At 38.7% G+C, this 133,745-nt stretch overlaps 10 protein-coding genes, 1 non-coding gene and 2 pseudogenes across 14 annotated transcripts; 6 read left to right on the top strand and 7 right to left on the bottom strand.

The window, feature by feature from the left end:
* The first annotated feature begins 22,798 nt into the window (after positions 1-22,798).
* On the top strand, positions 22,799-34,840 carry LOC121779456 (annotated as a pseudogene).
* Positions 23,879-28,032, top strand: LOC121792570 (AT-hook motif nuclear-localized protein 24-like). 2 transcript variants are annotated; one of them, XR_006048900.1, is made up of 4 exons: positions 23,879-25,067; positions 26,050-26,180; positions 27,277-27,386; positions 27,465-28,032. XR_006048900.1 is itself a non-coding variant. In XM_042190565.1 (1 exon), the coding sequence occupies exon 1, from the start codon at positions 24,230-24,232 to the stop codon at positions 25,082-25,084; it is 855 nt and encodes a 284-aa protein (XP_042046499.1). In that variant the 5' UTR covers positions 23,880-24,229; the 3' UTR covers positions 25,085-25,270. The 2 variants fall into 2 exon arrangements, 1 of the variants encoding a protein (XP_042046499.1); XM_042190565.1 differs by lacking the exons at positions 26,050-26,180; positions 27,277-27,386; positions 27,465-28,032 and having other exon boundaries at positions 23,880-25,270.
* A 9-nt stretch (positions 34,841-34,849) lies between the features above and the next one.
* On the bottom strand, positions 34,850-37,229 carry LOC121792571 (coiled-coil domain-containing protein 137-like). The gene is made up of 5 exons (XM_042190566.1): positions 37,035-37,229; positions 36,767-36,825; positions 35,742-35,968; positions 35,327-35,456; positions 34,850-35,232 (listed from the first exon to the last, which is right to left on the bottom strand). Exons 1-5 carry the CDS (start codon positions 37,177-37,179, stop codon positions 35,089-35,091), a joined length of 705 nt encoding a protein of 234 aa, XP_042046500.1. The 5' UTR covers positions 37,180-37,229; the 3' UTR covers positions 34,850-35,088.
* A 106-nt stretch (positions 37,230-37,335) lies between these two features.
* LOC121792572 (mavicyanin-like) lies at positions 37,336-38,851 on the top strand. The gene is made up of 2 exons (XM_042190567.1): positions 37,336-37,647; positions 38,157-38,851. Exons 1-2 carry the CDS (start codon positions 37,458-37,460, stop codon positions 38,576-38,578), a joined length of 612 nt encoding a protein of 203 aa, XP_042046501.1. The 5' UTR covers positions 37,336-37,457; the 3' UTR covers positions 38,579-38,851.
* A 13,180-nt stretch (positions 38,852-52,031) lies between these two features.
* LOC121779450 lies at positions 52,032-52,963 on the bottom strand. The gene is made up of 4 exons (XM_042176779.1): positions 52,874-52,963; positions 52,750-52,816; positions 52,534-52,652; positions 52,032-52,445 (listed from the first exon to the last, which is right to left on the bottom strand). Exons 1-4 carry the CDS (start codon positions 52,961-52,963, stop codon positions 52,032-52,034), a joined length of 690 nt encoding a protein of 229 aa, XP_042032713.1.
* Positions 52,964-55,432: 2,469 nt separating this feature from the next.
* LOC121765660 (gibberellin 20 oxidase 1-B-like) lies at positions 55,433-56,951 on the bottom strand. Its single transcript, XM_042161866.1, has 2 exons — positions 56,443-56,951; positions 55,433-56,314 (listed from the first exon to the last, which is right to left on the bottom strand). The coding sequence occupies exons 1-2, from the start codon at positions 56,913-56,915 to the stop codon at positions 55,723-55,725; spliced, it is 1,065 nt and encodes a 354-aa protein (XP_042017800.1). The 5' UTR covers positions 56,916-56,951; the 3' UTR covers positions 55,433-55,722.
* Positions 56,952-67,104: 10,153 nt separating this feature from the next.
* On the top strand, positions 67,105-74,055 carry LOC121765665 (annotated as a pseudogene).
* A 202-nt stretch (positions 74,056-74,257) lies between these two features.
* LOC121769285 (ATPase GET3A-like) lies at positions 74,258-77,378 on the bottom strand. The gene is made up of 7 exons (XM_042166039.1): positions 76,926-77,378; positions 76,438-76,562; positions 75,950-76,100; positions 75,377-75,487; positions 75,019-75,157; positions 74,818-74,933; positions 74,258-74,656 (listed from the first exon to the last, which is right to left on the bottom strand). The coding sequence occupies exons 1-7, from the start codon at positions 77,184-77,186 to the stop codon at positions 74,480-74,482; spliced, it is 1,080 nt and encodes a 359-aa protein (XP_042021973.1). The 5' UTR covers positions 77,187-77,378; the 3' UTR covers positions 74,258-74,479.
* Positions 77,379-78,044: 666 nt separating this feature from the next.
* Positions 78,045-90,968, bottom strand: LOC121769974 (RING-H2 finger protein ATL67-like). The gene is made up of 4 exons (XM_042166762.1): positions 90,399-90,968; positions 79,332-79,438; positions 78,675-78,772; positions 78,045-78,562 (listed from the first exon to the last, which is right to left on the bottom strand). Exons 2-4 carry the CDS (start codon positions 79,365-79,367, stop codon positions 78,286-78,288), a joined length of 411 nt encoding a protein of 136 aa, XP_042022696.1. The 5' UTR covers positions 79,368-79,438; positions 90,399-90,968; the 3' UTR covers positions 78,045-78,285.
* Positions 90,969-98,191: 7,223 nt separating this feature from the next.
* On the top strand, positions 98,192-100,866 carry LOC121792569 (peroxisomal membrane protein 11C-like). 3 transcript variants are annotated; one of them, XM_042190564.1, is made up of 8 exons: positions 98,192-98,379; positions 99,294-99,502; positions 99,612-99,686; positions 99,774-99,848; positions 99,930-100,010; positions 100,108-100,182; positions 100,291-100,464; positions 100,666-100,866. In XM_042190564.1, exons 2-8 carry the CDS (start codon positions 99,311-99,313, stop codon positions 100,699-100,701), a joined length of 708 nt encoding a protein of 235 aa, XP_042046498.1. In that variant the 5' UTR covers positions 98,192-98,379; positions 99,294-99,310; the 3' UTR covers positions 100,702-100,866. The 3 variants fall into 3 exon arrangements, with proteins under 3 accessions (XP_042046498.1, XP_042046496.1, XP_042046497.1); XM_042190562.1 differs by having other exon boundaries at positions 98,192-98,397; XM_042190563.1 differs by having other exon boundaries at positions 98,193-98,358.
* Positions 100,867-101,628: 762 nt separating this feature from the next.
* TRNAC-GCA lies at positions 101,629-101,700 on the top strand. The gene has a single exon. It is a non-coding gene; the product is annotated as a tRNA-Cys (tRNA).
* A 202-nt stretch (positions 101,701-101,902) lies between these two features.
* LOC121770128 (glutamate receptor 2.9-like) lies at positions 101,903-105,168 on the bottom strand. The gene is made up of 5 exons (XM_042166923.1): positions 104,840-105,168; positions 103,448-104,745; positions 103,055-103,355; positions 102,565-102,971; positions 101,903-102,436 (listed from the first exon to the last, which is right to left on the bottom strand). The coding sequence occupies exons 1-5, from the start codon at positions 105,096-105,098 to the stop codon at positions 102,008-102,010; spliced, it is 2,694 nt and encodes an 897-aa protein (XP_042022857.1). The 5' UTR covers positions 105,099-105,168; the 3' UTR covers positions 101,903-102,007.
* Positions 105,169-115,753: 10,585 nt separating this feature from the next.
* LOC121792568 (CAAX prenyl protease 1 homolog) lies at positions 115,754-120,819 on the bottom strand. Its single transcript, XM_042190560.1, has 14 exons — positions 120,667-120,819; positions 119,968-120,115; positions 119,776-119,860; positions 119,570-119,665; positions 119,307-119,372; positions 119,070-119,168; positions 118,749-118,862; positions 118,534-118,644; positions 117,373-117,435; positions 117,118-117,210; positions 116,820-116,933; positions 116,426-116,497; positions 116,277-116,342; positions 115,754-116,033 (listed from the first exon to the last, which is right to left on the bottom strand). Exons 1-14 carry the CDS (start codon positions 120,695-120,697, stop codon positions 115,917-115,919), a joined length of 1,275 nt encoding a protein of 424 aa, XP_042046494.1. The 5' UTR covers positions 120,698-120,819; the 3' UTR covers positions 115,754-115,916.
* Between the last annotated feature and the right edge of the window lie 12,926 nt (positions 120,820-133,745).

The following is a 133,745-nucleotide window of genomic DNA, read 5'->3' as shown; positions in this document are numbered from 1 at the left end:
CTCCCTTCACAATAGCCCACCGTGCTTGGAGGACTCCGAATGCATGCTCCACATCTTTCCGAGCCGTCTCTTGCCTTTGGGCAAACAATGCTCTCCGTTCCGTTGTCGGACATGTGATAGTCTTCACGAACACGGGCCATCGAGGGTAGATCCCGTCTGCCAGATAGTACCCCATACTATACCGACAGTGGTTGGCCGTGAACTCTACGTTCGGCGCTCGCCCGACACACAAGTCATTGCACAATGGAGACTCGTTCAACATATTGAGGTCATTGTTGAACCCCGCAACACCAAAGTAGGCATGCCAGATCCACAATCGTTGGTCTGCTACGGCCTCCAACACAATCGTGGGATGTATGCCCTTGTACCCGCTAGTGCATTGTCCTCTCCAAGCCGTTGGACAATTCTTCCACCGCCAGTGCATACAATCGATGCTGCCAAGCATCCCCGGGAAGTCGTGGGTCCGCTCGTGCAAGTTCACCAACTTCCTAACGTCGTCGGTCGTTGGCTTTCTCAAGTATGTATCCTTGAATGCTTCAACGACTGCCCGACAGAATTTAGCTAGGCACTCCCGTCCAGTATGCTCGCTTACATGGAGATACTCATCGAACATATCTGATGTAGTACCGTAAGCGAGTTGACGTATGGCAGAGGTGTATTTCTGCAAAGTCGATATACGTTGTCGACCCACAGCATCGGTGGTTTGGCAGAAATACGAGTCGCGAGCTACAACTGCGTTGACAATGCGTAGGAACAAAGGCCTTCGCATCCAAAACCGGCGACGGAACATCTGATCACTCCATCGCGGATCGGTAGAGAAATAATCTGTGAAAAGCCGCAAAGCAGCTTGTTCACGGTCTCGGTGAATATACATCCGAGAACGTGGTACCCGGATTTGTTGTTCGTTCCAAGCTTGAATAGCAGCTTGGTATCGTTCCACTTCGTTGTTGATTTCTTCTTGGATTGCCGACACCGCCTCTTCTAAAAATCAGGACATTTCAGCTTCGAAAAATCTTTGACGAATAGGCATTTTGTCGAATTTTAGGAAGAGAAATGGAGTAGAATGTATATGAAAATGGATGGAGTGGTATTTATAAAAAAAATTCAATTTTTTTTAAAAAAATAAAAATTTCGTTGCGGCCCGGCCCGAACACGAATTAACCCTGGGCCGGGCCGCGTTGCGTCCGGTCTCGAACCATCTAACGCGTGCCCGGGCCGGACCCCGCCGTCCCCAGGCCGTAACTGCGGCCCTAGGACCGGCCCAGGCCGCAAATCCTCCCCCTCCAACGCGACGCTCGGGCCGGGACTCGCTTTTTGCGGCCCGGCCGCGAGCGTTAACGATGCTCTTAATTAACTCAAGCAACTTGAACACCATTAATTGCCTAGATTTGAAGCTATTTCTTGGTATATCCAAGAACCTGAAAGGTTATAAATTTTTTGTTTGACCATAGGTGTACCAACTCGCCTTTGGCGGAATGCGATTAACCTTGTTCGACCGAGTTTGCGGATTAAAGCCGAAAGTGTCCCAGCGAGTGACGGGGTTTGAACCCTTGACCTCATTGTTATATTCATTTAACAAAGAGATACATTTATCATAAATTTGCATGATGTACAGTGGATATACATATTCTAACTTTATTATCATGCAAAAAAAATAGACATATTTGTACACACCATGGATTTTAACCATAGAAAATAAAATGTGAACGAGTTTATGGGCCTCGAAGATGTATTTGGACTTAAATGAGTGATTTATTTGGTGGGAGGACTTGTAAGTTATTATTGGGCTATTGCTCAGATTATCTTATCCCGGATGAAATCAATTGGTGTATTTGGTGCAGTTATTATAAATAACGTGACATATCGATTGGAGGCCCACGTCAAAATTCACTTAGGAGTGTTCAATTTGCAAGATTGTATTTCGGGATTAAATATATAGTGTATTTGGTTCATGAGATTCAATACCACAATTCAATCCTAGATGGATAATAATAATTAGTCATAGCTAACCCCCTATGACTAAAATAATTTAACAACTTAATCCTAGATTATATCTTATTACTATTTTATCTAGGAAACCGAGCACCATCTTAAATTACTACTCTGACTGTCCACGGGGTCTATGAGGTTTAGCTTATTGGGGCACTTGCATGCACGGTTTAGCCCAGATCTTAAGTTACAAATGTCACGTTTTTCTTTTAGTTGGTTCCATAAAAGATGTCACATTTCTTTTCTTTTTTTTTGAAAAAAGTTTTCTCTCACATTAATACAAATACATTATTTTTTTCTCTCCATTTAACACGTAAAAAATATCTCCTAACATCTTGTGTCATTGTCCAAGTATGTCATCATTATGGGAAGAAGGAAGTAAGTATATAAGACAAAAGCATTGATTGAATTTGATTTATTTAGATCCCAATCATCAGGGAATTAGTCGATAAATCGGGGCAATAGACGACCAAGGTGTTGGATTTTGGATCGTAGCAACCTCATTCCTAGGGTAGGTAATTCAGTCAGTTCGGTTAGAACCGAACCGAAAACATGGTTAACCGAGCTCAAGCCTAACCGAGACTGAAGCACCGAAACCGAAACCGAAACCGAATTGGCCTCGGTTCGGTTCCGATTAACCTAACCGGAACCGAATAAAAAAAATTATGTAGTTTACAGGTATTGATCCATGGACGTTGCACACGAAAAATTCCCACCTTTGCCACCAATTGCGCTGCATTGCGGTTTTAGTGTGTAATCGGTTCTTTAATTTAATAATCGGTTAAACCGATCGGTTCTCGGTCTAACTAGACCGAAAACTGATCAAGACATGCGGAATTTGGAATCGAATATAACCGATAACCGAATGGGGCGGTTCTTGGTTAACCGAGAACCGAGGTGATCGGTTCGGTCATCGGTTAACCGACTAACCGATGACCGAATTATCATCCCTACAGTCATTCCAATTCAATTAGATCTTTCACCCCCTTAAAAGGCTTTACAAATGGAGAGTTATCCGCAAGTGTGGACTGGAATGAATATAGGACTTCCACACATGGAGTAGACAAGACAATAAATAATTTTTGCTTTTTATTTTTTACTAGTGTCATCCCCGTGCGATGCACAGATCGATTTAATTTCACTATAGTAAATTCATATTGTGAATTAATTAAAAATCAGATAATAACTATATTATCAAAGGATTAAAAATCACAAACGTGTAAAATAATTTAAATATGCTATTTAATACATGTGCGATGCTCACATTTTAAATTTACTTAATATTAATCAAAATTTATAAAAATAAAGTAATATCTACACCACACAAGACAAAAATAAATAATTCGTAGAGCAAATAAATATTTTTTAATAGATTATTGAAACAAAAAAAATTCCCCAATCACAAAATAACCGAGAGAATGAATTGATGATGAAAGCAAACATTATTAAATACACAAATAGAAAAAAAAATCCATCTTAATAGAAAACTAATTTTGTAATAAAAATAGTGTTAAAACTTAAATAAATAAAACAACAAATTTAGCCCACTGGCCTTAAATAAATAAATACTACTACTATTTTACCCTAAACTAATTGTTTTATGCGTCTAATTTTCTTCTCCATTTCTTCAGTGTTGGTCTTCTTCCTCATGTAGTAGGCAGTACTAAGTTTTTTTTCACTTCCTTCTACTATTCACTATACCATTTTAAAAAATGAATCTATCATACAAAAAGGGAAACTCAGTATAACCATTCATCTTGCTTTCCTTGAATGTGACTTTCGTTCTTTCCTTTTTAATGGATTGGAGGTGAAGTTGTGAATTTCGATCCTGAAATAGAAAAGTGTGTAAAGTTTAAAGAACATTGAAATCATAATAGTGATCCTAAACCACCTATAGACTACATTAACAGTAGTGTATTATAAAATAACCAACAACAAAAAAATACATTGCATAGTAATATAAAAATAAATAATGCATAGAACCATGGAAAATTAGAGGTGATATTGTGAATTTAGGGGGTAATTCTTTTGTTATTCTAGAGTATAATTAACATTCCATAAGTGTACTCGACTTTTTTTTATTCCGGCTTTGGGAGAGACGCATGAGGGTCATGCGTCTCCTTTTAATGAAACGCATGACGGAGATGCGTCTTTCAATTTTTTCGTTTTTTTAAAGCCGCATGAGCGTCATGCGTCACTATTTTTTTATTTTCTCAGACGACGCATGACCATCATGCGTCTTAAGAAGAGACGCATGAGGCTCATGCGTCTCCTTTTAAAAGCTTAAAAAAGAGAGATAAATGCAGCCAAATCTACTTTAGCCTTACATTCAAAGAATATTTACACATCACTGTCTATCGCCGCTGCTCCGACCTAAGGCTGACTCAAACGGAGAAAGCATAAAGATATCTAAAGCTACGACAGTAGCTCAACAAGCCTACAAATTTATCACTCTCATACCTCAAAAATTTGCAAGATGTCTCAAGCCTCTGACTCTGGCCAACACTGATGGATTTTCGCTTGGCAAAATCAGCCCTCAGCAGCTCCTGGAACTTGTCCAGAAACACTCCCCATTCTTCCTCGTTCATATCCGCCACCTTCACGAAACTCGCTTGGAGGGAGCTGCTCGCTCATCTACACTTTGGTGGCCTGATGAGGTACTAGCATGATAGATATTATCAGGCTTCATCCCAGAGAATTTTGGGAACTTCAGGTTTTTCTAGTTTAAGCTTGTGTTTTCAGAGACGCGGACAGCTTTGGGATGGTGTTACTCTTTGTCAAGAGTGGAAAGATAACAAGCCGATTCTACTCTTCTCCTTCAGTTTCCACCTCATCAATGCTCTACTCTAGTTTGGAAAGAGCCATACAGTCTTTCACACTTCTAAACCCGAAATGCAAGGGCGGCATTTCTCCAATGACGTCTTCCGCATAGAATTTTGGGGTGGAGTCATGGCAACCTTCTTCAAAATCAATGCCAAACTGGAAATCATCAACAAATTCTGCTCCAAATTTTGGAGACGTCAACTCTTCACCCATAAGCCTTCTCGCCTCAATGCATATAACCTCGAGCTCACTTTAATAAAAAAAAAATAGTGACGCATGACGCCCATGCGTCTTCCCTAAGACGCATGACGCTTATGCGTCTTTTAAAAAAAATGAAAAAATTGAAAGACACATGAGAGTCATGCGTCTTTCTAAAAGACGCATCTCCATCATGCGTTTCATTAAAAGTCTCTCCTAAAGCCGGAATAAAAAAAGTCCAGTATACTTATGGAATGTTAATTATACTCTAGAACAACAAAAGAATTACCCCGAATTTAGGATGCAACAAACAACAAATCATATGAATAGATCACTGGAGAAAAACAATTCTCCAATCACAAAATAATTTAGGGAATGAATTGTGGGTTCAAAGCAAACATTATTAATGCACAAATGAAAAAAAAAATCATGTTAAAAACTAAATTTATGTTGAAACAACAATGATGCAGAATAATGTCATATATTTATAGTAAAAAATATAAGCCTCTTTCAAAACCTTTCACTTTATAAGAAAAAAAAACGTTTTTAACTTCCCAAATTCAAAACCTATAAATTTGCACCTTAAATATGAAAAATTAATTGGTGTTTAAGGCTTCATAAAGACACATAAATTATTCCCCCAATATCTGTAAAAAAATATACATAAAGTTATGTCAATAATAATTTGATAATAAAAATATTCAATTTCTATGATCAGTGGCATCATATTCCTTCGGTGCTAATAATAATTGATAATTATATATACTAATTAACTATGAGTGATGGTCATTAACTCGATCCAAGTCAACAATAATTAGTCAAAATATTTAATTTCTATAATAAATAAAATAGCATCATATTGCTTTTACCTGATAATAAATAATAATTATATATACTAATTAACTTGATTTTAATGGTACCATGATTACATTTATATGTATATAAAGAAAAATTGACGAGGCAGTTTTTTAAATTTTACTATTTGATAGAAATAAAGTTCCTAATATTGAATATATTGCCCAAAAATTATAAATATTTAAAATTTTACTTTATATTTATAAATATTTAAAATGATATTGATATTTAACTCATATTTAATCACGATGGCAATCACCATCTAATTAGAGGCTCGCAATTTAATTATGATGGTATAACATTGGTATACCTGGATATCAAATAATTTATTTCAAGAAAATGCTTATAATAGAGGCTCTGAACCCTAATAGGAGATGAACGATCATTACAACCCAAGAGAGTGGATAATTATGACAATTAATTCATAATTTATATTTGAAGATAGAAACTGCCGGATGAATTTAAAATTGTGCTTACCGAAATTTAATGAGTTCAAGTGACAGATTTAATAGTTTTTCTTAATTGCATTTACCTCCATTGTTCAAAATTTTTATTCAAAAAGCACTACTAGAAAAATAGCTTTTTACTACACTTTTTTTACCACACTTTATAAAAAATGCCAGTATAGATATACAATCAATACACTAGCTTTTCACTACACGTCTATTATATCCTTTAACTACACCTCAAAATAAATGCCATATAGAATCTCATTTGCTGGCACTTCTATTAGAATCGAAACTTGACATGTACACGTTGGATTTTAGTAATTAAAGTAATTTAAACAAGAGGAAAAGGAAAAGGAACAGGAAATAAAGCAAATTGAAATGGGAAAATGGAGGAACTAACTTTCCTCTGCAACTTCCGCATGACTGACTCCTAAACCTTCTCACTTTTAACTCACACACATACACACACCGTGACACACGCACACATACAACCCTCCGCTGTCACGCCGCTCCTCCGGCCACCACCTCCCTCAGCCGAACGTGGCGCCCCTCCTTGTCTCCTTCTCTGTCTCAACACCTCTCTCCCTCTGCACGCCCAGACATACATTTCATCTCTCTGTACATCGGTTGTACGGCTGATTCCACCGCCGCCGAAATCCAGAATCTCTATGATATTCATGACTATCCTCTATGTAAGTAACCTTCCACATCTCTTGTTCATCCAATTTCAGATTTAGATTCGAAGTTAGGGTTTGTATTTAAGTTCTTCCCCAATTCAAATTTTAGCAAAACTAGGTGGAAATCCCACATTTCTTTAGATGGTTTAAAAATTAAGCCTAATTTGTGAAGTGACTAGAATGAAATTGTTGAGCTTGGTGGGTGAAGGTAGAGACGACGCAGAGTTTTTCAAAAGAGCTTAAGAATTGGTGTTGCTACTTTAATTAGCTTTAGATTTTGGAATATAAAAATTCATCTGTTCTTGTTAGAGGTAGTCTAACCGCAAAGGTGACTTGACTGCCAAATTCTATAATGGCAAGACGAAGCTGGTGTGAGAGTTTCTTGATGGGCTACCAAAGAGCAAAATAGAAGTTTCTTAGTCTGATATCACTGCTATTGAGGCTATAACGAACCCAAATCAACCCAGATTTCTTCATGTTGAGGTTTCATTTTTTGCATATTTCATCTTTATTGGCTTTGTAATTTATTTATCATGACTAGTTGAACTTATATGCATTTTTTTGCTCCAACATTTAATCTTGTATTTACAGCGCTACTCTAGACTTGCCCGCTAAAAGTTTGATTTGATACCTCATAGAAAATATCACCGTGTTTTGGTTCATAGACTACATCATAGAAGTATCCTCGAGTTCCATCAATATTTTGGCACAAGTAGTTTACAGAAACCAGGTAATATTGCCTCTCTGCGTATGGTATAGGCTTGCCACATCATCCGCCTGATATCCACATGACTGAATCTTTTCTGAACAAGTAAAGGGGTACATCTGTGTTTCTGTTTCTGAAACATAGTTTTTCATGAAAAAGATTGGGAGAAGAAGGATATGAAAAAGAGGACTACATATCTGAAAATCCACGAAAACTTGGCATAGCACAAAAGAGTAGTTAAGAGGTATTGGTGATAACTTTTTCAATTGTTCCTACGTAGCTGTCAGTATATTCTAATTCTACAATTGTTTCTCTTTTTCATACTGATCATGTGAATATTTTATCCACAATCTCTATGTTTTATAGTCTCATTCTTCTGTTGGGAGTTGGAAATTTGCTCTAGTGTTGAAAAATGCTGAAAATTGTGAGACTGAAGTTATCTCTAAAGCTAAATTCATTAATTGAGAGAGTAATTTGTTTCTTACTTTCATTTTTATTCTTATATATGATTTCTTATTGTGATTTTGGGTGGTGTTGTTTAATGACGGGCCTTTCAGCTTCTGCTCGAGTTCCTCTTGGTCTCTTATCTCAGTCATGTCTTTTATTATGATATTGCAGCGTTGTTGACTTTGATATGAGATGGTTAATGACTTGTGATTTCGGGATATTGATGCAGTTTCTTCTTATGTGTTAACATAATATTTATCAACGATAATGGATATTGCAACTATTTTTTTTCATCAGTTGGCAAATTTGATTACACTATGTATATGCAGTGAAAATATGATGTTTTCAGGAGAAGTTGGCTACATATTTGATTACACTATGTATATGCAGTGAAAATATGATGTTTTCAGGAGAAATGTTGAGAAAGACAACTGAAACTGAGGACTCTGTCAACGACGATAGACCTCATCCTGTTGAGGTAATATTTTATGATATCTTGACGGTAAATTAGTAAAATTCAGAAAGTTTATTTAACATGTTTATATTTGCTAGTTGCTAGATTATACTAAAGTACAAGATGATGATTATTTGTAACAAAAACTAATCTTGCATCTCAGACGTTATGATGCATTCTCTTAGCTTCTTTTTCAGGTAGAGTAGAAATCAGTATTAATTGTTTCTGCTTTTCATATGATTGTTGATTGACTGTTGCATTGCAGGCAATACATGATAATAAGAAGAATACATGAAGAAGCTATTTTGATCTTACTAAACTCCCACTTGTTGTGAATGTAATTACTTGTGAAAAAACGGTCCACTCATCCCTATTGCTTCAAAGTTGGAGCTTTCAATTCCAATGTAAGTCTCTCTCTCTCTCTCTCTCTCTGTGGCTAATTAAGTTATACTGAGTTATACATAGTGCATATGATGATGTTTAAATTGAAGGTGTATATAATTATTAATTTATTTTATCAATTGCAGCTTCGAGTGTCAGTGATAATGAGCAATGGCCCTTATCCATCACTTTTTGACAATGACAACAGTGGCAATGACCGCGCCACTGATAAGCAAGCAATCGGCTTCCCAATCGGCTTCCAGTTCCATTAGTGTATTCACAATGTTAGTCGAAATGTGATCTATTATTAAATACTTTACGTTTTTGTATGTTCAAATTTGACGTTTTGTTCGAACAAAGTTCTTTGTGAAGTTTTATGAATGATGAATAACAGTTTGATACTATGAATTCTGTTCATTGTAATAAAAAAAAGTGCTTATATGTATTTAAAAGAAAATTAAAAAAAGTACTTATATGTATTTAAAGAAAATTATAATTAATTAATAAATAAAGGATGAATACGTAAATTACAGAAAATTGTGGGTTAAAATGTACATTACAAACAATGATAGGTATTATTGTAATTATTAATATTTATATGGGGTTTTTGTAAATTATCACGTGTACTAAATTAATGTAGTTCTAGACTATATTTATTGGCACATTGAAGTGCCATTACATAATATATATTATGGCGTTTTTGGGTGAAGTAATAGAAAATCTCTGCTTACACTTGATATATCACTACATCTACCTATAATGCACTTGCTTCAAGTGCCACTATAGATTAAGTGTAAGGTCAAAGTATTTCTTGTGGCATTTTGAAGTGCCATCAAAAGCCAATTTTCTAGTAGTGAAGGTCCCAAAACTCGCTTTTTATGTATGTATAGATAGATATTTTTGTGTTACGATGTTGTTTAGCCCTAGATTTTGATTTGACCTCGGCCTAAGGCCAAGTCGCATGACTGTGATCCAAAATATGTACTTTGACTAGGATTTAACTTGTACGAGTAGTTTATATTTTTAAGAATAAAGGGCTACAATAGAATTTGGTATGCATAAAGACTAAAATGAATGCTTGTTCCTTTGTTCAAAATTAGGGTGGGCCATGTGCACGTCACGTGCCAGTGGCTGCTTTCATAAATGAGGTATTGATTCTTGAAGATGCATGATCGGTGAAATGTATAATTTGATAAGAATAAATACAGGCACTCATATAGTCTAGTTTGTTTCTGTTGAACCAAACTTGGTTTATATACTTTCATTTCAGTTTGCTTTTGCATTATCTAAAGCTCATCAAAGTTTCCTAAATAAGGTGTTAACTACCACGAAATAAAAATAATATATAGTCAACAATAAATGATTCATTAATGGACGTTTAATTAAATTTTTGTTTTAAAATATAGTCTAAGTTGGGCAGGTGCCGCAAGTCTAAGGGGATAGGCCCAAATAACACGTCTTACTGAGTTGTTATACTTTTAAAAGCCTGTAATTATTACTTAATTAAATTTTAATTTCAAATTAATTAGTATTTTATTCATGTTTTAGTAATTTTATATTGAGATTTATAAATAAAATTAAAATTTTATTCAGAATATATGGATATAAAGACATTCGTAGTATCGAGGAGGTTGGATAGTTAATCTTAAACATATGTTAATTAGGGGGCTATGCCTACATGGAATATTTATTATAGTAGTTTTTTATTTGTCAACTCATTTTATTTTTTTGGAGGAATTTATGATCAAGTTACCAGTCAGTCAGTCCTTCACCAAACCAGCACAATTGGACTGCTTATTTTCATATTTCAGTCCTATATTACTAAACCTGTTGAAGTTTTTTTAGTCCACAGTCAACAAGAATGATATCATGTGAGAGACTAGAAGTTTGTGGTGTTTCATCTCAAAACCAATTCCAATTGGTGACTGAAATAGTGCATAAAACCTATATATAGTAATTTTAATTGTCTTTTTACGCTAATTTTTTCAATTGTTAATAATGTTACAACCACTTTGTACTTTTGTCCCATACTAGTTATAAATAAATTGTTTAATTATTTTATTCTACTTATATATACGAATACATATTCTAATGTCATAGGCAATTAAAAATTTCGTAATATCTATGCCCTTCGATTATAGTACTATGTGATATTGGATCTGCAACATATATGCATAGTGGAGTACTATTTTATTAGTTCAATGAACACATGCATAACAACATAAACATATTAAATTACATTTATAAGACATTCATGAATAATTTGTTATTAATAAATCATAAATGAGTTTCAAATTCAGATACTTGTGCGTAAATCGTGTGCTTAGTGGGATATTTTGCGTCATTCTTAAATAAATTACCGTATAATATTTCCTTATACTATATGTTACGGGGTATGTGTCATGGACTCATGTCTGTATCAAGGAACATCTCTAAGTCTCTAAAATAAAAAAATGAACATCTGTACCATTAAGATTTAAGATTAAAGTACGATATAAGTATGAGAATTAGGATTTCTTAAGATTGGTTGTTTTGCATTAATTAAGATCTATGAATGTACGGAATTTCATATCATAAATCTGATTGTTTATTTACCTCACCAAAAAGAAATTGTTATATATACTCCCTGAATTTTATTCATTTATTTATTCTAATTGTACTACTTATGTCCACAGCAATTATTTTGCTCTAGTTGGTCGATGTAATTAAATAATTTCCAAACTATGGAATTTGGCTTACTTTATGATTTGGCATGTTTCTTCGATCTGTGATCTGTCAACGATGAAATGCACAACTTTTAGTTATTCAGAAAACATCATTTAAATTAAGATTACTTTTAGTTAATTATATATTAACCATCGCCTCTATGTTGGAAAAGTTAGCGAATATTTCGAGATTTAAAATTAATACTTGACGAAATAATTAATTTATTTCTGCCTATGGTCAAAACGATGATCTGATTTAGTGCACGTTAATGAATTTTAGTTAAAGGGAAGTAGCATAAATTTTTTTTATCAATATCTACAGGTTTATATGCATGTGGTGATATTATTATAAGTTGTGACTTACTATAAGATGTTTATTCCATGCTATTAGAGGACATTTGCATTAATTACTTTAGATAAAAACAGTACCCATATGATTACTGCCTTTTAAAATAGAACACAACATAACAAGTGTGTTGATTTAGCTAGTGGCAGTGTGATTCATATTACTAAAAGTCTCAGGTTTGAGTTTACCATGATGCAATCTTTAAATTATGTTCATTTATCAATAGAGAAAAAAACAGAACATAACAAAATAATTGAATTTAAGGATAGCTTGGGATGAAAGACAAATCAGTTATCCAAATAGTTTTAGTAAATTTATTACTGTATTTAACTTCGATACGTACAAATTATTGGTCGATGAGGCATATTTTAAGTGGCTAAGTTGAGATACTCGATCTAGTTTATACTAACTTGGTTATTGTACTAATTAAGTTTCTTTCTTATATTTTTCGTTAACTTAATTATCTGTTATATTTAAAAGAAAAGCCAAAAAATTACTACTTCAAACAAGTTTTGGGCATTTTGTATTAGTTATAAATTTATCGCATGCGAATTAGGGAGTAGTTAAAATAAAAGCATTTAAGTTTACATTGAAAGTATAATTTGAATCTAAAAACTATATTCATCTACCAAAAGGGATGCATATAAAGTCCATATAGTTTCGTGATTCAATAACTAAAAATGGTTCTCACAATCAAACAATAAGAATGATTCCCACTTAAACATCTCTGTTATTGACAGTTTGACACCTTTACTAGCTAGTTATAGAAGTTGAGTACTCTTCTTTTTAAATGGCATAATATTCGAAAGACACTTTGAACAAAATCCAACCATAGTGCTCCGTAGAGGATATGATACAAATCCAAGTTCTATTTTAAAACTAATTGGTGATAGGAGGAATGATTCATTAGAATTATATAGTGGTTTCAAGTCTATGTGAACATCGATGTAGGATAATTGTAATATACTATTATTTTAGTTTCAATTGCCAACACCCTCCCTCAAACCCTTCAAGGTGAACCTTGGAGGGGTTGGACTTTTTTCTGATCGATTGGACGACTTGTCCAAATTTTAAGCCCAGATGTAGGGTTGGACTTTTTCTGATCGATTGGACGACTTGTCCAAATTTTAAGCCGAGATGTACTACTGAGTTAGTCATTTTTTCGGTTTATTTTAGTTTCAATTGCCAACACCCTCCCTCAAACCCTTCAAGGTGAACCTTGGAGGGATTAAACTTTTTTTTGATCGATTAGACGAATTGTCCAATTTTTTTCTTATATGTTGGACCACTGCCCTAAATTTTAAGCTCAGCTGTACTTTTTTTCTTATCGTTGGACCACTGCCCTAAATTTTAAGCTCAGATGTACTACTGGGTCAGTCATTTTTTTCGGTTTCAGTGCAGATATATTGCTGGATCAGTTAAATTTGACCCACAATCGGTGACCCGCTCTGATACATGATAGAAATCTATGGATTCCATCCTAAAACCAATTAATGATAGGAGGAGTGACTCATTAGAATTATATAGTCGTTTCAATTTTATATGAATATCGACGTGAGATAGTTGTAATATATTATTTTAGTTTCAATTGCCAACACTACACAAGAGGAATTTCATTTTATGCACGTAAATTGTCACATTCTATAACTTCTTAAGTTTTAACAAAGGAGTTTTCATGTAGTAGTATGAGTAAAGCGTTGACATTGTGTAATCAAGTAGTGGTTGATAAAGCTAGCAGGTGGAAAGAAAGATGACTAATTAAAAGAGATTCCAAACAGATCACTATCTTATCACGTGATGACCTCAACTTCGGTCGGCTCTTAGCAATTTAAACCCTCCAATCACAGTTGCAATTAACATTAATTAATCCCAACTTGTTTGAAAACCCGAGGTGCTTTTCCGTCATTCTACCCATGGATTAAGGCGCATCGCATTATCTTACAAATTCGCCTAAGTTTGGCGTTTAGTGCCCACACCATAATTAAATAATTTTGGGTACATTTTGTGTTTCATCTCTTCTTCGAGATTAATTAACGATTATATTTCAGATCTGATTTAATTAATATAATTAAATAAATCAAATTTGTTGTGTTCGGGAGTCGATATAGTGACTAAACTCGTGTTCTTGTATATTGTGAATTTTGATTAATGGAATAGTTAATTAGGAGGTAAATATCTCGAGAATATAAAATAAGTGTGATAGATTCCAAATGGTATGTGCACATCACATGAAAGTGACTGTTGTTTCAAGTGGTCCAATTTCCACCGAGGATTAGCTAGCTTAAGCTAATTGTTTAATGTGGTGAGAAGGTAATGGAATCCATCAAATTAAAGAGATGATTAAGATAAGCATAACAATTAATTAATTAATTAATAAGGTTGCACAAACTCCAAAGTTGCTTTATAATTATTTATTTCCTTCTAAAAAGGAAGGCTGCCGCATGTTGTAAGAGCATTCACTATCTATAGTATAGGCGCGCCGACCGCCCCGGAAGCGGCGGAGGCGGGGTGGTCAATAGTGGGCGGGACGTCCGCTCCGAAGCGGACAAAAAAATGGGGCGGAAGGCCCTTCGGCGAGAATTGTGCGAGGACGCGCCTATCGCGGGGCGGCCGGCGCGCCGGCCTATAGCGGGGCGATTTGAGGCGGACGATTTTTTTTTATTTTTTAAAAAAAAATCAATTTAATTTACCTATAAATACACCTCATTTCACTCATTATTTTCACATCATTCCAATTCTTCACTCATACCTTCTCTCACTAAAATTTGTGGATTCCATTGGTATTTAAAATGGACGATTTGGGCATCGGAAGTTGGCGCAAGTACAAGTCACGGTGTTGCCTCCGTGCCGATAGAGATGAGTGTACCACGTAGTAATGAATATTTGCTCCAACGTTTCACTGATATGCGCAGGAACACATCATATACCACACTCCATGCCGATTTGATTGAAGAAGTTTGGGCACGTAGGGGAGGTGGCGCAGCGTGAATAACATTGTGATTTTCTATAAATTAAATTTTCGTTGTATAATTTCACTATTACCTTAATACGATAAAAATTTAGTGTTTAATTTTAATTTATTTAATTATAGTCGTTTTTTCTAATTACGTATAGTCCGATAATTTTAATTATAATTGAATTATAATTGAAATAAAAAATTTGAGGCTATGAAAGTGTCCACCTTATAGCTGCGGACAACTTTTTTTGTGGGCACGGACAAATAAACTGTGGTTGTGGATAAAAAAAAGGAGGCGGGACTATTGAGGTTGTCCGCGTGGATACTCTAATATGTCTTATTTGAACTCTCCGCGCCACAAAATTTCACAAACTATTAGGTTAAGATTTTAATCAAGTGTTCCATTCGTCAATTCACAAATATTATAAACTTAAAAATTACATTTTATTTTACATTTTTTATTTTTAAAATAGATACATTTACAATTGATGACCAAAATTTTAAAATATACTAGTATATTAAATAAAAGGAATATAGAAAGAATGTTATAATTATACTTTGAAATTTTAAAATGAGACACTTATTATGGAAAAAAAGTTATTTAGGAACTTATTTTAAACATAGGAATTATTAAATATTTCATATGTCTCACTTTATGTGGAATATTTATTATTCGGTGTGAGATTTTGTGCAATTTTAGTTAATGAGTCGAGTCAAGGGAGAAAAAAGGATGAGAAAAAAAGAAAAGTAGAGATGGTGACATTTTATTTTTAAAAAAAGTATAGTTTACAGCGAGATATACAAAAAATGGTAACATATATCACCTAGAGTGGGATGAAGAAAGAGTAATATATTTGTAATTTTATTGTACTCACTTTCGTCCATTAAAAATAGTTGCATTTGTGGATGACAAGGATTTTAATGAGAAATTGGTAAAGTAAGAGAGAGATTAGTAAATGGGTAAATTATGAGAAAAAGAAGAAAAAATAAGTAAAACATGAGAGAGAAACTTTCTATTATTAGAAATGAGACTATTTTTTGATGACATCCCAAAATGACAAAATGAGACTATTTATCGTGGACGGAGAGAGTATTCGGTATAAGGGTGGGCCGGCACTCGGCTCGGTATACCATACTGAATCTACCATAATGTGTACTATACTAAAAACCGGATGAGAAAATATCATGCCGTTACCGTATCGAATATATCGGTATACCAAAGTTTCAGAACGAAAAATTCGATTACCGCTTTCATACTGATTTTACGGTATATCATACTGAAATTCGATATAGCGAATTTCGGTACACTATACCATTTCTTATACATGTATATCAAAAATATTATTTGAAAATAGTCAAATTTTAATTTAGGACTTTTGAACATATCATGATATTCTGAATATATCAGTATATATCGAGCGTGTCGGTATCGGGTATAATGAATATATCGGTATATACCGTATGTTTGGTATATTTCGATATACTGCGGTATACGAATGTTATAATGTTACCACACCAAAATCTTCCGATACAGTATCATACCGTATAGAAAGTTATGGTATACCGAAAATTTGGTATTTTCTATTTTCTTTCGATACGATAGTGTGGTATATTGATTTTTTGTTATTTTTACTAATCCCTGATTCGTTGTTCAAATCTGTAAATGACCTCTTCATGTGACTACGTAACACAAGACTCCAAAAAAATGGTTTTATTATGAGTATGGGCATGTTGTATATATGAATAAATAATTAAAATTTTAGAGTGCAAAGATGTTTGAACTGATCAATCTTAATTAGGAATGTTATTATAAGAAAGACTATATATGTTGAGAAAAAGGAAATACAGAAGAATGAAGAGGACCGTTTAAGTCATGAGCACAATTATTTTGTAAATGAACTGGTCTAACAAAATCTTGCAATTTTACCTCGTGCTAACTATTCCTAGCAGGATCTTTAACTTAATTTTAACTTGTTAAGGCATAATAACAAAAATGTTACTCTCCGTAAGAGAAGGGGAGAACGGCCTGAGTCGCCTGACAATATTTTCTTTACACAATTGTATTTATTTGTTTATTATATGAATCCTAACTTAACATAGAATTAACTAAAAGCTTGTTGTTATGAGTACTACTCCATTAAAAAAACCTCCAAATATTATTTTAGTGTGGTTGAGTTTGTGGTTAAAAGCAATTTATTGATGTCGACATGAGATACAGTTCGGCCACAAGCCAATCATTTGGCAAACAATTGCAACCATAAATTCCGAATCACAAAAATTAATTAAAGAAAAAATAATTTTCTTATACGCGAGAAAAATAATTAAATTAAATGAACATGGCGATTGGTTGACTGCCATAGAAATTGATACTGTATTTGGTTTTTAATTACCACACATGCGTTATTAATTGTTCATTATTTTATGTAGTAGGAGTCTTTAAGTTTAGTCTTCGAGAGTAACGCATACATTACCCTCTGGTTATTGGTTTTTAAGTTCGAAAATATCAAATTCTACTTATTAAAGTGGATTATAATTTTATACTTATAGTTTTATTACAGTTTTTACCACACAAACATCTACTTACAAGCTAGCTAGTGATTAGCCGTTGAAGTTCTTGCATTGATTATAGCAATTAATTACTCCATCTGTCCACTATTAGGAGTTCTATTGAGCTCGACATCGATTTTAAGAAATACAAAGGAAATGTGTGACCCATTTTATATACTAGTATTAGTTTTTATTATAAAATGTGAGAAACGAGTTATTGAAATGTGTGGTCTACCTATTATTTTTTAGTAAAAGCGAACAGAAACTACTAATCACAGATGGATTATAATGGAAACCGGGATTCCTAATGGAGACGGAAGGAGCTAGAGATGATATAATAGTTTCCTTCATGTTGTTTTATGAGAGTTCTTATCATTTATCAATATTTATCAATGTCTCTCCTAGGCGTCCCGATATCATCTGCAAAACTAAGTTTTTCGTCTCCGATCGATGACCCAACATTAATTATAAGTTATCATTGGTTATGTCTGTCGCTGCATAACCTTTTCATCCGTACGAGCAAAAGAGTTTTCGATGTCAACATCGTCATGACTGGATAAATCTAAATCCATATTTGCATCGACCGAGTTCTTCAAATGTGCAAGACTTCGCTGGAGTGAGCGAACCTGTTGCTTCAAGTGTTCGTTTTTGATGTCGCGTTGATCTTGTTGTCGTGTAGCGTCTTCGTCTATGGGATCCACGTTCAGTCATTGATAATCAACTTTGATCGTGATACCAATTGATGCAAACACGTCACAAGAATTACTGGACCAATAAAAAATATACAGAAACCCTAATTTCTTGAATTCCAAAAACTAGTAATGATATGAAAACTAACTGAAAAATAATGAAATTAGCTATTTATAAGTGGTTTGAAAACCTTAGGGACTCGAAATGAAATAAAACGAAAGTACAAAAATTAACAAAATTCTAAAAAATAATAAAATTTCGATCCCATCCTTTACTAAGATGTCTGATGGAAAATTTCAAGTCTAACTTGTTGGAATTTGATTCCTCAAACAATAAAATGAATTTGATTTCTCAAATTATTTTGTCAGTATCGCCCGAACTTCAAGTCGTTCCAAAATAGTTAAGTTTTTGGCATCGTCTATTATAACTACATCATACAGCTTAGAAAAAGTATTACTACTTTCTCTGTCCTAAAAAATATATCATATTTTAAATTTTGTTTGTCTCACACAAAGTGCTTTGTCACATTTCTAATTAAAACAAATAGTAAATGATTTTTAATATAACTATCTTTTTCTGTTTTAATTATTACTCTTGTGATTATTTTTATCTCTACAATAATATACTATTCAATTACTTTTTTTTTTATTTAGTTACGAAAGAGGTATAATATAAATAACCAACGAAAAGAGTGAAAACTCGAATATGAATAGAGTATACAAAAACAAAAGAGAATATAAGAAATATAGATCGAGATTGGGGAGGTCGCCCTTTAGACACGGTCTGCTTTGAACAGAAGCAATAGTTTTAGGTCCAATTCCCCATAACATGTGCTCTCTCTCTCTCTCTGTCTCTCTCTCTACTCACTTAACTTGTCGTCTTTCTTAGTAGTAGTGGAGTATTTATTTTTGGCCGCCTTCAACTACACACGCCACCATTCCTGCGTCCTCAACAAACCTATACTTATCATACATCTGGTTTTTCTACATGTTCCATTTCCTTTACACTCATTAATTAATCGTACTAGTATATTTTATTTATGATGACTATATAAATATGCTACTCCACTCCTTAGTGTACGAATTCAAATATCCCCATTGGGGCTAAAATGAAGATTTTTAAAGATAAATAATTGATCGATTAGCTAATTTCTATCAGACCCATACCAATATTTAATATTGAAAATGAAATCATTTACTTATACTATATCGTAGACTACAATATAATATGGGGCCTTTATCGATTAGATTCTAAGCCCTTACCAAATCGAATCTAAACGAAGAAGAGGAAGAAATTCGATTAATATAGCTAATAAATATGCGCACTAAACATTCAATCCTAAATTTTGTCTATGAACAAGAAGAAATTTCATCTAAAAACATGAAAAAGTACTCCCTCCATCTACGAATAAGAGGCATAGTTTCACTTGGCATGGATTTTAAAAAATTTAATAGAAAGTTAAAGAAAAAAGATAGTGGAAGATGAGTCATACTTTTTATAATAAAATGTGGTTTGGATAAAGTTAGTAGAATGTGGAGTTCAATATCAAAAGTGGTCAAAAAAATGAGACAATTATTAATGGACGGACAAAAATGGCAAAATAGGACGATTATCGGTCGACGGACGGAGTACTTTTGATACAAGGTTTTATTGAAATGTTTGCGTAAAATAACGTCGTTTACAACTATTTGAAATTATGTCATTGCTTTTCCCATGTTTTTAGTCGTCAACCAATGAGTCACATGTGATTCGACTTTGCTAAAGTCAATTGAGGGAAATTTCAAACACGATCAAAGTTCATAATTTTTACGATCAATATAAGTTTCAGTTCATGTAAAAATAAAGAATTTGACCACAGTTGGTGATATCAGGGGTAATTGGTTAATTTTGTCCCATCGTTTGGAACATTTACCCAAATATGTCCCACTCTTTAATTAGGTAATTAACATTTAGTATTAATCGTTTCATTTTTGGGAATAGAATGTCTTGTAAAAATTTTCATGCAATTAGAATATTAACATGACAAACGAAATTATATGTCGATTATCCAAATTACACATTGGATACCCTAAATTACACATTGGATACTGAATTGACATGTAATTTCAACTGTCATGTCAATATTTTGATCGCTAGAATTTTTTGTTTCACAAATTTATTCCAGAAATGAAAAATAAAACAATGGGTAGTGAGTGGTAATTACTACACCTCAAACAATTGAACAAAACCCACCTTTTATAATGATCAGATAACCCTGATTACTAAACGATAATAGTGTCGCACTTGAATTCAAATTTTTTAATTACGTTAAATCTGTTGTTTCTGATCATGGAAGTTAGTTTGCATATAAACCTCCTTCAACCAAGAACGGCAGTTCAAGTGATTATGGGATTTAAGTTGGCTACGTCGTGATACATATTCCATATATCGCGCATCAATTTAATTACCTAAATTTGCTCACTTTTTTCTTCAACGCCGTTTAGTTATAAAATTTCGCCTTTGTTTCTAAAGAAAAGATCCTTTCATCCTTTTCAATTTAACGTGCATATTTTTAATTTATTCAAGATTTAGATAAAAAAAGAAGAAAGGGAATGAAGATTAAAATAAATACGAAAAATAGCGCACACATATTATCTCTCTAAGTCCACTACTTCATGCACGCAAAGAAAGAACCTTCTGTTTTTTTGCAAGAATTTTGACCTAATTAAGTTTCAGTCAATTTACACTTTACAAAATTATCATTGAAATAAATTTGGAACTAATTAATTGCGAATTGAAATTCACTACTTAATTATAGTAGTAGTATACTGATATATATAAGTGCTTGAAAAAATGACGAGGACGGCATTGTCAAAACGACGAATAATTGCCAAGAATCATGATTTAATTATGTATCGTATTTCAACATCATAATCTGTTAACACCCTAAAATATGGCCTGTCTTTTGTTTAATACACTTGAGAGATGACCCATTTCAAATCAATGATTACTTTACACCTCGATTTGACGGAATGACATATATGTATTTTGCCACTTCAATAATTAGAGAGGGAGTTGTTGATCTCGTCATCTACCATTTCTTCTCTCTTTTCGGACCTGTTATATATCTTGAACACTCATAAAGAGACAAAATAAGGGGTGGTAATATATAATCTTCGCATATTAGAAAAATGAACTATTGTTAATTGTTAGAGCATCCACTACGTGGCGCGTCGGCGTCCCACGTCCCGTCCCGGAGAGACGGGTTCATCGCGCGCCGCGTTGCAGCAACCGTCCCGTGCCGTCTCGTCCCTTGTCCCGTCCCGCGTCCCGTGTCGCCGAGCTACACTCATCCTTATTTCACACACAACTACACATCTATTCTTCTATCATCTCAATTTCCTCTCAAATTTCCTCTCATCACAAGATGTCCGGCGTACATGACCGCCACAATGACTGGGATCGGGCTCGCGGGGAGGCTCAGACACACTTATGGTGGCGTACATGACCGCCACAATGGCGGACACTTCCCGCTTCTCGCACGCCCAATTCGCGGCCTGGTGGAACGGAATTGTGCATATGGCAACACAACTTGGCATTCCGACTCCCCCTCAACCTCGATTCCTCCGGAGGATGATTAGCCGGGGGAGTAGTTTTTTAATTTTCTTTAAATTTGTATTTTAAATTATGTTGTGTGTTTTTTTATGTTGTGTTTTTTTAATAAAGTGTGTTTTTTTTAATAAAGTGAGTTTGTTTTAATTGAATTAGGTTGAAAAAAAAATTAAAAAATTAAATTGAATGAATAGTAATTTAAGGGACGGAATAAGGGACGGAGCGTTGCAGGTTCCGTCTCTTAGTTAAGGGATGGAGGAATAAAGTACAGTGGGGCCCTCAAATAGTAGTTAAGGGATGGAATAAGGGACGGTATAGAGACAGCGTAGTGGATGGCCATATACATCTCTTTGTCCTATTACAAGTATATTCGCATATTAGAAAAATGAACTATTGTTAATTGTTATACTCTCTTTGTCCTATTACAAGTGATGTATTTTTTTCAACCATTATTTTGCGAAGATGATAAAAATACTCCCTCCGCCCTCCAAAGGATATGCACTTTGGGTTCGACACGGATTTTAATGCAAAATTGGTAAAGTAAGAGAGATGTAGAGCTAAAAGGTAAATAAAGTATTGTTAGTGGAGAATAGGTCTCACCTCATTAGAGAGAAAAGCGTTTCTAAAATAAAAAAGTATATATTCTTGTGGGACGGACTAAAAAGGAAAGAATGCATATTTTTGTGGGACAAATGAGTAATTAAAGAGAAGAGAAAATAAAATAAAGAGAAAAAAATATAGAAGAGAGTCGTATATACCTTATTCTCTTATTTTACTTTCTCATCATTCTAACTATTTATTACCATTTTTTAAAAATAACGTCCGAATTAAAACGTCACACTCGTAATGGGACAAAGGGAGTAAATAATATGATATTTAACTATAAGACATTAAATATTTCAGAGATTGAAAAAGAATGGATCTTGCTAATTTTGATCTACATGTTTGAAAGGGTATACTATTTTTAAATCAGAATTTATGTTTATGAATAGAGATGTCTATCTAGTCAACCAAAGGCAACTCGGGTTTGGCCAAATCGTATCAGATTGTATCAGATTATTCGATTATGAATCATTTGGATTATAATTTTTTGGGTTATAAATTGTCTAACCATAATCTTAGCTAAACATTCGGATTTGTTACTAACCCATCAGGCTAATATTCATTTTTTGTACTATATTAGTATTGATAATTTTGTATGTATAATAAGCAAATACACATACAAATTTGGACTCGAAACTAATAGCTTATGGCAATGACGATAATGTAAATTTTCACATCACAATTAATGAAGTTACACCTCTACTAAGGATCATGAATCACGCCCTTCAACTTATTAAATCGGCGATTCGATTGTGTGAATCGTATCCAAGTCTCTCAAGGAGGATATCTATATATCTCGTGTATTAATTGGAAATATATGAGATTGTTCAATAGGTAATTAAAGATCATTATCCATATAGTTGGAGATTAAAATATTGAGTGATGCTAAATGGCCATAATGTGGCCGGTCATAAAGAGTTAATTTAGTCCATTTACATGTATAAAAAAATTAGAATTACCGATATAAACTTATATGTGTGTGAATGGACTTGTGAGTGATACTTATCTTTGAATTCCATTACGTAAAACACATTAATATCACGAATTACTGTATATGTTGAGCAACAAGAAATGACAGTAGTAATAAGTTGAGCAAAAACTACGAAAGAACAACATTAACATGTTGAGGAACATATCATGAACATGATATAAAAGTAAAATCAAGTAGTATTAAACAAAAAATTTTAAAAAAAAATCAATTTTTTTTATTATTTAATTAATTTATGGCAGACCATAACTTGGCCGCATAGCTTTATTCTAAAATATTTTCAGTGCCTGATAAATAATTTGATCCATTGTATGTTAGCGTGGGAGTTTAATTGTGCAAGTTAGATTAAAGAATAATGTGGCGTAGTTGTAATAATAAGTAAATGATGGAAAGTAAGAGAGAGAGTAAGTATGGTGGATGAAAGTGTAAATGCCTGATCCTCAAATTGTGTGCGATGAGGGTTTTGTAGACAAAGGAGAGAGGAGGAGGAGAAGGAGGAGGGCCCCATCACCCACCCTTCCCTCCACCATCATTCCATTTCACCCCCTCTCCTCTCCTCTCCTCTCCTCTCCTCTCCTCATATTACTACTATAAGTTATAACCTCTCTCTCTCCTTCAATTAAACTAGATTAACTAAAAGCTCAAGAAGAAGAAGAAACTGAAATCGGAGGATCAATATCACATTTATACTGATCGATCGAGGATAAAGCTAGGGATGCTTAAATCAGCTGAAGAACTTGGTCAAGGCTGAATCGATTCAGTTTCAAATCACAATTACTAATTTCTAGGTCAAATCGATTGAAAGAGGATAATCAATCGAAGCAATGGATCAACTAGCTCACGGCCGCCCTCTTCCGCCGCCGTTCCACGCCCGAGATCTCCAGCTCCACCACCAGTTCCAGCACGACGACGACCTGAGCGGAAACAACAATCATTCCCTGACCCTAAAGCGCGACCGCGACGAGAGCTACGGCGCCATTAATAACCCCGACACGACGACCTCCGAAGGCAAAGAGGCGGAGCAGGGCGAGGTCTCACGGCGGCCCCGGGGTCGCCCCGCGGGATCCAAGAACAAGCCGAAACCGCCCATCATCATCACCCGCGACAGCGCCAACGCCCTCAGATCCCACGTGATGGAAATCGGCAACGGCTGCGACGTCCACGACAGCATCTCCACCTTCGCCACGCGCCGCCAGAGGGGCGTCTGCATCCTCAGCGGCACCGGCACCGTCACCAACGTCACCCTCCGCCAGCCCGCCGCCCCCACCTCCGTCCTCACCCTCCACGGCCGCTTCGAGATCCTCTCCCTCTCCGGTTCCTTCCTCCCTCCCCCGGCCCCTCCCGCCGCCTCCTCCCTCGCCATCTACCTCGCCGGATCGCAGGGCCAGGTCGTCGGCGGCACCGTCGTCGGCCCCCTCCTCGCCTCCGGCCCCGTCGTCATCATGGCCGCCTCCTTCGGAAACGCCGCCTACGAGCGCCTCCCGCTCGACGAGGAAGACGCGGCGGCGCCTGTTGGGAGCGGAGGAGGGCAGCTGGGATCGCCGCCGGGGATGTCAGGGCAGCAGATGATGAGTGATCCCAACGCCGCGGCGGCGAATCTGTTTCAAGGAAACCCTCAAAATATGCTGCAAATGCCGGCGGCGGAGGCGTATTGGGCGACAGGTCGCCCTCCATTTTGAATTTTGAATAAAAAAAAATAACTCTCTCTCAGTTTGCATTAATCTACTTTCTTTTCTCTTGTTAATTGGTTTCCGGTAAGACTAGCGTTTCTTTTCTTTTTTTTTTCTTTTGAATTCATGGTTGGTTAATTACTTAAGAAGAAGCCTGCAGCTTTAAATTCAGCAAAGGATGTATAAATTCATGAATTCTTTTGTGCTACATTTTCATCTTATCATATCTTGTTCCATTACAATCTCCATCTCCATCTTCTTCTTCCTCATTCTTTTTTCATTTCATTTTATGCTTTGTATAGACTTGCATGAGTTGTTAAGCCACAAAATGAAATCTTCAACTAATTAGCACTACTTCTTCCCTCTCAATCCCATTTTCTTTCTAATTTGTGGCAACTAATATCTTTTTTCAAACTTAGAATCAAATTTGGCTTTTCCCTCTTCTCTTTAAAATATTCATTTTTATTACTAAGTTTAATAGATTTCGTCTAAAATCACTTATCGTCATTAAAGAATATGACCCTCTTGAAGGTATAAAAAATCGTTTAAAATCACTTATCATTTAAGAATATGATCACCATAAATGAGATGAGACGAGAGACGAAGAAAATATTTAAATATGGATGAAATCATGAAACTAATTAAGGCGGCACAACTATTTTCCGTCACCCGATGTTTGAGTTTGAAGAATCTGAGTGCATGTAAATTAAATAAAAGGGGGTTAATTCGGTTGATGTTAATTATGCCTTATGCACTACTACATAGAATACTGAGTAACTTAAAATATTAAGTTGCGACGTGTGTAATTGATTAATATCCATGTAGAGGACATAATTGATGGAAGTGCAAGTGTTAATGAACAGAGAGTTATGGGCTTAACATTGTGGGTTGATGATTTCTAGTTAGACTGCAATAATAATAGTAGGAGTATTCATTTCGAAATAATATTGGTGAGTATTGGGTTACACGTGCAGAGCCCCGGAGAAGCAGATTTCCAAGGCACAAGTAAGTGTTTGTTGCAGTTGCAGGGATTAATGCAGATGCAGATAAAGTTTCCACCACATTTAAACCTCATTCTGGTCAGAAGTGGTACATAGTTGATGAGGTGAGTAATCTGTCTCCACTCTTAAATCAGCAAATTAAGGTTCACTGCACTTAGGCTACTACCCACTCCTCATTTTTTATTTCTTCTTCTGATTAAGCTTGGAGCTACATTTATTTTCTTGCACACACCAAAAACATTCTACTTTAAGAATAACTCTTTTTTAAATTTAGCAAGTATAGGTATGTACTTCAGTTTCCAGGTTTTTAAATACTCCTAATTTATAAAAACATCTCCAACTATTTATAAGAGTACTAAATTCAAACTCATTTTAATTTAACAAATAATAATTTTATTCTAACTATTTATATTAAACTCAAATTTTAATTCCACTACTTTTTTACACACAAAATTTGAAAAAGTCGTTTAAGTTTGTTTTAGTGTGAACCCAAAAAAAGAGCATATTTTACTCAAAAATATGAAATAGGATTGCTTTTGGAGTACTGTTGGGAACAAATTGCATACTCTATTTAGATTTTAGAGTATCATTGAAAATGGTCTAAGCCTAGAATGTGTTAGCACTAAAAAAAGAATAGCCAAGGACATTTTTAATGCAATTAAAGACGTTATTAATTTTGTGTTTCTAACTTTAAAAACGACCTCACTTTTGGTGTCGCAACTAAAATTAGGAGACGCAGATGGAGGCGTCCGGTAAAAATAAAAGATTAAGATAACTAAAGGATGTTTTCTTTGTGTCTTAAATTGCAGTTATTTTTGTTAAAACTTTTCCAACTCAAGTAAAATTGCACATCTATAATTGTATGGAGAGTATTGATTTCACTATATATGGGTCTTTTTGAAGATTAAATTCTACCTCATATTTTAAAGCAAGTAAATTTTCTTAACTTATTATATTTTTCTATTTATTGAATTTATTAGTATATTATTAAACAAAACTAATCAAAAAAAACATTACATATAAATAAGGTTAATATTCAAATTAAACTCAAACCATTTTACTAGTATGTTTGTTGTGTCTAGTTTTAGTGTTTTCCAAAAAGTTGTAAACTTTGATTTTTAATTAAAAAATTAAAACTTTCAGCGTTTTATCATAAAATATCATGCTATATAAATTTAAACGACGAAAACTTTTATGTAGTTGTCATCATGCCTACAACTAGTCTACAAGGATATATACATGCACAATGGCAGCAGCAATTGAGAAGTTCATGATCAGCTCACCTCAGATTTCGGAAACCAGCTTTGCGGGTTTGCTAACCTCTAAATCCCTAATTTTGTTTAAGATTTTAGCTTCTAATTTAACTTATAATTGCATTTTGGTACCAGTGGGTGTACATAATTATGAAAAATTTCTTAAGACAAATAAATGAAAGAAGTTGCAATGATGAAAGGTGAGTTGCGGCATTCAGGAATTCCTTCCCCAACTTGATCGCAGACACGACAGTCACAGATTCATTCAACTCTTGGAATAATTCATTTTGGATGAGAGTCAACAGCAGCAACACATCAAATCAAGCTGACATTTTACTATTCAATTTATGGGTGTTTTTATTAGTTAGTATAAAACAAAATCCCGTGATATTTTTGACTTGGGCAGCAAAACACCATTGGCTCTACAGAAATGATATGTTCTTCATTTGATTATGGTTTAGGTAAGCAGTTCATCACTCAAAAATCAAAATATTCTCCAATTTTAAAAAGACGAGTCTTCTAAATTTGTAAAGTGGAGCAATGGCGGTGATGATCTCAATGGGTCTAGCCTTGTGGATGGCCGGGTTGGTTGCTAGGAAATTCGACAAGAGAAGATACCAGCCTATCGCCGGCACCATATTCGACCAGCTCCTCAACTTCGGGAGGCTGCACTGTGTAAGAAACGTGTAAAATATGGGGAAACTTTTGATGTGGCCAAACCTTTGGCTTTTCATCTTGTGTAACCTCCAATTGGTTTATGTAATGTCTTTATGCCTTGATCTTTCATGTCTCCATCTCTAGCCTATATAAGGCATAGAGTTGTAGAGAGGAAACACACCAACAACAAACATTCTCTCTTCTCTCTAGCTCAAACATTCTAGTGTGCATCTTAGGAGCATTGCATTGCTCGGTTCTCGCCTCCAATTCAAGTTCGCCGGAGCCTACGAGTTTGAGGTGCTTCAACTCGATAGGAGGAAAGTCGTTTCATCTTTGGGGACATTACGCCAATCCGTGAGCACTAGCCGGGGCGTATTTCGTCTTGCGGAGAGAGGGTCACCTCGACTCGACTTGAAGAAGACTATAGTTTGCATCTTGGTCCTTTTTATTGTATTTACTTTGTTTCATTTACCTTCCAGTTTTTGTGTTCTTTGTAATAGCAAGGGTTGCCCGTGTAAAGGCAACAATATTTCCAACAATCGCAAGACGAAATATTGTACTCTTGTTGAAATCATGTCGACCGATGCTGGAGGAAACATGAAATTCAAAGCTGGAATAAAGCAACGAACGGTCGCAATGTCGATGCTCTATGGAGTGGTTAATTCCTTGAGATCTGCTCTCTTGAGAATGATGTTTATCGTTTGTCATTTGACAAGCAAGACCAATTTAGATTTGGTAGTAGTAATTGAGATGCATGGGTTGATGAATATACCATTGCACATTTGGTTCAATATAATTGTGTACTTATTGTTGGAAACAATACTGTACAAATTATTTGAACGTGTTGTTATAAACAACAAAGATCACGAGGTGATCACAGTGGTCTCCGACGTGGACCATGGTAATAATCCAAATGAATGGTTTGTTGATACGGGTGCCACATGTCATGTGTGCTCCGAGAGAAGCGTTTTTTCTACTTACAAATCTGTTGGAGGTAGAAAAGTACGTATGGGAAACCAAACCTCTTCCGAGGTGGTTGGTGTGGGTAATGTGTTCCTAAAATTAGGATCCGGAAAGGTTCTTACCCTCAAGGATGTGCTGCATGTCCCAATCATCCGAAATAATTAGGTGTCAGACTCACTTCTAGTAAATCATGGATTTTCACTAGAATTTGAGTGTGAAAAGGTTATATTGACCAAGTATGAAAAGTTCATAGGTGAAGGTCACCTAGTGAATGGGCTTTTTGAGCTGAATGTTACGGTCATTCACCGTGGAAAAGGATTAAGAAATAAGGAAGATGACACATCCTCTTATTTGCTTGAGTGTTCTGATTTATGGCATAAAAGATTGAGACATGTAAATCTAAATGCTATAAAAAGATTAGTAAATCTTAATTTACTAAAAGTAGACAAGTTTAACTCACAAGAAAAATGTGAAGTCTGTGTTGAAGCAAAAATGACCAAGCTACCATTTCGCTTGGTAGAACGGAGCACAAAACCTCTAGAGTTAATCCATACAGACGTATGTGATTTAAAATTTGTGCAAACTAGAGGTGGTAAAAAGTACTTCATCACATTTATAGATGATTGCACAAGGTATTGTTACCTTTACTTATTAAGAAGTAAAGATGAGGCAATTGAAGCGTTTAAAGACTTCAAAAATGAAGCCGAAAATCAACTTAATTGTCGAATTAAGTGTGTTCGAAGTGATAGAGGTGGTGAGTATGTAGCCCCGTTTGCAGAATTATGTCATGCAAGTGGTATAATTCACCAAACAACGACTTCATATTCTCCCCAGTCAAATGAAGTTGTTGAACGAAAAAATCGAACACTTAAAGAGATGATGAATGCTCTGTTGATTAATTCTGGTTTATCCCAGAACATGTGGGGGGAGGCTGTGTTAACAGCGAATCATATCCTGAATAAAATTCCACTAAAAAATAGGGATGTGACTCCTTATGAGTTGTGGAAAGTGAAGAAACCTTCATATTCATACCTCAAAGTGTGGGGGTGTTTAGCGAAGGTAGAAGTGCCACCTCCGAAACAAGTTGCAATAGGCCCTAAAACAGTCGATTGCATCTTTATTGGCCATGCACTTAATAGTAGTGCCTATCGTTTCCTAGTCTATATGTCAGCTGTGCCTGGCGTGGCTGAAGGAACAACGATTGAGTCAAGGAATGCTATATTCTTTGAGAATGTATACCCTTGCAAGAGGCAAGAGGATCGTTCTAGTGAAAGAATGATGGATGAATCCACTAGTTCTAATCCTCCAAAAAGGACGAGGTCAAGTCCTGAGGATGTTGAACAAAGACGTGGTAAAAGAGTTAAAGTTGCTAAAACATTTGGTCCTGACTTCATAACTTTTATGTTGGATGACGAACCAAAGTCATTGGCGGAAGCTCTGTCTGGCCCAGACGCGGCGTGGTGGCAAGAAGCTATCAACAGTGAAATTGAATCCATCATGAGAAATAACACTTGGGTGTTAGTAGACTTGCCTGAAGGTTGTAAGCCTTTAGGGTGCAAGTGGATTCTGAAAAGGAAATATAAGCCCGATGGTACTATAGATAAGTACAAAGCTCGCCTAGTTGTCCAAGGCTTTAAGCAGAAAGAAGGGTATGACTTTTTTTATACCTATTCACCTGTTACGAGAATCACTTCCATTCGGGTGCTTCTAGCGATTGCTGCTTTGCACAATCTTGAGATTCACCAAATGGATGTGAAAACTGCGTTTCTGAATGGTGATCTGGAAGAAGAAATATATATGAAACATCCGAAGGGTTTGTTGTGCCTGGGCAAAAGCGTAAAGTATGCAAACTGGTAAAGTCACTATATGGGTTGAAGCAAGCACCATTACAATGGCATTTGAAATTTGACAACGTGATGTTGACAAATGGATTCACTATCAATGAGTGTTATAAGTGTGTTTACATTAAGAACACAGATAACGGGTTTGTTATTGTGTGTCTGTATGTTGATGATATGTTGATAATGGGCAGCAATAGTGTCATTATTAACGAGACAAAAAATATGTTGAAAAGAAATTTCGTTATGAAAGATATGGGTCTAGCTGATGTGATTCTCAGAATCAAAATATTGAGGACTAATGAGGGAATTGCCTTAACGCAATCTCATTATGTTGAGAAAATGCTTAAGAAATTCAACTCGTTTGATTGTAAGCCAGTAAAGACTCCTTTGGAGCTCAATGTCCATCTGAGCAAGAATATGGGTGATTCTGTTGCTCAAGAAGAGTATGCAAAGGTCATAGGAAGTTTGATGTTTATCACAAACTGTACTTGACCTGATCTTGCTTGTCCTGTAAACAAGTTGAGCCGATTTACGAGTAACCCGAGTAAGGAACATTGGAAAGCTCTGTGTAGAGTTTTGAGATACTTGAAGTATACTATTAACTTTGGGTTGCATTACACAAGATACCTCCAAGTACTTGAAGGGTACTATGATGCAAATTGGATCTCTGATTCAAAAGACTCATTTTCGACAAGTGGGTATGTGTTCACTGTGGGGGGGTGGTGTTGTTTCGTGGAAATCAACGAAACAGACGTGTATTGCTCGTTCCACCATGGAATCTGAGTTTATCGCATTGGATAAAGCAGGGGAAGAAGCCGAGTGGCTCAGAAATTTCCTAAAATGTATTCCATGTTGGAAGAAGCCAGTGCCCGCAGTATTGATACACTGTGATAGCAAAACAGCTATAGGTAGAGCACAAAGTGGCTTTTATAATGGTAAGTCTCGACATATTTATCGGCGACATAATACCGTAAGGCAGTTGATCACAAGTGGCATTATCTCAGTTGACTATGTAAAGTCAGTGGATAACTTAGCGGATCCGTTAACAAAAGGTTTAAACCGTGATCAAATGCATAAATTGCTAAAAGGAATAGGACTGAAAACCACGTCTTAAGAGATGAGTATAGTGGTAACCCAATCATACGATTGGAGATCCCATGGGATTGGTTCAATGGGAAAACGAAGCTATACAAATCTAGTTGTAACACTCACAAGATTTTAATATTCGCCCATTCTTTAGAAAGCATTGAGTGTTGTAACCTGCACGTGGTAATAGGTTAAGTCTTTTGACTTTTAATGATTCTTGAAATCTCAAGGAGATGCAGTATGACAGGATACTCATGAAAGAATCACCTATGTAAGTGAGAAGTGAGGCCGCTTCAGGTGTGTGAGTCACTTATGAATTCTAAAGAGGTGTTCCATGGCCGAAACGAACACAAACGTGAGAACTGATGGAGTTGAGACAATATTGTGTTGATGCTATTGACTAGGCATACACCAAGGAGGAATAGTTCAAGGCATCGCGTCCACTAGCCCGCCGGTATGTCCGATAGTGTTGACTATGGAAGGTTCAAAACCACAAGTTACCTCTCCAAATACAGTATCGTTTCTTGAGAACTGAGCAATAGAGTCTGCATGCATTCATACACGTCTTGTGTTGGTTTGAGTTTGCGGTGCTCTAACCAATGTGGGGGGTTTGTAAGAAACGTGTAAAATATGGGGAAACTTTTGATGTGGCCAAACCTTTGGCTTTTCATCTTGTGTAACCTTCAATTGGTTTATGTAATGTCTTTATGCCTTGATCTTTCATGTCTCCATCTCTAGCCTATATAAGGCATAGAGTTGTAGAGAGGAAACACGCCAACAACAAACATTCTCTCTTCTCTCTAGCTCAAACATTCTAGTGTGCATCTTAGGAGCATTGCATTGCTCGGTTCTCGCCTCCAATTCAAGTTCGCCGGAGCCTACAAGTTTGAGGTGCTTCAACTCGATAGGAGGAAAGTCGTTTCATCTTTGGGGACATTACGCCAATCCGTGAGCACTAGCCGGGGCGTATTTCGTCTTGCGGAGAGAGGGTCACCTCTACTCGACTTGAAGAATACTATAGTTTGCATCTTGGTCCTTTTTATTGTATTTACTTTGTTTCATTTACCTTCCACTTTTTGTGTTCTTTGTAATAGCAAGGGTTGCCCGTGTAAAGACTAAAGACTGCAATATTTCCAACACACTGCACGACTACATGACCGATCTCGCCGCCCACTACAAGACCTACCGACTCCTCGCCCCTTTGCGAAGCTAGGTTTACACCTCTGATCCGCCCAACGTCGTATACTTAAAACCAACTTCCTAAACTATGCCAAGGTAACCTACTTTTTTTCCGTCAAATAAACAGAAATTTAAAGGCCGTATCGAGACAGTACTTTAATTTTTAAAATCTAGCAAAGTATATACATTACATGCAGGGGTGGCACAACCACAGCATTCTAAAGGATTTATTAGGCGATGGGATTTTCACAGTTGATGGAGAGAAATGGAGGGACCAGAGAAAAGTTTCTAGCCATTAATTCTCTGCCAGGGTTCTCAAGGATGTGAGCGCCGTTGTTTTCAAGGAAAATGCCGTCCAGCTCGCCAACGTCTTATTGGAATCTGCAGATTCCGATCTCCCTATCGATATCCAAGTCAGCATCCTCACCCACACAAAATCATCAGTTTCACTTTCTAATGGTGTTTCTGTGTGTGCAAGGCCTTTTCATGAGATCCACTCTCGACTCGATATTCAAAGTTGTGTTTGGATCCGACCTTGACAGCACGTCTGGCTTGAACGAGGAAGGCGCGAGATTCAGCTGCGCTTTTGATGCTGCAAGCGAGATCACTGCGTGGAGATACGTTGATTTGCTGCGGAGGATCAAGAGGGCTCTCAAACTTGGCTTGGAGGCGAGATTGAAGGAGAATGTTAGAGTTGTTGATGAGTTTGTGTATAAGCTGATCAACACAAAGATTGCTCATTCTGAACATCATGGTGTATGAAAAATTTTTCCTTTTCAGTTTGGATATTATTATGAATTTGTGTTTTGAAAAGCTGAGTGTTGTGCTTCATGTTAGAAACAAGACATCTTGTCAAGATTCCTCAGCTTGTCGGAGGCAGATCCTAAGTACTTGAGAGATGTGGTGCTCAACTTTGTAATGACTGGCAAAGACACTACAGCAACAACTCTGTCATGGTTCTTCTACATGTTGTGCAAGCACCCTCTATCACAGGAGAAGGCAGCCGAGGAGGTTAAACGAGTTGCAGCTGTGACGGGTAGCATCTCCGAGTTCGCAACCAGTTTGAGTGAAGGCTCTCTCGAACAAATGCACTACCTTCACGCTGCACTGTCCTAGACACTCAGGCTCTACCCTCCGGTTCCTGTGGTAAGACTACCAGTACTGTGATGTCTCGAGTTACTGTAACTGTATGTTATTGTGTGACTTGCAGAACCCAAAAATGTACTTGTCCGACGACACGTTGCCTGATGGTTTCCATGTGAGGAAAGGCGATGTGGTGGCTTCCCAACCATATGCGATGGGGAGAATGACAGCCATATGGGGTGATTATGCAGGAGAGTTCAGACCAGAGAGGTGGCTCAATGATGGCGGCTGCTTTCGACCTGAGAACCCTTTCAAGTTCACTGCTTTCCAGGTTAGTGCTAAGTAGTAAGTGTAATGAATACTAATAATTAGAGTGCAGAGTAATTCATTTCTGTAAAACGGCAACAGGCTGGGCCAAGAATCTGTTTGGGGAAGGAATTTGCCTACAGGCAGATGAAGAAACTCTCAGCTGTTGTGCTCAGATTCTTCGCCTTGAGATTGAGTGACAAGACCAAAGCAGTCAACTATAGGACCATGATCAATCTCCACATCGATGTGGGCTCCTTCGCGTCCTTCCTAGGGAGGATACTCAGTCTACTGAATCAATCGTGGACCATGGTCTCACACACTGATCCGAGAATTAGAGAAAACATGGAATGTAATAACCTCTCAAGTATCATGATCATGTCAATTACTGAATAATTTAAAATATAGTGATAAATAAAAAGCTTCTGATTTAAACTATAGTGAAGATAATAGAATTGCTCTTACATCAACTCTCCGACTAGCTCTCATCACAGGTACAGGATATCTAAAGTTATAGGTCATACAGAAATCATGGAAAATGACACTCTTCCTACACTTCCATGATTTCCATCTTCCAGTATAGATATTGACTGTATTGTGATTAAGGAGAAGGTCAAGTAATCCTGTGCCTGTTTGCTGAGCAGTTAAAAGAAACTTGTTGTAGTCACAGGTGCAGAAAGCTTAACCCCTGGCCTTGATTCCCATCCTTTACGTTTTCTGTAGGCTTCGACTGCCTGTAAGCGAAGTCTTTCTTGTGAAGCATCATGGAATCCAGTTGCCTTGGACAACTTCATTACAAATAAATAATTGGTTAGTCCAACATACTGGGCTTGCTCACATCTCCAATTAATTTAATCTCGTGATAAACAATAAGTTGAAAACCTTGGGAACAGCAGTTAACTTCGGAGGTGCCTGAACGATATCCCCAAACTTAATCTCTTCACGGCCGCGAAAGTCCATGTCATCTTCTGTCTGGGCCTTCTGTTGTTTCTTCTTTTTTGCTTCCAACAGCCTACAGATGTTAACAAAATTACACATCATCTCCAGTTGAGTCTGAATAGACAATCCTCAGCATAGAATCATTTATTGGCTGTTTTCTGGTTGAGTCTGAATAGACAATCCTCAGCATAGAATCCTCAGAATAGACACATTCATTTCATACTTTTTGAATAGACAATCCTCAGCATAGAATCATTGATAAAGCAATTGCCATTTTCTGGTGCATATAGACAGAGTCACATGGAACTTGTGCACCTTTCAATAAGGTATGTGTAGAGACAGTAATTGGAGAGCTTACTTCTTTTTGCGCTCTTTTCTCCGCGAACCAGTAGCTGGTGTATCCAATGCCTTAAACCGGAGGTCATCAGCTACTTTACTTTTCCTCTTCTTTTTCTTCTTCTCGTTCTTGCTCATTTCAGGGTCTTCATCTCGTTGCCCCTTTTGTTGTTCCATCAAATCCTTACCATCTCTTTTTCTTTTCATCCCTGCAGTACTAGATTCCGTTCCTTCTGCCGAACGAGCTGCCTAGAAAAAATGGCACAAAAATTTTCAACAAAACCCATAAACAGCCTTTACACAGTCAGCCATCAAAGTTTTTCATTAGAATTTTCTGATAGCTGATTCACTAATCCACTAATTCAGTATCAAACATTGGAGGGACAGACAATAGTACATCGGCTGACTTTGATATATCCAATAAACTATGTACAGACCCTGAATCGGCACATAAGATTAACTGGGTAAATCAGTCATAAGAACTCTTGCCAGACTTTGTACCCAGCAAAGACTGAGCTAATGATGCTTCTGAAGATTATTCCTGGATGAAGACTTATTCAACCAATATGAATCATCATCCAATTAAATTCAAGAAAAATCAATTATCAAGTAGTTTCAACCAAAAAAGAAACCACACGCAACCAAATTCCATTTTTAGATTCAAAATAGGATTTGCTCATAGCATGAAAACAATTGTATACACAAATACAACAATGTTGAAGCCAATGGAGCTCGATCAGAACAAATAGAGATTCTCGTTCTCCCACTCTATTGTTCCAAGTAATCAAAACCCTCTGAAACACCCTCCAATCCAACTTGAGAAAGTAAAAAATTTCATAATTGGTTTCTACCAACATCATAATTTGTCTATAGCACAACAACCAGCAGTGCAATAGTCCCCATTGACGCAAGAACATAACAACCAGAAGATTCGAAAGAGACTGAGCAAAACACTGAAATTAACAAGACTACAATATATACTTCACATCTTCAAATGGCTCGTTTAATTCTCAAATAGGACAAGCAAGGAACAAACACTATCATTACCTTATCAGCTCCATCTCCTATCTTTTTCTTCCCAAAATTCAGTGGTTCCTTTGCAGATCCTGGTAACAGCATTTAAAAACTTGATAGTGTGAGTTCCCAAACACACACAGCCAATAAATAATAATACTACAATGAAAAACAATCCGAGCAAGCATCCAATCTAAACATGAAACACAAACAAGTTACACAGGTAAAATTATCAATCTAATTACAATTTCAGAAACAATATATGTGGATAAATCTCATAATCCAAAAGGAAGAGAAAAACCTGCAAAGGACATCAATTTGCGAAGTTTTGACGGGAGAGCATCAATGGAGGAAGCAACAGGTGGCGGCGGTAGCCGGGTGCTGTTGCCACCGTCATGAGCAGCTCTGTAGTTCTTCTCTCTCCTTCTTATCGCCTTTCCCCCCATTACTTTCACCTGCTATTGCATCTCTTCAACTCAGAGTGAGAGAGTTTTATTAATTTTTCAAAAACCCTAATACTACAAGGGAAGCCCGGACCCGGAACCATCTATACCGACCCGAAACGACCCGAACCGACCCAGTATATTTTATGAAGCCATATTACCTGTCAGCGAGTTCGCACACGTCTCTTGACTTTAACATTTTTCAAAAAAATACACACAATTAAATCTCTGGTTTTCGAGATTTGGAAAGCAATCAGCATTCATCCGAACAGCCCTCACTGATGGCAGCGACCAAACTCCGGCTGATTGTGGCAGCTCTGCTAGTCATCGCAGCTGCGGCGGCGGACGCTTACACCAACCATACGGTAGGCGGCGACGCCGGCTGGTTCTTCGACTCCACCACCAATAAGACTTCCGCTGACTACAGTGCTTGGGCTGCTAATGCGACATTCAATCTCGGAGACTATCTCAGTAAGTGCTCAATGCTGATTAAGTTTGAAGTTTCAGCTGAATTCATAGTTAATCTAGGATTTGATTTTTTTTTATGCTTGGTTTCGTTACTTTCTGGAATTTTGATCTTGTTAGGTAGATTGTAGTTTCGAGATTTTGAATTGCTTAAGACGATTCAGTTGTGGATGATTTTTGGATTTTATTTTCTTGTTAATTATTGATTGCATATAGTACAGATTTTATGCTGAATTGGATTACTTTGATTGCCAGAATGTGTATATCGATGATTTATGGAGTATATATATGCATTGCATAAGCCAATGGTATTTCCCCCTTAATTTTCTAGTAGATCTACCTTAAACAATAGGGCAAAGGAAATCCATTCAATTTGAGAGGCAACAAATTGAACTGCTTGTTTGAAAATAGCAGCTTATAATGAGATATGCAAGTAGGAAAACTTAAGTGGTCATATACATGCTTCAAGATTTGAGGTTTATTCCTTTTGCCTGATTATCTGTTTTCTTCTGCAGTTTTCAACACAAACACAAACCAAACTGTGATCCAAACCTACAACAGGACGACGTACAGTAGCTGCATCATCGATGATGCTTTAGACAGCGATACGTTTCAGTATGATGGTGGCAGAAACGAGTTTGGAAGCGCCATGACCATAAGCGTGGCACTGACCATCGAGGGGACTCAATACTACTTCTCGGATGCTAATGATGGGGAGCAATGCCAACAAGGGATGGCCTTCGAGATCAAGGTGGAACACGGGCTGGGGCTCCCACCAAGCCTCAACCAACCTCCTCCTCCGGCCTATGTTCCGCCACCCGGCCCAGCGAACGACGAGGGGCAGTCTCCACCTGCTGCGATTGCGAGCACTCCTCCTTCCTCCAATCATGCCATCATACTGGTGCTAGCTTCTCTGTTTCTCTGCTTCTTGGTTTGATCTCCTTGCTGGGATGCTGATGGTATAGAGATTCAAGATTATTTTCTTATTTTAGGGTCTCTTAATGAATCTTGTTTTTGTTTTTTGAATACACACAGCATAAGAGAGGAATACCATCAACTTATTTTGTGTTTTCCTATATTTTTCCCATTGCTTTTTTATTTTCTTTTCCTTGAGATCTAAAACATTGTAACTATTTGAAAATTTGTGTTTGGTGCCTCATTGATGGAGAATGATGTAGCTAGACGTGAATAAAATAATGTTCTTATACAAGTTGAAAACAGAAAAAGCAAACCCCAATCCCCTCCTCTGGTATTTATTTTTATTATATGAATTTTGACATTACTTTTATTACTTTCCTTTTAATAGGTGAATGTATGTCTAGTTTGAAGTATCTTAGCTTAGCTTATGAATTTTCATGGATCAAGACTTTCAGAGGAGAGAGGAACCATGTTATGATATGATATGATTTATATCTTGTGGGAGGAGGGGCTTTGTGAAAGAGAATCTTGTAATTATCCAGTTAATAACAATTGTTATGCTTTGATTCATAATATCATGAATTGACCAAGGAAGACAAGTTGAGTGCCCTTGAACCTTGAAGAAGAGAAGAGAAGAGAATGTTAGAAGAAAGACATATACTGAGAGAAGAAGGGGGGGTGCAGTTGATGAAACGGCCTCTCGGCGCTGGAGCTGGGTATATCGGGAGTGGCTTCGGAGCTGTTGGCAGCGAGCGGTCTGCACAAAGCTGGGAAATTCACCGGTGTAAACAAAAAGAGCGGAGCCACCGTGCCGGTCAACTCCATCTAAGAAAATGGAGGTACGAAACATATGTAATTATTATTATTATTATTATTATTATTATTAATTAATTAATTAAACTAGTTATCATTTTAATATGACTCATAACTCATAAGTGAATCATCACGACCTATAATATCTTAACGAATCATGATATAACTTTAGGGGAACATGAATGTTGTCGTATATAATAATTAGACGCTCGAAAGTTTATCGGCTTTTAATTGTACGATGATAAGAATTACACACTGTGTGAAAAATTTATGTACCTTTCTTATCATTGGGTTAAAGACTATATTTCAGTTCACGTATGGACTTAAATATCTAGAAGTCATTTTTTTAATAGTAGTATGATATTTGGTATCCACGTCACTATATCATGAAAACCTATTAACTAATTTAGCCACACCATTTGTTGCTTATATTAATACATGGAGAGAAGACCACGCAAGGTTCCATCCCAAAATTAAATTAATAATTAAAGCATATAACGAAATTAGCCACACCATTTATTGAATTATAGTACTATTTAACACAAGGAGAAACGACCAATCAAATCTGTGAAGTTTCATCCAAAAAATTAATTAATTATAAAAAAATAACTCATTAAATATTTAAAGATAAATAAAATTAAAATAGTAAAAATCACTAAATGATAAGTGTGATTAAATGGGATCTTAAACGTGGTCATATAAGACACCATAAGCAGGATGGCGCTGTTTTATCGCCACCAAAATCTATGATACGCCATGTCACTAAAATATCCACGTACGATGAATTCGGTTGCTAAATCATTAGGGCATCCACAATGGAACGGATGTCTCGGCGGACATCCCGACGGACTTTCCAAAAACACCTCATGCCACGTTATAAGGACATCTCACTGCACTGCCACGTCATAAGGACATCCCACTACACAATGGCGGACATCCACAAAAAACAATAAAAAAAATCAGGACGTCCGCCGGGATGCCCGTCGTGTCAACGCAATGGCGGACGTCCCGACAGACGTCCCGGAAAGCCGCGGAACTCCGGTGTCCACAGCGGACGTCCGTATCCGTATGCATGCTGCCTAATGGCGGACGTCCGGCATGCCGATCCGACATCCGTCGGGACATCCGCCATTGTGGATGCTCTTAAGTTTTTGTTAAAAATCTATGGGATGTCATGATAATTGCAGGATTTTAAAATTTGTGATTTATTTTTCAAATTTTGAAACTTGTGAGGTTAATCAGAATTTAATCATTCCTTCATGATTAATTTAACAATTTTTTTCGTTTATTTATCTCGTTTTACATCATATATTTACAAGAGATTGCTCTAAATATCTCAATCACGACAAACTTTCTCACATGTTCAAGTTTCTATCTATTTTACAACGTATTTTTTTTATTTTTCGTTGATTAAAGTTAGATAATCAATAGATCAGAACTTTATCAACCATAAGCATAATTGAAATTACGAATCAATGGGATATGGCATGTGCGATATGTGCTGAGAGCAGCTCCATTAGTCTTATCTACCCACCACGTTGTAGTTTGATTGGTTTACTACTACATTTATTAGAGCATCCACAATAGCGGCGAGCGCACCGGCTCGCCGATTTTTGGCGCTCGCCGGTCCGCTCGCCGAACTATTGCAACCGGCGAGCGCCAAATCGGCGAGAATTTCGGCGAGCGCACGCCGATTCCCGAGCGCTCGCCGATCGGCTGGCCGCTATTGCAGGCTTCCGATCGGCGAGCGGAAATTTTAATTTTTTTTATTTAATGTTTTTTTTTATGAAACTCATTCTTGGTTGTTTCTCTTTTATAGAGACATCCGTGAATGTTTTATCTTCCACTTTCGATGTGAGACAAACTCATTGTTGGTTGTTTCTCTTTTATAGATACATCCTTGAATGTTTTATGTTCCACTTTCGATGTGGGACAAACTCATTAATGAGGATGTTGTAATGTTATTTTAATTTTAATGAAGTGTGTTTTTTTAATGTACTTTTTTTAATTTAACTAATATTATTGAATTTTCCCGTATCTGTGTCGTAAATTTAATTCTGTATTTTGTGTGATTATCAATTATTTGTTTTATATAATTTTGAGTGATGTGGCTAGGCTATTGTTAGGCTATTGTTGAGCTATTTGCTTGTCCCGATGATGTGGCAGGAGGAGTTTGTGGCTGGGCTATGACTGGGCTATTCTTATTGTGGATGCCCTTAGCGCAAATGATTGCAGGGTTGAATAAAGTATTTAACAGGAAAGTACATGAACTTATTAAATGCTAAAAAATTCGAAATCAACTGAAATTACATTATTCCCGGCCTCATATTGTAAGGATTTGTTTTTTTCTATTATAAATTTAAAGGCTGCGTCACGGAGGATTCGAACTCGAGACTATATTATTAGGATTCTAGCAAACAAGAACATTGTCAAAAGGAAACAATTGAAATGAGAAATAAATTGAGAAGATGATGATGATCATGTCCACTAAATATCCAAATAAAAAAAAAAAAGAAATCTTAAACTTAAAAGCAAATTAGCAGGAAGAATCTTGGTCAATATGTCAATCGCACTTTCTGGTGCACATAGACTTTATTTGATTAAATGTTGTACTATAATTTAGTACACTTTGGACCGTATTTCTGTTAATTAATAATTTGATCATTCTCTTGAATTTTGTTGATAAAAAAGGCTTAAAAGGGATGAAGAATATAGATTACAAAATTTGGAGTTGGAACCACGAGCTTCATGTGTTGGAAATTAGACCGGAGCAAAAACGAAATGGAACAACAAGAACACGAGGATATACGTGGTTCGGCGTAAGCCTACGTCCACGGGAGAATCACAGATCGATTTACTTCAATCACGATCAAGAACTACAATCATACAACAAGATCACATACTCAAGAACAAGCTACTCTCTCTTCGCATATGAACTCACATCACACCGAAGACTATACAAGCTAATTCCTCACAAAGATAGTGTGTATCTCTCACTCTAGCTATTGATTGTTGTTATGATCTCTCAGCTGATTTCTCTCTCTCGTTTCTTCTCAAATGAACTCCTTGGATTGCAGCAATATTTATAGGGATTGTATCATGCAGTTGAAACTGCCATGAATGTGTAATAGCTTTAATAGCCGTTGCATAACAGAGTTTTGAACTCAAACTTCTTGATCATGTGTCGCACACTCCACGCTCGGTTCCGATGCACCCTCACTCGTTGTTATCATCACAAAACTCCTAACAATCCTCCACCTTTTGAGATGATACAACACTTCTTTCGATCATCTTGAACTTTGTCGATCTCATGTCCGAGTAGCGCCAATCTTGACTATTCTTGTCAGCATCCTGACCCCTAGAATCATCCCCAGATCCTCCTCCATCACTTCCTTGATCAGCCACAACGCCTCCACCGGACGATCGCCTCCACCGGACGATAAAACCTCCACCTAATCTGAATCTTCCCTGTTCAGAATTGGAGTTGCTGATCCCTGGAGATATCACACATCTCTCATAAGTGATAACCGAATTTCTGTCAAGATTATTACCACTTTCATCGCTTAGGATCGATGCCTAGACCGCTAACGAGCACGCGTCGTCGACACTGCTCTCATGCTTCTTCGCATCCCTCAAACATCTCCTGGTTACACAGAGCTTTTCCACCAGTCGTGTAATTTCCTATGGTTTTCGTCACGAAACCTCGACCTTCTCCGCATGAATCTCAGCTACTTTTGTTGCATCGTCAGCATGGCTCTGTGCCTGGTTCTTTGCAGCAGATGTCATTGACAGTTCTTGCTTCAACTTCTGAAGCTCCTGAGTTGCAGACAGCAGTGCAGCGTCAATTGTTACGAATCTTGATGAACCCCCTCCCCTCCTTAGTATTCTGCGATGCTATTTTCAGCATCTCCTCTGCTCCTCCGTCAGAAACTCTTCATGACTGGAAACTCCATTTCCATATCAATCTGTCGGCGCTTTCACGCAGATAAAAAAGGGGGGGGATCGCCTAAAACGGCATCATCACCACTCGGATTTCTCGATACAAGTATTCTCGAAGCAAGCTCCTTCTCAGCCTCCAAGAATGATAGTTTGTGGAACCAAGAATGATAATTTGTAGAAGCAAGAATGATAGTTTGATCCGCCAATTTGCTTCTATCTTCTTGTTTCAGAGTCCGCAATACCATCTTCTCTGACCTCAGATTCACCCCTGAAACTGATTTCCTCTTCCTCCAGTTTCCGAACCTTAACCAGCAACAAGTCCTTCTCCTTCCGAAGCTTGATCAAGTTTCAATCCCCTTTTTCAAGCTTCTTCATCATTGAATCCACTTGGTGAAGAGAGCCTGCTGCCTTACTGGGAACCGGCACATCATCATCATCCATCGGTGCTTCGCGGCGAGGTCCACGGAAACCTCCGCCTCCACCTCCACCGCGATGTGCCTTCTCATCCAGAACAGGTGCCTTCCCTTTGCTCTCGGGATTGGGCTTCTCCAAGACCGCTGCGCATCCCTTCTCGAACTGAGCTCCGACTTTTTCCAACGATTCTCCTCTTTCCCACAGACGGCGCCACTTGTTGGAAATTAGACCGGAGCAAAAACGAAATGGAACAACAAGAACACGAGGATATACGTGGTTCGGCGTAAGCCTACGTCCACGGGAGAATCACGGATCGATTTACTTCAATCACGATCAAGAACTACAATCATACAACAAGATCACACACTCAAGAACAAGCTACTCTCTCTTCGCATATGAACTCACATCACATCGAAGACTATACAAGCTAATTACTCACAAAGATAGTGTGTATCTCTCACTCTAGCTATTGATTGTTGTTATGATCTCTCAGCTGATTTCTCTCTCTCGTTTCTTCTCAAATGAACTCCTTGGATTGCAGCAATATTTATAGGGATTGTATCATGCAGTTGAAACTGCCATGAATGTGTAATAGCTTTAATAGCCGTTGCATAACAGAGTTTTGAACTCAAACTTCTTGATCATGTGTCGCACACTCCACGCTCGGTTCCGATGCACCCTCACTCGTTGTTATCATCACAAAACTCCTAACATCATGAAGCCAGCGGTCTGCCGGGTTTGTACACTACCAATCTGAGCATATTACAATTAGTCCCCAACAAGTTTGGTTTGGTGTTCTGCCTGAATTTTATGCCTTTGTCTTTATTTGAGTTTCTTGAAAATACACCCCACCCCACCCCGTAAAGCCATTACCATTTAAAATATGCCAATCAAATTTTAAATATACCACGGTGGCACGGTCGCATATGGAATGAATTTCTATTTATAATCACATGTAGTATGAAATATTATTCTATTATGTTCCACACTAGTGGACGAACCCTACATTCCACTATAAAGTACATGCACTTATCATTAACTTTTCAACTTATCATTCATTACCTTTCTTAAAGTTTATGCTGAACCACTCATAAATAAAAGTGAAATAAAATAAAAAAATAATATATACTCCATCTGTCCCTTAAATTTTGTAACACTTTGACTAGACACGAATTTTAATAAATGTAATAGAAATTCAGTTGAAAAAGTTAGTGGATAGTTGATCCTACTTTTATATACTCTCTCCGTCCAATAAGAATACGCACTCTTTCATTTTTAAACTGTACCACAAGAATATGCATTTTCTAATTTTGGAAAGTGTTTTCTCTCTAATAAGGTGAGACACATTCTCCACTAACAATACTTTAATTACTTTTTCTCTCCACCTCTCTCTTACTTCATCAATTTTATATTAAAACTCGTGCCGAACACAAAGTGCATATTCTTCGGGGACGGAGGAAGTGTTAGTTTTTAAAAAAAATGTGAATATGGGGTCCACTGCCAAAAATTGTAAAAAATGAAATATGACAAATTTTGTAGGACGAACAGAAATGGTAATATGTGACAAAATTTAAGGGATGGAGGGAGTAGTAAATTTAAGCTTAGCTAAAAAATGAAGTTCACTCTACGACTCAATCCTTCCTATTGACCAAGTAGGGAAAGACGTGTGGAGGGCTTACTCACGTCCTTTCCCTTGGTAGAGCGATGCTCGTCATGCCTATCACTAGCAACACATCCCTCTGCCATCGCGTCAAGCCACGACGTGCATCCTACCCCGTTGATCATAATGATGTTCTAAATATAGCACTCCCTTCATCCTCAAAGGAAATTATATACTTCTTCCGTCCTACAAGAATATGCACTTTTGGTTGGACATGAAGTTTAATGCATAATTGATAAAATAAGATAGAAGTAAAAAAATAATTAATGTATTAATAGTGGAGAATGAGTATGTTAAGGACCTAGATCCCTAACGATCCGATAAAACGGACAATAACGAGATAAAGATAATCCGGCGCCCGTGAGGGTCAGCGGAGATAAAGATCTGGGCGGCTGTGCGCGGGTTCCAACCCGTCGGGCAACGGCTACAGATCAGATATACGTTCCGGCTGTGCGCGGAGACCTTCCGTCGGGCAGCAGGTAGCGTAAGGAATTAGAGATTCAAAGAATCACAAGTGGACTTGGCCAAAATAATATTGTATTTCATTGAATGATTAAAAAGATAACAGTCTATCCTATTTATAATGCTACTGACTTAATGAACAAGAAAACAAAGATATAGAAAGAGATATGCTAAATCCCTATAATATCTAAACTAAATAATAATAATAATAACTAAAGTAAATAATAATAATATAGGTTCGTATCAACTCCCCCACGGTTAAAATTCACCTTGTCCTCAAGGTGGGAACCACGAAGCAAAAAGGAGAGATGAAAGCAAAAGCTTCGGCGAGGCAACTCCTCCTGGATCAAACACGCACCGAACAGATGAGTCTTCACTTCCATAAAAAATCAACAAAGGAGACCCAACTTTGTCGGAAAAATTCCTTGCCAAATCGAAAAGCTTGTCCACGTTTCCCAGAATGCCCAAGCATGGCATGTCCTTACTCGGAGGGATCAACCTTGCATCTTTGTCGAGCGATGTTGATCGATGATTCATACTTGGAACATCACCGACATTCAAATCCACATTGACACAAGCAATTACGGGCAAATCGGTGTAAGCACCATCTCCTTTCTTGCCCCAACAATTTCCAATAACATTTTGGGATGACACTTGAACAACATTGAGTGAGGCGATTATCTTCTCCACTTCACCAATAGAACCTTCCTCCTCTTTATCTTCTAGCAATGTCTCCTCCCTTTCACCAATCTTCTCATCAGATACCCCAACGAGCACTTGCGGTGGCTCATTGTCGTTCTTGACAATCCCTTTGTTCTTGAGGAACTCTCCAGGGGACTCGTTGTTTGGAACATCAAGATGAGCGTCGGTAATGCCATTGGGAACATCATCATCGAATACTATCGTGGGAGTATTATCAGTTTTCTCTTCGGCTAAATTCTCATCTTGAATGTTCTCCTCAAACTCATCCCCATCATCCGCATAACAGAGAATGCGTTGTTTACACACATGTCTCATCACCCATTTCTCGGGACAGTGCCAGCAGAGACCCAACCTGGACCGTTCTGACTTCTCCGCCTGGGAGACCCGTATTAGAGGCAGGCGTGGCTGCTCCGGAGTTTGACTGGTCACACGTGCGGTCTGACTGTACAGGTCTCGCATTGGCTTTTCGGTGGAGTAGCGGGGCTGGTGGGAGGCGGGCTGGACTCGCGCTCTCACCTCCTCCCGAGGGCGAGGTCGGTCCCAGCACGTCTCCGAGCGTCGGGGCCGGTCAACGGTCGGGTAGCCGCGGTCCTGCTGTTGCGCCGGTGGGTCCCAACAGGTAGGTCGGCGCTTGGGCGGTGATGGCGAGTACATATCTAGCTCGTAGGATGAAGAATGTTGATATGCAGTGGTCCGACGGGTCCATGGTGGGTCCCAGCAAGTGGGCTGTCGGGTGTGGCAAGGGTGAAACGGCTGCACGAGTTGAGGGAAATTGTATTTACGATGGCAATAGCTGGCGTAGTCGTATGACATGTCGACGGACTGAATCGTGGTTGTGGTAGAAATGGTGGTGATTTATTTGGGGATATGGATGAACGCAGACGGAGGATGCTGAGCTCTGGATGAAAGCACCAGTTGTTAAGGACCTAGATCCCTAACGATCCGATAAAACGGACAATAACGAGATAAAGATAATCCGGCGCCCGTGAGGGTCAGCGGAGATAAAGATCTGGGCGGCTGTGCGCGGGTTCCAACCCGTCGGGCAACGGCTACAGATCAGATATACGTTCCGGCTGTGCGCGGAGACCTTCCGTCGGGCAGCAGGTAGCGTAAGGAATTAGAGATTCAAAGAATCACAAGTGGACTTGGCCAAAATAATATTGTATTTCATTGAATGATTAAAAAGATAACAGTCTATCCTATTTATAATGCTACTGACTTAATGAACAAGAAAACAAAGATATAGAAAGAGATATGCTAAATCCCTATAATATCTAAACTAAATAATAATAATAATAACTAAAGTAAATAATAATAATATAGGTTCGTATCAGAGTATCACCTCATTAGATAGAAAAAAATTTCCAAATTTAGAAATAGTATATTCTTATGGGACGGACTAAAGAGAAAATAGTGCATATTCTTAATAGACGGATATCGTACTCTAAGTATAACTCATGACATTCTTTTCCTGATGGCATTTTCTCATAGTTAGACATATGATATTTCCAAAATCATATCTAATGATCTTCTAAATCCATTAAAGTTAGGCAATATCAGTAGATGTAGACACTTAGTGCTATCTAGGGATGTTAATCGGGCCGGCTCATCGGGTTTCGGGCCAATCCTACTCGAGTTGCGGGTCAATCGGGTGCGGCTAATCGGGTTGAGATTTTTTCGGGTTATAAAAGTTCAACCCTAACCCTAAACGCTCGGGTTTCGGGCTAGCCCAGCGGGTTAATCGGGTTGCTACCTATAAAATTAACATGCGATCAATCCAATAAATAATGATGAAAATTAGTTATATTTATAAAATATAAATATTTAATTATGATAAATTTGAGATTTATACTTAAACTCAAACACAAACATAATCAAATACTAATATTTGAGATTTGTGTAAAATAAAACATAAATTTAAATATTTTAAAGCATGTTTTAAAACATGTTTTATAAATTTAAATATTTATTAATGAATTAGAAGTTTCTAATTTATTTATTTATTATTATATTAATAAAAATTTAATATATAATTTATATATTTAATATAAAATATAATGTTATTTTTTTTAGTTATCTATATTATAAAAATAATCAATGAAATTGTCCAATTAGGAGTCAAACAAATAGAACAATAGAAATTTTATCGGGTTTTCGGGCCAGCCCATCGGGTTTTCGGGTCTGACCCTAATGGGTTGCGGGTTAATCAGGTGCGGGCTAATCGGGTTGTAATTTTATCGGGCTAGAAATTTTCAACCCTAACCCTATAAATTTGACGGGCTATTCGGATCAGCCCACGGGTTACGGGCTGCATTGACATCCCTACTGCATATAAGATCTTTGGTAGGGACATTAAACTATACTATAAAGCAATCGCTACAAATATTCTGCAATTATAGTAAATATTCGTGTGAAATGAGAATTAGTATTTTTAATTTTTAAACTATGAAGATGTTTGGTGAATGAATTTTCTTTTTGCGTGAATGTAGCACTTAATTATATTAGGTTTCAATCAGTAAAATTTTATATTTATTCGTTTATTTTTATTTACAGTATGCATAATTGGTGTTTATGATTTACGAATATGTAATTCGGGTTTATGTATTTAAAATAGATGCATCTCTTTCAATTCCTAGGTTAATTTGAATTTCATTAAAAGTGAATTTTTTTTATTTATTCATTTTTCTCTTATTCATTCATCTCACATATATTTCCTCAATTACTATATTATATATGCTTGTTTATCTGTGATTCTCATTTTCATAAATATTTCAATTATCAGTAAATCATTTTCCTGTATACTACTATAATTTTATCTTCAACTTTTTGAATAGTGAAAATTATGAAAGCACTCTTCAAAAGTGATGCCAATCACCACTTATATCGGTGACCTCATATCTCATAATAGATGCTATTTTCCGAATATTTTGTTTTCACAATCATTTATCGTCATTAAAATAGCATTTCCCTTGTTTACAAATACGTGCATAATGTTGTGCCACACAAATTTTAATAAATGTTAGATAAGAAAGAGGATATTATTATATGTGGTGCTGTAAGATACTTCCTCCCTCCGGTCTTACTATGTTGAGTTATTTTTACTAATATGCTGATTAAGAAATTGTTATTAGATAAATTAAATGAAAATAAAATAATACTCTCTTTGTCCTATAAAAATATGTGCACTTTCTATTTTCGTCCGTTCCACAAAAATATATGCATTCCATTTTTGGAAAGTTATATCAATTAAATAATATAAGTCCCACTATCCAGGATCCACTACCTCTACTTTAACTATCATTCTCCCGATCTCTCTACAATTAAATAATGTAGTGTCACCAAAATAAACACGGTCTTATGAGGGAGTATATAGGAGACAAGAGAGGAGTAAAAATTCCATGATCCTTCCACACCATGGTGGCATAATGATTTGGTATGCCTCACCAATAACTCTTTGACAATTGGAATAAAAAGGGTCCTCATGCCACATCACTTTAACATAAATTAGGAAACTTATATAGGTAAATTTGGATACATCCATTTAATCATTTTATGGAAAGTTGAATAATATTTAATATAGAAATTATACTTATATGAAAAATGAGTTGACATTAATATACTAGTACAATTTATATATGTATATTAATCTCATAATATAATAGTACTAATATACAAGGCATCTCTTTCATAAAATAATAATATTTTCATATTATATTAATATTTCATTTTTTAATTTTTCTTTTCTTCTGTTAAAAGTTATTGATTTTTTTACATGCTAATAAATCTAATGAAAATTATAATAGTACTAATATACTACAAGACATCACTTTTATAAAATAATAATATTTTCAAATTATATTTATATTTCATTTATATTTTTTTGTGTTAAAAATTCCTGGTTTTTACATGCTAATAAATATAATGAAAATTATGGTAACAAAATATAACTTACAGTCATAATTTTTATTTATGTGAATTTTTTCTTATATATATATAAATACTAAAACAATTAAAAAAGATCTTATCCATAATAATATGATCTTTTCTTATATATATAAATACTAAAACAATTACTTTTATTATGATATCAATATGCATATATAAATTGTACTAGTATATTAACGTCAATTTATAGTTTATATGATATAATTTCTATATTTAATTTATTACACTTTCCATAAAATGATTAAATGGATGTCTCCAATTTAGATATAAGGTTGCCAAGTTTATGTCCAAGTGATGTGGCATGTGGACCCTTTTCATTTCCAATTGTCAAAGAGTTATTGGGGAGGCACACCAAATCATCATGCCACCATGATGTGGAAGGACCATGGAATTTTTACTCACAAGAGAGAGGGTAAAGTTGAATAGAGAATAAAATAAAGTAATTTAACGTAATGTTTTTTAAAGATGAAATGACTCAATTTAGTAATCTTACGAGGGAATAAAATAAAATATATGCATTCCATTTCTCTCTCTCGTATCTACTCATAAGACCGCATTTATTTGGCGACACTAACACCAAAAATATGACACTGCCTTAGACACTTAGGCCATCCACTACGCTGTCTCTATACCGTCCCTTAAGTACTATTTGACCACTATTTGAGGCACCACTGTACTTTATTCCTCCATCCCTTAACTAAGGGACGGAACCTGCAACGCTCCGTCCCTTAACCGTCCCGTAATTACTATTCATTCAATTTCATTTTTTATTTTTTTTTCCAACCCAATTCAATTAAAACAAACACACTTCATTAAAATTAAAATAACATTACAAGATAAAATAAAAATACAACTTAAAATTTAAAAAAAAAAACATAATTAAAATCTTAAAAAAATAAAAATTACATAATTTAAAATACAATTTTATATGGACATCCTTGAATGTTTTATGTTTCACTTTCGATGTGGGACAAAATCATTCTTGGATGTCTCTATAAAAGAGAAACAACCAAGAATGATTTTGTCCCACATCGAAAGTGAAACATAAAACATTCAAGGATGTCTCTATAAAAGAAGAACAACCAAGAATGATTTTATCCCACATCGAAAGTGAAACATAAAACATTCAAGGTTGTCTCTATAAAAGAGAAACAACCAAGAATGACATTGTCCCACATCGAAAGTGGAACATAAAACATTCAAGGTTGTCTCTATAAAAGAGAAGCAACCAATGTTGCAAATAGCGGGCTATCAATTTTAGCGGAGTCCTCCCGAAAAAGCTATAGCGGCTATAGTGCAGCTATAGCGGCAGCTATTGCTAATAGCGTTTTACAAAAAAAAAAGCAAAATTTTAGCCAAAACATGAGTAATTTCACACATTAGTTCACATACATTAGTTCAGAGCCATTAACTAATAAACTATGATAGCAGCCAATGCAAAATAAAAATTAAAAATAGTATAACAAGCCAACAATGCTCTGCTAGTTCACTCGTGTTGCCTTCAGTTCGTCTTCAGTTCTCTTCTCTCGTCCTCTTACTACAAATCATCATCACTCGAAGAATTAGAAGCAGATGGGGATGGTACAATGGTGTCGTTATCATCTTCATCTTCAGAGGAGGAAGTAGCAGATGCCTCTTCATCATCAAGAACAGGAAAGAATTTCTTTTTCTTCCTATTGTCTTGGCCTCTCTTCCTTTTGCGTTGATCTGGCATTCCTTGTGATGAGGATCCAGGTACAACATCTGTAAGATCGATTACTTGCTCTTGTTCTCCTTCTTCATTTGGTATAATGCCTGTGATCCATTCATTGCCATCATCGTCTTCGTCTTCTACAACAATTGGGTCTCTAGTATTGTTCTCTCTCTTTTGCCTCAGTTTGGAGTTGAATTTCACGAAGACAAGGTCCTTCATTCTGTCATGCAAGAGCTTATTGCGTTTCTTTGTGTGGACCTATAAAAAGTATAAATTAACTGATTAAGAAATAACAATGCAGGAAGAAACTATTTCTGTAAGTTTACCTATCAAGAACTATGCTTACCTGCTCAAATGCACTCCAATTTCTTTCACAGGCTGAGGAGCTGCATGTCAAACCAAGAATTTTTGCAGCCAATTTCCTTAGGTTAGGCGAAGTAGTTCCATGATTCATCCACCATTTAGCTACATTAGAAAACAACAAGACACATGAGAGGAAAATTTAGATACATTGGGACAATAAAAAACATGTTTAGAAAATTAGAAATGGAACTTTTCTAACCTGGGTCAAAACTTTTATTTTTATATTGCCTCTTGGCAATTTCCTTGCCAAATGAACCATCTCCATCCTGATACTTGAATTAGCTATTTAATTTACTTCAACTCTTCTACAGAATTCCAATTACTAGAGGCAGATAGAGATGCGAATGAAACTTGCCTTGGCTTTGGGACATTTGGGTGCCTGGCGCACTCTGAGATTGATGTTCGTCAGCCATTTGCTACCGCTGCCGTGATCGTCGGACGTTCGTCGAGGCACTGCAGTGTTCGCCGCCGTCGTCCTAGTGCAGGATCTAGCGTCGATGGCACGGGCCAAGCCGTTCGTAGCCAACCGGTCGCTGCCGCAGTCGCCGTCGTCGTAATCGTTGCCGCCGCCGCCGCCGTATACGATCAGTCGAAGAGATACGGGAGTAGGGAACCAAAAGAAATAGGGTTACATGCACGTAGTGGGCTACTTTTGGGCCAATTTTTTAATCCGGCTTGACGTTTGGCCTGTTGCAACAAAAAAAAGCATAGCGCAGCTATCGACACCGCTACGCTATCGTACATTAGCGGCGCTATAGCTCGCTTTAGCGATTTTAGCGCCCGTATATCCAATACAGAGGATATCTTCGCGGTGGCTTGCTTCAGCAGCTATAGCGGCGCTATATCGGCGCTATAGCCCGCTATTTGCAACATTGGAAGCAACCAAGAATGAGTTTCATAAATTCGCAAGCCCATCAAATATATGTGGGCTATTACGAATTTCTTGTATTTATTTATTTGTAAAAATTGTTTTTAAATATAAAAACAATTTTTATAAATAAAAAGTATTTTTTTTTAAAATTCGATTTTTTAAAAAAAATTGATTTATTGCGTCAGCACGTGACGACGCCGGGTCGCGCCACGTTGCCTAGGCGCGTGGCGAGACGGCCCGTCACTTGTCTCGGCAACACGGGACGCGGGACGGGGCGCGGGACGGGACGGGAAGGGACGGTGAGCTGCAACGCGACGGACCCGTCTCTCCGGGACGGGTCGCGGGACGCGGCGCGACGCTTAGTGGATGCTCTTAGCGTCAAAATCCTAGCTTCACTCTTGCTGCAAGTGAATAAATCTGTCCACAAATAATACATGTAAACAAATTGAGATATTGAAATTAAAAATAAAATGCAAAACATCAGCAAATTATGCAAATTCTTATAGGAACGAGAATATAAGTAATTAATAAGTATTAATGTACTGTATTATTTTACATTCTTTTTTTGTCCACTCAATTTTAAATCATATATACAACTCATTCTACTCAATTCTTTCTACTCCGAGAACTAGAATAAATACTGGAGATTTCATCTTTATATACCTTGATGCCTCATCAAGTCCAATCATATTTTGTGTCTTAACTGTTGTTGATCTGAGTTGGAAGAGTGCTTCAACTTGAAGAAAAAACTACTTTATTAATTATTTGATTCTCAAAAACACGATCATGTCTCAAGAATTTGTAAAAGGGAGTTTTGTCTTCTCAATATAAAAAATCAACTATACTTTCCTAAGGAACATTCTCGATAAGATATTGACTAACATATGCTAACGAGCACTACCAAATCATCGTCATCATCATCTCACCACTTTGTCTATAATGCCGTTTCACTTGGGATCATCGTGTTCTACTCCTGTCCCATTCTTTTTCATTTTTTTTATAATATGTAATTTTTTATTTAATTTTACTACAATTTAGTTATGGTATATAAATTTGGATTGACTCTTCAAAATTAGGATGTACTGTAGTTAATTTTGGAAAAGTTGCATAAAAATTGGGTATATTCTGAATTTTCACAAACTTTTAAGCTTTATTTTTGTGGCAATTTACCCTACTACTTGTAAGCATATTTAATAATGTATGGGCTATTATTTAAATATAATACTAATAATATCTTCATCCCATATATAAAAATAATATTGGTATAAAATTAAAAAAAAGAGATATAGAAAGAAAAAAAGTGGTAGAAGTATTTTTATTAGAACACTATTAAAATAGAGATTAATTTTGATGGATAGATCAAAACTGAAAAATATGACTACTTTCTATGAAAAAAAACCCTATTTCCGTCCCAATGTAGCTAAGTCGTATTCCTTTTTGAGTTGTCCCACTGTAACTGAGTCATTTGTTTTTTTGGTAAAAATTACTTTATTTTCTTTTCATCTTTCAACTTTTTTCCTTTCTACTTTATTCTTCTTTTACTTAATTTATTTAAAATAATATTTTAAAAATCTCGTGGTGGCGACAAGAAATGCATCTACTACGTAAGGTCGGAGGAAGTACTACTTTTACTTTATATAATGAAGAATAATCTTGTGAGCGGAGAATGACATAACGTACGATTGAAATACGGAGCAGTAAACAATTTGATACTAGTAGTACATGGTATAATAGTGTTTACAAATGAAAATTGACCAATTTTTATAAAGATATTTATATGACCAAGACTAGTAGTATGTAGAAATCATTGGAGTTATGCAGTTGATAGTCCGTCAAACTACTATATTAAAGTCACAGCATAAAACCCTAGACATGAGTTTCATGAATGTACACTATTGGAGTATTTTGGAAGTTCTGATTCCACTACTTGGTTACCAATTCTTGTCATCCAAAATTAACAGTACGGTATGTTCAGTTACTTTTTCAATTTACCGTACACTATACTCTACAATATGCATGTGACATATCTTCCATTCATCACTAGTTTTTGTCACATAATACTATGCAAATATTCAACTGTAAAACAATCAATTCCTCCAATCATTAATTGATGATGAAAATAAATCAAAATATAAATGAGAAGAAGAGAAACAGAAATAGCACAGATGCATCACCACAAATGCTCTTAAGCCATAAAAGGATGCAATACATATCTATATCTATAACTATATACTCCCATATTCCATAAAGCTTAAGCGATAGCCGATTGAAAAACAAAGACTCCACCAACATAAATCTTGATTACGATTTGGTTGTTGAATTAAGCCAAGCAACGAAGGCGTCGAGCGTCTTCATGTCGGAGCGATAATGTTTCTGCGTGAACTCGAGCAGCGCCGGCCACTTAAAATCCGGATAAAGCCTGGGATAATTTCCCTGCGAAAGCAGCTCCTGCGGCGGCGACACGACCCTGTCCTTTTTGGGGCATAAAAAGAAGGCGATGGATCTCCGCGGCGCCGCGCTGTTGACCACCGCCCTGTGCAGGCACCCCTTGTAGATCCCATTCGACAGCGCCATGAAGGTGTCTCCTATGTTCACCACAAACGCGCGCGGGTTGGGGGCGATGGAGTGCCATTTCTGATCAACATACACCTCCAGCCCCCCGACTTGGTCCTGATGCAGTATGGTTAACGATGTGGGGTCGCAGTGGGGCCCAGTCCCCAGCGCCGCCTCTGGCTGCTGACATGGCGGATAGTAGTTTAGCCTCATTATCGACTCATTCCCGATGAAGAAATCTCTGAAGCAATCTGCTCCAACTCCTAAACTCACTCCCAAAACCTCCATCACCTTCAAACACACTCCGCTCATCGCCTCACAGTACTCCTGCAACACCTTCCTACATCCATAAAAACAAACATTATAATTAGCATTAACATCGACAGACAAAATGGTGATCCTGACTCCTCTGTAAATGACTGACTGATAAGGCCTTTTAAGGGGGTGAGTGGCTCATTTGTAACGCACCCGAATGCGGCGTAGTCTTCTCCCAATGTCTGGGAGAAGTAGTTCTCGACAAGGCCGGGGAGGTCTGGGTCGGCGCTGTAGCGAAACGACAGCGTTTCCTTCCAGGGGAGCTTGGAGGAGAATCTGCCGGTGAAGCTGCTGGCGTAGCCGCAATGGTCGCCCGGCTTCCTCATGGCCTTCTCCTTCTCGGCGGCCGGCATGCTGAAAAACATGTCGGTCGCGGAGTGGACCCGGTCGATGAGGTCGGCGTCGATGCCGTGGTTCACCACTAGGAAGAAGCCGTGGCGGCGGCAGGCCTGGTCGATGAGACGGGCTGCATTGGCCACGGCTTCGGGGTCCCCCGACGTGAATCCCCCGAGGTCAATTGGGGGGACGTCGAGGGGCGGGGGCGCCTCCGGGCATGGCCGCTCGTGGTCGGGCCAGATGAACTGGGGAGGGATGTGGGCTTGGTGTTGGATGATGGAGAAGGACATATTGTAATGTGTCCCTCTTATTGTGTGTGATGTGTATTATGATCATGTGGTATATATGGTAGGAGAGAGGTTTATATATAGGGAGAGGGGATTAGGACATAACATGCTTTGTGAGGGGTCAAAATTGGGGAAGTAATGTAGGGGCCCTTTCATCACTAATCATAGATATTTCTTTTATAAAATACTATACCAAAGTGTAAATAGTAAATTTTGTAGTATTACTTTATTCACTTTTCACTTAACTTATAAAATAATACTATTGCATAAAATTTTGTACTATCATATAAGAAATGTTTCACTCTAAGTAGGATGAATATAATGCAGTATAATTTTAGATAATAAGCGTGTAATTTACGTAATCGCCATGTAATTTCAATTTTCACATCGATATTTCAATCGTAATAAATTTTTTACAGGATTTTATTCTCAAAGTTAATACGGTGGGTACAAAATTACCTAAACAACGCGACATTCTTCAAGAAAATACTTAAATGATGGGACAAAATCGACCCTATACACTATTTAAAAAGGAGGGTTTTGGTAAAAGAAAAAATGGAAGTATTGGAGGTGGAGTGAGAAGGTGGTGGAGAATTTGAGCTTTTAGCAACCGGGGAGCAGAAGTGGCGAGAAAAAGGTAGAGAAAATGGTGGTGGAGTGAAAAGGGAGATTCAAAATGCAAAATAATCAAATCACATCACATCACATCATCCATCAAATTAAGAAGAAATAAAGGAGAGGGTTTATGTTGTTGTTCTTCGAATTCTTATCACCGTTTGATTCCGATAAAGCTAGCTAGGTGCTATGAATCATCACATGGAAAATCTCAATATACTATACTCCATCTTGCCTCAGTTTAATTTTTTTGAATAATAAATTAATTGTTTTATTTAGTCGGAAAACATCCAAATAATGGTGAAAGTTATATCATCGTCGCTTACAGGTTCTTTGCATTTCCACAACTCTTAATTATATTCGAGATTCATGCATTGCTTCTTAATCATCATTACATTCAACTAATTGATCAGACCAATTTCTTAATTAATTAGATAGTGAAATTAAGAGAGAGGTGCATGTACCTATTTTTGGAGGGATGGTCAAAACTACTAGTAGTACATAAGTCTAGCTTGTACTTGGAAGTATATCCAGCAAGTTTGATCAAAAGAATTCTAGATTCTTGCAAGTATATATATTCTTGGCTTTGGAGTGACAATTCGTTTGATGAAAACTATATATAAGCAGTGCATGTTACTAGTTGTAGACATAAAGACATAGATAGAGTCATAGAGGGCACATTTTAAGAAGCAATGCACCACCAAATACACTCCACAAGAATATCAGTTAAAGGCTATTTTCAATTCAATGGAACTTTTTAAGATGAAAATTGAATTGTCACATCTGATTCAACTGCATTCCTAACATGCATGAATGAACTGATTAATTCATCCCAATTAGGACAACTATGTTACAAATTTTATATTCCATCCGTTTCCTATTAAATGTCTCATTTTTCCTTTTTCGTCTGTTCACCAATAAATGTCTCATTTCACTTTTATTATATTTAGTAAGTGGACCATATATTTCACTAACTCATTCCACTCGCATTTTATTATAAAACCAATATATAAAAGTAGGTCTCATTACTACATAAAGTCAAACAATTTCTTAAAATTCATCCCGATCAAATATAGGACATTTAATCACGGACGGAGGGAGTAATTGAGAGATTATAAGAACTTTTGAGTCAACACTACATGAAGATATTTTGTACTGTTAATAATATTTAAAACAATAATTAAAATTTATATTTTAGGTAAAGGTAGTTTAGGTATCGCATTTTAATTGGCGATAATATTAAATATTTGATGTTATACTATTCCTCAACAAAAATTCGGTTTTCATCAACAAACCTTACTTTTTCTATGCAATTTGTGAAGTGTAACGGTTTTCGTCAAACTAAATCGGTGAATGATTGGATATCAAGATTATATGTTTGAAAATGAAAACACACTAGTGTGATTATGTTAGAAATTACATGAAAATGAGTAATTAAGTTGTTTAATTGGGCCAAACGTAGCCAACTGAGCCAATACTATTGGGCCCATAACTACAATACCCAATCCCCTTTCATTTTATGATTTTGTAAATTTTAGTAGCTAACCGAAGGCGGCAAAATAATAATAATAATAACATTATATAATAATAATCCAATTCTTTTTAAGATAATGATACATGCTGTTTGATTCTCTCTATCTTTTCTTTATCACATATTAAATCAAATTTAATAATGTTATTATCTCAAACTATGTTTAATTTTTATTAGACAACGCAATGCTTTATTTAATTTTTCAGTAAAGATTTCAAAATTACATGATATATTAAATACCCTCAATGTCCAAAGATGCCAAAAAGATAGTTTAAATAAGTTTATCAAGTTATCAAGTGCATGTTTGATAGTTTAAATTAACACAACTTAATTATTTAAGATGAGTTTTAAGATAATGATATGCTATTTCACTCTTTTGGGCTGTTAAATAATTCATTTTTTTGAATTAATTCCCTTCGGGCTCAGCGGGTTGAGATGGACTTTGATGGCCTAATATGACCTAATTTTATCTACCAAACAGCCAAACAATCAATATAACTCATATATTTGTCCTTATCTAGAGTACAAAACAAGCATTTAAAAATATATGGAATGATACGCTAGATTGAGAAAATTATCCGTAAAATGCAGTTTTCAAAGAATTATTAAATGTATTAACCAGTGGCCATTCTTCACCCTCTAAATATTTTGCAAAGGGGCCATAACTTTTTTCAAGCAAGTATAGTTAATGTAGAGAAAATTAAAGGGTCGCAGCCTTTTTAAAAGCCATTGGTTCGAAAATCCTTTTGCCTTTAACCATCCATTCCCTTACCATCATCAAAATCACAATTTGATACTCCCTCTGTTCCATAGTAATAGAGTCATTTTGTCATTTTGACACGTTCCATGGTAATAGAGTCATTTCATTTTTTAGTAAAAGTCAACATTTTTCCACACCTACTTTACTCTTACTTTTTTCTCTCTTCATCTCTCTACCTTTTTTATTTTCCACTTTATTCTCCTTTTACTTAACTCACATAACACAATTTTCTTAATCTTCGTGCCGAAAAGAAACGCCTCCATTACTATGGAACAGAGGGAGTAGGATTTTTTTTTCATTTTTTTTGTTAAGGTATTAAAACGAATTGTTATTTAACTAGAAAACTAGTAGTACAAAGTTTCATTAAATTTTCATTCTTTTCTGCACCTTTTAAAATTTGAATGATGAATCATGCAATTTTGAAATCGCTCAATTGTCCTACGGGTGACAAATTCCGGCTTATTAAAAATGATGTGGAAGATGATGTACACAATTACCACGACATAACTCTTTTAATAATATCCACAGCTTAGAGCTTTTACGGTGATTGGGTCAACTCATCTCTGCACGTCATATTTAATAAGCCAGAATTCGTCACATGTGGGAAATTGACATTCCGATATAAGTTTATGATATAATTTGTCAGGTTTAAAGTTTGTGGAAACTTGTGTAGTATTACGTGCCAATAACCTTATTAAATGGATAAAATTTAAATCAAGTCGGTTTTATATATTTATACTATGAGGTCGTTTTCTAAAATGGTTTAGTTTCTAACCAGCAAATTTTTCTAAAATTGATTGGGAATCATTGTCCTATCGGCTATCTCTCGGCCATGTCCACGTCACATCACTTATATGATTTGGCATGAATCGTGATATCACGATAATAGGATTATACTAGTATATAATTAAATACATGTAACTAAATCTTATGTTTAAGGGAAAAACTCGAGTACAAAATAAAAATTGATGTTGTAGTTATAATTTCTCAAAACAAAAATAATACTCGCTACACACATCACCAATTATTCAGTTTTGTAAATGAAAACCCAACTTTCCTTCACTGTATAATATTCCTAATGAAAAAATATACTATATCAATTTTCATTCACAATAAAAATATTAATAAATACTAGTACATTCTTTATTTATAATTCAAAATAGCAGGTTTATTGATTTATAGAAATGTGAAGAATATGGAAAAAAAAAATCAGTAGAATATAAATGTACTGTGCGGACGTTCTGGTCATTCTCCTCTCCACATGTGGGGCCACCGTCACAGAAACATATTGGTAGTAAATTTGCTACCCATTCCAAAATCTATTTTATTCTTCACCCACTATAATAAAAATCCAAAAGTTAGGTTATTTGGGCTTACAGAATTCATTGTAGTGAAATATGTGTGAATGATTTTTAGTGCCATTCATAGTAAAAATGAAAATAGACTCTTATTGCAGAATGAATCAACATGACAAAAATTCAAGGCAGTAGTTGTAATAGCAGTAGTTCATGGATGATATAGTGAAAAGGATCTACATACATTATGCACCGGAATTTGCATAAATCAGAGTGTTATTAATTGTAGACGGATAAATAATGAAAAATTATATGAGATAAAAGGGAAAAAAATTAGTGGATCATATTACCAAGTATAAAAATGAACTAATGTTTATAAACAAATCAAAAGAGAAAAATATATTATTGGTCGTGGACCGAGGAGTATAAATTAGGCTAGAGTTCAAATTCTGAGAATTTGAGGTTTTATCGGTATGGAACATATGAAAATTGCAATTAAGTTCCTAAATTTATGACATAAAATGAAAGGATAAGGTAGTCTTCGGATGAGATTTGATAAGATAATTTTATGGCCCAGGTTATATGTGTAATGTTTAGTTAATAATACATCTTCAGTCCATTAATAATTGCCTCATTTACCATTTTCATCCCTCAACTACTAAATGACTCATTTGATTATTTTTTTAAAATATTTTTTCACATTCCACTAACTTTATTTCACTCACGTTAAAATATTTTTTCACATTCCACTAACTTTATTTCACTCACGCTTTAATTATAAAATTAATATATAAAGTATAATCCACTCTTCACTAATCTTTTTCTATTTCTTAAAATTTATACCGGATTAAATTTGGTCAGGTATTGATGGATGAAGGGAGTAACAAATTATAGATATCGGTACATCTAATAAGCCAGTATATGTATAATTGTGTCACATTGCATACTCCAAGGTATAGCCATGTCATTGATGTGAATTAGTAGTACTAATGTTAAAGGGCATGGGGCCTAAGAGCATCCTCAGTGGTGCGGATGTCCCGACGGACATCCCCGCGGACATCCCAAAAACACCTCCTGACACGTCATAAGGACTTCCCACTGCACTGCCACGTCATAAGGAAATCCACTGCACAGTGTCAGACATCCCGACGGACTTCCCACAATAATAAAAAATCACAAATTCACCAAATTAAACAATTTACAGAATTAAATAATTTACGAAATTAAAATTTCGACACAAATACGGAGAAATTGCAACCACTTTATTTTAAAAAAACATACATAATTATTAAAAAAAATTACATAGTTAAAAAAAAACCGTCGTCTTACTCCTCGGATTCCCCGCCGGTAGTCCCCTTGTCGCCACTCTCCGCCATGTCTCCCAACCCCAAATCGCGCCGCATACTGTTGATGATATCCTTCAGCGGCGACCTGTAATGGCGATCGGTCAATGTCCGCCATTCAACCATTGCACGTAACAGAGTTTCATGTTGCACGACGCGGACGAGTGAGGGGAGCTCGGGATCGTTTTGGGTAGGAGCTGCCGATTGGGCCTCGGCGGACCCGCTGGCGCTTCCACTCGCCATCCACGCCGCGGACTTTTGCCCCACCGGGCGACGGCGGTGGGCCGACGATGAAGGTGTCGGGAACTCTGCCTCAGCGGGAGAGAGTTCGTGGGAACCAGCACTGCTACTGTACTCCCCGGAGGCGCTGATCATCGTCCACTTCGGCCAGCTAGATTCAACACCCCCAGTAAACTTGGCCGAAGACTGCACCACAAGTTACACCTCCCAATATTTGAATTCCCCGAAGCCCGCCGCATCGTCTATGAAGTGATGGTGAGACAGAAGCTTCACATCCTCGGCAGATATGCCGCTGGTTGCCGAGCGGAGGTTAATTGTGTAAATGCCGGCGAATCGGCTGAGCTACCTCTTCAGCCGCCCCACTGTTTCCGGCATTGCTCTCCGTTGTGAGGCTTCCCCCCTGGCAGTTTGAATTGGAGGTAGCTTTGGCTAATGCGCCACAACATCCTGTCGATATGCTGGTTAGCCCCGATATATGGATCATCCACTATACTGATCCACGACTTCGCAAGCGCGATGTACTCCTCTGTGCTCCAGACGGTCCTCTTTTTCCCGCTAGATCCCCCCCACCTCAGCGGCCACCGCCTCACCATCGTAGCCCGCCGCATGCGAGGTAGTGCCCCGTCCCCTGCCCCTCCCTCTCCCTGTCCTCCCCCTCCTCCTTGTCACCGTTGGTGCGTCTGTGGGAGAATCCCGGATCGGAGATAGCCCCAACTCCTCCATCGAGAACGTCTCGATGCCAGTGAACTGAGTCTCGAGAGGAGTACTCGGGGGGTTTTCCGTCGACAGTAAATCCATATAGGGGCGATAGACATTGTCCACCGGTGATTGGGGGACCCCCTGCATACTCCCCCCAGCAGCGACAGGCGAGCCCTGCATCATCCCCGGCATCATCATCCCGGGCATCTGGGGCGGCATCATCCCCGACATTCCGGGCATCATCCCCGTAATTGGGGTCATTCCAGCACTCACCCCGGGCATTTGGGGCATTTGGGGAATCATCCCATACCAAGGCGGGGATGATGCCCGGAATGACGAGGATGATGCCCGGAATACCGGGGATGATGCCCGGAATGACGAGGATGATGCTCGGAATACCGGGGATGATGCTGCCCCAGATGCGGGTACATGTTGTAGTACCCGGACATCATCCCCGCCGTCATTTGGGGTTGGGGCATCATCCCCGCCATTCCGGACATCGTGGCGGACATTGGGGTACTTCTGCCAACGGGAAAGATCGGTCTCTGTGACTCGCTCGTGGCGGGGGAATCACTATCGTGGTGCTCCATTTATCTTCGAAAGAAAAGTATTTAGAGAGAGAGAGATACTCATTAATACAAGTGCGGCGAATGAAATGAAATTCAACGAGCCGTATTTATAGAATTTTCGAAAAAAACAATAATAAAATAATCAGGACGTGTGCGCGGATGTCCGTAGGGTCAACGCAATGGCGGACGTCCCGGGAACTCCGCGGAACTCCGGTATCCGCAGCGGACGTCCGTATCCGCGTCACCTTTGCACAATGGCGGACGTCCGGCACGCCGTTCGCACGTCCGCCGGGACGGGCGCCATTGCGGATGCTCTAAAACTATGGACGTCCGCCGGGACGGTCGCCATTGCGGATGCTCTAAAACTATGGAGTGATACGACTGTCACCTAATTTAACTGAATTGTCACAGCTCACAGGAGGAGGAAAGTGGAGCATCCAACCGCAAACACTCCCTCAGAAAAAATCCATTTCCTTTTTAGTTTGGTGGTCACGTTACATATCCTTTTTAGTTTAGTGGTCACATGAGATATCCTTACTCGGTAGTAAAATTGAAAAACATTAGAGAATGGAAAAAATTTAAGATTACCATTTGACTATTAAAAGTTATACTCCCCTAAAAATAGTCATCATAGAGAATAGCTTGAGTTTTGGATACAATGTAGAGTATAGGAGAGGGAGAGGGAGAGGGAGAGGGAGAGGGAGAGATAAAGATTGAAATAGCACTTCTTCTGTTCATGTTAATTGAGTCGTAGTATCATTTTAATATGGAGATTAACAAAGAGATATTTAATGTTGCTAAATGGAAAGAGAATAAAATAAGAGAAATAATAAAATGAGGGAGCTAAAGAGATAGTAATATAGGAAAGAGAAGATATATAACTTTTGCATATAGAATTGACTTAATTATTAAGGAATTTTGTGAAATAAAAAATGCCTCAATTAATAAGGAGGGGATGAGGGAGTATTTGGTTATTTTTAGTGATGGACCGTATAAATTGTAATAAGATGATGTATATGGATAATGCGTTGTGAGAGAATTTAAGAAAATGAAAGTGATATATTCTAAAAGAGTGTATTAAAAACATAAAAGTGAGCTAATTTTAGTGGACGGACTAAAAAAATATAAGACCATTTTTTTTATAATGGAGAGGGTATATTATATTTGTAAATGGGTTTGGGTGAATGAGAACGTGAACACATTCAAAATCCAATGTAGCTTGACAATCATGTACATAAGGAACAAATATACACCAAATATTAACAAATATGGACGTAACCGCGACAAAACTAATTAGTGATCATAAGAAAAACACGTAAAATGAGTGTTTAGTATTATTAATTCATCAATTTTCCATTTACACTTTAACTGCATCATACTCCTTGATTGTCTCTCTCTCCGATCACTTCGTGCGATATATGCAAAATAAAATCAGAACAAATATATACCAACTCATAGTGCCTTATTCATTTTAGGAAGCATTTCTTAACTATAATCTAATCTCATACATATTCAAAATCTTGTTTGGCCGTGGTCTTGGTTTTCTGTCTAATGCTCTTGGTGGGACCCACTATCACCATGAAGAGTGATTGATATGAAAAATTAATTATTCTTATGTTCCCTCTGTACCTGAAAATATAGACTTTATGGGCAGCATAAATTTGATAAAAAATATTTAAAATTATAAAAAATCAAAATTATTGTGTGTCCATTTTTAACCTCGAAATCTTAACGTAGCTCGTCATCTTAAAAACTATTAGAGCACGAAATAACATCATTTTTTATGTGAAGTAATTTCAAAATTAAAACTAACCGGCCAACTACGTCAACATTGCGGGGGCCGAAAAATTGACTCTAAATATTTTTTTTGCAAAGTCATTGTTCAAGGTTTAGATACTTTTTATAGTGTGGAATATTTTAGTTTGGGATTTAAAATACTAATATTTATTCTTAAGTATATAACATCACAAACTGACACAAAAATTAAAACCTGATCACTAAACAAAAGTATTTAAAGAAAATGTGCACCTCTAGATTGCATGCGTTTGTTGAATTCATAAACATCCCTTCAATTTTTCATTAATCGAACAGCAACCACTAACTTATTAATTAGAGTGAACTATAATTTGTACTATCTGGTAAATGAAATATGCATACTTATGATACTTCATAAAATAAATTGCATTATGGAGTAGGTCTAATTCATTTGAGATATATATTACTTGTAAGACTATTTCTTTTCATTTTTACCCATTTCAGCCTTTTAAGGAAAAATTTGATCATTTCTATATATTTTCGTGTCTCTCTTTTCTTATTCCTCTTTCTTAATTCTCTCTTAATTTATAATCGTATTTTATGCTTAAAATCATCAACTTATATTTATGTATTTGAACAATATTTTATGTTTAAGTAATCCTTTAGTCCCTAGTTAATTAAAGTCATCTGTATTTCTTTTTTATGACGAAAATCGTTCCTTTCTTATGACAAAAATCAACATTTTTTTAATCTCTCTTTTCTTATTCTCTTTAATACTTTATTCATTCTCGACTATTAAAAAGAGATGTCGTAATTAATAAGGAATGGATGAATTAGACAGTTATAGTATTCTCCCACTAAATGAAGAGAATGAATTTGTATGTGTGAGTAGACCAAACGATAGAGAGGGTAATGCCTGAGGCCAAAGGTTTCAAGTTCAACTCCTCCGTGATGCAGCCTTTAAATTTAAATTAGTTTACTCATAAAACAAAAAAAGAATGAAATAAATTGTGAAATGGGGGGCCAATAAGGTTAGCATATTTGATGAGCAAGAAAGGAAAGCGAGTGGGCAAAAGCGTTTACCCAAGAAAACCCAATGTCGCACGAGACAAATTGAGTCTTCAGTTAGGTTTTCTAGTACAGTAGAAATGGAATAAAAGGAACAGTAAAATAATTTGTTTGGGGTAAAAAGTGCCCAAAAATGATGAAAAAAATTAAGGAATTGTGGCACACCCATTTCCTCGCAACACGAAAATCCAAGAACTACATGTTCATGTGTATTTATGAAGACAAGGAATTTTCAGACACCCCCTACTTTATTACTAATACATACCCCCACTGCCCACACACACACACACAGTGACACAGTGGATGAATTAGAGAGAGAGAGAGAGAGAGAGAGAGAGAGAAATGGGGAGAGGGAGAGTTGAGTTGAAGAGAATAGAGAACAAGATCAACAGACAGGTTACCTTTTCCAAGAGGAGAAATGGGCTGCTCAAGAAAGCTTATGAGCTCTCTGTTCTGTGCGATGCCGAGGTCGCCCTCATCATCTTCTCTAGCAGAGGAAAACTCTATGAGTTTGGTAGTACTAGGTAATAATCTCAACTAACTAAACTAACTAACTAACTAACTAACTCTTTTTTACAAGGCCACACAACCAACTGTTCGTGGGTATGTGTTTACACATATGTTGTTCTGATTTGGGGGTTTCTATCACCTTAAATTTTGTTTCCTTGTGGGCTCTCTTCACCTCACACAGCCTAATAAACCATGCAAGATTTCATCTTTTCCTTCTTTTTTTTGTACAACAACAATAACACACTATGTGTCATGTGTGTGCGCGCATGTTCTTGAAACCCATAATAGGGATGAGTCTTCAAAAATAAAATCAAGAAAAAAAAGTGGTCTTTTCTGTTAGCTTTTGCAGAGGTTTAAATTTGAATTGTTAATTTGGAATTGTACTTCATTATCCTCCGGTTTCTCTTTTTTGGGATTTGGGTTTCTGGGATTCTTTTACCATCACTTCCAAGATTGAAACTTTTTTTTATTTGTGCTTTTTAAATTGTTGAAATGGAGATGGGAGTTTTGGAATCGACACGTTTTCATGCTGTTCTGGGAGGTTTTTCTTTTTCCAACCTCTCTTGGACCTCTGTGCAAGATCTAGGGTTTCTCTCTCCTCTTCTATCTCTCTCCCTTCTTTAAATGCTTCACCAATATTTTAATAGTGGGGCCAGTTTCAGATTCTGTCTTCTTTACTTTACATTCTTAGATCTTGCGGTTTAATCGTTGAATTCAGCATTTTGTGGCTCTTGTGTCACTCTTGTACACCAATTCTAGAGAGAGAGAATATATGAATGTGAATTATTGCATAATTTGATGGGAAACACAAGGCTCACTGAGGCTTATGTGTTTCAATTGGAGCATTTCTTGATGAAAGTTTTACAAACTGCAGGTCAGATTTTTCTTCTTCTTTTTTTGAGGTAGTCTGAATCTCAGGCTTTTAAAGAAGAGAAAACTGTAGCAACCAATTTGGTGAAACCCTTTTTATTTTCTTTTGTAGGTGTGAAGATTCTTGAGTTTTTTTTGTTTGTCACAAGTTTTTCTCTAATCCCACCCCTAAATTGAACTATGTCAGTTGTGCTGTTTTTTACTTATTTTTATTTTTTAGTATGAGTACTTTTTATTTTGGGTATTTGCTGCACTTCCTCTTCCAAGTTCTGTTTGCTGTGTTTGGAAATACTACAACCTAATTTTATTCGATTCCCTCTCCTCACTCTTTCTCTCTCTTTTGTTTTGTGTCTTAGAGCATCAGCAGTGGCGCAGAATTCCCGTCAGAATTCCCCGCGGAATTCCCAAAAACACATCATGCCACGTCATACGGATTTTCCACTGCACTGCCACATCATAAGAGCATCTCCAGTAACGGCGTCAAAATCGCAACGCCGATTTTTCGCCGACGCCGGTTCTGACGCCGAACCATTGGAACCGGCGTCGGCGAAATCGGCGTCAAAATCGGCGTGGCCATGCCGATTCACGCGATGACGCCGGTTCCGACGCCGATCCTCACGGGGCCATTGTGGGTCCCGGATCGGCGTCAAACCGGCGTCAGATTTTATTTTTTATTTTTTTTCTTTTGAAAACACTATATATACGCGCTTTGAACGTCATTTTCATTCGCACCACTTGTTTTAACGAGTACTCTCTCTCTACCTTACTTTCTGTTCAAGATCAATTTAAGAAATGAGTAATGCCGGTGGTAGTGGTGGGGATGCGGATGAGTACGAGCGTATGATGAACGAAGAGCTAGATGCCTATACGAGCCGTGAGGTTGATCGATAGATGCAGAGTTATATGCAGCCGGCGGCACCTCGCCCACGACCAGTTGTCCACCGTCGACAAGTGGTTGATCGTGATCATGAAGCTGCACATCAGCGCCTGTTCACAGATTACTTCGCAGAGGAGTCGCGTTTTAACGCCAACCATTTCAGGCGTCGTTTTAGGATGAGACGGGACTTGTTTATGCGTATTGTTAACGCTTTGGAGCAGCGATATCTGTATTTCCGCTTCAGGCACGATGCGTCTGGCAAACCCGGCCACACCCCTATTCAAAAGTGCACTGCGGCAATCAGGCAGTTGGCCTACGGCACCGCGGCAGACATGTGGGACGAATACCTCCACATCGGTGAGACGACTGCCATCGAATGTATGAAGTATTTCTGTCAGGGCGTGATCGAAGTATTCGGTGATCAGTATCTCCGAAAGCCTACCCCCGAAGATTGTCGGAATCTGCTGCGGATGCGCGGGGATCAACATGGGTTCCCGGGAATGTTAGGCAGCATAGATTGTATGCATTGGGAGTGGAAGAACTGTCCCGCTGCCTGGAAGGGGTTTTACACGACCGGCTACAAGGGAAAAAATCCCACGATGATCCTCGAGGCCGTAGCTGATTACCGGTTGTGGATTTGGCATGCGTATTTTGGGATAGCCGGTTCGAACAACGACCTAAACGTCCTCAACTCGTCGCCCCTTTTCAACGAGCAGTGCCAGGGCGTCGGTCCGGCCATCAGTTTTGTCGCCAACGGCAACCAGCATGATATGGGCTACTACTTGGCGGATTGGGATATACCCTAGGTGGCCCGTCTTTGTGAAGACGATCCGGTGCGCATCAGATACGAAGAAGGCCTACTTTGCGACGCGGCAGGAGTCGGCGCGAAAGGACGTGGAGCGCGCATTTGGTGTGCTTCAGGCTCGATGGGCTGCAGTTAAGGGACCAACGCGTTTGTGGAATGTCGACTGCATTGCTGATATAATGTACGCTTGTATTATTATGCACAACATGATTGTCGAAGATGAAGGTGTACAACTGACTGATTGGGCCAACGACGATAATGAGGCCGGTCCAAGCCACGGCGTCGCCACCGCCAACGTACGAGGTGGGGTACCTCACGATGAAGAAGCCCTTCTCCTAGCACATGCCGACATGCGTCAGACGGAGGCTCATATTCGACTCCAAAAGGATTTAGTTGAAGAGTTGTGAGCGCGGAGGATTGCAAGGCGTTAGTTTTTATGTAAATTTATGTAATTTTTTAAATATAATTTTTTAAATATAATTTTTTAAATGTATTTTTTTTAAATTATTGTACTTTTTGAAATTTTAATATTATTATTCGAATTTTCCGTATTTGTCTCGTAAATTAAATTACGTATGTTGATACGAGTGTAAATTAAATTATATAATTGTTATTAGTGATGTGGATAGGTAGTGTGAATGCTATGTGGGGGCTATTTGATGTCCAGTTGATGTGGCAAGCTGATGTGGCAGGAGAATTGTAGTGCTGATGATGTGGCAATGTGAAGGCTATGTGAGGGCTATTTGACGTCCAGTCTTACTGGAGATGCTCTAAGGACTTCCCACTGCACAGTGGCGGACATCTCCAAGGACTTCCCACAATTAAAAAAATCACAAATTCACTAATCGGGAATTCCCCGCGGAATTCCCAAAAACACCTCCTGCCACGTCATACGTACTTCTCACTGCACTGTCACGTCATAAGGACTTCCCACTGCACAGTGACGGACATCCTCAAGGACTTCCCGAATGACTTCCCACAATTAAAAAAACCACAAATTCACAAATTAAATAATTTCCGGAATTAAACAATTTACGGAATTAAAATTTCGACACAAATAGGGAAAAAATCCATTAAATAAAAAAAAGTACAATTCACCAAATTAAAAAAAACATTTCAATAATTAAAAACTACATCAACGACGACCCCTCCGCTGCTATACTTCTTCAATAATATCGTTCTGTAGCCGAACATGGGCTTGTCTTTGGCGCATATCGGCAAATGCACGGACTCGATTGACATCGACATGGGGTATCCCCATGCATACATTGCTAGTGGCCACGTCGTGGCTTGGACCCGCAGCACCAGCATCATCATTGGTCCAATCAGTCAGTGCTGGACCTTCATCTTAGACAATCATGTTGTGCATGATAATACATGCGTACATGATGTCGGCGATGTTGTCAACATACCACAGCCGTGTTGGACCAGTCACTGCCGCCCATCGAGCCTGGAGCACACCAAATGCCCGCTCCACATCAACGACTGGAGGACGTTGATGCCGTTGTTAGATCCGGCTACTCCAAAATAGGCATGTCAAATCCACAGCCGGTAGCCAGCTACCGCTTCAAAGATCATCGTGGGATTCTTGGCCTTGAAACCAGTAATGTACATCCCTTTCCAGGCAGCGGGGCAGTTATTCCATTCCCAGTGCATACAATCTATGCTGCCTAACATCTCCGGAAACCTGTGCTGATTCTCGTGCATATCCAGCAGCGCCTGACAATCTTCGGGGGTAGGCCTCGAAGATACCTATCCCCGAATATCTCCCTAACGCCCTGATAAAAATACTTCAGGAAATCGCGGGCAGTCGTCTCGCCGATGTGGAGGTACTCGTCGAACATGTCAGTCGCGCCTCCGTATGCTAGCTGCCTGATTGCGACAGTGCACTTCTGAATCGCGTGTGGCCAGGTTTACCAGCCGCATCCTCCCGCACCCTGAAATACTCGTATCGAATCTCCAAAGCGCCCACGATATGCAGAAAGAGCGGACGATGCATCCTAAACCGTCGCCGGAACAGGTTCTCCCCAAACCGTGGCTCCGGCGCAAAGTAATCCTCATATAACCGAGCGTGGGCAGCGAGGTGGTCCCGAGGTATTATAGTTCGACGATGGATGGGTCGAGGTACCGCTGGCGCCATGGCCGCTTGTTCCTCCCTCTCCGCTGATTCCCGCACACGTGCATGAATCAGACGCATCATGTGTTCATAATTCCCACCACTACCACTACCACTACCACTACCAGCCATTCCATATATATAAAAGAAATGCAGAGAGAGATACTCGTTAATACAAGTGGTGCGAATGAAATGAAGTTCAACGGGACGTATTTATAGAAATTTAAAAAAAACATTTAATGCAATAAACAGGAATTCCGCGCTGACGTCCTTGGGAGTCAACGCAATGGCGGACGTCCACGCGGCGTCGCGACGGCATTCCGCATAAACGCCGCGGAACTGCAGTGTCCTCGGCGGAATTCCGTATCCGTGCATACCATGCACAATGGCGGACGTCCGCCGCGGAATTCCGGCACGCCGGTCGGAATTCCGGCGGGACGGGCGCCATTGCTGATGCTCTTAGTAATTATTTGCACTTCATCCAAGAACTGTTACCGATCTTTAAATTGTTTGATGTTGAAGACAATCATGGCTTATGCATATTTATTCGTTTTCTTTCTAATTAGATACCTAAAAAGATGGCGTGATATTAGCCTTTATTTCTATAATTATCACAAAAATTGACCTGTAGAAATAAATTGCACCTCGAATCATAACTGAGACAATCTGAAAAAAGAGTAGAGTTTGACTTTGTGCTTCAAAAGGTCTGAAAAAAAATTGAATCTTGTACAATCTGAGAAGAAAAAAAGAGATTTTTTTTTCTTTTTTTAGTAGAATTAACTTGAGGGATCAAGGTTGGAAATCAATTAATTAAGTTGATGGAATTTGGATTATTATGAAGTCTCAAGAATTTGTTGATTGATTCACATAGAGTTAAAGTTGTGGTACTTTTGCAGCATGGCAAGGACCCTTGAACGTTACCATCGTTGCTGCTTTAATACTCAAGACAATCCTGCTGAAACAGAAACGCAGGTTTAATTAATTAATTAATCATATGAGCTGATTAAATTAATTTATTTATTAATTTTGGTATTAGACACTTTGATGAGAAAGCAAATTACATTAATACTCATCTTGGTATTTATTTTTATGTTCGGAATATAACTATTTCTATATGATATGTAGATTTTATTGTGTGTTGACATGTATTGTGATATTTAATGGGTAGGCACTTGCTTGGGGAAGATCTTGGCCCTCTGAGTATTAAGGAGTTACAAAATCTGGAAAAACAACTTGAAGGTGCTCTTGCGCAAACCAGGCATAGGAAGGTCGGATTCACATTTTTTTACTTTATTTTATTCATTTTAATTGGACAATGATAACTTGAAATTGTCTGCAGACCCAGATTTTGATGGAACAAATGGAAGAGCTTCGCAGAAAGGTAAGTTTTGGATTAACAATGGATGGCGTCATTAGAGATCTTAATAATGAAGTGAATGTTGTATGTACGCCTGCTTAATTTAATTTGTGTAAATATAACATACATATTTCGAAATCTAAACAAATAAAACTTTTTTGTCATTAAAAAAAAGATTAGTACCTAAAAAATGGATGAATTGAAGGAATTAGGTTTTACTAATTGTGAAATCAGCTAAGAGTTCTGCATAAAGTATTGTTTTCATCCCATTGGCCAAAAGACACTTTTTAAATCATTTTTTCAAAAACCATAGTATTAAAAATAAAATTTAATGCTAGTATGATCTGCATTACCTCAATAGTTATACTTGAAAGATAAATAAAACAAATACATTTTATCCACATTAAGCTAACTTATAAAATAAACAATCGCATACTGGCAGGAACGTGAACTGGGAGACATGAACAAGCAGCTGAAGATCAAGATTTCCCTAGATATGTCGCCGGTAATATAATAATTTACCATGCATCCTTTAATTTCAGTTCTTAACCCACATTTTTGTATAATCCACTGTCTAAATTTGTGCAAAAATGTAGTATTACTTTATATAACTATTTCTAAACAAATGGCCTTGGGAATTTGGCAGATGGAGATGGAGATGGAGATGGAGGGACAAATATAAAAAATCGTTTTTCCTCTTATAACTATTTCTAATCAAATATAATGATGGATGTTATGTTAAAATGTTATAAAAAATCGTTTTTCCTCTTATTTTCTTATGATAAATTTGCAATTAAAGATAACACATAAATCGGATTTTAATGTTCGGACTTGAGAACCGATCCTACCAAAGAAAGTTAAAACCAATAGGAACTCAAAATGTGAAGGTTGAGGAGCAATTTCTGAAGAATTATTTTGTAGAGAGCCAGTAAATGTTGACATTTGAATAAAATGGACTCTGAATTTCTGGTCAGATACAGAAATTCCCTTCATTGAGATCATCCGTACAAAATAATAAAACTAATATTTTAAAAAAATAAATCTTCCCTTATTGGGCATGAGGAAAAAGAATTTGTGGAAGATTTAAATGGTAATGATACCCATGTTGGAGTTGAAATGAGACAAAGTCAGGGGCTGCAATGCGACTGTTTCTGCAATCAAGCCTTCTGTTTCCCTTTTTTAACGCTTTCAAGTTCCAATTCAGCTCCTTTGAGCTGTTCTTTTAAGATCGATACTCTCTGCTCCACCTCCTCTACCGTCCCGCGTTGAATAGATGCTTCATATTGTGTCAAAAAATGTTGGGAAAATGCTTGCAAGGCTTGAACTCCGCAAACCTGTTCAACATCATGAAGTGCATACATAAATACATCAGGTAGTTAGACTATATCATAAAGCTCGGAAATCAAGCCATGACAGAGTTGATGTTACGAAACTCTAGATGTGATACGGTTTCAAATGAACCACAACAAAAAGCATCAATGCAATGACTATATACCTCCTGGGGCAGCAAGGGTAGCTTAGTTATGTTGAAGTCGTCATACAATACGTAGAACTGATCCAGATACTTCCGTTGCATCTGCATTCTAGCTTTCAGCAATTTCGATTCAACAACTGAAGTTTATGGCGCAACAAAGATCAGAATAAATCAATTTGATACATAAGATAAACACCACAGCCCTGAAAATGAAATGTTCACCTTCTTCGTCAAATATTACTTGGTTAATTATAATATTATGAGTATCTATCTCAAATTTCGTAAGCTCTTGAACTAGTCGCTCAGTTTCGTACAGAGACAGGAACTCCGGAATGCAAACACAGATGAAAGTAGTCAAATCCTGCCAGACGTAATCAGGAAACAGAGGTTCTATTATTTATGTGTAAAATATCATAATCATCACTCCAGAGCACTTACCCAAAAACTGTGTTAATCAAAATGAACAGTACAAGGAAATGCTTTTGAAAAAACAAAACCAAACGAAGGAATTTCTCATTCATAACACGGAAAAATAAACCTCAGGTATAAACAGCACAAGAGAAGTATTTTGAGGTCTTACGGGATCCTTAAATTGCCTGTTTACTTGTTCGATCACATCTTTCATGCTTTCAAGCTTCCCCAAGATGTCATCCTCACCAAAATCATCACCAACACCAAACATGCGAGTCATCTGCATGAAAAAGTTGGACAATGGACATTAACATGAAGAATATTCTTAGGCAAAAGATTGGAGCCATTCAGTTCAGAGAAAAGGAAACACTGATAGTTAGAACTAAAAAATGACAGAAAGCCAAACAAATGTGTAGAGATAATCGACATCCTAGCACATGATCAAACTGACATGTAAACAAGCCTAATGAGAATACAGTAATTATAAATCCTGTAGGAACGACAAGAGTCCAATATGGATTTTCAGATCTTACAAACACTCTCACAAGTCTCAATGACTGCATTGTATAGAAAATCCATGTCTTAGAATTCCATTGCACACAGCTCATCCCCACAATACATTGATTTTATGCACTATCTAGATGCCTTTTATTGAGAGGCATTCACTAAATGTTTACCTTACGCCTCAGATTCACAGTAGGACCTTCAAAAAAATTACATTTTGGGAAAAAATTACTTGTACCTGGGTGAACAATCCACCAAATTTATTCCTCAAACTCATTAGCTTTGAGAGACCTTTCTCTAATGTCGAGGGAAATTGTAACAACCGAAGAGTATGACCAGTTGGAGCTGTATCAAACACTATAACAGAATAATCCATGGTCTGCACTAGCCTGCAATACAAATTCAAAGAACAATTCAAATTTAAGAATGATGGAACAAATGTATATAAATCATGAATAAAAGAAATCAAGCATAATTTACATTTTAGAAGTAACGATAATAGCAGCCATAAAATGGAAAAAGGCAATTGTCTATTTTATTTGTGAACATCCCAAAATGGCAAAACATTTCAGGTTTTCATGGACGTGGACAGAGGGAGTAGATAAGAACCTTTTTGATTGAATTAATTTGCAGAAGATCAACAGATACAAAAATCTGTTTACACCAAAGGCAAAACAAACTTTTGACTTGCATAAAGTTTAAACACAAGCATGGTAGCAGACTTACTTGAGCATTTCTCCAAAACTCATAGCCTCATCGATTCCTGGGATCGAATTTGTCAAGTCTGACATAAACCCATCGGCCCCATCTGAGCTAAGGTTTTCCTCATTGTCCACATTAGGATCAACTTCCTAGAAGAAAAGGTCTATATCACTAAACAAACAACATCTTAGCCATACAATCACATACATTAAGGTTTACACTAAACTCTGCATATGCTCCACACAATTGCTCTAGTTAAACACATCAACCCAGTTTGATTATTTCATCAGGTTAAAACAACAATCTCTAAGAAAGCTCAATAACATGAAAGATACTCTTTATTCATCAATCAAAGTGGGCCCTACTTATAGTTTAGACTCTCCACTTGAAGAAAAAGATGACAAAAATCAGAAATTTACAAAAAGACTCCACCTTTTTATATGCATGCAACGGCAGGTCAAAATTGAAAATCCCTGAACACAGAAATTGAGATAGAAATAGAAATTCCTGACCATTGCGTACAAGTTTGTGAAGCCGCTAACGAGGGTAGGGGTCTTGGTGAACCTCTGCTGGAAGGCATCGCTGAGATTGTGGGCGGGGTCGGTGGAGATTATGAGGACAGAGGGTCTAACTTTGGCGAGCAGAATTGACATGATGGAGCTGCACGTAGTCTTCCCGACTCCGCCTTTGCCGCCGACGAATACCCACTTGAGCGATTCTTGCTCCAGAATGTTCTTCACCGTGCCTTCCGGCATCTCGTCGCTCGAACCCATCACTCAATCTTGATTGATTCTGCGATCCAAATGCTTTTTTCTCGACCAAATGGTTTTCTGTCGGGAATTTATACAAACACTATAGTGTCTTCCTCTTTGTGCCGACTGTTTCAGCGAACATGGAAGAGATCTTCAGGCCTTGGGTCGTTGCGATCACATCGATCAAACAATGTTTTCAGTTTTTACGCTAAATTGTTCATTTAATTTGATGCTGAACTATTAGTATTATCTTTCTTTAAAATGAAAACTTTTTAAACTCAAGTTTTTATGTTCAACTACTAAAGAAAAAGAAATTATTAAAACAAAAAAAAAACGAAAAGAAAAATAGGTAAATAAGATTCACGTCTATAAATAAAAAAGTTAAGAAAATTTCTATTTTAAAAATACAAAACAAAAAGAAATAGTTTTCATTTTTAAGGGACTGATATAGAATTTACCCAACTTAATACTCATTCCGTCCGTAAAATGTTGTCCACATTTGACTCGGTACGGGTTTTATAATAGAAATGTGAAGAAAAGTGAGTGAAAAAAATGAGTGGAATGTGGATCCTACATTTATATCTTAGTTTAATATTTCCTCCGTCCCTCAAGAATATGCACTCTTTCCTCTTTAGTCCGTCCCACAAGAATATGCATTTTCTAATTTTAGAAAGTTTTTTCTCTCTATTGAGGTGAGACCCATTCTCCATTAACAATACTTTATTTACTTTTTCTCTCTACCTCTCTCTTACTTCATCAATTTTTTCATTACAACTCGTGCCGACCCCAAAGTGCATATTCTTTGGGGACGGAAGGAGTAATAGAATGTAAGTGTACTAAGCAACTGGAGAGTGAACTCTATTTACTAAAAATGAAAAAGAAGCAAAGTAGACAACATTTCACGGACGGATTGAAATGACATCTCAACTTCATTTACACACCAAATTCCCTTCTAAAATGAACCGAATCTGCTGATATTATACAGCAAGAAACTTACATAACATAAATACACAGCCTACAATCCCTTGTATATTCTTCAAATTCCAATTTCTCAGAATCATAAAAGGGAGAAAAAAAAGCTAGTGAAGCAGTAGATGCTATGTTGATCTAGAGATTGCTTCTACAGATGCTGCATTGGGATAGGGATGCATCTGGCTAGCCTCACGGCGTGGGGTGGGAGCAGCCACTGCTGCAAATGCTCGGCTGAGATCTCAGACGATTGTGGCGTTGTCGGAGGAGGCACCTCGATGGATTCCTGTATCGAGAGACGACAAACTGGGCAGGTAGACTGCTTCCTAAGCCATGTATCAATGCAGCATAGATGGAAGCTATGCCCATATTTTGGCATAATTCTCAACACTTCTTTCTCTTGATACTCTGACAAACAAATGCTGCATCTGCAATTTCATAAATATTCGGTTCAAACACAATCTTCTCAACCAACTATAACAATGAACACCAACTTATTACTTTAAACCATTCAAGCACAAAGGAAGAATATCAACTCACTGTGTGTTCTCCATCGAGCTGAATGATTCACGATTGAACTTCATGGTAGGGATTGCTGCAACGACCACTGGTTCAAGGCCATTAATCCGATGCTCTGGCTGCCAAAAATCACACATCCGAAGAAGCTATTATAATTGATGATCACTAAGTTGAATCTTCAAGAATGCAATGGTGATAGACACCTCATGGCTCATCACCATATGAAGAAAAAGCAATCTACTTATTGTAGTTTGATTACTTCCCATCTCCTCACTTACCCTTTTATGAAACTTTCAAAAGTGGCAAAGACAAGCTTAACCAATATAAATGAGGAATAATTGTGCCTAATAACAAACTTTCGCTCGATTCTTGTTTGCACATGAACTAAAAGTCTTCAAGTACATGAACTTTCAACTATTCAGATTTTTCAGTCCAAAAAAGCACAATGTAATCTTAAGCAAGAGATTCCACAGAAAACACACATTCAGGTTAGGATAAAAGAGATGAAGCAATCACACAAGGTAAAAAATCACATAGTTTTAACTAAGCAACATTAAGAGAAACATTCAATTACCCTAAATCCACAGCAAGAGCACAAGGAAATTATCAAGATTGCAATGATCATAGGGAATCAAACCAACAAATAATCTAAAAAACCAGGAAAACACACACACATACCAGCTCAAGATCGATTCTTGAATGCATCTCCAGCATTTGCTGCGCCTCCAAGCGTCGGAGGCGCCCACAAATGAGTCTGGTGCAGACAAACAATGAAAGTTGCACTCATTCTGATGGGGTACGTACTAAACAAGCCCAATAGCAGTGACGGCCCATCAGTCCAAAGCCCAAGGAAGAGTATCAGTTCGGCATTACCAAAGAGTTCGGCCCTAGCCTACAGCTCGGTAAAAGCCGACCAATCAGTTCGGCATTACCAAAGAGTTCGGCCCCAGCCTACGGCTCGGTAAAAGCCGACCAATCAAGCTCTACTCTCAGATCGGCAAAAGCTGCTCGGCAATAGTTCAGTAGTTCGGTCTCAGTATTCGACCGAACTGGGAGATAGTGGACCCATGCAGAACCTCCACGACCTCCACTACACGATCTATTTCGTGGTGGACCCATGCAGGATCTCATGACCTCCACGACATCCACGACATACTTAGTGGTGATGTAAGCCACGACCTAGTTAGTGGTGATGTAAGCCACGACCTAGTTAGTGGTGATGTAAGCCACGACCTAGTTATTGGTGATGCAAGCCACGATCTTAGTTCAATGTATAAATAGAACTTAGATCAGAAGGAAAGGGAGCTCTCTAGACATAAAAGATCATATAGCAAGTCTGTATTTGTAAGCTGTAAACCAGATCAAGCAATACAATCTTGCCCTCCTTTCTCCCCGTGGACGTAGATTTACCTCAGTAAATCGAACCACGTAATTCTTTGTGTCGTGATCTATATTCCTTACCTGCATTTACTACCATCAAAAAATTCGCTCAACCATCACTGGCGCCGTCTGTGGGAAACAGAGAACCAAATTTGTGATAAAGCGAGTTTTTGATCCTCTTCCACCAAAAAAATGCATACCAGATCACGTAACACCCATAATACCGTTCGTGATAATCATGAGGAAGCTAGTCCAGCCCGCAGGTCTGGAAAACAGCCTCGGGAGAAATCTACTTCCAGTTCTCACGGAGAAGGAACAAGCCGCTCAAAGACTCATCGCACCGAGTCGTCCCAGCAGCCCGATTTGAACGAGGCTGTCAAATTGTTTTTGGCCGAGAAGCAGGAAGAGTTCTTAATCTTCCTGCAAAAGAGCCAAAAGCCGGAGACGAAAACGGTGGATTCTCCCTCCTCATCCAGACATGAAAGTCACTACCGCAGTAGTGCTGTGTCTTCCAGGAAGAAGAATCCTCAACCCCGACATGTTCCTGTTCCTCCTCGGCACCGGAATCACAGGAGAACTCCATCTCCTCCATACCGAAGAGATGTCGGGTTCGCCATGTACGGAGCATTGAAGACTCCGTTCTCGGACGATATCACCCGAACTCCCTTGCCACAGAACTACCGAACTCCGTCGATGACTTATGACGGGTTAGTGGATCCTCATGATTTCTTGGGACGCTATCAGTATAACATGGCGAACCAGGGTCTCAATGAGGTCCATATGTGCAAGCTGTTTCCCGAGCTGCTTATCGGGAACGCAAGAAGGTGGTTCGATAGCCTCCCCCAAGGCAGCATTAGATCTTACCGAGATCTAATGGATGCTTTCCACAGGAGGTTCTTTCAGAAAGCGGAAGCCCGAATCACTTCGGCTCAGCTGCTTTCTATACGTCAAGGTCGCGACGAAAAGATCAGCGACTTTATGACGAGATTCCACCAGGAATGCCTACAAGTAGATGATCTCAATGATCTACTTGTCATTTCGGCATTCCAAAATAGAATCCTGCCCGGAGCTCTCTACAGAAAGCTCGTGGAATGCAGTCCGCAAACAGCTCAAGAGATGTGGGACATTGCGGACCAGTTCTCTCGTGCCGATGAGGCAGACCGTCGCAAACGGTCTTTAGACAGCTCATCCCGAGGAGACAGGAGGAAGCCCGATCATAGCGATCAGGGACATCCTCGCCGAACTCCTTTTGGCGATCAGGGACATCCTCGCCGAACTCCTTTTGAAAGGATTCAAAGGACTCCGGTGCAAGACCGATTGGGGCCACGTCTCAATCCTGAGAAGCCGCCCGCTCAGTTCGTACCATTGAACAAGTCGAGAGCGGAAATTTTCGAACTGCATTCCGATATGTTCGAAAAACCAAAGCGGATGACGAAATCAGCCGCGCGTCGACCTCAGGATCAATATTGCTCCTTCCATCAAGACCACGGTCACGATACCGAGGAGTGCCGACATTTGGCTGCAGGTATTGACGCTCTTGTGAAAGCAGGAACGTTAAAAAAATACCAAAGCAAGCAGCCGAAAAAGAACAAAAAGCAGAGAGGTGTAAACTGCGCTCCTCAGGATCTGAAAAAGCAACAGGACCCCGAAGACGATGACGAGCTGCAATATGATGGAGTAATCCTGACTATTGATGCTCTCCCTGCCGGGAAGACTAAATCGTCCCTGAAGTCAGAGCGCAGAGACTTCAATCGAGAGGAGCCAACGCATAAAAGGCTGAAGCAGGACGAAGTGATTACATTTTCAGATGCAGATCCCGTCCCGGCCATCTCTCCTCATCAAGACGCTATTGTCATCCAAGCTGGAGTGGCAAACAAACTGATCCACAGAGTGTTTGTGGATACCGGAGCGTCAGTCAGCATTCTTTTTAAAGAATGTTTCGATAAACTAGAAGTGGATCCAGCTCGGCTCAGTCCGGCTCCACTTCCTCTGAAAAGTTTCGCCCAGGAGGACACCCGCCCTGAAGGTATTATCAGCCTTCCGATCACGGTGGGAAAAGCGCCTACAAGCTCCAGTACGATGATCGAGTTCTTTGTGGTAAAAGCTCGGTCCCCGTACAACATCATCTTGGGAAGAGACTGGCTCAACGCAGTTCGGGCCGTTTGCTCTACTTATCACCTCACCATCAAGATTCCCACTAAAGGTGGGATAGCGGTCATCCGAGGTGATCAAAAGAGAGCAAAAGAGTGTCTGCAGATTGCGCTTAAAAGTGCCGAGCAATCAGATCGGCATCATCAAGCATAGCAATCACAGCAGCCGGAGTCAGAAGCAAGCGAAATGACCGAAGTCACACCAGAGTCGAACTCAATGACCGTTCAGTTATACGAAGATGATCCATCCAGAACGGTCAAGATCGGTTTCGCGGGAACGCCTCTACTCCGGGAAAAGACCATCCAGCTCCTCAAGGAGTACAAAGATGTCTTTGCATGGTCTCCGTTGGACATGATCGGAGTGCCCCCTGAGGTAATCACTCATCGGTTAAATATTGATCCTTCAGTCCGGCCTATAAAACAGAAGCAAAGACTCTTTGCGGCAGAAAGAAATCAAGTCATCCATGACGAAGTCCGCCAATTACTGAAAGCGGATGTATTATTCGAGGTGAAATATCCTTCTTGGGTGGCCAATCCTGTGATGATCAAGAAAAAAGAAGGAGGATGGCGGATGTGCATAGATTTTACCGATCTAAACAAGCACTGTCCTAAAGATTGCTATCCCCTTCCGAACATAGATAAAAAAGTAGAAGCTTTGATCGGCTTCGAAATTTTCTGTTTTCTTGATTTATACAAAGGCTACCACCAAGTTTTAATGGATGAGAGTGATGCTTCAAAAACGGCTTTCATTACTGACTTCGGCATCTTTGCTTATAAAAAGATGCCATTCGGTTTAAAGAATGCTGGAGCCACATATCAAAGGATGGTAGATAAGCTTTTTCGGCATTTGATCGGAAAAGAGGTTGAAGTGTATGTTGACGACATAGTCGTCAAAAGCAGAAGCACTTCGGAGTACGAAGACAACCTCAAATCCACCCTCGACGTGCTCAAAAAAGCCAACCTCAAACTCAATCCCCAAAAATGTACCTTTTTGGTAGATTCGGGAAAATTTCTGGGTTGTTGGGTTTCAAAGGACGGACTCAAGGCAAATCCCTCAAAAGTTCAAGTTGTTCAGAACATGGCGATGCCGAAGTCCATACATGATGTGCAAAGACTAACTGGATGTCTAGCCGCACTGAATAGATTCCTTTCCCAAGCAGCCGAAAAGCAACTGCCGTTCTTCAAAGTGTTGAAAAAGGCACCAAAGTTTGAGTGGGGAGCCGAACAGAAAAAGGCTTTTGACGAGCTCAAAAGTTATTTAGCCAAGCTTCCAATTCTCTCTGCTCCAACAGATGCCGAAGTGATATTCTTATACTTAGCGGCATCAGATCAAACCATTAGCGCGGTGCTTGTACGAGAAGAAGGCCTAAAGCAGCTTCCCATCTACTTTACAAGCCGAGCATTAAGAGGTCCAGAAACAAGGTATCAACCTCTGGAAAAAATTGCTCTGGCGTTAGTAAATGCAGCAAGGAGACTGCGGCCATACTTCTATGCTCACAAGGTATGCGTCTTAACCGATCTGCCACTTCGGCAAGTTTTGACCAAGCCAGAAGCATCAGGCCGAATCGCCAAATGGGCCATAGAGTTGGGAGAACACTCAATAGAATATCTACCTCGGAAAGCCATCAAGGGACAAGCCTTGGCAGATTTTCTTGCAGAGGCAAAGTTCGATCAAGCAATCCCTGTTATTACCGAACAGAAAAATCCTGCCAATGACGAACTAACACAGCCCCAGGAATCCGAAGTAGAACCGCCGGACTGCTGGAGTGGATTCGTAGATGGAGCTTCGAATAAGACGGGAAGTGGAGCTGGTATTCTACTTATCGCTCCCGACGGACACGAGGTAACTTATTCACTTCGGTTCTTATTCCCAACTACTAATAACGAAGCCGAATACGAAGCCCTCCTTGCCGGACTTCAATTAGCGCAAAGTCTATTTGTCAAATCTCTCAAAATCCATTGTGATTCACAAGTCATAGTGAATCACATGCTGGGTACAAGTGAAGCCCGAGATGAGAGGATGAAAAAATACTTGGACAAAGCGCAAAGCATTAGCCGAAGTTTCTCTTATTTTCGGATAATCCGCATTCCCAGAGCGGAAAACAGCCGAGCAGATACTTTAAGTAAGTTGGCCTCATATCCGAGCTCAAAGGTGGAGGAATTACTACACCGAAGCATTGATGAAGCTGAGGTATATTCAGTAACCAGCTCGCCGAACTGGATGACGCCGATCTTACAGTATCTAGATCAAGGACAACTGCCCGAGGATAAGAGAGAAGCTCGGAAAATCACATGCCGAGCACTTCGGTATGAACTTCATGCAGGAGTCCTATACAGAAAGTCCTACCTTCAACCGTTATTGCGATGTGTAGGACCAGAAGAGACGGACTACATCCTTAGAGAAGTCCATGAAGGATCTTGCGGTAGCCACATCGGAGCTAGAGCTTTAGCTAAAAAAGTTCTGAGATGGGGATATTATTGGCCAACTTTGGTACAAGAAGCAGTGCAGCTCGTCAAGACATGTACGAAGTGCCAAATCCATGCAAATATCCCAAGGATGCCGCAGACCGATCTATGTGCTATGCAAAGCCCTTGGCCTTTTATGCAATGGGGCATAGACATAGTAGGACCACTACCACAAGCTCCTCGGCAAATGAAATTCCTTATCGTTGCCGTGGATTACTTCACGAAGTGGGTGGAGGCTGAACCATTAGCTACGATAACGAGCTCGAAGGCATTGGATTTCGTCTGGAAGAACATAGTGTGCCGATTTGGCATACCCCACATCCTCATTTCGGATAATGGGACTCAGTTCACCGACAAGACATTCAAGAATTGGTGCCAAGAGCTGAATATTCAACAGCGGTTCACTTCGGTCTCCCACCCACAAGCAAATGGACAAACGGAGGTAACAAACCGTATCTTGGTGAAAGGGTTAAAAGCTCGGTTAGAACAAGCCAAGGGACAATGGGTAGAAAATCTCCCTCAAGTCCTATGGTCCTACCGAACTACACCAAAAAAATCCAACGGTGAAACTCCGTACAGTCTGGTGTACGGCACTGAAGCCGTGATTCCGGTTGAGATCGGCGTACCCAGTCCCCGAACTCTAAATTTCTCTTCAGAAATGAATGATGATGGACTGAGAGCCGAACTAGATCTGGCCGAAGAAAGAAGAGAATTGGCCTGCATAAAAGCAGCCAAGTACAAGGAGCAAGTAGCCCGGTATTATAACCAAAGGGTGAAAAAGCTGCAATTTCAAGTGGGAGATCTCGTCTTGAGAAACAACGAAGTAAGCCGAGCAGAAAAGCTGGGCAAACTCGAACCCACATGGGAAGGTCCATATCGGGTGTCAGAAGTCCTCGGCAAAGGGTCTTACAAATTGACTCACGTGTCAGGAGAACAAGTACCCCGAACATGGCACATTTCCAACCTTAAGAAGTTCCATTTGTAAGAGACAGTCCGGTCAGTCAGTCTTGTGTCTAGTTCGGTCCTAGGGGTATGTGCTTTCTTTGTTTTTTACTTGTTTTTTATGTTTGTCTATGTGCGTTTTGTTCGTCTATGTGCGTTTTGTCTGTCTATATGCGTGTCGTCTCTTACAAATGTTACTGAGGTATCTTGTTCTTCGAAGGCTGATCCCCTTTTTAGAACATATATAAGCCAACGATTGTGAGTCCAAGCTTCTAAGGAGGATACAAGACCACAATTCAGCTTAAGAAACAAGCAGTTCGTCTGAAACGAACTGCAACAAAGGGAAAGTCCGATCCACGCGATAAAACTCGCCGAACTAGGACAAGGGAAAGTCCGATCCACGCGATAAAACTCGCCGAATTAGGACAAGGGAAAGTCCGATCCCCAAATTAGGACAAGGGAAAGTCCGATCCGAGCGATAAAACTCGCCAAATTAGGACACAAGCTTAGTCCGGTCAAAGAAATTTACTTCATAAGACCAAAGACGAGTCCGGTCAAAGAAATTTACTTCATAAGACCAAAGACGAGTCCGGTCAAAGAAGTTTATTTCATAAGACCGAGGACCAAGTCCGGTCAAAGAAGTTTACTTCATAAGACCAAAGACGAGTCCGGTCAAAGGAGCTTACTTCATAAGACCGAGGACGAGTCCGGTCAAAGAAGTTTACTTCATAAGACCGAGGACGAGCACGATGAAATTTTTTCGCTGAGCTGTAAATACGCAGTGATAGAAGCGAAATGAAGATTTCATTTATTAAAACTTGTTCGGCATACAACTCCGCTGCCCTACGAGAAGGCGTTACGCTATTACAAAGGACTATTCTACTGTCCCTGGTTGCTAAAGTTGAGCCATCTATTCACAAAATCCTCGTGAAGCCGAGTTCGGGCGTTCCGGGCAGCTGAAGAATAAGCAGGTCGACGAGATGCTCTGATCGACCTACCGCCTCTTCCTTGAGTCCGGGAAGTACTGGCACCTCGGCGGCGAAGAGTCTCTTCACGAAGCATTTGTTGATCTTGCTCACTCATAATCACAGCTCCTCTACGAACTTTAGTCCGTCCTTGTCTTGACGTTTCCGGTTGCTCCTGAGTCCGTTCTCGTCTTGACGTTTCCGGTTGCTCCTGAGTTCGTTGCTGATTTGGAGTAGGATTTTGAGCAAGTGGATCAGAGGTTTGAGCTGGAGTATGAGCATCTGTTGGCGGGAAATGCCTAAGGAATCTCTCGATTGAAGGACGCCGGGAAAGAACGATGTCGTACCGAGAAGCCCATCGCCGCAATGATTTCACAACTTGTTGGCAAGCCGAGCTCTCCAGCGCATTGTTCCTCCGGAGTACGTGATATTCCTCCCACAGTTCGTCAACTCGTTCCTGAACTTCAGAGATGGTCATTCCCCCGCGCCTGCTGATGAAATCCTCATATGCAGTCCTCTCAGTGACGGCAGTGTTCAGCTCGGCCTCCAGATCTTTCTTTTCGGACTCTAAGTCCTTATTGTCGGCCTCCAGCTTCACTAAACAAGCCAAGAGTTCATCATTCTTCATCTGGTCAGCTATGGCTTTTTTCTCAGCTTCGTCTAAAGCGGAAGAGTACAGCTGCTTCCAGTGAAGTACCTCCAGCTCCTTAAGAGTTAAGAATACAAAGCAGCCTATGTCAGTTCGGCATTTCATTTTACCGAGCAGGTAGTAAACCACAACAGGAGTAAAAGAGAGTACGAAAAGCTATACGAAGACACAAGTGCAGAAAGAAGAATTTTTTCATTCATAAGAAAAAAATTTTTTTACACGAGGGCTTCAAGGCCGTTTTACAAGAAGGAAGAAACTAAACTAAGAAAAGGGAGACGAAATCATACTCCGCCAGCTTCGTCTCCGCCTTCTCGGTGAGGTTCAGCTTCCTTCTCCTTGTCTGCTTCAGCTTCAGCCTCGGCCTCCCTGCTCTCCCCAGCCTGCTCGGCGCCACCGTAGCCGATCTGCTGCGCCTCCTGCTCGGCCTGCTCATCGCCGGTCTGCCGCTCATGCTTCTCGGTCTCACCCTCTCCATGGAAAATTGGAGCGGGTGAAACTGACCCTATGGAGGCAAAGATAGCCTCCATGTTCTCATCGCGGTCAGCTCGGCAACTACGAACTTGGTCTGCAGAAAGCAGGACCGAGGACGAAGCAAGCTCCTCAAGCACCGGCAGACTCTGAAGCCGAGCTGCTATCTCTCGGCCGTACAGCGGCAGGATGACTTCGGGACCCTGCTCGGCTTTATCGGTCATCAGTTTCAGCAGATCACCGACAAAGGCTGAAAATTGGTTGCTCAGAAAGAGTTTCTCCGCGAAAGCACGGAGAGCCTCTCCTTGGGCAACCACGGCGGCAGCATCCCTCCGTTTCGTCTGCTCTCGCTGGATGACGAGCTGGTTTTTGGCAAACTGAGCTTCATCCTGGGCCGAAATCCTAGCAGCTCTGGCTTTCTCAAAGTTTGCCTCAGCCTGCTCAGCCCGGTGACAAGCAGCCGCCAACTTCCTCTGCATCTCAGCATAGTCGTTGGACGCTTTGGAGAGTTCAACGGCGACGAGCTTGGAGAGCATATCGTTCCTCTGAAAATGGAAAAAGCAAAAAGTCAACAGAGGGGCCACAAAAAATACAGGAAAAAAGCAAGGCCAGAAAATCAAGAAGAGAATTCACCTCGGCGAAGTCCGTGGGCCATAAAAAGGGCTCACAGATATGTTCCGAAGGAGGCGCCAAGACCACGTCTTTCTCTGGCGCTCTCGGGGGCTTCTGGGTCTTCCCCTTCCTACTTGCCGAAGTCGACTCCGGCTTCTTTGGATCCGAAGAGGTCTTTTGCCTCTTCGGATTCTTCTCGGCATCAGGCGCCGAGCTGGTACCCTTCTCTTTCTCCGGCTCCTTAAGCTCGGAGGATTTGCGGCTAATCTTATTCAGCATGTACACTGCCAAAAAGCAAGAAAGCAAAGTTAGTTTTCCCCACAAAAGCAGTAAGGCACAAAAAAGAATTCCTCACCCTCGGTCTCTTCATCCGAAGACGAGGAGTCGAACACGAAGTCGCCCTTGACGAGCTCAGACTCCAGGTACTGCTTCCTAATCATAGGAATCTTATTGAGCTCGCCCTCGAGCTCGTCCAACGGTTCTAACCGAGGATGAGGAATCACGGACTTCGGCCCTCTCCAAGGAAAGCCCGGAGCCGCTGTCCTATTATAAAAAAAGAAGCGATGTTGCCACTTTGGCCACTTGGTTTTGCAGAAGGCCCTAAAAGGCTGTAAAGGGATCAAGTAAAACCAAGATCCTTTTCTCTTAAACTGGAAAAAATTAAGGATTGCCCTCAGAGACAGATCCTTGTCTAGCCTACGCAGTTCGGCAGCAAAGGCCGATAAGTGCCTCCAAGAGTTCGGAGTCACCTGACCTAAAGGGAGTTGAAAAAAATCTAGCAGCTCTACAAAGGCAGAGGGAAGAGGGAAACGAAGCCCGCATTCCAAGCCGGCTTCATAAACGGTGGCGTAACCCTCCGGCGGCGAGTCAGCCCTATGAAGGTCGTCGGGAATCGCAACCTTCCCCCCAGGAAAAAAATATTTTTCGTGTAAGGATATCACAGTATCCTTACTCAAGATGCTGTGAAAATACTCTACGGTCTTCTCCCCGGATTCCTTCCGGCTAGAAGACCCCTTATCCCCTTTCCTACCGCTACCTGACTCAGAAGAAGAAGAAGAAGACATAGTTCTTACTCTTTGAAAGTCTGAAGAAATTCTGAAGAAATTCTTGAAAGCGGAAGGAAATTTTTACGCAAAAGAGAGAGAATGCAGAAGAAGCAATAGCAAAAGTGTTCAACTGATGAAGAAAGGACGTATTTATCAGATTCGGAGAAGATTTCAAAATCATCGCACCGTTTCGAATCCCACCTTTTCAGGATTCAACGGCCGGATTTTACTGTCGCATTTAATGCAGTCACGCGCAAGGCACGTCCCCTGACGTCAGCCTCCCCCGTACCTTTATCCAGAATGCCGAAGTGACTCGCTTCGCCGAAGTGATTCACTTCGCTTTTCGGGGGGGGTAGTGATGGGGTACGTACTAAACAAGCCCAATAGCAGTGACGGCCCATCAGCCCAAAGCCCAAGGAAGAGTATCAGTTCGGCATTACCAAAGAGTTCGGCCCTAGCCTACAGCTCGGTAAAAGCCGACCAATCAGTTCGGCATTACCAAAGAGTTCGGCCCCAGCCTACGGCTCGGTAAAAGCCGACCAATCAAACTCTACTCTCAGATCGGCAAAAGCTGCTCGGCAATAGTTCAGCAGTTCGGTCTCAGTATTCGACCGAACTGGGAGATAGTGGACCCATGCAGAACCTCCACGACCTCCACTACACGATCTATTTCGTGGTGGACCCATGCAGGATCTCATGACCTCCACGACATCCACGACATACTTAGTGGTGATGTAAGCCACGACCTAGTTAGTGGTGATGTAAGCCACGACCTAGTTAGTGGTGATGTAAGCCACGACCTAGTTATTGGTGATGCAAGCCACGATCTTAGTTCAATGTATAAATAGAACTTAGATCAGAAGGAAAGGGAGCTCTCTAGACATAAAAGATCATATAGCAAGTCTGTATTTGTAAGCTGTAAACCAGATCAAGCAATACAATCTTGCCCTCCTTTCTCCCCGTGGACGTAGATTTACCTCAGTAAATCGAACCACGTAATTCTTTGTGTCGTGATCTATATTCCTTACCTGCATTTACTACCATCAAAAAATTCGCTCAACCATCACATTCCAAACCCAATAATTGTGGTGATCAGATTCATCCCAGACCCTAACATCACACCACCTATTTTCTTCAAACAAAACAGGGTGCAATTAACAAGAATCCTAGATCAAGATTGCTCTTTTCATCTGAAAGTCAACTGTTAGGTGAGAAATCATCCCCCAAAAAAAGAAATCAACTGCAAAATGGGCAGGTAAAGCACGCATCAAGATTTTTCAAGAAATGGGAGAGGAAAAAAGGTTGTATTTCTGAGGGAGCCAATGAGGAGACATTACACATCTTTAGAAACAGCAAGAAGAACGGCCAAATGAGTGAATAGACAAACAGAAACCAATAATTATAAAATAGAACCGTCCAATAAAATAAAGACAAGTTCACCAGGAAGTCGGCACTTATCAAGAATTGGAAAATGGGGATCTTCAGTTATTTAACAAGTCTTCCTTCCTTCCCCTATCCAGATTTGTGCGTTTGCATTTTTCCAGTAGGGCCCACTCTCTGGGACCCACTGTCTTTCCATCGAACAGTTGGTGATCAAGAATCTTTCTTGGGAAAATGGCGGCTAAAGGGGCTGTGTGGAAAGGGTCATTCTTCTGCGATTCAAATCCTCAGTAAAATAGGTGACATATAATTTTATCTAATTTTCATTATTGGATGGCCTACAATGGGCTCCTCGTTTTAATTGTCTAAGGCCACCCGCAACGCGTCCCGCGGGTGGCTCGTATCTCGTCCCGTCGAGACGAGACGGCGGCGAGACGCGCTGCAGCGTCCCGTCTCGTCCCGGTCTCGCCGAGACGCCCGTCCCACCGAGACGGATCGCGGGCTGTCTCGCCACGCGCTCGCGCGACGTGGCGCGCTCCGGCGCCATGCGTGACGCCCACTCGCCGGCCTGCGAGTGGGCTTCGTCACGCTGACGCAATAAATTATTTTTTTAAAAAAATCGAACTTAATAAAAATAAATAAATAAATAAATAAAAATCGAAAACGGTAATATTACCGTTTTTCGACCGTTTTCCTTTTTTTACTCTATAAATACCTTTATTTCATCCTCATTTCACACACAAATACACATTTATTCTTCCCAAATCATCTTTATTTCCTCTCCAATTTTCATTTAACCTCTCCAATTGTCATCACAAAATGTCCGGCGACGGCAACTATGGCGGTGGCGGCTCCGACGGGTTTGACATCAACGCGTTTGGCGACTGGGGGCATGTACAATGTCTTGGGTGGTTCTGACTCCGGTTCGTCAAACACCATATTGTCCATGTACTGGACCGCCACGATGACAGACACTTCCCGCATGACGCCTCCACAATATCTAGTTCATCTTGCCGGAATTGAGTATATGGCAAGACAAATTGGTATTCCGACTCCAGGTAGCTTGAGTGCACCGCCACCGCCTTCGGGGGATGATTTGCCGGCGGAGTAGTTTTTTTTAATTTCTATAAAATTGTATTTTAAATTATGTAATTTTTATTTTTTTAGGATTTTAATTATGTCTCTTTTTTTTTGAATTTTAAGTTGTATTTTTATTTTATGTTGTAATTTTATTTTATTTAATGAAATGTGTTTTTATTAATTGAATTTGTTGGAAATAAAAATAAAAAAATGAAATTGAATGAATAGTAAGTTAAGAGATGGTTAAGAGGCGGATAAGAGATGAAGGATTGCATGTTCTGTCTCTTAGTTAAGAGATGGAGTGAAAAGTACAGTGGAACCCATGAATAGTTAAGGGATGAGACGGTTAAGAGACAGGGTGTCCGATGGCCTAATTTAAAGCCTCCTACCCTCAACTATCTCGTTTCTCAAAATGAAAAATTAATCCACATTTTTTCAAAAATTTTACTTCAATTATTAGAGTATAATCTCAAATTTAAGGGTTAAAAAAATAAAATAAAATAAAATAAAATAAAATCTCAAATTTAACTATTTAACTAGCCTTAATTGTATAATTATACTTTTCAACAAATCTATATATTTATATAAATATATGGAGAATAATTTATTTCTTTTATTATTATAATAATTTTTTAAAAATAAAATTGAATTAGTTATATGAATAAATTATTTTAAACAAGAATACTTTAAAATTAATTTTTAACTGTGGCACTCGGCATGCACCATACGCTCCCATGCACGTGAGCGGTTTGCAAGAGTGCATCAAGGCATGTGCAGTGTAGCCAGCTGCAAGAATAGAAGTAATACCTCAACAAAAAAAATACTACCAATATGTGGTATTAGCTCCTATGGCACTATTGCACTTCTTTAATCCGCTATTTCAAAACACATATTGATAATACGATAATAGATGGTACAAGGGCTTTTGCTTTTGCAACTATGTCACTAAAATAGTCTCTTCCATTAACTATTTATGTGTTGCACGAACACTTTTTATCTCGTCTCTAAATACGGGCGACTAGAAGAAACTATAATAATAAAGAAAAAAATCAGTTGCACACATTATCAATCTTAAAATTTAAACACACCAAAATACATAAAATTCATATATTTGACTAAAACCTAGATTCCAAATCTATGAGTTATGTCAATTGGTTCAACATTCGCATATAAGAAGATCATATCATCTCAGAATATGGTCGGTGGCTGATAAAGTTAAAATTTGTTGCGTGCTGTTTGGATGATCATTAAGCATTATTAATTGAACCTAATTGTGTGGTGGGCATCATAACTAACATGTGGTGCTCGACCTATATATTTTGAAAACTGGACTTTTTTTTTTGCCCGTAAGGGCGTAGCGCAGTTGGCAACGGAGGGGCAGATCTTGCTGCAATGAGCCTGGGTTCGAATCCCACTGTTGTCGTGTAGTTGCTTCCATCTCTCAGACACAAATATGAGGCCTTGAGAGATGGGCTTCTGGCAGCCAGTGGATTAAGGCCTCACACAAATACGAGGCCTTGAGAGATGGGCTTCTGGCAGCCAGTGGATTAATGGATTAAGGCCTCACACAAATATGAGGCCTTGAGAGATGGGCTTCTGGCAGCCAGTGGATTAAGGTCTCCAATTTAACGGGTTACTGCGTATCCTGATTGAACCCCTTCACATGATGTCGGGCCAGAATGTGGGGGTCGCCAAGGCGACGGAATCGCCTCTGCAATGAAAACTGGATTTTTCATAGTAATTGAGAGATGGGCTTCTGGCAGCCAGTGGATTAAGGCCTCACACAAATATGAGGCCTTGAGAGATGGGCTTCTGACAGTCAGTGGATTAATTGATTAAGGCCTCACACAAATATGAGGCCTTGAGAGATGGGCTTCTGGTAGCCAGTGGATTAAGGCCTCCCCTTTAACGGGTTACTGCGTATTCTGATTGAACCCCTTCACATGATGTGGGGGCCGCTAAGGCGACGGAATCGCCTCTGCAATGAAAACTGGATTTTTCATAGTAATTATACGGTTATGTTGATTTTGTTGTCTACGATATTTTAAATTATAGTACTATATCAGTTGGTGGATGAAATCGTTTACCACTTGCAAAAAAGTGTGTAGTACGGAGTGCTAATTAACACAGTATGCTAAGCAACAAACATGAAATATAATTGGCCCATTTATATTGTTATATTTATATTTCATTGATCCGTCTGCATATATAATTGTATGTAGTAATCCTCTAAAACTAATGGTGGTAAGCCCAATCATGCCCAAATTGTGAAAGCTTCCTTTTTCAATTTGGAGGATGAGAACTTGGTCAAATTTGTTTCTCCAAAGCATTATTGTGAGAACATATAGGTACTTAGGTTCATTAAATAATTGACTTTTATATTTAATTTAATTAGTTATATAAATAAATTAGTTCTTCGACTATTAGGCCAACCGCAACGCGTTACGCGGGTGGCCCGTATTTCGTTCCTCCGTGACGGAACGGCGGCGGGACGCGTTGCAGCGTCTTGTCCCGTCACCATCCAGCCGGATCGCCCGTCCCTCCGAGACCCGTTGCGAGACGTCTCGCCACGCGCTCCCGCGACGTGGCGAGCTCCCAGGCCATGCGTGACGCCCACTCGCCGCCCCGCGAGTGGGATTCGTCACGCTGACGCAATAAATTATTTTTTAAAAAATTCAAATTAAAATAAAAATAAAATAAAATTTGGCAAACGGTAATATTACCCTTTTATAGCCGTTTTCCTTTTTTTAAATTTTTTATATTTTTTACTCTGTAAATACTCCTAATTCATCATCATTTCACACACAACTACACATCTATTCTTCCCAAATCATCTCCATTTCCTCTCCAATTTTCATCTCAAACCATCTCTCTTTTATTCTTCCCCCAAATTTAATCGATCTCATGGATCCGTATGAGCAAATGCGTCGAATAATGGAAGAATCACTTGAAGAATATCGACGTCGGGAGGCGGAGGAAGCCGCGCCGCCCTAAAGACCCTCCCGGACTTACCTCCATCGTAACCGGGAGGAAGCCGCCGCAAGGTTAGTCCATGACTACTTCTGCGATAATCCGGTGTGGGGAGATACCTACTTCCGTCGCCGTTTCCGCATGCGGCGACCGCTATTTCTTCACATCGCAAATACATTGGCGGCCCGGGAAGAGTTCTTCCAAGAAAGGTTCGACGCCGTCGGCCGTCCCAGCCACACGACGCTGCAGAAATGTACTGCAACAATACGTCAGCTTGCGACTGGACAAACGGTGGATGTGTTCGACGAATACCTCCACATTGGAGACTGCACTAGGAGAATGTGCTTGTTCCAATTCTGCAAAGCCGTCCGGGCAAAATTGCCAGTTTCTGCTCCGCCTTCACGAACAAGTGCACGGATTCCCGGAATGCTTGGCAGCGTTGATTGCATGCATTGGCAATGGAAGAATTGCCCGGTGACGTGGAGGGGGTCGTACACAAGCGGCCACAAAGGCACCCACCCCACTATTATACCCGAGGCCGTCGCCGACTACCGGCTATGGATCTGACATGCGTACTTCGGGGTCCCCGGCTCGAACAACGACATAAACGTGCTCTACCAATCCGACCTCTTCGCCGAAGTTTTGGATGGTAAAGCGCCGGCCATCAACTTCACCGCTAACAATCGGCGCTATAAAATAGGGTACTATCTTGCCGACGGCATCTACCCGAAGTGGCCAACCTTCGTGAAGACGTGCACTAGGCCTGTGAATGCAAAGCAGACGCTTTTTGCGCAGAAGTAGGAGGCTGCTCGGAAGGATGTGGAGCGGGCGTTCATGGTTCTCCAAGCGCGCTTCAACATTATCAAAGCCCCGGCTCGTACGTGGTTCATGGAGAGCATGGTCGACATCATGTATACGTGCATAATCTTGCACAACATGATTGTCCAAGACGAAGGACCCAAGACGGGAAATTGGTTCGACCCTGAAGCCCCCGGAAGCTCAACCGCAAGTAGTCCGTCTCGAAGTGGAGTGCATCCATCTATACAAGAAAGGTTGTCTATTCGGGCAAGGAAACATGACTCTACCGCCAACGCCCAACTCCAAAATGATCTAATGGGGCACATTTGGGTAAACTTTGGCGGAGGAAATTAAATTATGTATTTTTAATTTTTTTAGGATTTTTACTTATGTTTTTTTCGAATTTTATGTTGTAATGTTATTTTATTTTTAATGGAGTGTATTTTTTATTAATTGAATTTGTTGGAAAAAAAATGGAATTGAATGAATAGTAATTTAAGGGACAGATAAGTGACGGAGGGTTGCAGGTTCCGTCCCTTAGTTAAAAGATGGAGTAAAAAGTACAATGAGACCATGAATAATAATTTAAGGGACGATTTAGCGACAATATTGTGGATGACTTTACCAATTCCCGCCGTCTTAAAAGTGGAATTAGGGCATCAGTAGTGGGGCGCCCTAAGGCGCGCCCTATGGCGCGCTACGTCATCAGTTTTATCCTCCTTCCCCCCTCCTGCAATGGGGCGCCCTATGGCGCGCCACATCATCATTTTATTGTTTTGTTTAATTAATTTAAATGTTTTCAAATAACAAGTAATGAGTAAATAAAAAACGTGTAAATAACAAATGGCGACGCATTAATAAAAAAAAGTTACACCATTCAACTTACAAAAAAAAACAACTAAGTCGGTGCAATTCCCAACTTCCGACGCAGCTCATCGATTAACGCCCGGAGATATTCGGCTTCGTCGGGGTCGGTACACTTCTTGAGGGCCTTGTACGTCTGCAATAACGTCCTCGCCATCGACGCTGTTGCCAACGACTCAAACGCGGTGGTCGTCTGGGTCGGGAGCGTTTCCGGGAACGGAGATAGGTTTGCAGCGGTCGAGGATGAGGTCGCGGCCGCCTTCCCCTTGGCCTTCGCAGCCTTGACGCCGGGAGGACACCGGTGTGCCGGAACTCCCTTCATCCACGTACGTCCGGTTGAGGTCAACCGGGTGATTGCCGCTGCCGCTGCTCGTGTAATCACCAGCTTCGGTGGTCTTCGTCCTCTTCGGCGCACCAGTGTGCAGAATTCCACCTTGGAACTTCTGCTTGTCCCTCAAGAGCGCCCAGATGGCCTCGTGCTTGAAGTCGCCGTACATCGACCGGTACGACAACAGTGCTTTAGCGCGCACGTCGCTCAAGCTCTCGCCGTTCCCCTGTGCCCGCGTGAATTTCTCGAACTCCGCCGCGTACAAGTTCACTTGCTTCTTCACTTGATCCCAGTGCTTGCGGAGTTTCTCACGTTTGCGCTTGTACGCGGTCGGCGGCTTGGCCTCAGTGTAGAGGCCGACGATGCGCTCCCAGTACGCGCCCTGCCTCTGGTTGTTCGCGAAAATCAGGTCTTCCGATATATCTACCCAACACCGGGCCAAAATGAGGGTTTCGTCGTCGGTGTAGTTCGTACGGCCGGGGGCGTACTCATCGCAATTTCCGGGAGGCGGCAACTTCTGCGCCCGCTGCCGGTTCCGCATCTTTTTGGCTGGGGCGGAAGCGGTCGCGGCTAGTTCGGGATCGGCCGCTGCGGCGTCACGGCGGGAGGGAGCGCTTGGTCGGTTTGGAGACGGCTCCATGTCTGACAACCCGTACGATTCCATACTGAAATCGGGATCGTACTTGGTGTCGGCGTCGAACGAACGATATTCGCCGGGTTCTGTACCCGGTCAACGCGCCTCTCCGCTAAACATAGGACTATTGGGACTTCAATCCATTTCGTAGTAATTATGTAAATGTAAATAAGTTTTGAAAGTGAAATCGTTAAATGAAATTACAAATGAACTCTATTTATAAAAAAACGAACCGCGTGCCATCGTCCGCGTAGCCCACAGTGGGCCGGACGATGGCCTATCGTCCGCGGCCATCGTCCGCGTAGGCCGCAATGGGGCTGACGATGAGCATCGTCCGCGCTATACTCCACGCCCTTAGTATAGGGCGCCTATGTCACACACCCGCAATAGGGCGGACGATGGCGGGCGCGGACGATGCGCGCCATTGGGCGTGCCATCGTCCGCCCCATTGCGGATGGCCTTAATATTGTGGCGAATGAAAAAGGTTGAATTAAAATAGTAATCCATGTCCCCACAATGTTCTTGGGATACACATTGGATATCCTCACTTTTCAGTTATCACGTTAAATTTATTAGTATTTCGAAATGGGATAATGGAAATATCTTCGTTGATTTTTCTCAAAAGAAATAAAATAAAATTGCTAGCAGACAAACACAATTTAATCCCACACGCAAATTGTAAGCTATGTGAACCGTTGGATCAATCGATGGATATCCTAATGACGTTGGATGTCTATCCCCAAATGAAAGACATAAAAAATTTGCACTTGTAAATTTTCTTGTTTTCTACGTATATTTATAAAAAAAATGAAATAGAAAAGAAGAGGACCAAACACGCCTTGCCTTCATCTCCGCCGCCGGCCTATTATCTGAATCATCTTAGCAAATAATCCTCATTTTAAAAGAGAGGAGAGAGTGAGAGTTTAGAGAGAGACAGAGCTAAAAATTTCTGTTGTGGATTTCAAGAGAAAAGGTGTGGGCACAATTCCCGGTGGTAATCAATATCTTTCAAGTGCGTGTCTCTACGTGTAGCGTAAAAATCTGATGCTCTGATTTTGCCTAGATTATTGCTAATCTTCCGATTCAGGCACTAGATTAGGACTTTTTTTTTGCTGTTTTTCGATTTTCCGATGGTTGATTCGTATTTTTTTTTTACTTCAAGGAAATGAAATATAGATTCCTGTTATTTGAATCCAAGTGTTGTGTGTGTAATTTCCTCTTCCTAAGAGTGGTATTGCCAACTTAAGAACAACAAAAATAGTGTAGTCAGTGTTTGAATTTCTGCTGGTTTAGCTATTAGCTTAATTCTATCTAATTGTCTGCTGAAATTTTGGGGTAAAAAGCTGTTGAATAGTACTTAGTTATGAGGTTGATGCAATATGCATTGGGAATTTGGGGGTTTTGCTTTATGTGAACACTACTCATTACTAAATAGCTCATCAAACATGAGAGGTGTTGGCTGTGGAATTGGATCATGTGATTTTGTTGTTTCTGATCACACTAAACAGCATCATAATATCATATTCATAAGTTACTCTCGGTAAAAGAGGAACTTTGCAAGCTTCATTCGAGGGTTAGTTGAATAACAAGAGCTGCTCGCCTGCTTCCGATCACGACTGCTGAAATTACTTGATGCCCGAAGTTATTGATTGCTAGATTGCAGCTCTATTGCTTTAGTTTCCTTACTATGGTGCTTGTGCTTCATTCATTTTGTGAGCATGAAGTTGGTTGGAGCAGTTAGTCGTGTGTTACATGCTCCACATCTTTGTATTCTCTGCTTAAATAACTTTTACATGCTAATATGTTACTCATTATGCCATTGAAAAGTAAAATATGACACGAAACAGCCTGTAACTTGTAATTAAACCCAATATTTTCATTGACTGATGTGGTATCTCAAAATTTCAGCTTCAACAAAATAAAACATGAGTTCGCTGGATGTTGCCAGAGCAGAGCTTGCCCTTGCTGTTTTATATCTGAACAAAGCTGAAGCAAGGGACAAGATATGCAGGGCAATACAGTATGGTTCAAAGTTCTTGAGTAATGGAGAGCCTGGAACAGCCCAGAATGTTGACAAATCAACTAGCTTGGCTCGAAAAGTTTTTCGATTGTTCAAGGTCAGTTGTGAGGATTTCATTCTTTAGAATATACTACTATTTTTCCCTTTGAAATATACTCCCTATTACGTATAACCTAAAAAGTTTCCAATATATATCCATTTTGCAGTTCATCAATGATCTCCATGCTCTTGTTAGTCCAAATGCTCCAGGAACTCCACTTCCTCTGATTTTGTTGGGAAAGGTAATCGTTCTTCTTGTATAGAAATCTGAACCTAATATTATTTTGTATACTATACGACTTATCTCTTTTTTTTGGTGTCTATTTCAGTCGAAAAATGCACTCTTGTCCTCTTTCTTGTTTTTGGATCAAATTGTGTGGCTTGGTAGGACAGGCATCTATAAGGTATGTCTTAAAACTTGCCTAGTTTGACAGAGTTGGTGAAACGAAAGATCATTTATGTAAGTAGCAAATTTTACTATGCAGAACAAAGAACGCACTGAATTGATTGGAAGGATATCTCTGTATTGCTGGCTTAGTTCTTCTGTTTGCACCACCCTTGTCGAGGTTTGCTCTTTCATTGTCTTCTCGCTTCAGCTTGATATAACTTTTGTTAAGTTTTTAGGTTTATCAATACCTGATGTGCTTGTTTGTCTCTCTTCAGATTGGTGAAATTGGAAGGCTATCTGGATCAATGAAAAAGTTAGAAAAAGAGCTGAAGAACACTAATAAATATAAGGTCTGCTTTTTGAGACCCCTAATAAAATTAATATGACAGTTTTAAGGCTTGGATTCTTGTTGTTGATATTCTTTGTGTTTATTCTTCTTGGTTGCATCTCCACTGCAGAATGAACAATACCAAGCTAAGCTTCAAAAATCAAATGAGAGATCACTTGCTCTTATCAAGGCTGGCATGGACATAGTTGTTGCTGTTGGTTTGCTTCAACTGTCACCCAAGAAAGTTACCCCTCGTGTAACTGGTGCTTTTGGATTCGCCAGCTCTCTCATCTCCTGCTACCAGGTATATATCTGCCTTTTATTGATTCCAGTGTCCATTGTTTTTACATTGTGGTGTTTGTTTCTGAGCGTTTTCTCTAAACGTAAATATTACTATGATATAACAAATCTTAAAATTCTCGTGTCTTGTCATAAACCTCTTTATATTTTATTTTCTCTTACAATTGTGCTTACGGTATTAAATCCATTTTTTTTTGTTGGACAGTTGCTCCCATCTCCACAGAAGACAAAGACTACTTGAAGGCTGGTTTAGGTTTAGGTTTAAGTTTGTGATACAAAAACTTGATGTGTCTTTGAATTATACATTGCATGATTGTAATCCTTAGTGTACGTACTGCTCCCAGTGTCGTTCGCTTTGTTGCAAACCGGTTTATGAATAATGTATGCATTGACTTATTCTGGTTTAGACCAATGTAATTCTCAGCATCTAATCTCTTGATGATGGTGATGATGAGTGATGATCGAATTGGGCTCAAGTGGCATTTTGAGAATCTTAGTTCATCCCAACACAGTGGGATTGAATTTGTGGATTCCAGAAACATTCTTGAAGAGGGTTAGAAATTGATAATATGCCTGTGTTTAAGGGAAAATTGTGATTTAGTTGTAGGCATATTTCCATCCGGTCAGTCTCAACTGCTTTCCATAGATGCCTCGTGCATTGTTCCAATCTTTCAGTATTCTCCACTTTTTCAATTTAAATTATTTGCATCTCAAATAATATTTTGACTATGTTCGTGTTCACTATATTATTGTGAGGGCTTATTAAAAACGTCTTGATCTTGATTTTTTTATTTTGTTCTTACTTTTTGTTGTGATATTATTAAAAATGTTCTTAAGCACTTCTAATTTGCATTCAAGTCTTAACATGCATCCTAAAGCGTCATGAATTCTAAATGCAATATTATGGACCTTTCCTGCATTTGCATCTCATTCGACACAGTAATTTCAGTCAATTTTTTGGGCATTGTTATATTAAATCTATTGTCGAAAAAATTATACTACTACTGCACTTCAGCGTTAATTTGAGTTTAAATTGAATAAATCTTAATGAACTCCTGCAGAAAAGAATTTAATTTGTTTACTAATCGAAGAATTACTTGGATCTAAAAAATCTTTATCCTTCATTCTTTATATTACTATAAAAGATTGAAACGTCATATTCACAAATGGGTCCATAGCTCAGTGGTAGAGCAATTGACTGCAGATCAATAGGTCACCGGTTCGAACCCGGTTGGGCCCTATATATAAATTATTTTTTAAAAAAAATCTACTAACATGTTTAAATTCTGAAGCCACTTTTGTTTCAATAAAACTACAGTATTCTTTTTATTTAATTCTTGAAAGGGGTCTTCTTCAGTTTAAGACTCACTGATCTCTGTGTGGATTCTGTATTCATTGTTATAGACAAGATGAAGCTTCTTCTAAGTTAGGAATCACAACAATATAAACGCATCTATGAATATGTAATATTCAGTAGGAATCACTACATTCTCTTTTGTTGGTCTAACCATATCTATAATACTTAAAGCAACAAAGATTTATGAATATCAGTGGTGAGAGGGTATAACCTCTATCTCCACGACACCATCATTCGAAGACGGCCTAATTTCTTCCACTTGTCCTATCTCTATCGCCGTAGGAGAAGAGGGACGGTGGTCTCGTTTCACATATTGGCGAATTCTTGAGCCGGCACTGGCTCTCAAGTCTGCAATCCTTTGATCAAGAGGTGTCTTCTTGTGTAGATGGAGTGTCAGTGAAACAAATAAGCAAGTCATGGTTACAAAACCCGTGATGGCGAAGAGCACAGAGAAGCTTCGCAACGACACTGTGGCAAGCGGGGGGCTACTACTGTTGGAAACGTCACACTCTGGCTTGGGAAAGTACAGCTGCTCAAGGTTAGGAATCGTGCCATTTTCCGTCAGTTGGATAATGGCCCGGGAGATAGCAGGCACTGCAGGAAAAGCCTTGGGGAAGGCCTGCCATTCACAAACACATACCAAATGATGCTATGTTTCATTAAGAAAAATGACAATTACCACGGAGACGTCTGCACAGGAATCCACCTGTATAGGGAGTATATGAGTTGAAAGGTAGCGGCACTTACAAAGGCGAATCCGTCTGTGCGATAGACAGGGTTGATCATAACGTACTTGCCACACGCTTGAGATAGTATTACCTTGATGTGGGGCAAGACATCGCAGTAGGCCGATATACCATTATTTTTGCTTCCCAGGGATAAACCTTGTTTACAACCATCAGCAGATGTATAATTTTTTAGTTTTGCTTGATCAAATCCCAACTTGATCAAGTGACTCTCAAGAAACGAACCATCTTGATACCCAACATAGTCTCCGTTGGCGATAAGTTGCTCCACATTTGTCACACTCCCTCGGAGATTTGCAATCGTGAGCCTGGAAGATAAACTGGCAGTGTAGGTTGAGCTAAGCAGATTTGCTACAAAAGCCCACGTCACCAGAATCAGACAAATCAAAATGACTTCGATCCGTTCTCCTGCAAGCAAACGATTATGACAAGGACTAATCAGATGAAGCCAAGTAAGAAGCAGGAAATGTAGATGATATATCATTACTCACCAGGAAAGAATGGCAAGAGGCAACTCATGCCAACATGTTGACTGAGCGATTCCCTGGAGCTTTGCACGAGCCTCTTTGCGAGAATCCATGTTACCATAGCGGTCGAGATGTAAAGGATAGCAGTGGTTAACCACAGTTGTATAGTAAGGGGATGTAAAAATATTAATACATCATTCACATCCTCATACTTGATGGGAACTATACAGGCAACACCTCCTTCTGCAAATGGCATAGTGAATTCCGCAAAACCAGATCTGTTAGAAGTAATGGTGATATCTCCAACAGCACCATCATAATCTTTCTGTCATCACCAACAATTTCAAATAAACAAAACCGTGGCCAAAGTATTGCTAAGTACAAAAGTGACATATTCACTGAAGATGAAGAACTCACCTGTAACGAAACTTGAAACACGAGATCATTGTAGTTACCAAATCTTGAACCGTCGGGTTTAATAAATGAATATGGGACAAATTCGTACGGTAGAGCATAGGGCAATGCATGCATGACAGAATCAAACACCTCTCTGTAGTATCCACTGACTGTTGTTTCATTTGTTCGATTATCTGTCTGCACTTGCAAGAAGTCGTTGAAACCAAGTTTCTCTGGCACTGCGATTCTTAGTTTTTTACCGTTTATTGGAAATTCCCAACCTCTTGGCGGTTTTATTGAGTCTCCGGGCCAAATGATACTCCTAAAAGTTCCCATTGAGGTAGACAACGGGGTCCAGGTTCCTACAGGCCTCTCTATGCTTCCGACAACGTTAACTATCTCGAATGATGTCTGCTTCAACTGTCCTTCAGCTAGGTTAAATTCTCCGGAAAGTCCATTGAACCTCGTACCCAAAAATGCTTTGAGAAGCTCGGGACCTGTTTCTGAAACTCTGAAAGTAAAAGGGCTAGAGAAGTTGGCACTGGTTTCATTCTCAGTTGTACTTGAACTTGACCTACTACTCCCAACTCTTTCAGCTGCCAGACCGAGAGCCCACAGAGTATCATACGCCCAAAGACCAAATATGCTCATCTCATCCCGATTCATGTCAGGATTATCTTGACGAATCATCCTCAATCTAGAAGCAAAGGAATTGAGTTCACTAGATTTGGGGATTAGAGGCCTTACACCAAGAACCCCTTGCATAGCCTCAGCAACATCTGAACTGAACGAGCTGAAATGATCCGTCATACCACTGGTAATGATCCATACGTATCCTTCAGTCATCATCCCTAATTCTCTTGCTTTTAGAAAAAGTCTGGTTCCGAGAAATCGAGTCATGTGCACTACAAAAACTCGTGTCTGCATGGTCATCATTTTGTAAAGTTCATTGCCTATAAGTTCATCGGTGGCTGATACGGGAAGCACGCTTCTATACGGAACTCGAGCATTGACATCTTGGAGCGCATTAGACAGATAAGGGATAATGCCATTTCCATATTCCGTGTCCTCATAGATGAACACGACCTGTGTCCACGAGAACTCTTTAATTATGGAAGCAATAGCCTGAACATGATTGGCATCACTCTGAGCCGTCTGGACAAAATAAGGAGTTTGACGAGCAAGGGAGGGACTTGTTGCAGAGAAGGATATAATTGGTACATGAGCCTTATCTCCCAAATCCATCACAAAGTTAACCTGTGCAGACTTTTGAGGACCAATTATGGCATCAACTTTCACATCCCGCAGCAGATGAAGAGCTGCAATGCACAAGTAAGAATACATCAAATTGCAGTGAACAATGAAAAGATGCAACGATCAGAATATTATGGCAAGCGAAAAGTTGTCACATACCAGCAGCAGCAGCATCAACAACACTTCCTTTTGAATCTACTGGATGGATAACCAGTCTAGTTTTGTAGTCTCCATGAAATGAATGGAAATCTTCCAGCGCCATTTTTAAGCTTCTCATTCCTATACGCCCCACAGGTGAAGCCGTTGAATTCAAATCAAGAATCACACCAACGTGAAAATCAGTAGAACGTGCAGTAAAAGACAGCATACTAAAAAGGGGAAGCAAGACAAGTGCCACAAACAAGTAAAAGGAACACATTGTTTTGGAAGACTTGACAATGATCCTTGAATAACTGCTACATACTTATAAACAATATAGCACCTACAAGATTTTGTTAATGACGTAGAAATTAAATAGGTTGTACTCGTCAGCTTCATTATCATTAGAAAATTCCTTGCATTTTCTCCTTATTTAGGAATGGTCCATGGATCACGGTACAATTTTCTTGGAAGACTGAACATTTCCAAATTGTCTTCCAATTAATTTACTAGGAGTACATCATTCTCCAAGAACCAAAGCTTAGATTTTAAGAGTGTCCACTATGGGACCGCCGCGCCTATAGCCCCGGCGGGGGCGGTCCCGGGGCAGTCTATAGTGGAGGTGACGTCCGCCCCGGGGGCGGACGAGGAAAATGGGGGCGGTAGGCGGCGGACGGGCATGCGGCGAGTTTGGGGCGAGGACGCGCCTACTCCAGGGCAGACGCGGCGAATAGGCGGGGCTGCTATAGTGGAGTGGTGCCCGGCGCGGCGGTAGTCGGCGATTTTTTTTTTAATTCAATTTAATTCACCTATAAATACACCTCATTCCATTCATTATTTTCACACCATTCCAACTCTTCATCACTCAAAATTTCTCTCACTAGAATTTGTGATCAGAAATGGACAATTTGTGGAAAGACACGTGGATGCTCTGATTCAACATGTGCAACACCAGGCCGCCCAGGAGGATGCGGCGCGCTTGGCGGATGAGGAGGAGGCTGCGATCCCTCGTGCGATTACTCATCGGCGGACCATCCAACGAGATCACGTCGGTGCACACCAGCGTCTAATGGCTGATTACTTTGTGGATAACCCCCGTTATCCACCCGAGATATTCCGCCGGATATTCAGAATGTCGCAACGGCTGTTCAACCATATAGCGACGAATTTGGCGGAGCGTTACCGGTGCTTCACCCTCCGGTGTGATGCCGCGGGCCGGATCGGGCAGTCTACGCAACAGAAGTGCACCGCTGCAATCCGGCAGCTTGCCTACGCCGGACCAGCCGATATGTTCGATGAATACCTACAGATGGGTGAGACGACTAGCCTCACGGTGCTTAGGCAGTTTTGTAAGGGGATCCGAGAAATTTTTGGTGGGGAGTTTCTACGGAAGCCCACCCCTGATGAGTGTCAGAGCCTGCTGGATATGCACGGTTCGATCCACGGGTTCCCAGGAATGTTAGGAAGCATCGATTGCATGCATTGGGAGTGGAGGAACTGTCTCGTGGCATGGAAAGGCCAATTCACAACTGGATTCAAAAACAAACATCCATCGATGATTTTGGAAGCCGTTGCTGACTACCGTTTGCGGATCTGGCATGCGTATTTTGGTGTGGCAGGTTCGAACAACGACATCAATGTTCTTCAGTCATCGCCGCTCTTCAACGATGAGTGCCGGGGGGGTCTAGAAATCAGCTTCGTAGCCAACGGCACGCAGTACAGTAGGGGATACTATTTCACAGATGAGATATATCCGCGGTGGCCCGTATTCGTCAAGACTGTCCGCCAACCGGTTGGACCGAAGAAATAATATTTTGCGCGCAAACAAGAGGGTGCTAGGAAGGATGTTGAGCGGGCTTTTGGTGTCCTCCAATCGCGATGGGCCATTATACGGTGTCCGGCACGAGTTTGGCATGAAGATGATGTCGTGAATAATATGTTAGCATGTATCATATTGCATAATATGATAATAGAAGATGAAGGATTTGCAGCAGAGCGCTGGGCACCGGAAGAGGGCGCAAGTACAAGTCACGGTGTTACCTCCGCGCCGATCCAGATGGGCGTACCACTGAGCAATGAATATTTGATCCAACGTTCCGCTGATATGCGCAGGACCACATCACATACCACACTCCAGGCCGATTTGATTGAAGAAGTGTGGGCACGTAGGGGAGGTGGCGGCTCAGTGTGAACACCTTTGTGATTTGCACTAGATAAAATTTTCGTTGTATAATTTTTCCTGTACTTTAATACGACGAAAATTTAGTGTTTAATTTTAATTTCTTCACGTATAGTCTTTTTCTTCTAATTATGTATAGTCCGATAAATATATTCATAATTGCTTGAAACATTAAAATAAAAATTGATTATAAAATTTTGGGGCTATTGGTGTCCATCATAGTGACGGAAACAAAAATTTGTGGTCGTGAACAAAAAAAACTGGGGATATGGACAAAAAATGGGGCGGGGCTATTTGGTGGACACCCTAAGTGACCAAATCTTGAAGGCGTACTATATAGGCACAATCAAGAGCTGACATCATGAACTCAGATCTAGTATTTTACTACTCCATATTTTTTCTGTTTCATTTACTGAACTGAAGAGTGAAAATGCAACCCAGACTTTACTAAAGCGCAAAGTAGCACATATAGGAGAGCTGAAGATCATGCAGTCTATATCCAGTCACAATTGAAATGATAGTCTCCCATCTCATCTACTCATTTAAAGAATTTTATAATTAACTCCTCAATAATTCGTTTCTGTGAGTAATAAATTCAAACAGATGACCTGCATCTTTGAACAAGTCAGTTTGTAAGCAAATGTTAACATCTGAGGAAACTTCAGGGTAGAATGGCTTGACAGTTGACACAAACAACCGCAGGAATTCAAACCACACGACCCTAACCCTAATAATAACTGCAGATAGAATTGAATTGAACCCTAAATCAAACATAAACTTCATAATTCAAACGGAATCTTGGTGCTTGTGGAAAAATCTATATACACGATTTACCCCATTGTGTTAACTCTATTCCTTGGAATAATTCATTTTGTACTAATAATATTTACGAGAGTCAGTTTATACCAATTTTTGCAATTAACATTCGAAATAAACACTTTGGTGTGGTAATAGTCTTCACTTTCCAGAATATTGCATGTAGAACAATTATTTTACTTCATGAAAATATTTATGGATTCTAAATTTTTTTAATTAATAAGTAATAGTACTGCAAAAACGAGGATGAGTTAGAAGTGAAGGATTGTAAATTTTTTATTTTAAAATAATTCCAGCTTAATAGTCAACAAATGATTCACTTGCAACTGAGTAGAGATGTTCTAAAATTTGATGAGTTGGCTGGCTCTAAGTACAATTCATAATTATTCATTCATATTGTTTGATAATTAATTAAACACTTTAACGGATATTGATAAATGAATAACTCCAAAAAAAATTAAATTTACCTCCAATTTATATTTAATATATATATGTGTACTTTATATTATTTTTAGTATACTGAAATACTAATAGGTAAAGTAATAGAAAATATATATATTTACATTTCCATTTCCATTTCAATTTACTCCCTATATACTGTAACACATTCATATATGTTAAATCATTTTGATCTAGTACCATAAGTAAAATTTATACTCCTACGATTGTTTGATTATGGTTGAGTATAAGTATATTCTTAATTAAATGGAGTACTAGTATTAAATAACGTATATATGTGGTTTATTTTTCTCATTATTCATAGGAGAGATTTTTCATGATGTCATGTGATTTATATCTGTAATACTATTTGTTTAAGTTTATAGTAGTATATTATAGAGTAATTAACAGATATTAAGAATAGAAAATAAAAGGCTAATATTCATCTTTATCTTTTAGTGTGGTTAGTCAGATGTAATAGTCTGAAATCTGAACGTTTAGGATTATGGCAGAAATTTGTTAACTCAAAATTTTTAACCCTTTATTAACATGTACCTGATTAGCGTTCAACTCAAATTGGATTAATATGAAGCTTGATGAGCCGAGCTGCTTAATATCCCTATCAAACAACTTAGTTTGAGATTATTATTATTATTATTATTATTATTATTATTATTATTATTATTATTATTATTATTATTATTATTAAACTCCACTCATCATAGGGTCAAAACATGTCTATTGGTTTGAGATCCATGAACTAATACTCCATCCGTTAAAGACGAATAATCTTGATAGTAAACAATATAAATTTTAATGTAAAAATAGTAAAATATAGTAACAAGATTCTAAAAAGAAAAAATGACTAAAGTATTATTATTGAAAAATGAGACTCAATTCATTAAAGAAAGAAATTCTATCATAAGAACTAATTTTATGATCAAAATTGCAATTCAGCTTATGTAACTAAACAAAGGTGTAAAATTTACTCCTATTTAAGTCGTGCTCAAAGTCCCTAAAATATCAAGGTTTTTATCTGTGTTCATTGTCCACATGTGTAATACTACCATGCAACATGTCGATTTTAAATTTAAAAATATCTTGCAAATCAATGAATAATGACAGCGATTTTAAATTTTAAAATATCTTGCAAATCAATGAATAATGACAAACTGTACAAAAGCTAATACTAATAGAAAATAGAAAACGTCACAAAGGGAGTATAAGATAATTGTTTATTTGATAGAGGAGTAACTAAAAATTATTGGAGTAAATTCAAATATTTGACTTCCATACTTGAACAGTGAGATACACCACCAATTAATTATGCTAAACTTATTTGTAAACTAAGCCTTAATTACACCACCAATATTTCTTAGCCTACCAATGACGATATTTGGATGATGTATTTATGTGATTATGTCTATGCATATGCATATTGGTCAAAATCAAGATACAGTTAGCAAGATTATAATAAATAAATAAATAAATAAACAAGAGAGGAACTATATATATTGTGGTTATTTGTTTAATTACTTAATTTGCTTGCTCTATTATTGAACCAAAGTGGAACTATATTTTTATGACTATATTTATATTGTCTAAGGAATGGAATATAGCATATTTATAGTCTGAAAATCTAGTGAAGACGACGCATGTCTATGTCTTTACTTTACCATTAAATCTCTGAATTTACTGAACAAATACTCCAAAATAGAAGTTTCATGACTTCTCTACTACAAATGCTACGGGATAACTTATTCCACACCGATTAAACAAATACTACCTCCGTCCATAGAAAATATATTAATTTTACCATTTTGGATTGTCCACCAAAATTAGACTAATCTACATATGGAAAGTTTCAAGAATTGTCGATAAAATCAATTTTGCATAATAATCTTGATAGCTATTTACACAATAAAAATACGGGAGCAGATCCTCTGCTGTGATATAATTCACAGCACACTGCTGTGGTTAAAACGCAAATAATATCAAATGAAACGCAAACAAATAAGCCTTTCCGCATAATTAGTTTATTCATTATTCAAACACCATTTTCCTATGGGCCCACCTCACATATTCATTTTCTGAGATACAAGTATACAATATTTAATACTAATAAAGCTACTCCAATATTTTTGTCATTGATTATTAAAAATGAATTTGCATTATTAATATTTCAGGGACAAGCAGATTTTGATTTGGAATAAACAAATCATTGATTTTCTAGTTTTCACCCAGTTACTCCCATTCCTATAAATATGATTATTACAAATTCATTTTTAGTAAGAGTAATCAGTAACAAAAAAGAAAAATAAAAAAAAAAGAAAACCAATTTTAGTATAAATATATTTAAGGGATATTGGTATTATAAAACTTTGGCCAAATTTAAAGTTAGTCAAAAATACCAAAATTTGGCCAAGTATGATAAAAAAAATGCATGTAAGTTAGTCTAATATAGTGATTAACCTGCCATGAGAAATAACAAATAAAATATAAAATTTGTGATATTTTAGACTAATTTTAAAGTTCGTCGAATAACCAAAATTTGGCCAAAGTTTTTAGTTTTAATACCAATATCCCTTAAATATATTTAAACTAAAATTGGTTTGTTTGTTTGTTTGTTTTTTGTTACTGATTACTAAAAATGAATTTGTAATAATCATATTTATTGGAATGGGAGTAATTGGATAAAAACTAGAAAATCAGTGAGTTGTTTATTCCAAATCAAAATCTGCTTGTCCCTGAAATATTAATACTGCAAATTCAATTTTAATAAATAATGACAAAAATATTGGAGTAGCTTTATTATTAAATATTGTATATTTGTATATCAGAGAATGAATCGGTGAGGTGGGCCCATTGGAAAAAGGTGTTTGAATAATGAATAAACTAATTATACGGAAAGGCTTATTGTTTGCATTTCATTTGATATTATTTGCGTTTCACTAAAGTCTCAATTTGGTCCTTAATATATTGCATTTTTTTTTTATTTTGGTCCAAAACATTATCTTTTGAAGTATTTGGTCCCTCACATTTGGTCCATTTTGGACGGTTCCGTCAAATTTTTTACGGTTTTAATTAACGGGTCACAAATCCGTCGTTAATCCGTCATTAACTGGAAGAAACTGATCTGTCACTAATCTTTCACTAATCCGTCACTAATCTGTCACAAATCCGTCACTCCTTTTCACTCATTTTCTCCTCAATTTTGATTGCCCTTTTTCGGCGTAGACTCATCTCTCTCAACAGAGGGAAACAACAAAACACCTCATATAAATAAATACATCCAAAATCCCTCTCTCTATCGGTCGTCGCAGCTTCGGCATATGGCGTTACATCGGTTGCTAAACCACATTCCTCAAACCTAACCTCACCTCCCTCTTCAATTTCATCAATGTCTACTGCTACTCTCACACTTAGAGATGCCCACCGGTTCCGGTTCCGGCGGTTAACCGGCGAACCGGAACCGTGGCGATTTCCTCGAACCGGAACCGTCGCAATTCGGATCGCGGTCCGGTTCAGGTTCAAGATTTTTCGAACCGGAACCGTCACCGAACCGCCGGTTCGGGACGGTTCGGAACCGCCGGTTCGGGCGCGGAAACCAAGGCATCGGGGAGGGCAGCTTTTCGAGAGTGAAAACCGGCCGGTTCCGACGGTTTTTGGATCGGAAACCGGCGGTTAACCGTGAAATCCGGCGGTTCCGACGGTTTTCCGCCAAAAACCGTTGGTTTTTCCGAAAATTCAAAAAAAAATTTCCAGATTTCAAATTCGAATTATTCCATTTTCCCCCCATTTTATCTATAAATACCTCAATCTATCCTCATTTACATTCACCCCACTTGTGTGTTCATAAGAGTTTCTCTCTTCAATCTCTCAATTCTCTCTCTTTGTCTCCAATTTATCATTTGTGCTATTGTGCTTCCATTTAATTACTCAAGTGCTACTCTTATTACGCATTGTTATACACTTATACTTGTTCCCGTAGTTCTATAAGTTGTCTTTCTTTCTCAATTGCTTAAACAATAAAATATATATTGTTCCATATTTCTACATTTCTATTATATAATGTTGTAAACTTGTATATGTATTGTAAATTGTAATGTAACGTTGTCCGTTACAACTCAAATTCAATAAAATTGATATCATTTTCATCTTATTCGTCTTATTTCAATTTAAATTATCCATTGTCTTGTTCCAATTTATTGTATAAGTCCAAATTTCAAATTTATATTATATTATTGTATGTTGTATACTTGTATATGTATATGTATTGTAAATTGTAATGTATCGTTGTCTGTTACAACTCAAATTCAATAAAATTGATATCATTTTGATCTTATTCATCTTATTTCAATTTAAATTATCCATTGTCTTGTTCTAATTTACTGTATAAGTCCAAATTTCAAATTTATATTACATTATTGTATGTTGTATACTTGTATATGTATTGTAAATTGTAATGTATCGTTGTCCGTTACAACTCAAATTCAATAAAATTGATATCATTTTCATCTTATTCGTCTTATTTCAACTTAAATTATCCATTGTCTTGTTCTAATTTATTGTATAAGTCCAAATTTCAAATTTATATTACATTATTGTATGTTGTATACTTGTATATGTATTGTAAATTGCAATGTATCGTTGTCTGTTACAACTCAAATTCAATAAAATTGATATCATTTTCATCTTATTCATCTTATTTCAATTTAAATTATCCATTGTCTTGTTCCAATTTATTGTATAAGTCCAAATTTCAAATTTATATTACATTATTGTATGTTGTATACTCGTATATGTATTATAAATTGTAGTGTATCGTTGTCCGTTACAACTCAAATTCAATAAAATTGATATCATTTTCATCTTATTCTTCTTATTTCAACTTAAATTATCCATTGTCTTGTTCCAATTTATTGTATAAGTCCAAGTTTCAAATTTATATTACATTATTGTATGTTGTATACTTGTATATGTATTGTAAATTGCAATGTATCGTTGTCCGTTACAACTCAAATTCAATAAAATTGATATCATTTTCATCTTATTCATCTTATTTCAATTTAAATTATCCATTGTCTTGTTCCAATTTATTGTATAAGTCCAAATTTCAAATTTATATTACATTATTGTATGTTGTATACTTGTATATGTATTGTAAATTGTAATGTATCGTTGTCCGTTACAACTCAAATTCAATAAAATTGATATCATTTTCACCTTATTCGTCTTATTTCAATTTAAATTATCCATTGTCTTGTTCCAATTTATTGTATAAGTCCAAATTTCAAATTTATATTACATTATTGTATGTTGTATACTCGTATATGTATTATAAATTGTAGTGTATCGTTGTCCGTTACAACTCAAATTCAATAAAATTGATATCATTTTCATCTTATTCTTCTTATTTCAACTTAAATTATCCATTGTCTTGTTCCAATTTATTGTATAAGTCCAAGTTTCAAATTTATATTACATTATTGTATGTTGTATACTTGTATATGTATTGTAAATTGCAATGTATCGTTGTCCGTTACAACTCAAATTCAATAAAATTGATATCATTTTCATCTTATTCATCTTATTTCAATTTAAATTATCCATTGTCTTGTTCCAATTTATTGTATAAGTCCAAATTTCAAATTTATATTACATTATTGTATGTTGTATACTTGTATATGTATTGTAAATTGTAATGTATCGTTGTCCGTTACAACTCAAATTCAATAAAATTGATATCATTTTCACCTTATTCGTCTTATTTCAATTTAAATTATCCATTGTCTTGTTCCAATTTATTGTATAAGTCCAAATTTCTAATTTTTAAAAAAATCGAACCGCGAAACCGCCGATTTTAGAACCGGAACCGTGTAAACCGCCGGAAAACCGGCGGTTCCGAACCGGAACCGGAACCGGCGGTTTTTGAACCGGAACCGTGAAATAGCCTCACGGTCCGGTTCCGGTTCCGACTTTGACCAAACCGGAACCGGCGGTTCCGAACCGGAACCGGCGGTTCCGAACCGGAACCGCCGGTTTTGGAACCGTGGGCAACACTACTCACACTCCTCGCCGTGGCTCTTTGCGCCATTCTAACGGCTAGCTTCACACGCGCCGCCGTCAGCCCCCGAGATCGAAGCCTTACTCTCCTTCAAGCAGAATCTGTACGATCCACGGGGCGCATTGGGCTGATGGGATGACTCCACTCCCGCCACCCCCTGCGATTGGCGTGGCAATGGATGCTCCGCCGGCAGAGTCGTCGAGCTCCGCCTGCCGCGCCTCCAGCTCAGCAGCATCCTCACCGACCGTCTTGCTGGTCTCTCCCAGCTCCAGAGGCTGAGGGATGAGATGGTGACGACGGTGATGGGGGCGATGAGGGGGAATCGGGATGCGGGGAGGGCGGCGGAGATGGTAAAGATGCGGGAGGGAGGAGGGGGTTATTTTTTATTTATAATATAAAAGTTTTTTTATTTATAATACTCCCTCCGTCCCCGAATAAGAGTCGCTAATTTCCTTTTTGGGCCGTCCCCCATTAAGAGTCACTCTTCATTTTTACCATAAATGGTAGTAGGTCCCACATTCCACTAACTCACTACACTCACATTTTATTATAAAATCAATATAAAAAAGTGGGTCCCACATTCCACTAACTTTTTCAACCAACTTTTCTTTACATTTCTTAAAACTCGTGCCCGGTCAAACAACGACTCCTATTAGGGGACGGAGGGAGTAATAATTATGGATTAGTGACAGATCAGTTTCTCCCAGTTAGTGGTGGATTAGTGACGAATTTGTGACTCGGTAATTAAAACCGTCAAAAATTTGACGGAACCTTCCAAAATGGACCAAATGTGATCCGATTTCAAATGTGAGTGACCGAATAATTCAAAAGATAATGTTTTGGACCAAAATAAAAAAAAATGCAATATGTTAAGGACCAAATTGAGTATTTAGTCTTTGCGTTTTAACCATAGCATTGTGTGTTGTGGTTTATATCTTATATTATTTGCGTTTTAACCACAGCATTGTGTTCTGTGGTTTATGTCACAGGAGAGGATCTGCTCCCTAAAAATACTCCATAAGATAAAATAGAACTCATTGAACAAGACTTCCAAAAAATGATGAGGAGGATGAACTTCATGTTGGAGAATAAGGCAATTTTACAAAGCAAGGGCTGCAAGGGCTGACGGAGGTATTACTATTAATTTTATACTGAAACTCATGTTGTTAAACTATTTTTCGTGGAATAGATAGATGTAATACTAATAAGCAACCTTGATTGTGCACTTTTGAGAAACCTTTGTAGAGCTACGAATTTAGACGAGGCAAATCAAGGCTTAGTAAGTCGTAGCATCAATTTTTTTTTATCCGGCTTGACATAGCTAACTGAAAAAATGAATGTAATGAAACGAATTTCATGTTGTGTGGCATGATATGGCAAAACTTAATTCATAATGCTCCACACAGCCATAAGGAAATCTTGACTAGAATCTCAGTTTCGTAATTTTTCGTAATGCTATTTCCTCAAACTAGTTTCAACCTCGTTACATGTAAGCGAATGTCTGTCAGAATTCACAAAAACAAGATTACAGACATTTTCATTACTGGAGCAACCACTTAACAAGGTTTAATTTATATGCAACACCTCATTTACTGGGTTTAATCAGTCTTCTTATCAGGTTCATCGATTGCAGCTAATCTTTCGACCAAAGGTGGATGCGAATAGTGGTAAGCTGAATACCAAGGGTCAGTGTTCATGGATGATAGATTCTCCTCCTGCCAAACATCAACAAAGATGTAAGTTTCATGGTTGAGAGACACAAAAGAATAACGAATCCCAGAAGACAGCAAATCAGATCAAAGAGACTACATCGCGTTCTACTTCAAAACTAACAAGGACAATGGTAGTACCATCATAAATACTTCCGACTTCATGAAACAGTATACACACCTCTCTATAATTTTTTTGTCAGGACTTAGTTGTAAGTGCAATGCAACGGAAACCAAAAAACAAATTACCTGCAGTTTGATAAGACCAGCTCGTAGGGGAACAGCATAACCAAGCTTCTTGGCAAAAGCATCAGCCTTCGGAGTGATACAGCACATCAGTCTCAGTTGCTATGTATTTATAATGACAATCAATTTAGGACAAAACACAAGAAGATTACCTGGAACTCAAAAGCACGGCTCACAAGATTGAGTAAAAGGCTCACAACATGTTGGAGAGGTATCACAGTATGCTGCAACGACCCACAACCAGACACAAAAACCAAATTTAAATTGTAAGAGTGTGCTGCCATGTATACAATTCAGTATCAATAAACAACACATTACAATGTAAAAGGAAAACACATGCTGGTTTTGGTTCATTATTTACATGTACATCGCCATGTTTAATAATGACACTGTAATGCGGATAAAGCGCATAGTTCAATTAACAACACAAATTTCATGTGGTAGCCAAATTACACAAAATCAAGCTATAAGTACAGCGTTGGATGACATTACATGAGCAACAAAAGCAACCAGTGCACGGGCAACCCTAAAGGATTCAGCTCATACCTGAAATATGATAAGGCCAATAAGAACAGGCTGTGTATCAAACCCAAAACTTTGGAAGAGGTCTTTTGAGTTCCGAACAAGAGTGTATCCCCCAAACTGCAACAATGTCAGGATCTGCATTGCCATTTACCATTAAGCATGAGAAACATATATGCACTAAATTATCAGATCAGTAAAAATGACTTAAATCAAAATATTAACAACTCAAAAAGGTTAACAAAAAATCTCATCATCTATGGCAATTTTTCAAATACAGGGCCACACAAAACTGCAATCCCATCTAGAACAGCCAACATACCTGAACTGCAATGAAGGAGTACATCGTATGATTTAGCTTCCAGTGTCCAAGTTCATGAGCAATTACAGCAACAACTTCTTCCTCATTCTTACACTAGATAGAATATGAAAAGTGGGTGTTCAGAAACATTCCATATGTTAACTCCGAGTCTCAGGTTCTCTATGTTTAGTTGGCAGCTATATACTACAGCCATGAAACAGGATTTTGGCATGCATTTAACTAACACAAAAAAAACAGCAGTTGCATACTCCTTACCTGTTGTATTAACGTGTCATACAGGACAATTCTTTTGTTCTTAAAAAACCCATACATGTAAGCCTGCAGAAAAATGTTTACAAGTGAGTCTTCATGAGCAGAAAGGAGTGGTAGAGCCAAGAGTGTGAGTAAATGCAACCCCAAATCGCTATGACAACCATGGGACAGATGAAGTGAGTAAAAAAACATTGCAAACTTGAAATTAAGTTATTGCATTGCCCAGGTCCCCTTGCAAATTAGAAGTTCTTCAGTTTTTACAGATTGGGTCCCTACAGGACATGGGTAATCTCTACACCTTTATATTCCGTAGTTTATATCATATTTTCATAACTAATAAAGTTATATAGGGTTACATAGATGGGCCAATATGTGAGGCTTGTCAGAGAGTTCTAGGTAATTTGGTTTTTTGTTTATCAATATAGTCATTGAAAGTGAATGGATTGTTATTCAATACTAAGGCAGCCAGAAACGCAGATCTGGTTTTATGCTTGGGCTGGCACTTGTGAAATCTTTTTTGTTTGCTTTTCTTTTTCATTGACTCATTTCTTACCCAATCCCATGCATTTATCAAACTTATATCTTATTATAATACAATAATGAAACCTGGGTATCACAAATATTCAGTTAACAATTTAATATGTATAATACAGTTCGATATCCAATTATCCATAACCTTTCCTTTTATTCTCTCCCTTTAGAAACCCATAAGCCTAAACATCATTGAGTTTTTCCACAGAAAATATAATCAAAATCATACAACATCACAGCACTGTATACGCAAACTATTCACAATATAAGATATCATTCATATGCTTACGCAAGTAAATTATATTCAAAGTTTTGATGAAATATAGTACTTCAAAACATAACAGTTCTTATTCCTATATCCCTCCGTCCACATTCTACAAGATATAGTCTTGGTAGTGGAAGGCATGGGTTTTAGTGCAAAATTGGTCAAGTAAGAAAGATAGAAAGAAAAAGTGGTTGACGACTTTGAAGTATTATCAATGGAAAATGGGACTCAGCTCATTACAGAGAGAAACTTACCATAAATAGAAGCGGAGTAATTTAGGTGGATGGACCAAAATGGAATAACAAAACTATTTTCATGGAAGGAGGGAGTAGAAGGCTACAAAAATGAAAAACCAAAGCATTACTCACATTGCTGTGACTTGATCTTGTTGACCCATCAACAACAAACAACTTTTTTAGAGGGAATTTGAGAGATGAAGCAAGATTCTCAATCTTGGTTCTGAGTTCGCCCTCCGGAAGCTGCTCATGTTTTAGACGACATTGATTAGCAACTTTTGTTATTTTGCATTATCAAAAGAAAATGAGATATTGCTATTACATTAAACAGCATTCGCATTACTTACAGGAGTAAACTTGTTGAAAAGAGGGGCAATAAGAACAGGATAAACAGTCATCATTATAAGGGACACAATTAGCATGAAGCCCCATAGATATATGGCCAAGTATGGACCTCCTTTCTGCAACCAATCACTTGAGAATGTTATACATTTCACTACATACAAATTCTTAACAAGAAAAATGCAGAGAGAGAGAGAGAGAGACATTGAAATGTAAAAAGGATATCAACATGTAAAGCATTACTGTGCTGCCATAACTGACTATTGCTTGTGGCTTAGAATCTATACAATCTTTTAAATATAATCATGTACAGAAGACAGAAGTACCTGCACTATAGTAATGATAGCAGCTACAATTGGAGGACCGATCACTATAGCTAATATAATCCCTTTGATCATGTCCCTAAAGAATAACAACAGTGTTTGCTGTAAAATAAAAAATAAATTAATCACGACAAATGTATTGGTAACTAAGCACAAATAAATTAAAGGAAACTGTAGAAATCAAGTTGTTTTTAAATTGGAGTATGGATTATGACCGAACTATCAAAGTAAACTACACACCTTGTTGAAACCATGGCGGGCCTCAATGACAAAAGTTGAGTACAAAGAAAATGGTAAATCGGTTATCTGCAGAAGAGATAGTTAGTTAGTTAGGTACCAAATTGTTACAAAAATAGACCATCATTTTGTAACTATTTACAGCAATAACGAGCCAAGACATGTAATATTTTGGTAGATTAAGGTGATTTTAAAACAGTCAACAAATCCACCATGTAACCATTTGTTAGTCTGTGTGAAAAAATAAATGGAACTCATAAACACACCTGTGACCAAAACATAACACCAGCTAAAAATGCAAGAGTGTGTATTATCTCATTTTCAGCATTAAAGCCAGCATACACCAGAACCTCTCCACACCTCTGTGGTTAACAAGAAACCAAAAAAACAGTAAGACAAAGAAAAAAGTAAGAGAACAGAAAAGTCAACAACCACCAAATAAATAAAGATGGCACACTATAAAATGACTCACCTTCCAAAACCAGGGCAATACGCCGAAGTACAAAATTGCGGAGTCCATGAGTATAGTTACAAATTCGTGCACAAAATGGAAATTGCTGAAAATAACCATTTATAACCAAGACCCAAGACACAACTGGTTAGTTAAAAGAACAGATGCATGTTGTTAATATGAGTTTTTAAATGACTGTCCAATGGTCAATACCTTTTGTCGAGACTATAAGCACGCGACTTTTCAAACTTTTCCTGGCTGATTACTCCTACCAATGGCTTTGGCAAATTTGGCAACTTAAGAGCAGCATGCTGCCTCAAATCAAGATATGTCTCGAAAATGTACACCAGTATCATAAAACCTGGATCGAATAGAAGCCGAATAAGGATAGACAAATTCAAGGAAAAATATAAAGTGGCATAACCCGTAGCTAGAGGCAGCTAAGTGTCCTCAAAAAGGGGATGGTAATGTCATCCTCTTCAAGCAAAACTAATTCAAAATATGAATAACCACAAAATCACACGAACGCATTTCATTGGCATTCTAAACAGAGAGGGAGCAAGAGAGAGAGTTTTAAAAAATCCACTCTAGTTCAAGAATCATGACATGAAGCTCAAAATCTGAAAGTAGCAATAATCAATACTATAATAAGTAAAAACCCTAAGACTTACTCCACATCAATCAAAAACACAAAGTATAAGAACATCAAACAGAAAAAGGGGGGAAATAACTGTTCCGATAAGGAATTAATCTTTAAACCCTAACAAACCTCGTAATACAGACAAAAGGGTCAGTAACCGCCAAAAGGGGAATCAAGTCAAATCAAATGAGAACGATCAGTGATATACATGTGTAGGTCGATAATCGTATAAATATGACACAGAAATAGGCAAAAGTGGGAGTGAAACCTACCGACGACCGCCTCCATGTAGGGAAACGCCATGGCGGAGGATAGAGAAAGGGGGGATTTTCCACGGCAAATGAGATTTTCAGATGGCAAGTCTGTTGAATAAAATATTTATACTGCCAAAAAAAAGGACCTAGAAATAAGAAATCGTTTCGTACTTCAATGGCTTTGTCATTTACTCTTTTTTTTTCATTTTTACTAAATGGAGTATATTCAAGTTTTTGAAGATGGAAGAAAAGTAATCAACTTTACAACGAAGTAATCCAAATATATTTAATTTATGCTAGATCAATTTGTATAAATCTTTCAAATAATCATTTGAATGTAATATTCGTATCATATAGTACTAATTGATAAGTGCCGCATGTAATCTAATATAGTGGTGTTTGATGTAATCTAGAGTAAGAGATAATTTAATACTCCCTCGTTCTAAAAAAATGTAATATTTTCTTTTTAGGTTGTCTTATTATTAAAAATGAAATAGTAGTTTTTAAAATAAAAATATCTATCATTTCTATATTTTCCATCTCTCTTACTTTATTTTAGAAGAGACAACACATCTCAAAATAAAGGCATGCTATTGATATGCAACCAATTCATTCCAAACATAAGCAAGAGATTCATGTAGTTTACTAAGAAAACCGCCAAATCAGAGGGGGGGAAAGTGTCAACAAAACCGAAACAAAATAGCACCAAAGCTCCGATTGTTCTTGGGCATATCACTATTGCAGCTGTTGATAGGATGATTATCGTGGTGAAACATAGCTATCAAATGGAACCTAAATAAACTAGTTATAGTTCTTGGGCATATCACTGTTGCAGTTGTTGATAGGATGATTATCGTGGTGAAACATAGCTATCAAATGGAACCTAAATAAACTAGTTATAGGGAGAACGATGAGATGGATAATCATGAGATACAATATAGTCATGGCATTAAAGAGATGAATCAAAGATATATTATTACAAGTCGAGTTTATTTTGTGAAAAAAGACAACTTATCAACCTCTAAGTTTATTTTGTTATAATAAAAGATGAGCCTAATGGAATAATACATCATGTGCAAGTACATTTGTATTAGATCCTAGATTGAAACTGACACTTAGATGTAATTTGTTAGACAAGAAAATAGTGAAAATAAGATAGAATAAGTTAAATTGAAAATTTTTCTTAGATTTAATTTGTTAAATTGATGGGAGAGAGATAAATAATAGTGAAATACAAGGTAACCTTGATATTGTATCAAGATATATTATCATGGATTGAACTTTAAAATAAAATAACCAAACAAAAAATAGAAACATTGTGATTTTTAGTTACAAGTAAACGTCAAAACTCAAATCTCAAGTTGAGGGAGTGCTTTTTGCTTTAGAATGCTTGCCTAAATATAATACTACTACTTCTACTACTAATTTTGTAAATGTATTTCATTTGCATAAAATTTGTAACGGGCCTTGAATTGACTACAATGTATGTGATTACCCAAGAGGCCCATTCTCATATTGGGCCGACCAATGGAAAACTACCAATTCGAGTTGTAGATGGGTGATTCTATTATTCTTTTCTCTTCTTTTATTATTATTATTATTATTATTATCTCCTTTTTTAAAAAAACAAAATGCTAAAAAATTCTAAAATGAATTAACTCTAGTAATTTTTTTCTACATTGGCACTCAATAATTTATAATTTGAAAGGCCATTAAATAATTGTAGTTAATACTCTGAGGTAATCTCCTACAAAATTCGATTTGCTAATGTGCATATGATCTGTTCATATCTTTTGCATTTGGCTAAATTAAAACTCGATTTGTTTTAGCTTATGTGAAATGGAAAGCTATAGTCTTCATCGCAGTCCTTTTATTGAATCGTAGCTTGTGTATCTAGCATTTTTATGACGTATGTATGTTACCAGCTTTCATGAATACAATGTATCAATTCAATTAATTAGAAAAAAATTATTCAAAATTAAATTCCTATGACTTTATGTAGGTCAATCCGTCAATGTATAGATTAGATTTATCAATAATTTATGTTTGTAAGATTCTTAAATATTGGATATTTCATTTATGAGATTTGGTTAATTATACACATGAGTCAAGAACATGTAATGCAAGAAGTCAATACACAAACTTTTGAAAAAGAAAAGGAAAAGAGTACTAACTTTTGTAGTCCAACTTGAAATTTGGTTCAAAGTTAATTATAAGCATCCAAAATTTGCATTCGATTTTGACTTCCGAGGAACATTTCATGTGTTTGTTTGAAGTATAATTTATTTGTATCTTTTTATGTTCATAATAATTTAATGTCCAAGATGCTATGTCAGTGGCATTTAAAAAGATAAATTTGTCGATTGAAATTATGGAATCTCAATCTCAAAGATGGAGATATATATAATGCATAAAGGTGAGAAATTATTTAAAATTTGAATCGTTAATAGTGAAGCGTACTTGATAGGGCATCCCACATCAAAATGAAGGGCAAAGTATTAGTATAAATTATTATAGTTATAAAAGAGAATTCTAATATTTTACCAATGGCCAACTTCAAGAATATGAGCCATTTTGAAAATTTAATACTAAGTACTTAAGTGAAAAATTACATAATGGATAAGAAGATTAAAAAATAAGTACATAATGGATAAGAAGATTAAAAAATACTCTCTATGTCCCGTTTTAGCAGTCCCGTTGACTTTTCTGCACTCGTTTTATAAAAATGATATAAATAGTTCGAGTAGAGAAAAAGTAAAATAAGAGAGATAATAATGTAAAGAAGAGTGAGACTGCTAAAGCGGACGGAGGGGGTAAGTACTTAATGGATAAAGTTAATAGGAGAGATAATAAATTACATAAGTTCGTACGAGAAATGTACTCCCTCCGTCCCAACATAAGCTAAGTCACTTTCTTTTTTTTGGATGTTCTACAATAAGTGAGTTATTTTTTTAACAAAAAATACTACATTTCATCTCTCATACTTTATTCTTCCACCTATTTTGTACTGTCTTCATCCCTCCACTTTTTTTCTTTCAGATTTTATTTTCTATATACTTAAGTCTTTAAATAAAAATCTTTAAATATCAATTTATTGAATCTTATGCCCAAAAGAACGGCTCTGCCTATAGAGTTATAGTTTGTATATTGCAATAAACATCTTTTGAATTCATGTATATGTAATAAACTCTTTATCCATTTTTGACCATGTTAAAAGAATGAATATTTTATTACAATGTGATTTTGTATATGTGTTTATAAATTATTTTTAATATTCTAATACATAGGATGTACAAAATGTGTCTAAGGCTTTGATATATGTTCAAATCTCTTACATAAGGTTAATTAAGCAAAAAAAAGTATTTAAGGTTATACATTAATTGGATTATAATACCAAATTGGATTATAATAAATACATTTATAATAAATACATTCCTATACAGCTATACTAGATAAGTAAATTCAAAGCTTCAGAAGTTCTGCGATAATGCAAGCTAAAACAAAGAGGAACTATATTTGTGGTTAATTTTTTTTTATGTAATTCGTGCTCTATTATTGAACAAAAGAGGAAATATTTATATGACTATATTTATATTGCCAAGGAACGGAATACTAGCATATTTATCGTCTGAAAATCTAGTGAAGACGACGCAGTCTGTCTTTGTCTTTACCATTAAAAACTTTCTCTGAATTTTGTAATTATGAGCAAATATGAGTATTTAACAATCTCCACAATTGAAGTTTCATGATTTTTTCTACTATAATGCTATGGGATAACTTCCCCGACGCCGATTAAACAATAAGAAATTAAGAAAAATTATAATACTCAAACTTGTATAAAATGTAAAATGTTTCAAGAAATATAGAATAAAATACTCAAGTTTAGTGAAATAACATGAATTGAATTTGTGAAAAAACAATTTTTTGTTTATGTGATTCAAAATATTTACATATTTAATAGGATTGATAATTCAAAATATTTACATATTTAATAGGATTGATAAAATTGTTTTAAATTTGATTATATTTTTGTATGAACTCATTTAGATTGAGAGAATTTTGTGAATTCTAAGTTTTGAAAGTGTTTGTGTGTTTATGCGTAACCACATTTAATGCATCATTTTTCATTATCACATAATTTGATAATAAAATATAACATTATCATGAAATGTTAGAAATAGTGGGAAGAAATTCCCAAGCCGTGTACAGGCGGTACTCTAACTATTACAATCGAAAGGAAACTTGCAACAAATAGATGAATGAAAATTACAACGAAAATAAAGCAAACCAAATTTATAAGTCGAGTCGAGGAAAGCCCTCTTTCCGCAAGACAAATTACGCTCCGGCTAGTGCTCACGGAATGACGTATTGCCCCCAAAGATAAAACGACTTCCTCCTAGCGTGTAGAAGCACCTCAAACCCGTTAGGCACCGGCGAACTTGATGGAGTTTCGAGAACCGAGCTAGACAATGCTCCTAAAAAGCAAACTAGAATGCTTGAGAGCTAGAGAGAAGATAGAATGTTTTGTTTTTGTGTCCTTCCTCTCTACAACTCTATGCCTTATATAGGCTAGAGATGGAGACATGAAAGATCCATGCATTAAGACACTACTACATAAAAGAATGTGGGGGTTACTCAAAGTGAAGGGCGAAAGGCCTTGCCTTTTCCAATTTCCACACGTTTTCCTACAATCCCCCACATTGGTTAGAGCGCTGCAAGCTCAAACCAACACTAGACATGTATGCATGTATGCAGACTCTTTGCTCAATTCTCGAGAAACAATATTGCATTTGGAATAGTAGCTTGGGGCTTTGAACTTTCCATAGTCAACACTATCGGGCATACCGGCGGCCTGATGGACGTGATGCCCTTGAACCATTCCTCCTTGGTGTATACCGAGACAATAATATTGACACAATATTATTTACAAACTCATCAGTTCTCACGTTTGTGTCCTTTACTGGCCATGGAACACCACTTTGGACTCATAAGTGATTCACATGTTGAAGCGGCCCACACTTCTTCACTTACATAGATGATTCTTTTCCAGGTATCCTGCAATACCCACCTCCTCGAGGTTTCTAAGAATCATTAAAAGTCAAAACTTAGCCTCTTACCACAAGCAGGTTACAACACTCAATGCTTTCTAAAGAATGGGCGAAGATTAAAAATCTTCCGAGTGTTACAACTAGATTCATATAGCTTCGTTTTCCCATTGAACCAAGCCCATGGGATCTCCAATCGTATGGTTGGGTTACCACTATAATCATCTTTTAAGATGTGGTTTTCAGTCCCATTCCTTTTTAGCAATTTATGCATTTGATCACGGTTTAAACCTTTTGTTAACGGATCCGCTAAGTTATCCACTGACCTTACATAGTCAACTGTGATAACACCACTGGTGATCAATTGTCTGACGGTATTATGTCGCCGACGAATATGTCGAGACTTACCATTGTATAAGCCACTATGTGCTCTCCCTATAGCTGCTTGGCTATCACAGTATATCACTACTGTCGGCACTGGCTTCTTCCAACATGGAATACATTCTAGGAAATTTCTGAGCCACTCGGCTTCTTCCACTGCTTTATCCAATGCGATAAACTCAGATTCCATGGTGGAACGAGCAATACACGTCTGTTTCGTTGATTTCCAAGAGACAGCACCACCCCCCACAGTGAACACATACCCATTTGTCGAAAATGAGTCTTTTGGATCAGAGATCCAATTTGCATCACAGTACCCTTCAAGTACTTGGGGATATCTTGTGTACTGCAGCTCAAAGTTAAGAGTATACTTCAAGTATCTCAAAACCCTACGCAGAGCTTTCCAATGTTCCTTGCTTGGGTTGTGATGAATCCGCGAATTATTGATGTTAATAAATGCTGGTAGAGAATGAAGATTATGACACAAAGAATTTACGTGGTTCGATTTACTGAAGTAAATCTACGTCCACGGGAAGAAGGGAGGGCAAGATTGTATTGCTTGATCTGGGATTACAGCTTACAACACAGACTTGCTATATGCTATTTTATCTCTAGAGAGCTTAACCCTTTTCTATCTGATCTAAGTTCTATTTATACATTGAACTAGGATCGTGGTTTGCAGCCCCACTAACAAGATCGTGGGTGAGCAATAACTGCTCAATAACTGCTTCGTACCACTAAATAGATCGTGGGTATAGCGGAGGTCGTGGAGGCCTTTCATGAGTCCACTAACTCCTAGTTCGGTCGAATGCTGAGACCGAACTGCTGGACTTTACCGATCAGCTCTTGCCGATCTGAGAGGAGAGCTTGACTGGTCGGCTTTTACCGAGCTGTAGGCTGAGTCCGAACTCTTTGGTCGTGCCGAACTCTTTGGTGCCGAACAGGTACTCTTTCTTGGGCTCTGGGCTGATGGGCCGTCACTGTTATTGGGCTTGCCATTAGGGTTTAGTTCGTACCCCATCACTACCCCCCCCCCCCCGAAAAGCGAAGTGAATCACTTCGGCGAGGTGAGTCACTTCGGCATTCTGGATAATGGTAAGGGGGAGGCTGACGTCAGGGGACATGCCTTGCGCGTGCCTGCATTAAATGCGACAGTAAAATCCGGCCGTTGAATCCTGAAAAGGTGGGATTCGAAACGGCGCAACGATCTCGAAATCTTTCCCGTATCTAATAAATATGCTTTTTCTTCCTCATTTGAACATCTTTGCTGTTGCGTCTTCTATACTCTCTCTTTCTCGAGAAATTTTCTTCCGCTTTCAAGAGCTTCTTCAGACTTTCTTCACCTTCAAAAAGTAAGAAAAATGTCTTCTTCTTCTTCGGAGTCGGGTAGCGGTAGGAAAGGGGATAAGGGGTCTTCTGGCCGGAAAGGGTCCGGGGAGAAGACCGTAGAGTATTTCCATAGTATTTTGAGTAAGGATACTGTGGTATCCCTACCCGAAAAATACTTTTTTCCTGGGGGAAAGGCGGTGGTACCTGACGGTGATCATAGGGCTGACTCCCCGCCGGAGGGGTACGCCACCGTGTACGAGGCCTGCTTAGAATGCGGGCTTCGTTTCCCCCTCCCTTCTGCCTTTATAGATTTACTAGATTTTTTTCAGCTTCCTTTAGGCCAAGTGACTCCGAACTCTTGGAGGCACTTGTCGGCCTTCGCTGCCGAACTCCGTAGGTTAGGAAGGGATTTGTCTTTGAAGGCGATCCTTAAATTCTTTCAATTTAAGAGGAAGGGGTCTTGGTTTTACTTGATCCCTTTACAGCCCTTTAGGGCCTTTTGTAAAACGAAGTGGCCGAAGTGGCAAAATCGCTTCTTCTACTATGATAGGACCGCGGCTCCTAGTTTTCCCTGGAGAGGGCCGGAGTCCGTTATCCGTCACCCTCGGCCTGAACCGTTGGACGAGCTCGATGGCGAGCTCAACAAGATTCCCATAGTTAGGAAACAATACCCGGAGTCTGAGCTCGTCAAGGGCGACGTCGTGTTCGACATCTCGTCTTCGGACGAAGAGGCCGAGGGTGAGGATTTCTCTTTATCTTTATGCTCTACTGCTTTAACGAAGAAAATCTGACTTTGCTTTCTTGCTTTTTGGCAGTGTACATGCTGAGTAAGGCTAGCCGCAAATCTTCGGAGTCCAAGGAGCCGGAGAGGCCGAAAACCACCAGCTCGGCGTCTGATGCCGAGAGGACTCCGAAAAGGCAAAAAACCTCTTCGGATCCGAAGAAGCCGGAGTCGACTTCGGCAAGTAGGAAGGGGAAGGCCCAGAAGCCCCCGAGAGCGCCAGAGAAAGACGTGGTCTTGGCGCCTCCTTCGGAACATATCTGTGAGCCGTTTTTATGGCCCACGGACTTCGCCGAGGTGAATTCTCTTCTTGATTTTCTGGCCTTGCTTTTTTCCTGTATTTTTTGTGGCCCCTTTGTTGACTTTTTTCTTTATTCATTTTCAGAGGAACGATATGCTCTCCAAGCTCGTCGCCGTCGAACTCTCCAAAGCGTCCAATGACTATGCCGAGATGCAGAGGAAGTTGGCGGCTGCTTGTCATCGGGCCGAACAGGCTGAGGCTAACTTTGAGAAGGCCAGAGCTGCTAGGATTTCGGCCCAGGATGAAGCTCAGTTTGCCAAAAACCAGCTCGTCATCCAGCGAGAGCAGACGAAGCGGAGCGATGCTGCTGCCGTGGTTGCCCAAGGGGAGGCTCTCCGTGTTTACACGGAGAAACTCTTTTTGAGCAGCCAGTTCTCGGCCTTTGTCGGTAGCCTGGTAAGGCTAATTGCCGATAAGGGCGAGCAGGGGGCCGACGTCGTGCTGCCTCTGTACAGCCGAGAAATAGCAGCTCGGCTTCAGAATCTGCCGCTCCTTGAGGAGCTCGCTTCATCTTCGGTCCTGCTTTCTGCAGACCGAGTCCGGAGTTGCCGAGCTGATCGGGACGAGAACCTGGAGGCTATCTTTGCCTCCGTGGGACCCGTTTCACCCGCTTCGACTTACAACGGAGAGGGTGAGGCCGAGCCGCCGGAGCTGGAGGCCGAAGTCGAGCGGGCCGGGCATCCGGAGAAGGAGGCCGATCAGGAGGCGGAGGCGAGGCCGGCAGGAGGCGAGGCGGAGGCTGAGGTAGTTCAGGAGAAAGAAGCTGAACCAGACCAAGGAGCCGGAGACGAAGCTGGCGGAGTATGATTTCGTCTCCCTTCTCTTAGTCTAGTTTCTTCCTTGTAAAATGGCCTTGAAGCCCTCCTAGTGTAAAAAATTTTCCTTGTGAATGAAAAAATTCTCTACACTTGTCTTCGTATAGCTTTTCGTACTCGCCTTTATTCCTGTTGTATTTTACTATCTGCTCGGTACAGCTGCCGAACTAATATAGCTGCTTTGTACTCAAGGAGATGGAGATACTTCACTGGAAACGGCTGTACTCTTCGGCTTTAGACGAAGCTGAGAAAAGAGCTATAGCCGATCAGACGAAGAATGACGAGCTTCTGGCTCGTTTAGTGAAGCTGGAGGCCGATAATAAGGACTTAGAGTCCGATAAGAAGGATCTGGAGGCCGAGCTGAATACGACCGTTGCTGAGAGGACTGCGTACGAGGATTACATCCGTGTGCGCGGGGGATTGACCATATCAGATGTTCAGAGTCGAGTTGACGAACTATGGGAGGAATATCATGTACTCCGGAGGAACAATGCGCTGGAGAGCTCGGCTTGCCAACAAGTTGTGAAATCATTACGGCGCTGGGCTTCTCGGTACGACATTGTTCTTTCTCGGCGCCCCTCCATAGAAAGATTCCTTCGGCATGTCGTGCCAACAGATGCTCGCACTCCAGATCAAGCCTCTGGTTCCCTTGTTCAAAATCCTACTTCCAGTCAACAACGAACTCCGGAACAGCCGGAAACGTCAAGACGAGAACGGGCTCAGGAGCAACCGGAATCGTCAAGACAGGGACGGACTGAAATTCGCCGAGGAGTTGTGACTATGAGCGAGCAAGATCAGCAGATGATTATTGCAGAGACTCTTCATCGCCGAGGTGTTAGGACTTCTCGGGCTCGGGGAAGAGGCGTTGGGTCGAGGATAGCATCTCGTCGACCTGCTTATTCTTCATCTGCTCGGAACAACCGAACTCGGCTTCCAGAGGATTTTGCAGATAGGTGGCTTAACTTCAGCAACCCTGGACAGTAGAATAGTCCTTTGTAATAGCGTAACGCCATTTTGTAGGGTAGCTGAGTTGTATGCCGAACAAGATTTGAAAAATGAAATTTTGTTTTCGCTTCTAACACTGTATTTACAGCTTAGCGAAAAAATTTCATCGTACTTGTCCTCGGTCTTATGAAGTAAACTTCTTTGACCGGACTTGGTCCTTGGTCTTATGAAGTAAACTTCTTTGACCGGACTCGTCTTTGGTCTGATGAAATAAACATCTTTGACCGGACTCGTCTTTGGTCTGATGAAATAAACATCTTTGACCGGACTCGTCTTTGGTCTGATGAAATAAACATCTTTGACCGGACTCGTCTTTGGTCTGATGAAATAAACATCTTTGACCGGACTCGTCTTTGGTCTGATGAAATAAACATCTTTGACCAGACTTGGTTTGTGTTCTAATTTGGCGATTTTTGTCGCCGGGATCGAACTTTCCCTTGTCCTAATTCGGCGAGTTTTATCGCGTGGATCGGACTTTCCCATTTAACCGAAGTGGTCTTATGCAGTAAACCTCTTTGACTAGACATGGTCGTCCCCGGTCTTATGAGGTAAACTTCTTTGACCGAACTTGGTCGTCCTAATTCGGCGAGGTTTATCGCGTGGATCGGACTTTCCCTTATTGCAGTTCGTTTCAGACGAAGTGCTTGTTAAGCTGAATTGCGGTCTTGTATCCTCCTTGGAAGCTTGGACTCACAATCGTTGGCTTATTGCAGTTCGTTTCAGACGGACTGCTTGTTAAGCTGACTTGTGGTCTTATATCCTCCTTAGAAGCTTGGACTCACAATAGTCTTTAATAATCGATCTAAAAAGGGGATCAGTCTTTAAAGAACGATATACCTTGGTACCATTTGTAAGAGACGACAAGCACATAGAGACAAAACACATAGGGAAAAAATGAAAAAGACGAAAGAAAAAAAACTTTAAACTTTTTATAAAACGACAAGTAAAAGGTACAAGTAAAAACAAACAAATAAAAACATGTACCCCTATGACCGAACTAGACACAAGACAGACTGACCGGACTTTGTCTCTTACAAGTGGAACTTCTTGAGGTTGGAGACGTGCCATGTTCGGGGTACTTGTTCTCCTGACATGTGAGTCAATTTATAAGACCCTTTGCCGAGGACTTCTGACACCCGATATGGACCCTCCCATGTGGGCTCGAGTTTGCCCAGCTTTTCTGCTCGGCTTACTTCGTTGTTTCTCAAGACGAGATCTCCCACTTGAAATTGAAGCTTTTTCACCCTTTGGTTATAATACCGGGCTACTTGCTCCTTATACTTGGCTGCTTTTATGCACGCCAATTCTCTTCTTTCTTCGGCGAGATCTAGTTCTGCTCTCAGTCCGTCGTCATTCATTTCTGAGGAGAAATTTAGAGTTCGGGGACTGGGTACGCCGATCTCCACCGGAATTACGGCTTCAGTGCCGTACACCAGACTATACGGAGTTTCACCGTTGGAGGTTTTGGGTGTAGTTCGATAGGACCATAGGACTTGAGGGAGATTTTCTACCCATTGTCCTTTGGCTTGTTCTAACCGAGCTTTTAACCCTTTCACCAGAATCCGGTTCGTTACTTCCGTTTGTCCGTTTGCTTGGGGATGGGAGACCGAAGTGAACCGCTGTTGAATGTTCAGCTCTTGGCACCAATTCTTGAACATCTTGTCGGTGAACTGAGTCCCATTATCCGAGATGAGGATGTGGGGTATGCCAAATCGGCACACTATGTTCTTCCAGACGAAGTCCAATGCCTTTGAGCTCGTTATCGTAGCTAATGGTTCAGCCTCCACCCACTTCGTGAAGTAGTCCACGGCAACGATAAGGAATTTCATTTGCCGAGGAGCTTGAGGAAGTGGTCCCACTATGTCTATGCCCCATTGCATGAAAGGCCAAGGGCTTTGCATAGTGTATAGATCGGTCTGCGGCATCCTTGGGACATTTGCATGAATTTGGCACTTCGTACACTTCTTGACGAGCTGCACTGCCTCTTGTACCATGGTTGGCCAATAATATCCCCATCTCAGAACTTTTTTAGCTAAAGCTCTGGCTCCGATGTGGCTACCGCACGATCCTTCATGAACTTCTCTGAGGATGTAGTCCGTCTCTTCTGGTCCTACGCACCGCAATAACGGCTGGAGATAAGACTTTCTAAAGAGGACTCTTTCATGAAGTTCGTACCGAAGTGCTCGGCATGTGATCTTCCGAGCTTCTCTCTTATCCTCGGGCAATTGTCCTTGATCCAGATACTGCAAGATCGGCGTCATCCAGTTCGGCGAGCTGGATACTGAATGTACCTCGGCTTCATCAATGCTTCGATGCATTAATTCTTCCGCCTTTGAGTTCGGATCTGAGGCCAACTTACTTAAGGTATCTGCTCGGCTATTTTCCGCTCTGGGAATGCGGATTATCCGAAAATAGGAGAAACTTCGGCTGATGCTTTGCGCTTTGTCCAAATACTTCTTCATTCTCTCGTCACGAGCTTCACTTGTACCCAACATGTGATTTACTATGACTTGTGAATCACAATGGACTTTGAGAGTTTTGACGAGCAGACTTTGCGCTAACTGGAGTCCGGCCAGGAGGGCTTCGTACTCGGCTTCATTATTAGTAGTGGGGAATAGGAACCGAAGTGAGTAGGTTACCTCGTGTCCGTCGGGAGCGACAAGTAAAATACCAGCTCCACTTCCCATCTTGTTTGAAGCTCCATCTACGAATCCGCTCCAGCAGTCCGGCGGCTCTACTTCGGATTCCAAGGGCTGTGCTAGTTCGGCATTGGCAGAATTCTTCTGTTCGGCAATAACAGGAATTGCTTGATCGAACTTTGCTTCCGCAAGAAAATCTGCCAAGGCTTGTCCCTTGATGGCTTTCCGAGGTAGATATTCAATTGTGTGCTCTCCCAACTCTATAGCCCACTTGGCGATTCTGCCTGATGCTTCTGGTTTGGTCAACACTTGCCGAAGTGGCAGATCAGTTAAGACGCATACCTTGTGAGCATAGAAGTATGGCCGCAGTCTCCTTGCTGCATTTACTAATGCCAGAGCAATTTTTTCCAGAGGTTGATACCTTGTTTCTGGACCTCTTAATGCTCGGCTTGTAAAGTAGATGGGAAGCTGCTTTAGGCCTTCTTCTCGTACAAGCACCGCGCTGATGGTTTGATCCGATGCCGCTAAGTATAAGAATATTACTTCGGCTTCGGTAGGAGCAGAGAGAATAGGAAGCTCGGCTAGATAACTTTTGAGCTCGTCAAAGGCCTTTTTCTGCTCGGCTCCCCACTCGAACTTTGGTGCCTTTTTCAACACCTTGAAGAACGGCAGTTGCTTTTCGGCTGCTTGGGAAAGGAATCGATTCAGTGCGGCTAGACATCCGGTTAGCCTTTGCACGTCATGTATGGACTTCGGCATTGCCATGTTCTGAACGATTTGAACTTTTGAGGGGTTTGCCTT

This window comes from Salvia splendens, chromosome 2 (genome assembly GCF_004379255.2).
Source record: "Salvia splendens isolate huo1 chromosome 2, SspV2, whole genome shotgun sequence".
NCBI classification, from domain to species: domain Eukaryota; kingdom Viridiplantae; phylum Streptophyta; class Magnoliopsida; order Lamiales; family Lamiaceae; genus Salvia; species Salvia splendens.
Note: the sequence above shows the minus strand (reverse complement) of the source record. Positions and strands in the feature narration are given on the sequence as shown.

Excerpts from the sequence above, each read along its gene's own strand:
- LOC121792570 (XM_042190565.1), top strand. The coding sequence starts at position 24,230 with ATGGATCAACTAGCTCACGGCCGCCCTCTTCCGCCGCCGTTCCACGCC.
- LOC121792571 (XM_042190566.1), bottom strand. The coding sequence starts at position 37,179 with ATGGGGGGAAAGGCGATAAGAAGGAGAGAGAAGAACTACAGAGCTGCT. Across the intron at positions 35,457-35,741 it reads AGAAAAGAGCGCAAAAAGAA|GCTGTTGGAAGCAAAAAAGA; the intron begins GTAAGCTCTCCA and ends TAACATCTGTAG. Across the intron at positions 35,233-35,326 it reads AGTTAACTGCTGTTCCCAAG|TTGTCCAAGGCAACTGGATT; the intron begins GTTTTCAACTTA and ends TTTGTAATGAAG.
- LOC121792572 (XM_042190567.1), top strand. The coding sequence starts at position 37,458 with ATGGCAGCGACCAAACTCCGGCTGATTGTGGCAGCTCTGCTAGTCATC. Across the intron at positions 37,648-38,156 it reads CAATCTCGGAGACTATCTCA|TTTTCAACACAAACACAAAC; the intron begins GTAAGTGCTCAA and ends TTTCTTCTGCAG.
- LOC121779450 (XM_042176779.1), bottom strand. The coding sequence starts at position 52,963 with ATGGCTGACGAACATCAATCTCAGAGTGCGCCAGGCACCCAAATGTCC. Across the intron at positions 52,817-52,873 it reads CGCATCTCTATCTGCCTCTA|GATGGAGATGGTTCATTTGG; the intron begins GTAATTGGAATT and ends TTCAAGTATCAG. Across the intron at positions 52,446-52,533 it reads ATTGGAGTGCATTTGAGCAG|GTCCACACAAAGAAACGCAA; the intron begins GTAAGCATAGTT and ends TACTTTTTATAG.
- LOC121765660 (XM_042161866.1), bottom strand. The coding sequence starts at position 56,915 with ATGTCCTTCTCCATCATCCAACACCAAGCCCACATCCCTCCCCAGTTC. Across the intron at positions 56,315-56,442 it reads GAAGACTACGCCGCATTCGG|GAAGGTGTTGCAGGAGTACT; the intron begins GTGCGTTACAAA and ends TTATGGATGTAG.
- LOC121769285 (XM_042166039.1), bottom strand. The coding sequence starts at position 77,186 with ATGGGTTCGAGCGACGAGATGCCGGAAGGCACGGTGAAGAACATTCTG. Across the intron at positions 75,488-75,949 it reads TTGGTGGATTGTTCACCCAG|ATGACTCGCATGTTTGGTGT; the intron begins GTACAAGTAATT and ends TTTTTCATGCAG. Across the intron at positions 75,158-75,376 it reads ACAGGCAATTTAAGGATCCC|GATTTGACTACTTTCATCTG; the intron begins GTAAGACCTCAA and ends TACGTCTGGCAG.
- LOC121769974 (XM_042166762.1), bottom strand. The coding sequence starts at position 79,367 with ATGCTGGAGATGCATTCAAGAATCGATCTTGAGCTG. Across the intron at positions 78,773-79,331 it reads CAAGAATCGATCTTGAGCTG|CCAGAGCATCGGATTAATGG; the intron begins GTATGTGTGTGT and ends GATTTTTGGCAG. Across the intron at positions 78,563-78,674 it reads AGCTCGATGGAGAACACACA|ATGCAGCATTTGTTTGTCAG; the intron begins GTGAGTTGATAT and ends ATGAAATTGCAG.
- LOC121792569 (XM_042190564.1), top strand. The coding sequence starts at position 99,311 with ATGAGTTCGCTGGATGTTGCCAGAGCAGAGCTTGCCCTTGCTGTTTTA. Across the intron at positions 99,503-99,611 it reads AAGTTTTTCGATTGTTCAAG|TTCATCAATGATCTCCATGC; the intron begins GTCAGTTGTGAG and ends TCCATTTTGCAG. Across the intron at positions 100,011-100,107 it reads TTTGCACCACCCTTGTCGAG|ATTGGTGAAATTGGAAGGCT; the intron begins GTTTGCTCTTTC and ends GTCTCTCTTCAG.
- LOC121770128 (XM_042166923.1), bottom strand. The coding sequence starts at position 105,098 with ATGTGTTCCTTTTACTTGTTTGTGGCACTTGTCTTGCTTCCCCTTTTT. Across the intron at positions 102,972-103,054 it reads CCTCTTGCCATTCTTTCCTG|GAGAACGGATCGAAGTCATT; the intron begins GTGAGTAATGAT and ends GTTTGCTTGCAG. Across the intron at positions 102,437-102,564 it reads GCACAGACGGATTCGCCTTT|GCCTTCCCCAAGGCTTTTCC; the intron begins GTAAGTGCCGCT and ends TGTGAATGGCAG.
- LOC121792568 (XM_042190560.1), bottom strand. The coding sequence starts at position 120,697 with ATGGCGTTTCCCTACATGGAGGCGGTCGTCG. Across the intron at positions 119,666-119,775 it reads TATTGCCCTGGTTTTGGAAG|AGGTGTGGAGAGGTTCTGGT; the intron begins GTGAGTCATTTT and ends TGTTAACCACAG. Across the intron at positions 117,211-117,372 it reads ATGACACGTTAATACAACAG|TGTAAGAATGAGGAAGAAGT; the intron begins GTAAGGAGTATG and ends TATTCTATCTAG.